Source organism: Eubalaena glacialis, chromosome 4 (assembly GCF_028564815.1).
Source record: "Eubalaena glacialis isolate mEubGla1 chromosome 4, mEubGla1.1.hap2.+ XY, whole genome shotgun sequence".
Taxonomy (NCBI): Eukaryota; Metazoa; Chordata; class Mammalia; order Artiodactyla; family Balaenidae; genus Eubalaena; species Eubalaena glacialis.
The window spans coordinates 8,899,430-9,007,864 of NC_083719.1; the positions used below are offsets into that span (position 1 = coordinate 8,899,430).

Sequence of the window (108,435 nt, forward strand, 5' to 3'; positions counted from 1 at the left end):
ATGAAATCCAGCCAAGAGAATTTGGCCAAGAATAGGTGTAAGCCAAACTGAATGATTCATCATAGTAATTTAAAAATTCTGATTTAGTCTTTGCTTTGATTACTGAATTTATGCTCAGTTAGGGAGAGTGATGGGGCCTAAAGGCCCTGCCCTAAGGACACGTGGGTCCAGGCTCAGAGCAGTGTGTGTCGCCCCATCCGTCCTGTTTCACAAGATGCCCCTCTAGAAGCAGGACCGCCAGCACTGGGTGAGACCCGAGTCTCCTTAGTGTATGCCCCCAGCAGTCTGATTGGTGGTTACACATGGCAAGGTATTAATCCGGCTTTATAGGGAATCATTGATGGTCAGAAGCTGGTACAGAATGCAGACATCCCCAGGGTCCTATGTCTTCCTACCTTTGATAATGTGTTTTTTTTTTTTTCTTTTCTTTTCTTTGTTTTTAATTCCTGAAGATCCAAAGACTTAGACGTGCAAGTGGCTAAAGAAAGTTCAGTTTCCTGATCTGTGCTTGATCTTGTCTAAACTCAGAAGGTCCTGAGAGACAGCTGGGGCCTGGTTTAGGATGCCATATCTTTTCTTTCATTTAATAGGGATCTACTGAGCATCAATCAAGATGGTGAGACACCCTCTTAGATGCTGGAGATTAAATAACTTAATAATAAACAACAAGGTCCTACTGTATAGCACAGGGAGCTATATTCAATATCCTGTGATAAACCATAATGGAAAAGAATATGAAAAATAATGTATATATATATGTGTGTATATATATATATATGTATAACTGAATCACTTTGTAGTACAGTAGAAATTAACACAACACTGCAAATCAACTATACGTCAATTAAAAAAAAAATCCCAAAAACCAATAAGACCTGGTCCTTGAATTTGGTGAATTCTCAGTTTATGAGAAGGAAAATAGTTTGGCAAAAATTTGTTGGAAAACAGGGTAATAGGAACTATTATAGGTGCATGAACAAAGGGGCGGTGATGGGGAAAAAGAGTGTTTGCCCTGTACCAGGGTGGGAGGCCAGGGTGGGTCGTGGAGAAGCCTTCTGTTCAGTAGGTCCTTTAATAGCTTTTCACATCACCTATGACTTCCTAAATTGGCCTTAAAAATCCAACCACTTTTATTCAGATGAGGATCCAAGGCCTTTTGTCCTTGGAGTAAACATGGCTTCCCTAGTGATACCCTTTTATCGCTAATTCCCATCAAGAGCAGGAAAAAGGCAGAAGAACTGGCAGTTAGGTGCACACATGCATATACTTCTTCCAAATATTTAACCACAAAGGCAGAAATCCTCCCTAAAAGAAAATGAAGTTCTTAAATGGTTACGCCAATCCGGATTACAATGGGAGGGATCTCGTAGCTGTCCACTGAATGGAGTTAGCACCAAAGGGCAGCTAATCTCTTTAACAGGGAGACCCAGAAATACACAGGAGACTTTTCCTTGTATTTCTAAGTAGGTCAGAAGGGTAATCTGGCCCAGCCATTCTGTAGATGGACTTCAGGACGCTCTTAATTTACTTCTATTTACTACAAAAAACTCAAGGAAATTTGCAAAAATTCCCAACCAAATAATTTTGGTTTGCTTAAATTGTTTTTTTAAAAAAGAGTGACTAAGAAAAGTCCCATCCGCCGTGCACTTCTTCTTCTCACATGGGCAGGGGGAGAGCTGGAGGGGCCTGCTGCCAACTTCAGGAGGTAATGAGCTTCTCTGAAGTCCATCCTTGAAGATGATTTATGAGAGGAAGGTGAGAGCAAGAAAGTAGAGCGTCTCAGCCTTCAAGCTTAGGGTCTCCCCAAACCCCCATTTTCTTCCTTGACACCAACCCCAGGCACTGAGCTAGTTTTCTTTGCTTTTAACTGCAGCCGTCACTCAGTCCAGACCCCAAGCCTGCCTGGGGTGCCCACGTCCACAGCCACTGAAACCGAGCAGGACCACGTGGGGTTCCTGCGTACGGAAGTCTTTCTGTCCCCCGTTTTCTCGTTTATAGGGAACGGACCCCAACCTCCGTGACCTTCCGTGAGTTCCAAAGGGCAGATCCAAAAGTTGCTAATCAAGGGAGGAGCAGCAAAGAAACCAACTGAGGCTACATTAAAAGAACCAGAGAAGCTCATCAAGAAGATTACCTGAGGTCAGGTAATTAGAGGAGTGCTGGCCCTGCACACACCTTAATCTTATCAGCAACCCCACCCTTGAACCTTTGCTATAAAACTCCTCATCAAATCCTTCTGGGTTGGGACACATAGTTTTTTCGGGGCAGGAGCCCGCTGTGTCCTCCTTTGCCTGGCAAAGCAATAAAGCTATTCTTTTCTACTTCACCCAAAATTCTGTCTCTGCGATTTGATTCGGCACCGGTGCACAGAGGCCCAGCCTTCAGCATCACCACCCAAAGCAAGAAACAGCCTTTTTCATTTTGGCAAGCTAAATTGCCACTCACCAGAGGACAACAGGGTTAACAAAATGGATAGATAGGCCCAGTGCTTTCTTCTGGATTTGCAGGCAATCTCCCTATATTCCAGCCATCAACCACTTGTAACAGGTGGCACAATGAATGTTTTTCCTACAGTTAATTTTTTCCCCCATTTGGCATTTTTTGTTTTATTTTTATTTTTTTAAATTGAAGTACAGTTGATTTACAGTATTGTGTTAGTTTCAGGTGTACAGCAAAGTGATTCAGTTAAACATACATATATATCTATTCTTTTTCAGATTCTTTTCCCTCATAGGTTATTACAAAATTCTGAGCAGAGTTCCCTGTGCTATACAGTAGGTCCTTGTTGGTTATCTATTTTATATATAGTAGTGTGTATATGTCAGTCCCAAACTCCTAGTTTATCCCTCACCCCTGTTGTTGTTTCTAAATATGCTTTATTTATTTATTTTTGCAGAATTAAAGTGCTTTTAGTTGCTGTTATGGAAACCAGCTCTGGAAGCTTAAAGAACAACAAAGGAAATTATTAGATGTGTATTATCTCATGAGATCTGCTTTAATTTTGTTGTGTCTGCACCACCCCCAGCCCATGAATTTCCACTGGAATTTGGTCGTTTCTAGAACAGTAGGAGACAAGCAGGTTCTGAAACCAAGCAGGATCCTGTGCGGCTCCCAGGCACAAATCCTTTCTGTGTCCCCCATTTCTTGTTTGTAGGAAATAGGCTTCACTCAGCCTCCTTGACCTTCCCTGAGTCCCAAAGGGCGGGTTCGGACAGTTGCTAATTAGGGAAGGGAGGGGATGCAGAAACAAAGGAGGAGTGGTCAAGAAACAACAGTGCAGCTTTGGAGCAGGGTCCTAGGAACTCCTCAAGGAATATATGTAACAACACCGCTGAGTTCCTCTGCAGAACAAGGCCCTGACCCAGGCGCAGGATGGCAACTTCAGGCTGAGTGCAAGATTCCTGGATAACTGCTCTGTTACCTCACCACCAGCTGATCAGAGAAAGTCACACACCCTTCAGCCCTCACCCCAAATTTTGTCTATAAAAACTTTACCCCCAAAACCATCAGGCAGTTCAGGTTTTTTGAGCACGCGCCACCCATTCTCCTTGCTTGGCCCTGCTGTAAACCTCTCTCTGCTCCAAACTCTGACATTTCGGTTTACTTGGCCTCACTCTGTGCTGGGCACACGAACTTTGTTCAGTAACAATTTTCTTTTCATTCGAGATTTCCCATCTAAGATCATGGTATGGCTCTCCATTGAGTCATGTCTCTTTCCTTGAGAACAGTTTTTATACATTTCTTGAATTTTTTTCCCAGTAGGCTAGACTTTAGGTTACCATTTTGAACACAGCAGTTAAGAAAGTATTGAAGTTTAAGATGCTCAAGCCACCTGACGTGGGAGGTTCTCTCAAGAAAATACCAAGTAAGGATGCATTTGGATGTGTTGACTGAAATAAAAACACACAACATAAAAGTTGCAAGTGAAGTTTTATTCGGGGATCTTACTGAGGACTACAGTCTGGGAAACAGCCTCTCAGATAGCTCCAAGGTACTGCTTTGAAAGAGGTAAGGGGGGAGCCAGAATATATACGAATTTTTTGCTGGAAAAAAAAATGGAGTCGAACATCAAAAGATCACCGCTAATCACAAAGGACGGCCTCTTCAAATTAATGATTTTAGTGCTTTTCTCTGTATGGGAAGGTGCAAGAATCTGGGATCATTGAAATTTTTCCTTAGATGTGTATTTTAACTATCTAGGGGCAGGTATCCAAAGCACAGAATGCTTCCTCTTTTTTTTTTTTCCCCCATCCTGAATTTCCCTGTCAGTGGGTGACCGCAGTGGCTCATGACTTGACTTTTGTAGAACTGGAATGGCAGGCAACATTTTTTTTCTTTACAGATACAGTAAGAAAATGCTGGGAATGTCCTAAATATCAAGACTAGGAGATTGGTCAAATACACACTGGTATACCCAGTAATAGTCAAAATTTAGAACTATTATGGTTGCAACTCAGCAGTGGAGGAGACGGAATTGGAAGGCAGTTCTGTCTGATATCACAATCTGCTCTTTATCCCCAGCTACACTGCCTTCCAAAAGAAAAAATAAAAAGCATTTCTCATTCACCTCACGTGAGCTAGTTCTCTGGCAAATAGGGCAACACATTTGGAGAAGCAGCTCCTGCAGAGCAGTTTATATGATAAGTCGAATGGATACTTTAAATTTAATAATAATGAAAGTTAACAGTCATTTGTGTGCTAAATTCCAGACCATGTGAAGTGTTTAAAATCATTCTGCCATTGGATCCGGAGGTGGGGTGTTATTTGGTGAGCAGTGGGGAGGGTTTGAGTTTGCTCCACCGTTAGGTCCCCCATCCTGCCCCCCCAGCGCTTTGCCTTCTAAACATAGTTGCGGGAGGAGGCCATTACAGGTGCATTTGGTTTTCAAGCTTTAAATACACTGCTTGTAATTTTGAAAGATCTTCCTGGTGTTACAGGTGTTACAGTTAGGTGGCCTCCTTGAGAACTATAACTAAAGTAGTGAATCTTTTTTTTAATGGCTCAAAGACAAATTATTCAACTAAATCAACAAGTTGCTTAATTGCCATACATATACAACACTTAAAAAATCATAAATTAAAGTAGTTCATTGAAATTGAACAGTTCTGGATAAAATACAGTTTTTTTTTGTTTTTTTTAAATTTATTTATTTTTATTTATTCATTTTTGGCTATGTTGGGTCTTCGTTGCTGTGTGTAGGCTTTCTCTAGTTGCGGCGAGCGGGGGCTACTCTTCATTGTGGTGTGCAGGCTTCTCACTGCGGTGGCTTTTTTTATTGCAGAGTACAGGCTCTAGGTGCAGGGGCTTCAGCAGCTGTGGCTCACGGGCTCTTAAGAGTGCAACCTCAGCAGTTGTGGCGCACGGGCTTAGTTGCTCCATGGCATGTGGGATCTTCCCAGACCAGGGCTCGAACCCGTGTCCCCTGCATTGGCAGGCGGATTCTTAACCACTGCGCCACCAGGGAAGCCCTAAAATACAGTTTTGCACAATGTTACTCATTTAAGAGTTATTCTAAAAAAAAAAGTTATCCTGAGTGTGTTGGCAGTTTTGATAAGCTACTTTCACCTTCTTATGTAGATTTTGTACATATAATATGCAACGTTGACTTTACAAAAAATCTAAATGCCTAATTTTATGTTCTTTTACAACACTGAGAATCTCTTGTCTTTGTGGTAAAAGGGGTGCATTTTTAAAAAATTTATTTATTTAATTTATTTATTTTTGGCTGCATTGGGTCTTCATTGCTGCGCACGGGCTTTCTCTAGTTGCGGCGAGCGGGGGCTTCTCTTTGTTGTGGTGCGCGGGCTTCTCATTGCGGTGGCTTCTCGTTGTGGAGCACACGCGGGCTTCAGTAGTTGTGGCATGCGGGCTCAGTAGTTGTGGCTCACAGGTTCTAGAGCGCAGGCTCAGTAGCTGTGGCACAAGGGCTTAGTTGCTCCGCGGCATGTGGGATCTTCCCGGACCAGGGATGAACCCGTGTCCTCTGCATTGGTAGGCGGATTCTCAACCACTGCGCCACCAGGGAAGCCCCAAGGGGTGCATTTTTGAAAGAGAAAATAATCAGTTTAGATTTGGAGTCCGATCACTCACAGATGACGAGTCCTTATTCGGAGCAGGCTGTTTCAGAAGTTTACCTTTAAAGGTTAAACCATTTAGTGCTATTTGCACCCAAATTTCTGAGGAAGGAAAGGAGGAAGTGGTGAACTCTAAAGATAGAGCTTGAATTTTGTTGCTAAGTGACCAGGGATGAGGACCTAGGGGCTGCCCACTCCAGAACAGGGTGCCCGGGGCTCCACCCCAGGACTGCAGCCAGGAAGGCCACTGCCCCAACTCCACCGGGACCCTGTCACAGGCCACTGGGGTACCCTGTGCCGGCTGGGGGGCGAGGAGGGCCAGCAAACCCAACCCGCCTTGGGGGTGAGGGGGTGTTGGTCACTTCAACTTGTAAATCCCCTGGCTTCATTTAACAGGCCTCTGGAAACACCAAAGCAGCCATCAACTTTGAAAGGGGGAAATTCCGAGTGGGAATGTACGTAAATACGGCTAGTTACAGAAAAAGGTAAAAAGCAAACAACGATGTGGGGTATTTTGGGCTTCGGAGAGAAAGCCCCGGACTACAGAAGGAGGCCAGTGCACGCAAGTTCACTTCTGGCTCAGGGCTCGCTCAGGCGTCCAACTGTCTTCACCAGAAGTCGCTGTCCTCCGGCCGCGGCCCTCCCTGCCTCAGGAAGCCACGTTCCGAGCCCGCCCCGAGGACACTGGAGGCCGGCGTGATCACCACCGCAGTTCCGGCCCAGCGCAGGGTAACGCCAGGGGCTCAAGATCAAGAGGGCTTCGGCAGGCAGTTCAAACCTCACTCTGGCCTCCACCGCCCACCCCGGGTATTTCTGACCGCGTTCCCCACTGTGGCCCTCAGCTTGCCCGCCCGGGGCCTGGGGTCTTCTAGTTTGTCCCCAGTGCCTGCGGCGGCCCGGTTTGGTTCACCTTTGCACTCCGAGGGCCTCTCACGCGCTGGCACCTGGCAGGCACGCTGTCAAGAGCGGTGGAAAGAAAAGAAGGAAAGGAGGGAGAGGGGACAGAGAGAAGAGGTGGTGTTTGCCTTGTGGTCTCCGCGTCCGCCCCTGGATCTGCGATGCTTTCTGTCAAAGATGCAACACCGCCACCCCAGGCTCGGCGCGCCCTCACACCGCGCCTCCACGCAAAGCCTTTTCCACGAGGATCTGGCCCACGGTGCATCCTCCTCCAGGAGGTCAGGGGCTCCCCGCAGCTAATCCTCATTCCCTACACCGGGACAGACTGGAAGAGGCCAAGCGCCGGCCAGGGAGAGTCCGGGGATGGGCCCACGGCCGTCGCCTGCGGGCCTGCTCTCTGGGTTTGGCGGCCAGCCGCGGAGTCAGCCCCCCGTCTCGGCTTCACGGGGTTAATCCGTCTCGACTCCGCAGATCCAGGGCACGGTGACATTGGCCAGGGGTGAAGGAGGAGGGAACCCTACTGGCCTGGAGGCGCCCTGTCCCACCCAAATGTTACCCCCAGAGGCTCCTGGACACCTGCCCAGGGACGCTCTTTTAGGAGTAACCTGAAAGCCACAGCTGGTCCGGGTTCTGAGTGACCTGGGGACTCCGCGAATCCTCCCCCCGCGCCCCACGCCCCGCCCCGGGTTGGGACAACCCCGTGGCAGCACGGAGCTCCCAGTTCAGAGGGGCACCGGGGTGGACACCACCTCCCACGCATCCACTTGTCCTCCGTGCCCAGTGCGCCCCGGGGATGCCCGGGTCTGAAGCCGGGAGTGAAGTTGGCCCCGGAGCCCAGACTCCTGGGAAGATGCAAAAACGGGCTCGGTGCCTCGGACGCTGAGAAACTTCCCCCACCCCAGTCCGGAGGCCTGACGCCCTGGGCGGCTCCGGGCCTCGGGGATCTGGGCGTTCCCGACGCCAGAGCAGGCTCAGCTCGCGGCGTCCTCCGACCCCTACCTTCGCCCTCATCCCCGGGGCCGCCGGAGGGGAGGGGCGGGGCCGCCCGCCACAAGGGCGTTGGGGTTCTGTAGTTATTGCGTCTGGTTCTCCCGCGCGTGCATTTCTCCGCTCCCCGGCAAAGCAGCCGGGTGCACTGTCCCCGCGGCCCCGAGGAGCCCCTGCTTCGCTCTTAACTTTTGCCAGGATCGGGCCTGCGGGCGCGGGACCCGGGGCGCGCGCCTCCTCCGGCGCGGCCGCCCCGCCCGCCCCCCGCCGGGTCCCCGCCCGCCGGCCGCGCTCGGAAAGCCCCCGCGGCTCCGCCCACCCTCTAGGGGCTTTCTCCAGCCTCCAGCGACTGGAGTCCTGGAGCGCAGCCGCTGGGCGCGCGTTTCCGCCGAGCTGGGGCGCGCAGAGCATTGCTCTTCTGGGGCCGCAAGAGACAAGAGGCGGTGACCTCGGTGCGCGCTCCGCGTCCCCGGCTCCCGGCCAGCTCCCCGGCCCCCGGCCCGCGCCCCGGCCGCCAGCATGGTGCTGCTGGCCGGGCCCGGGCCGGAGGGCGGCGGGGCGCGCCGCGTGTCCCCGCAGTCGCCGTCCCCACCCCGGGACGCGCAGGCCGGGGAGGACCCATCTGACTTCGAGGAGTACGAGGACTTCTCGAGTCTGCCCGACACCCGCAGCATCGCCTCGGACGACTCCTTCTACCCTTTTGGAGGCGAGGAGGAGTACAGCTCCGTGAGCGCGGAGAGCGTCCCGGAGGCCGTCCCGGAGGCGGCGACCCTCCTGCGCGCCGCCTGCGCCAACGATGTGGGGCTGCTGAGGGCGCTGGTGCGGCGGGGGCCCAGCGCCGAGGAGGTGCAGGAGACCGACCGCAACGGCCGGGTAAGCGGGCGTCTCCGCAGGTTTCGGGTCCCCTCCGCGTTCCTCCTATTGCCCGCGCCACCCGGATCCTGACTCTGTCCAGCGCCCGCGGTGACCCTTTGCCTCGCTCTCTGGGCGTGGGGCACGTGTGGAGCCCTGGGTGGCCTGCCCATCCCGGGCTGGGGTGGGGCGGCACGACTGATCTGCCCGAGGTCACAGCGCCGCGGGGGCTGCCGCTAGTCCCGCGTGCTCACCGCAGCCCCCTCTCGTGTCCAGCCCCCGGAGTCCTCTTACTCCCGCCTGAGGCCCGCGCCGGGATCCGGGTTGGAAGCCTCTCGCTGGTCCCCTTCATCCTGGGTCCCCTCTGACCGTCACCCTTGCTCGCCTGCCGGGGAGAGCCCTTCTGCCCAGAGCCCCACTTGCCCCCAGTCCTCGGCCCTCGCGCTGCCCCTGCACTTTCCCTTCCACGCCCGAGCGCGGATCGGCTTGTTCCAGCCCCCCGCGTTCGGAGTGTCCTCTGGGACCCCCTGCTTACCCGTACCCCTCCCCCCTCCCACGCCCGGCCGCTCCTGGTGACCCACGCGGTGACCTGCCAGCGTGATGTCCGACTTGGCTCTCTGCACGGTCACCGCGGAGAGCCAGGCCCCGGGGAGGGCCGCGGAGGGGCGCGTGCCCAGCAGGTAAGGCAGGCGGGCGTGGAGGCGGGGAGAGGCACGGGGTACGCATCAGTCAGGGCGAGACTCAGAGACGATGAGACACACTTAGAAAGAAAAAGTTGGCTTGAAAGGAACTGGCTCTCAGAACACAACCCACCAAAGCAGCTGGAGGGAAAAACCGCAGGGTGACCACGGCGGCCAAGTGCCCGTGGTCTGTGCTGTGTGCATAGTGGCAGAGATCTCACCTGATTGTCACATTCCCCGGTCCCCGGGGGATCCGCAGCCTCAGCCTGGCACAAATCGGGAGGGAAAGTGCTTTTGCTCGGGAGCCCACGCCTGATAAGAAAGATGTGCATTTCCCTGGGAACTGGTGGGACCCTGTGCCTTTGGTTTATTTCAGGGGGCCGGCTGGTTTGCCCCTGACTCTGGTCTGGGCCCGACTTAGGCAGACAGGAGCCCTTAGGCAGACAGGAGCCTGGGGGAGGGTCATTTTCTGCTGCTACACGTACGGTCTAACTTGACACAGCATTTGAACTTGGGGAAGGTTCTACACTTGGTGTAATGTGTCAGGTGGTGTGGGCCCAGAGGCCCCTAGAGCTGGGGGAGCTAATCTGGGGTCCTCGTGGGCAGATCACACTGGTGGCGCTGGGACACCCGGCAATGACTGCACCTCAGCCCTCCCTCTGGTGGCCAGGCAATGGGTGCTGTTTCTGCAGGCTCTGCTTTCACTTTTACTAAGGTGACTTTTCACAAACAGATGCTTACGTGAGACCTCACTTTCCTGAAGCAGGTAACCAGGGCTGCTTTAAAGGAAGCCCGATAAGCATCAGGAAGAACACGGATGGGGTAGGTCTCTCCCGGGTTTCGGGCAGCCTGGGGTCTCCAGTGGGCAGGGCTGGGCCTGGCTCACCCAGCCCCCACTCTGAGGCTCCACTGGGCTGGGCTTTGTTGTTTCCTTTGGGGCCAAAAAATAAAAGTTGGAAAACAGCTGCACTGGAGACCACTGAGAACAACGTAAACCATCCCCAAGGGGCTTGGGTTTGACGGACTGAGTTTCTGGGCCACTTTGAAAGCCCCTCCCTCAGTGCAGAGTCAGAGGAGGCTGGCTCCATCCTCTGAGCGCCCCTCTGCCTCAGTTTACCCGTTGTGATGTAGGGCTGACAGCAGCTCCAACCTCCTGGGGTTGTGAGCACAAGATGCCCTAACACACAGCACTCTGACATGGCCGTGTTTACTGTCTTGTCCTGTTTTTCACTCACCTACCTTCTCCTTGCTCGGAAGAGCCGTCCTCCAGCATTTTATCTTTTTTCCTTCGACCAGGCAAAGCTCTTTTTGTCTCTGCTTTTGCCTTTGATTAAAGAGCCTCCCTTTGTTTTTCTGCTTTGAGTCTCCTCCTCTCTGCTCCCCACCAAATCAGGATGGAGAAACGGCGCTCGGCCCACCAACAGCAAGACCCCTGGTTCTTTTATCTTCTGATCAGAAGGAGGGCGTCCTGGGTTCTGGGCTTTGAAGGGGTGAGGCGAGAGCTTCTGTTCTTCCCAGTGGCTTCTTGATGCTATTATCAAACAGCCTCTGTCTATTCTGAAACACTTCGAAAGAATAAAGTGTCTCAAGGTCCAAAACATGACCCTGAAGCGAATGGGATAATGAGTCACCGTTGAGTGGTTATTGCAGACCTACTGTGTACAAAGCACGGTTTGGCGCTGCAGGAGACTCCAAGGTGAATCAAACAGTCTCTGCCTTTTAGTTGAGGAAGAACTCAGAGTAACAGTACCCAGTGCTTAGAGAGTAATAGTACTCACTGCTTATAGCCAGAGGCAGGATGTGAGAGGGGCCCTATAAAAATGCAGAGCAAATGTCTTGGAAGCAGGGAGCTGAGGACAATTCTGGAAGCCCAGCAAGGGGAGCCTTTTGGAGACGGTGGTGGGAAGACATTCTAGCCAGACAGATGGAACGAAGGGGGTGGTGGCAAGTGCCGTGTGGTTGGTCGCAGTGCGGGACGATGTGGGTGCTAAAGCCGGAGAGGCCTCCCGGGGCTAGCTGATGAGAGGCTGGCCTGGAGCAGCCCGCTAAGAAACAGGAAATCGGGAAACAATGTGGTTTCAGCATGCCAGGGTCCGGCCTTGGGGCTGTGGTGTGCCTCCCCAGATGGCCATTCAACTCATTCACTCACTGCCTTCAGGTTCTGGTCTTAAGGGCATCTCCTCAGGGAGACCTTTCCTCCCATGCCTAACTAAGCCAGTGGCACTGGGAGCTGGGGAGGACAATCCAGGTGTTAGAGACTAAGGGCTGAAATTGTATATAGGTACGGTGGTCATCTGAGAGGACAGGTGACATTCAAGTAAAGATGTAGAGAAGATAACTCGGGAAGAGCACTCCAGACAGAGGGCACAGCATGTGCAAAGGCCCTGAGGCAGGAGCCCTTTGGGACTGGTCTATGATTAGTAGCAGTAAAAAAGCTTACAGAGAGCCCAAGAGCTTTTGCTGGAGGAGCGAGGTAATTGCATTAACTATAGAATTACAGGTGCTGCTGGCAGCAGCTTCGCAGAAGAAAAATGTCTCTGAAGGTTTTTTTTGGGGGGGGGTGTTTTTGTTGAGCTGTTGATCTCTGGTCAGTTAAGAAGAGAGTTTGCCTGAGCTGACAGAGGTTTCATTTGGTTGGAGTAACTAAGGATCATGTTTGTTTTAAGGTGTGTTCTTTCCTGGCTCCTGAGGTTCGTAGAATTTCGGGTGTGGCTCAGCACAGTCTTCTAAAATAGTTATTGCTCTAAAAGGATGGCATAATTGACTATGCAACCTGTAAATATCTGTCAAACAATTCTTCAGCAATATTCAAAGTGTGCTCTGCTGTCTCGTACATTTATGCGTGTCTTGTTCCCACTGACGCTGGGACAGTGGAAGCTACCACACTTCTTCTTAATTCTTCACTTCTCTCTCAAGGTTCAGCCTTACAGCCCTGACAGCTCTGCAGACAGTACTGAAGCCAAAGGAAGTGTTTGTGCTGTGTTCACTGTTACAGAACGGCAGTTTGAATGTCAGACAGCTCTTGAACCAAATTAGGCCCAATTATGCTAAATTTAAAAATATTGTACTCCTTTCTTTTCTTTTTAATTTTTTATTTATTTTTACTTGTTTATTTTTGGCCATGCCCTGCAGCTTGCAGGATTTTAGTTTCCCGACCAGGAATTGAACCCTGGCCCCCGGCAGTGGAAGTGCGGAGTCCTAACCACTGGACCGCCAGGGAATTCTCACTCCTTTCTTGATATAATTCTTCTCATGCATGTTTAAATTCCAGGGCCTCTTGCTGAAGTTTTTCGAAGGCCTCTCCAGCCATTTGCTCTATGGCTCAGGAAGGCCCACACTGCAGACCCAGTATGGGGGTGTCTCCCTTTGCTCCTGGGGGGCTTAAATGTTTCATAGATTTGTAGCAGTGATGGGGACCTTTATCTTGACATATACGTGAGAAATGTTTTGTTTCTGTTTTTGTTGGTTTTTTGAATGCCATAGTAAGATTTATAAACTTTGGAATCACCTTTCCCTAAAATGAGAATCAAGTTTGAACTCACACCCCCTTCTGCATTTACCAGGCCTCAGTATTCATGGGCCTGCATGTGCTTAGAACTGGCTAGTTGGTACAGAAAGCGAATTCTGGCCTCAGGCCTCCATACGTCTGTGGAGGGTCATCCAGCAGAGAAGGAGCCTGGCTTTGCTGTTTGGGGATGTATCAGTACGTTAGTGTGTTAGCTGCACATTCTGGGAAAGGGGGTGAGAAGGGAGAATGAGTAGATTAGACTGGGAGCCCAGGGGACCAGACCAGAGAAGCTGAAGTGAGCCTGGCAAAGCCTGGGCTTGGGACCGGCAGGCTGACAGGTGTTGGCCTCTTCCTTCTCCACTGACCAAGGTAGGGGCCGCTCTGGGCCCAGAAGCAGTTGAGAGGCTCATTTGTTTTGTTTTTTTCATTTTTTTAAAAAAAATGACACAATTTTTTAAAGAGCAGTTTTAGGTTCACAGCAAAATTGAGGGGAGGGTACAGAGATTTCCCATATACCCCCTACCCAGCCCCCCAGACACATTCTGCCCTGTACCCCCCTTGTCAACATCCCCCATCAGAGTGGTACATTTGTTATAACTGATGAACCTACACTGACACATCCTAATCAGCCAAAGTCCACAGTTTACGTTAGGGTTCACCCTTGGTGTTGGACCTTCTATGGGTTTGGACAAATGTGTAATGACGCTTATCCATCACTGTAGTATCATAAATTGTCCCATGTGTTCTTCATGTAAGTGTAACAGTTATCTATGGCCACAGCAATGCTGCATAACAAATAACTGTGAAACCTCATGGATGTATACACCAGTCACATTTTGCTAAGGGTGGCCCAGCTCAGCCAGTCTCAGCTGGATTTGCTTTTAGCTGGGGTTGGCTGCAGATGGCGGGACTGGGAAGGTCTTGGCTGGGGTGGCTGGTCTCTGCTCCATGTGGTTTCTTGTCCTCCAGCAGGCTGGCCCAGGCTTGCTCTCCATGGCAGGGGCAGGGCTCCCAGGAAGCAAGCAGAGTGAATAAGGTTCAGCGTCAGTTCTGCTGAAGGAAGTTACAAAGCCAAGCCCAGATTTACCCTCTAAGTGTGAATTTGCTTTCGTTTGTAATGAATGCTATTCACTAACCCTAAGCATTTCTGTTTATCTAAAATTTATTTTTATTGAAAAACACTTCAGATAGGTGCCCAAGAAGAGGGTATCAAGACCCTCCCACGTCCTAATCATTCAGCATCAACAAGCGTCAGCCCCTGAAGGCCGGTTTTAATTTTGATGGAAAGGATTATAGGGTTTAATGCCGCTTTTGCGGTGTGTGTGTGTATGAAGGTTTCAGAAACCTAGGAGGACCATTGTCAGGGGATTTTGAAGCTGGAATGGATTTTAGAGGCTAGTGGTCCCCATCATTTTGTAGTAGAAGAAAGTGGGGCTCAGAGAAGAGGGCAGCTAGATGTATCAGGAGAGCTGGGTTCTAGAATGACCCGGAAGCTGTTCGTGATCCTCCTTTTGACCCCCCCACGGGCCTCTCCAAGGGGCTTCTGAGCCTCCCCCCTTTGCCTCCTGGCTGCCCATGAGGAATGGGCTACCTAGAAATTCTGTGGGGTGGTTTGGGTGATTTTGAACATTTGATTTTTTTTCCATCCTATGCTTGTAAAGGAAGACTAAGGTAGGTGTTATAAAAATCTAAAACAATAAGAGAGCTTAGGGACTCTTTTGGAATCTCATTTATTCATCTAACATTCATATCAATATAATATGTGAGCTATTATTCAAAACTATTTTGAATGACAACTTCTAGTAGATATGGCTACAGTATAGGAAAAGCTTTAAATGTTATTTAGCTAATTGTAAGTTACTAAAATTCAATTCCTCCTATCAGACCTTTAGGTCAGTAACTAATGGTTATAGGATTGTTCAGATTTTCTCTTTCTTCCTGAATCCATTATGGTAACCTCTATTTTTCTAGGAAACGGTTCCATTTTTTTATTCCCCTAAGTTTTTTTTTTTTTTAATTACTATTTATTTATTTATTTATTTATTTATTTATTTGGCTGTGTTGGGTCTTCGTTTCTGTGCGAGGGCTTCCTCTAGCTGCGGCAAGCGGGGGCCACTCTTCATCGCGGTGCGCGGGCCTCTCACTATCGCGGCCTCTCTTGTTGCGGAGCACAGGCTCCAGACGCGCAGGCTCAGTAGTTGTGGCTCACGGGCCTAGTTGCTTCGCGGCATGTGGGATCTTCCCAGACCAGGGCTCGAACCCGTGTCCCCTGCATTAGCAGGCAGATTCTCAACCACTGCGCCACCAGGGAAGCCCTCCCCTAAGTTTTAAAAGTTAATAATATGAAATTTTTACAGAGTTCTCTTTTTAATCTCTGCTATAACATTATTATATTCTGTTTTTCTACATTTTTGAATTTATGCTGTTTCTCTTTTGTGACATATTGTCAAAAATATTTTATTAGTCTTTTCAGAGAATCAGCTTTTGTTCTGGATCTGTTTCCTTCCTCACTATTTCATGAATTTCTGCTTTTCTTTTTATTATTTCCTTCCTTCAGGTTTGTTCTACATATAACTTTCAAAGTATCACTTTTGGTTTTTTTCCCACAAGTTTTGATATGTAATATTTTATTATTGTTGTGTTCTCATTTACGTTATGATTTCCTCTTTTTTTGACCTAGAAGTTATTTAGAATGGTGTTTAAATTTTTTAAATACATATTGTTAAGTTTTATTAAAATATTTATTTATTTATTTATTTTGGCTGCGTTGGGTCTTCGTTGCTGCACGCAGGCTTTCTCTAGTTGCGGCGAGCGGGGGCTACTCTTTGTTGTGGTGTGCGGGCTTCTCATCGTGGTGGCATCTCTTGTTGCGGAGCACAGGCTCTAGGCGTGCCGGCTTCAGTAGTTGTGGCACGCGGGCTCAGTAGTTGTGGCTCGTGGGCTCTAGAGCTCAGGCTCAGTAGCTGTGGGGCATGGGCTTAGTTGCTCCATGGCATGTGGGATCTTCCAGGACCAGGGATCGAACCCGTGTCCCCTGCAATGGCAGGTGGATTCTTAACCACTGCGCCACCAGGGAAGTCCCTAAAATAATTTTTAAAACCTGATTCAGAGACTATGGTCTGCATGATATTTTGAAATTTCTCGAGACTGGCTTTACAGCCTATTGGGCCAGTAATTCTAAATCATAACCATGTGACATTTTATGATTTCTCCAAATTAACTCAAAACAGTTCCATATGTAAAACAATATATAATTCCCTTTAATTAAAGGAAATAAGAAGGATGTAGAGAAGTTGTTAAAATATGTGAACAAAGGAAATATGCTTCATTCCAGACGGTTGGGAAGTAATTCTTTTAGACAGCTGGTCGGAAGGTGTATATATGGCTCTGTGTGTGTGTGTGTGTGTGTGTGTGTGTGTGTGTGTGTGTTCTTAAGAGGTCAGATTTCATGATGAAGTAGGATGTTAAGAATCCTTGATGTCACTCAGTGTGTGTGTACAAAAAGAATAGAGACTGTTTTTAATGGTGCTCCTGAATTTGAAAGACAGTTGAAGGTGGCATTTACTTATTTATTTCTTCTAAGTCAGAGACACAGAAATTCAGGTAGACGTGAAATCCCGAGTGACAGTTGGCTTGGTGGCAAAAGTGGATTGGAGTGGTGGGATTTGAGAGCAATTTCAAAGTAACAGAAAAGCAACGTATGCTTACAAAGGCACATCTGCGTCAGCTCCGAGGAAGTTCACATCCAAAGTAGGCATGTGATGCGGCGGAGGACCAAGCATTTCCCTCTGGCTTCTGTTTCTGGAATTTAACTGACTCTTGGGTTAGAGGGCAGCCCTGGTGAGGGACATCCAGCGGAGGGGGTTGTGGAGGTGAGGCTGCCGAAGAGGCATGAACCCTGCTCAGGGGCAGTGCCTGCCCAGTAAAGGGTGTGAAATTCACAGTAGCACATTTTCCGGAATAAGGGAAGACACGTGAAGTCAGTTTAAAAATAAAGGAAGATGGAGACATTGGGCTGAGTGAAAAAAATTCCATCTCTAAGGATTATATGCTGTATGGTTCCGTTTATGTAACCTTCGCAAAGTAGTGCAGCTGGAGGATGGAGAACAGATTAGAGGTTGCTGAGGTTAGAGCTTTGGGGAGAGGAGTGGGTGGTACTCTCATTGGGACAGGCCTGCTTCTAGATTGTGTTGGTGGTGGTTATGGGGAGCTGCACGAGGGTTAAAATGTCAGAGAACCACACACACACGTGACTGGGGACACCTGAGTAAGCTCTGTGGATTGCAGCAATGGCCATTTCATGTTTTTCTTGTACTGCAGTTATGCAAGATGTTGGTATTGGGGAAGAACGCCCAAGGGGGCAACTTCCTACCAGTAGGCAGACAGAAAGGAAAGGTGAGGCTCTGTGAACCGCTAAGATGAAGACAGATTAAGGAGTGGCTAGTTACCCAGGAGTTTGAGCCAAGCTTCAGACACATACTATTTCAAAATCAAAAGTTTAGTAAAAATGAAGGAAGGCATGCATTACCTTTAATCTGCAGCCCTATCGCATGAATAGACTGGATTTTGGAAACTAAAGCAGGATCAGAGCTGGTTATGGGGGAAATGGGACCGACTGGGAATATTGGGTGTTTGAACCACTGCTACTCGAGTGTGGTAAAATGAGTTAGCAGCATGGCTTCCTCTGGGAGTTTTTCCCAAATGCAGGATCCCAGGTCCTCCCTAGGCATACAGGACCAGAATCGACACTCACTTTAAGCTGGTCTTGGTGATTGGTATGTACGCTTGTTGGAAGAGCTCTAGAACTTTATTCTGAGAGTAGAAAACAAGTGTGGTGGCCAAAGATAGCAGGCTTAGGTTGGTCACATGATCCTGGACAAGTCATATGATCTTTCCATCCTCAATTTCCTCTAGATCCCCATCTAGAAAACGGGGATGCTTTTTATGAGGCTAACGACACCTCACAGAGGTTCTAGGGCCTAAAAAAGTGACTTACACATACAGTGGGTACCACATCATAGGCGCCTAGTGAGTGCGGCTGTTGTTTCTACGGGTGAGTTAACCTCAAGATGGGTTTCCAGTCCTGCTGTTTCAATTTCAGCCAAGGGAAGAGATGGGAGCAAATTAAACGTCTAACCAAAGAGGAGTGGTCAAGAAAATGGTGTGTCCGCTTGGTAAGGACCCTTTTGTAAATGTAAACATTAGTTAAGAAGGTCGATCTCCTGTTACGTGTTCATACTGCAAGGAAAGTGGCAGTTGGAGCCATGGGTGCAGGTGAAGCAGGGCGGGAGGGGGAGGAGGGGCAGGGCAGGGGCTGGGGCCACATCTGGGCACATCTGGGGAGCACCTTTGATTATGGGTGGGTGGAGGCAGAGGCTTGGAGGAGAATGAGCGGGATCCAGACTGATGGCCAGTGAGGAAGGAGAGCACCCCAAGGAGGGCAGAGATAACCATCGTGCCAGGGACGGTCACGAGCCCTTTTCCTTTCTTCAGCATTTCCCGTGAGTTCAAGTTAGGGCAGAGCCCCTGATGGGAGCCCTCGTGCATCCCGCGACTTTCAGGGCCTGATTCTGTCGTGATGTCCTGCCATGAACAAGCAGCTGCTATGGGTTCCCAAAGTTTCCTTCCATTCCTGCTTCTCCTCCACTTTGTCCAGCCAGGCATCCCCAAGGGCCTGGCCCTGCCCACTCCGATCAGGAGGGTCAGGCTGCATGCATCGCTTCCTTCTAGACCTTCCAGCTCTTGTATTTGGAAACACAGTAGTCGTGCGCTAAAAACAGCAGTGGTGACACAGCTGCCGGGAAGGTTTTGCGGAGCTGTGAGTCAGGCCTTCTTTCCTTGGTCATAGGAAATGGGTGGGTTTCTAGGAAATGAATTCCAGGTACAGCGGCGCCGGGATGGCCCGATGGCCCGATGGGGGTGAGGAGACCTGTGTCACCTGGCGACGCTTCTCCCTGCTGACCGTCATGCTTCAGAGGATCCAGTTGTTGGGGGAGCCAGTTCATCCGCAGTGAAAAGGGGCACAGGAGGCACTGTGGAGCAGGGGAAGGAGTGACTCTGGTGTGTCTTGTCACCTACGCATCCTCCTCTCTTGAGGTCCCCAGACTCACCCTCCACATGCTGTGGCTGGTGGGAGGCATCCGCTGGCCCTACAGACGGATCAACTTGCTCTGGTCTGCCCAGGATTTTCTCATGTTGGCACAGAAAGTCCCACATCCTGGGAAACCCCTGTGCCCCTGGCCAACTGGGGTGGTTGGTCACCCTACCTAGGAAAGCCACTCCCGTGTTGGGGCCACACACAGTGTCACCTCAGAGAAGCTGAAAGGCCCACTGACTGCAGAATTCCTCCTTTAGCGGAATCTGGAAACCCTGCTTTGGAGGAAAGCTGCTGCATTAAGTTATGGTATCCGGGGCACACCCACTGGGAGGGAAGCTCTTGCCTAAACGCAGTCGCTTAGACTGGGTTCTTTGATCACAGGGCAGAGCTATCTCCCAAGGGGGACATTATCTTGGGAGGCTTTTGGGAGACAGCAGAGCCCTTGCTCAGGGGGGGCCCATGGCGGGAGGGCCTGGAGCGGGGTTAAGTCTCCACTGCCATACATGAAAAGTAGAATAAATACATTTTTCTAAGAAATTCAGCTACTTAAAATGCACCAGGGAATCTCTGGTGAATTTGTTTTTAATAGAAATAATTATTTAAAAATGTTGTTTGATGTACACAAATCTAAATCCTTTGGGTTTGTTTAGAATGAGATACAGGTGTATGGAGTTAACTCATTTCATTTGTGAAAGGCAGTGACTTACGGTGGTTCTGCTAATAATACTATTGGGTCCAAGAATACTTAAGATACTGTTACATTGTTTTTTTTTTAAATAACCTAAGGTTAATTTGGTTGAGTGGCCTTTGAAAATAACTGAAAACTCGTTAACATTCTGTTTGCATCTGGCAAGTTCCATCTATCAGTCTGCACATGGCTTGATTTCTGCATACGTGTTTTAGCAAATACGCGGAGTCTGTCTTTCCTTATCAGTAGCATGCGTACTTTAGAAAAAAGTCAAAGTAAGAAGCAAAAAGGCTTGTTTTTCAAAGAAGTGCACATTCCTGAATGTTGAGTATTAAAACAGGTCTTAGTCCATTTGGGCTGCTGTGACAGAATACCACAGACCAGGGGGCTTATGAAAATCAGACATTTATTTCCCACGGTTCTGGAGGCCGAAGTCAAAGATCAGGACCCTGCGGATTCAGTGTCTGGTGAGGGCCCGATTCCTGGTTCGTAGACGGCCGTCTTCTGTCTGTGTCCTCACCGGACAGAGCGGGGGAAGGAGCTCTGGGGGGTCTCTGTAGGGACAGTCATCCACCCTCATGACCTAATCACCTCCCAAAGGCCCCATCTCCTAGGACCATCACACCTGGGGGTTAGGATTTCAGCATATGAGTTTTGGGGGGACACAAACATTCAGTCGATAGCAAAACACATCAAATACTGAAGGAATCAGTAAAAAAAAAAAAAGCATTTAGAGTGTCTTTCCACTTGCAGAAGAGGTACATAATTTTTCAAAATTTGATATGTGTATGACTTTCATTCAGAAAATTCCAGAGTGTCTATGTGGAAAATTGGATGGGTTTACATATAGAGAGTCTCCATATCTAAAAATAGGAAATCTTGCTATTCTGTGATTTAAAACAAAAGTTCAGATGAATAAAATGAAATCGTTGAAAATTAAGTAGTCACAAGATGCTTAGAAATAGAAAAAAAAATTCTCAAAGAAAACAGAGCCTTTGAAGTTCTAAGTGATGGGAAATCCCCAAAATGCAAAATAAAAGGAAGTAATCTAAAAAGGAAAGTGAAGAAAATGGATTGTTTTTAAAAAAGCAGTATTGATATATAATTCACATACTATACAATTCACCCATTTAAAACCGTACAATTCAGTGACTTTTTTTAGTATATTCACAGATACGGGCAGGCATCACTGCAGTCCATTTTAGGACATTTTCATCACCTCAAAAAGAAACCTTGTACCCCTCGGCTGTCACTCCTCTATTCCCCATTCCCTCCAGCCCTAAGCAACCACTAGCTCCTTTCTTTGTTTACATTACTTATAAAAGGGTTTTTATGAAAGATGAACTATATGCCAACATATCTTGACAGTTTTCTCAGCAAAGGAATACAACGCACTTCACCACAAGAGGTGCCTACCAGACAGAGTGACGTGTGTGGGTTCTGCCTTCAGGGTCTTAACTGTAAGTTTCCTATAAATTACGGTGTATGGTAAAAAATTACGTTCTTTACAAAGTATGCAAAGCCCCAAACTTGAACCATTTCACGGTGAACCTTGGGCCGAGCTGTCCTTTTGTCCGCCTCTACTTGGGCTTGCTGACCTGTCACTGAGGTCCTCAAAGTGTGGCCTCCGTTCAGCAGTGTCGGTGGCACCGGGGGCCTCGTGACTCGGGAACTCTGGGGTGGGATGAGCACGCTGTTCAACAGCCTCCCAGGGGATTCTGATGCGCACTTTGGGTACCACTGGTCGATTGCACTTCCATCTTCTGTTTAATGTTTCTGCCAGCTCCGCCTAGGAGGCTCTCTCTCTCCACCTGAGCACGGCCAGGCTGTCTATCTAGTTTGAAGAGAGGATGGAGGGCCAGCCTGGCTTTGCCCTTGACCGGGCTTCCGGGGCAGGGGGCTTGGGAAGTGCCCAGTGAAGGCCGTGGATGGACTGTCATCGCCATCCCTGCCCCTCTGAGTGCAAACCCCTCCCCCAGTGGGCTTGGTCCCCACTTGCCGCTGACCCGGCCACTGTCCATCGCCACCTCTCACGGCCTCTTCCATCTCTCCCTCTCTGCTAGCTCTTTCCCTTCTTCTTACAACATCTTTGGATCTCTTCTGTCATAAAAAAGAACACACACGCACAAACTCCAAATCAAACAAGCCCAAGACTCACTTGCCTGCAGGCTCCTGAAGTCCTCTGCTTCCCAAGGCCAAGGGTGTGCGGGGCTGCCCAGCCTTGACCCGGGGGCTGGGGGGCTCTTCTGCCCCTGCTCGCTCTGTTCCGGCACCTTCTCTGGCTGCCCCTGCAGCTCGGTCTTCAGCTTCATTGTTGGGTGTTGTGAAAGCGTCCCTTCCTGGGTCCCGGCCTCACCCTCTTGAGCTCTGATTTCTTCCCTCCCAACCCACCTCCTGGAACTGCTCATGGCCGTGGCAGGGCTGCCTGCCTCCCCTCCCCCCCCAGCATTTTGGGCACTGTTGTCTGCATGATCTTGACCGTGGCCTGACCGGGGGTGAAAGCATCCATTCCATGCAGCTGGGATCACGCCCCCAGAAGCCACGTCCTGGGACTCCATAGGTCTCCCACACATTGCCCACTTCGGTTTCCCCTGGGCCTTCTGGTTGCCACTTCTTTGCCCTGAGGCTCTCTTAACCCGCTTCTCTCTTTACTCCGTGTGGTGGTTATTTTTAAGTGTCAGCTGGGTTAGGCTATAACACCTAGTTATTCAACCACACTAGTGCCATGAAAGTGTTCTGTGCATGTGGTTAACAGCCATAATCAGTTGACTTGAACTCAAGATGACCACGGACAGTCTGGGTGGGCCTCATCCAATCAGTTGAAGGCCTCAAGAGCAAAAGCAGGTTTCTTGGGAAGAAGGAATTCTGCCTCCAGACAGCGGCATCAGCTCCTGCCTGAGTTTCCAGCCTGCCAACCCCACCGTCGTGTGAGCCAGTTCCTTAAGTGTCTGTATCCCCTGTTGGTTCTGTCTCTGCAGAACCCTGATTTGCGTATTCCTTGGGAATCTCACCTGCTTGGCAGAGCCCCCCGGGCTTGTACAGCTGATGCCAGCTCTCAGCCCTCGACTGCTCTCCCAGGAGTCACCCTTGCATTCAAGATCATCTGCAGGGTTTCTCCCGCCAACCTCCCAGCATCTTGTACTTTTCTGTGAACTCATCCCAATGCCCCAGCCCCAACTTTTGGGCACCATTTCTGTTGCCAAGACTTTGTGGGGATGTAATCTGTGCAGCTCCAGCGCTCTGTGTTTGAGAGGGCCTGTGTTTGGTGTGCTGCTGTGCTGTTGCTGTCTTGACATTCTTAATGATTTTGAACCTGGGGTCCCTTGTTTTCACTTGGCACTGGGGCTGCAAATTACGTAGCTGACTCTGATTGCCCCATGCTGCTGGCTGCTCATATTTGCAACCCTGGAGGTGACCCAGCCTCGCTCAGCTCCCATTTCCAGTCATGTTCTAAGCACTGCACAGTCTCCAGTGATGGTCCCCACTTTTCACTGGAGTCTCACCACCTGTCTAACTTGAGGCTTTGAGACATCTCACTTTAACAAATGTGGTACTTCCTCTCCGGTCTCCCCACTGCATCTCACCACTTTCTGGTCTGTTCTGCGACTACTGGATTTATTTTCACTTGTGTGGCTCGTGTTACAACAGCATCATCTTCAGAAGCCCTTCCTTGAAGGCCCCTGACAATAGTGTTTCAAATGCCTGCCTGGTTTTCTACAGTTTCCTTTTGTGTCACAGAAGCGGGTGACTTTCTGTCCCCACAGCCATGGTAGATCCTTATTCTCCCTGGGACACACATCGTTCCCTTCTCTCTACTGCAAGGCAGTGTCACCTTCCCCGTGAACTCCCGTGCCCCTTGCTGGATGGTTTCTCTCTGACTTTGGAATCTCATCACAATTTGCAATTTGTTTATGAAACTCCTTTCTTTCTGCTTTGTTTTATAACTATTTGTTGATGACTGATGTCTCTGAGCTTGATGAGCTCCATGAGGGAAAGTCCTCAGCATCATTCATTCAGCTTGTGTTCGCTTCAGTCAAACAGAGTTTGTTGCACATAGTAGGTGATTTGTATCTGCTTATCGAATAAAATTGGGCTACTGTGTCTTGCTGCCAGTTATATAACCTTGATTTGAAAATACTTAAAAAGATAGTTTCAGGTCTTACATTTAAGCCATTAATCATTTTGAGTTGATTTTTGTGGTTGGTGTAAGATAAGGGTCCAATTTCATTCTTTTGCAAATGGATACAGTTTTTCCAATACCATTTACTGAAGAGATTATCCTTTTTCCATGGTGTATTCTTGGTGTCTTTGTCTCAAATTAGTTGACCATACATGGTTGGGTTTATTTCTGGGCTCTCTTTTCTGTTCCATTTATTTAGGTGTCTGTTTTTGTGCCAATGCTATACTGTTTTGATTATTATAGCTTTGTAATATAATTTGAAATCAGGAAGTGTGATGCTTTCAACTTTGTTCTTCTTTCTCAAGATTGCTTTGGCTAGTTGGGGTCTTTTGTGATTCCATATGGATTTTAGGATTCTTTTTCCTATTTCTGTGAAAAATGCCATTAGAATTTTGATAGGGATTGTGTTGAATCTGTATACCTCTTTGGATAGCATGGACATTTTAACAATATTAATTCTTCTATATCTTTCCATTTATTTGTGTCTTCTTCAATTTCTTTCACCAGTGTTTTGTAGTTTTCAGTGTAAAGATCTTCACCCCCTTGGTTAAATTTATTCCTAGGTATTTTATTCTTTTTGATGCCATTGTAAATGGGATTGTTTTCTTGATGTCTTTTTTTGGATAGATCTTGGTTGGTGTAAAGAAATGCAATTGATTTTTGCATGTAGATTTTGTATCCTGCAACTTTACTGGTCTTGTTTATTCTAACAGTTTCTTTTTTGGTGGAGTCTTTAGGGTTTTCTCTATATAGGATCATACCATTTGCAAACAGATAATTTTACTTCTTCCTTTCTTATTTGGATGCCTTTTATTTCTTTTTCTTGTCTGACAGCTCTGGCTAGTACTTCCAGTACTGTGTTGAATAGATATGGTGAGAGTGGTCATCCTTGCCTTGTATCAGAAGTTAGAGGAAAGACTTTCAGTTCTACCCCATTGATTATGATGTTAGCTGTGGGCTTGCTATAAATGGCCTTTATTGTGTTGAGACTTCTCAACCTTGGCACTGCTGACATTTGGAGCTGAATAATTCTTTGTTGTGGGAGCTGTCCCGTGCATTGTAGGATGTTGAGCAGCTGCCCTGGCCTCCACCCACTAGGTGTCAGTAGCACACCTGCCCTGCCCCAGTGTGACAACCAAAAATGTCCCCAGACATTGCCAAATGTCCCTGGGTGGGTGGGGGGAACAAAACCACTCCCTGCTTGAAAATTACTGAAATAGAGAATAAAGGCAGCACAATTGTTTGAGTTGTGGACAAGAGTGCCTTTTTACATGGAGAAATTCCCGAGGTTGTAGAAGGATCTAGAGTATTTGTCAAGCCTGGTTGCTCTCTCCTCCCTCTTCTCAGTGAAAGTTTGGTCAGGTGTTTTTTAAAGTTAAAGAATTTACATGGCTTAGCAGAAAAATTATATCCACCAGCTCCTCCGAGTCCACAAAATGAGAGAAACCTATGATTAGAATTCCCAGCACTTGTAAACACTCCTCAGTTTCTTATTTGGAGTATTTCTGGTTAGAATCTTAACATTTGACCGTACTTTCCTTTTGAAAAATACTCATAATTGGACAAGTTGTGCTTTTAAAAATGTAATACGAGGCGATTAGCCCCAGGAGGCATGACACATCCACTCCACATTTCATTGAGTCTGCCTTTCATGATGATCACTCCATCTTTCTCCAGACCCAGGAGGACCTTGGAGGCGGCCACCACATGCTCAGTGGACATTTAATTGATAATGAAGCTTATGAGGAGCCAGAGATGACCATTTCATGCCTAGCAAGATGGCGTGCAGTGCCTTCTACCAGGAAAACTTATCAAACGCTGTGCAGCAGTTCCTCCTTTAAAAAGAAATATCACAAAAAAGTGTGTACCCTGCACCAGGCACTGTTCTAGGGAACAGAGCGCTGAGCAAAGGGGGAAATTCCCATTCAGATGGGGCTCACATGCTTTTGGGGAGGAGGAGAGGTAGACCAGGCAGGGCACGGGTTATGCAGTGTTGGGTGGATGCTGAAATTCTCCCTGAGGAGAGAACCTTCGAGTAAAGACACTGTGGAGGGGAGAGTCTCCCTGCATGGTTGTAGAGGAAGATTGGTCCAGGCAGATGGAGCAGCAAGAACAAAGGCTATGAGGTGGAGGACCCGGAATGTTCTGGAACAGCCAGGAGGCCAGAGGGGCTAGTGCAGAATGAAGTGGGGGAGCCGGCAGGAGCAGTGGTCTAGTGATACTACTCAGAGACAGACTTGGGCAACCAGTTAGAGCAGAAGAAAAAAGACCCACTTCCACTCAAATGTGAACGTTTTAGTAATGTCTCGCTGAGATTTGGTGCTCTTTCAGGAGGACAGAGTGTTCTAGGCCAGAGGTTTTTTAGGACTGGTGTGGTGAGCTTGTCTCTTGCATCATACCTAACTGGACTGATGCCTTTTCAATATTCATGTAATTAGATCATCAACTATTTCACGGACGCACATGGCATTTGAAACTGGGCTCCCCAAACACTGTCCTTAGATTGACAGATCTGTTTTTGGGCTTGTCATCCAGTGTCCTTAAACTTTGGCTTTTTATTATTTGTTTGTTTGTTTATTTATTTATATTTTTTGGCTGTGCCACGCAGCATGCGGTATCTTAGTTCCCGGACCAGGGATCGAACCTGCGCTCCTTACAATGGAAGTGCAGTGGCTTAACCACTGGACCGCCAGCGAAGTCCCAAGCTTTGGCTTTTTAGATCTGACTTCAAGTCTGGGGGATCATTTCTTGAACAGGAAATTTAAGAATGTGATTATGTGAGTCTGTGGAGCACGAAGCTTCCCTCTTATGAAAGGAAACCCTGAGAAAAACCCCTAAAACTAGAAAGCACTTCCTGGGGGCTTGTGGCTTCCCCTGTTGGTCCGTGGCCTGGCTGCCCAGAGGCCTGTCTGTCTGAGAGGTGTGCTGGGTGCCCGGTCGGAAGAGGAGGTGCTGGGCCATGGGGTTTGACCCGGGTTTGAGAACACCACGTGGGGCATGCGTCAAACAGAGAGATGCGAGGTTCTGGGGTCAGAGATTCAGGATGGCACCTCTGAGCCCTGCTAGGCCCCTCCCACCTCCTTCCTCACCTGCATGGAGGCACCCATCCATCCTCCACCCTTTCCACATCTTCCCTGATGCCTTCTCAGTGCCCAGGGATGATGCCTTCTGCATGCCAGGCCCTGGGCGGGAGCCTGGAGGCCCAGAGAGCTACAAGTCCTGGGGCCCCGTCCTCAAGGAACCGACAAACGGCAACATGGTCTTGAGAGTTTCTCCATGAGCTCAGTGCCACGCTGAGTAGTACAGTTGACCGTTGAACAATGGGGGGTTAGTGGCTCCACCCTCCTGTGCAGTGGAAAACCCACATAACTGCCACCTCTGCCTGAAAAACAAAGGAATTGATAAGTGACTCACTCAAGGGCAGGAAGTGGAAACAGTTTGGACAGTCTGGACTCAAAGCCTAGTTGTTTTGCTTTCATATGTTGTGATCTCTAATTGGACAGAAACTTTCCCTCACACTTAGTTGATTTCAAGATCTGTAAAATGAAAATACATATTATATTTATTGAAAAAAGTACATGTGTAAGTGGACCTGTACAGTTCAGACCCATGGTGTTAGAGGGTCGGCTGTATTTCTTTTTTCCATTATGTGATAGTAGGAAATCATGCAACTCTACAGGAAGGAGAAAGAGCCAGGTAAAGAGTCTTTACCTGGTTGGGAGTCATTGTTTGAATCTGATACACTGTGAAAACACCATGTGTATGGGTTCCTGTAATTCACTGTGTGTGTGTGTGTGTTTACATATGTGTATAATGTTTTCTTATCTCTATTTTCCATCTAGTTCATTACAACATTAGACCAACAGAATGGTTCTTGTCTGGTCTTTTCATGCTTAATTTTTTGGTGTGCTCTCTTTTGTGTGTGTGTGTGTGTCTGTGCTCTCTTAATGAGTAATTGAGGAAATTGCTATTGGTCTTCTGTAGTCAGAGCTGATTCAAACGGGAAAAGATTTTTCCAGTGCAAATGTGAGCCTTTTCCAATACATTTCCATTTCTCTGGTCATTATCATGTGTTTTCTGGCTCTCAACAGCAGTATGTGCTTGGCTAAGAGGTTGGGAGACTCTTTTGCTTGCTGAATTTCAAGGGGCAGTGAAGTTGGGGTACCTGAAGGTTTCATTGGGCAGACGTTTCTGATGTTAATGATTTGTGAAACTCCTTCTGGATAGAGCTTGATTTTTTGCTGTGAATGAATGATCACACCATGCTCTGATCCTTGCTCCTTTACTCTGACATTTAACAGTAATATTTATTAGCTATTTCTTTCTGCTTCCAATAGAAATATTTAGGTGTGGAAAATGGAAAAAAAAAAAAAGTGCAAAGGAGAAAATAAAAACAAGTGACCAGTACCTGGAGATAATGAAGTTAACATTTGATATGATCTGTTCATTTGTTTATCTATCTCTAAAGTTTATCTTATAAATAAAATTTTGGATCCTGCTTTTTTCACTTATAAGCATACTCTGAGCTCATTTCTATATTAAAAGTACTTTAGAATCTTGATTTTTTCAAAACCCATTTCTGTACACATCATAGTTTAGTTAATCATTTTTGGGCATTTTGGTTGTTTCTGAGATTTTGCTCTGTGAATAATGCTCTGATGAATGGATGTCTTAGTATATCTTTTATTGGCACTTGGAGCATTCCTTTTCAGATCAATTCTGAGAAGGTATATTATTAGCTTTACGAGTATGAGCCTTTTAAAGACCATCTTACTTTCTAGGAAGACTGTACTAATTTCTCCTTCCACCAGCAGGCAATAAAACTGCCTGTTTTGCTGTATCCTCATCATGCAGCACATTAATTATTAAAAATGTTGAAATGGCTTATTGGTCTTTGCAACATTAAAAATCATACATGCTAATTGTAAACATTCAGATAACATAGATAGGTAAAATGCCAAATATGAAAATCGCTGATCTAGAGATAATTAAATTTTTTCGATATAAGTTGAGTCATTTCTTTTAAAGGATATTTATTTTACTTTTTTTTTTAAAAAGGAATGCCTTTATTTTTATTATTTATTTATTTATTTATTTATTTTTGGCTGTGTTGGGTCCTCGTTTTTGTGCGAGGGCTTTCTCTACTTGCGGCAAGCCGGGGCCACTCTTCATCGCGGCGCGCCGGCCTCTCACTATCGCGGCCCCTCCCGCTGCGGGGCACAGGCTCCAGACGCGCAGGCTCAGCAGCTGTGGCTCACGGGCCTAGTCGCTCCGCGGCACGTGGGGCCCTCCCACACCAGGGCTCGAACCCGTGTCCCCTGCATTGGCAGGCAGACTCTCAACCACTGCGCCACCAGGGAAGCCCAGTTGAGTCATTTCTTATGCTATATGTAATCTACTTTTTTCCTTAGCAACTTACTGAGGCAATGTTTCCATTTCTGCACATGCACATCATTATTTTTAATTACTGCAATATATTCTGTATTTTGGATATTTTCATTTCTTAAACTTTTGACTTCCTGATGGGCACTGAGGTTATTTCGAGTTTGTCATTTACGAGCACTACAGCGATTTGCATATGTCTTTGCACATTGATCTAATTATTTTTAAGGAATTGTTGGGTCTTGAGTGTGGATCCACGTGGTGGGTCCTATTATTTTCACAAAGACTTCTGCCTCTCCCTGGAGCAGTAGACTTCTCTCTCTGTAGCCTCATGTTTGGCTGGGCCTCTTGCTCTGGCAGATTCAGTGTGAGAAGTGACTTGAGTAACTTTGCTCATGATTTTTAAGACCCAGCATATGATCTGCCATACCCTCTTTTCCCTCAGTGATGAAACTCGTGATATTCCAGGTAGAGGGAAAACAACATGGGAAGGAGCTGCAGCCCACTTACAGTGGACATGTCATGTGGGAAAGTAGACTTTTGTCATAAGCCATTGAAATTTGGGGGTTGCTTGTTACTGCCACACGACCTACTTATCCTGACTGACTATAATACATGGTAACAAATTGCCCTTTTTAGGAAGAGTGAACCTGCTTGTGCTCACCAGCAAGATAAGAGCGTGCCTTTCCTTCCACTTTGCCAAAGCTAGTTATTTTAACTCTTTTTAATCTTTTCTAACTCATGGTCAAAAAATGATAACTCACTTTAACATGTGTGTCTTTGATGACTAGTGAGGTTAAAACATGTTTCCTATAACATGTTTACTAGCCATTTAGCTTTCTTCTTTCTTTGATTTACTTCTTCATATCCCTTGCTCTTTTTTTGGGGGGGGGGTTAATCTGTCTTTTCTTCCTGAGTTCTAAGAACTTAAAAAATATGCTTAAGATATTATTCTTTGTCTAGCACATGTTCCACATTGTTTTTCCAGTTGGCATGTATATTTTAAATCTTATTTGGGGTTTATAGAATTTCTTGAATTTTTGGCTTGATATCTTTTGTCAGTTTGGGAAGATTCTTTGCCACAATCTTGTCAAATATTGTTTTATCTCATTCTTCCCCCCCCCCCACCATTCTATGACACCACATTCCCATATATTAGACCTTTCTACCATGCTCCAGTATCTCTTATGGGTTTTTTTCCCCCCTATCTTTTCCATCCTTTTTTTCCCTGTCTGGGCATTTTTGGTTAACTCATCTTCCAGTTTACTAATTCTCTCTTTAGTTTAATCTGCTTCTTAATTCCTTTTAAAATTCTTAGTTTTAGTTATTATATACTTTATTTCTAAAACTTTTATTTGATTCTTCTTTAGATTTCAGTTCTCTGCTAAAATTCTCCTTTTGTCATTACATGTGAATTATGGTCTCATACCTTGAGTATCTGTGTCTCTTGGAGATGTTTTCTATTGTCTGTCTGTTTTTCTCTTGGTCCTTTCTCCTGATATCTCTGGTAATTTGTTTTTTTTTTTAATGTTAGACGCTGTATATGAAAAATAGAAGTAGTTCTAGATAGTGTTATCTTTCACCAGAGAAGATTTAATTTGCTTCTGGCAGCCAGAGTGGGGCAGATGATAGTAGGCTACATAGGTCTTTGTAAGGTCTGTCCTGTCTCTGGCTTGCCTTACTTGTGGGCCTAGCCTTTTGGGCTTCCCACAGAAAACGTGGGGTGTTCAACAGGCCTGTCACCCTTGGCAAGGCATGAACTCCCATGCTGTCTCCTTAACCCTTGAGACTGTGATCGACTCTGCCTGAGGCCTCTGATCGACTCTGCCCGAGGCCTCTGATCATTGCTGCTACTCTCTGCTTGGCTTCTCAGTCTCTTAGCCTTTATGAATCAGCAAATACCATGATGGGAAAAGGGATGAGAGTGGAAGCTTATCTCAGGGCGTTCACCTTCTTTCTTGGACATTGGGCCCGCAAGTCCTGGTTGTCTGGGAAGTCTGACGCCTCCAAATAGACTTAAAAACAAATTGTTCAGTCTTACTCATTGTTCTCAGTGGGAGAATGGATCAAAGCTGGTTTTTCATGGCTGAACGTGGAAGTTTCTATCATTTGCCTTTTTACTTTCTTTATACTATTTTGCTGAGAAGGAATCGATTTTTGTTTAGTCAGATTTATCTGTCTTTTTCTTTATGGTTTCTGGCTTTGCTGTCATGCTTCGAAATGCTTTTTTAAAGCAAATTTAATAGTTATCTAAATTTTCTTGCAGCATTTTTCTGGTTGTATGTTATTTAATGATTCATTTTGGCATAAGATGTGAGGTAAAGATCCAACCTTATTGTTTCCCAACTGACTAGGGCATTTGTCCAACACCATTAATTGAGTAATCCATCTTCTGTGAATATCTGAAATACAATCGTTTTTGTTAAGTATGTGGTGTCTCATTACTATTTTAATTCGCTTACTAGTCATTTTTCTGTTATTTATCCATTTAAAATATTGTACTCTTAGTATATTTATGCTGATATTTAATATATTTCTGTGATTACTTAAATAATCCTGTATATGTCATTAATTTTGGTTGCTGCTTCTAAATTTCCTTTTAATTTTGCTTATGATTTTTTATATAAATGGAAATTATGTTTTCATGTACAGTAAAATTTTTATTTGTTATTTTATTCATTGTTATAACGCTGTTGAAACCCTTCCTTGTCTCATGATCAGTTAACTATTTTAGGATGTAAATATGTATGTATATATTTATTTTTGCTCTTAATTTTCTTTGATCTGTATTTTGATATATGGAATGTGTGTGTGTGTGTGTGTGTGTGTGTGTGTATTTTTCCTGCATAATTGTCAACTTTTCAACAATGTTGGTTAAATAACCCATCCGTTTTCCAGATTCTTCCTTAAACACACCTTGACCTTTAATGACAAGGGTCTTATTTTGGGCCATTTGCTTAATTTTTTCCCATTTAATATACTTTTTTATCCTTCTTAGTATTTTGCTCTCCTCTTCCCATTTTTAAAAAACTGAGGTATAATTGACATATAACATTATATTAGTTTCAGGTGTACAAGATAATGATTAAATATTTGTATATACAGTCGCCCTTCTGTATCCACAGGTTCAGCACCTGCAGATCTGCATCCATAGATCAAAAATATTTGGAAAAAAAAATTCTGGAAAGTTCCCAAAAGCAAAACTTGAACTTGCTGCCAGCTGGCAACTATTTACATAGCATTTACATTGTATTTATAGCTATTTACGTAGCATTTACATTGTATTTATAGCTATTAACATAGCATTTACATTGTGTTAGGTATTATAAGGAATCTAGAGATGATTTAAAGTATATAGGACAATGTGTGTGGGTTATGTGCAAATACCATGCCATTTTATATAAGGGACTTGAGAGTCTGCTGATTTTAGTATCCGTGGGTGTCTTGGAACCGATTCCCTGGGGATACCAAGGGCCGACTGTCTTGTGAAATGACCACCACCACAAGTCCAGTTAACATCCATCACTACACATTAGCACATTTTTTTTGCCTTCTGATGACAATGTTTAAGATCTTCTCTCTTAGCAACTTTCAAATATAAAATACAGTATTGTTAACTATAGTAACCGTGCTGTACATTACATCCTCACAGCTCATTTATTTCATAACCGGACGTTTGTACCTTTTGACCCTCTTGCTCCTCTTCAGTTAAAGTCACGCACATACATGGTAGAAAAGAGGCTCTTACAGATGGGCTCCTATGAGCAGCCGCAGCTACTCACCCCAGACCGTCCCCTCTCCTGTCTGCTTCCCAGGACTGATAACCATCCCCACTTCCATTTCTTCTGGCAGCCACTCCCTGCTGATGTACAGCTTGCTCATAATGGGCACCTTGATTTATCCATTTGGGAGAGTACCATTGACTTCCTGCAGTGACAGATGGAGTTTTTGCTGAACTGCACTCCTTTCTCCCCCTCTCTCTAATCAGACACACCCACCCAGAATTCTTCATATTTATGGTTCTAATGCCTTGTTGTTTTGTGTGTTCTCAGCCTATTGACAGTGATGCTGTAGGCTAGGCCCGCCTGGGGCACTCACCTGGGCCCACTCTACCTGTGGCAGCCTCCACAGACATTTCCCCACCAGAGCCAGGGTCATGCCTGGACCAGCCCTTGTGGTTCTTAATAGGAGTGCAAGACACACGTCAGCCACAATCAGCAGCAGACTTTGAAAGAACAAGTTTTATTACTTTCAGGACCTGTAGGGCACACGGCATGCTTGGGGCCACACAGCAGAGGGGGTGAGGGTCGTCGGGGAGGGGAGAGAGAGAGAGAGAGAGAAAACGAACACCTGGGGTTCTGCCTTTATTGGCAGGGTGAGGGCCTCGGGTTCACTCTTTATGGGTGAATTTAAAACAAAAGAATGGGAGTTAAAGTGCAGGAAGGGAAGCTGTCCGTCCACAGCTATCTAGATCACCTGGAGGTTTCTAAAAAGAGGAACATTATGTACGGGGCTGCCTGCCGCTTTTTGTAGTCGAATAGCTGGCGATGTGTTTATTCGCGATGGGTGTCTCCGAAGTGGATGTCTCAGCAACCAAAAGCTTAACGTCAGGCGCTGACATTACAAATCACAACAGCTAATCGTCAGGCACCTACACATGTATTTTATTTCAGCCTTGATTTCCTTTCCATCAGCTCTCGTCAGTATTTCTGGATTTCTCCTTTAGGGAAGGACATTCCTGGCCTTTCCCTACCTCCTCTGCCCCCATCACCTCTTGTTGTGTCCTCCTTATCTTTCTACTGATAAGATTAATAACATTTTTTTCCTTTAATCTGTAATTAAGCTTATGTACACCTCGATTTTATCTGTTGATTGATTCTAACAGTTGGAAACAAGTAACATTTATATTATTATAACAATGAAACTCTTGTTAATTGAAGAATTGAGTGTGCTCAGACCATCTTTCCTTTTCTATGTAATCACCCATTTTAAACTACGGCATATATTTACTCTATATTTCTTTTTCATATCTTTTTTGTAAAGCTTTAGTGTTAACCTGTTACGCTCTTAAAAAAATAATAATAAAATAAATAAAAGGCCAGTCTTAGCTTTTATAGCTGCACTGTTGAAATTTGAATGTAGCATAGGACTTCCTTTGCTCTGAACATCATTTCAGGTATCAAAACTTTACAGCCAGGGAGGGCTTCCCTGGTGGCACAGTGGTGGAGAATCTGCCTGCCAATGCAGGGGACACGGGTTCGAGCCCTGGTCCGGGAGCATCCCACATGCCTCGGAGCAGCTGGGCCCGCGAGCCACAACTACTGAGCCCCTGCACCTAGAGCCGGTGCTCTGCAGCAGGAGAAGCTACCACAACGAGAGGCCCGCGCACCACAATGAAGAGTAGCCCCCGCTCGCCGCAACTGGAGGTAGCCCGCGTGTAGCAGCGAAGACCCAACGCAGTTAAAAATGAATAAATAAAATAAATAAATTTATTAAAAAAACCAAACAACCAAAAAACAAACATTATAGACAGGGAAATCTTTGCACCTTCCATTCGGTTTTGCTGTGAACCTGAAACTGCTCTATTTTTATTTTTTTGGCCGTGCGGCACGGCCTGTGGGATTTTAGTTCCCTGACCAGAGATGGAACCCGGGCCCTTGGCAGTGAGAGCACGGAGTCCTAACCATTGGCCCGCCAGGGAATTCCCTAAAACTGCTTTAAAAAATAAAGTCTGCTGCAACAACAGTGACAAAATGTTGAGGGTGTGTGTTTGGAGCATTTGATCAACTTACATGCTGATTTTGGAAGGACCCAGGGCACATGTCACTCTAAGTAAGAGACCGGAAACCAGAATGAATTAGAGGTGGCAGGAGAGCGTCAGTGTTAGCTGTTCATTAGTCTGTGACTTACAGGTGTGTTCCATGCCAGGGTACCATCTTCCCATGGGTAAATCTTGTGAATGTAAAATTCTCCTTAGTTGGGAATTAGGAACTTGGCGTAGTGAGTGGGCTGAAAGCTGACGGACTCTGCTCGGAACTCGTGTTCCAGAGAACCGTAAGCTTAGGCGAGGCCTGGGGTCTCCCTGCTGTCGATGTGGGATGATGCGCTTTGATGGTGCCAGTGGCCCAGGTGGTTTGTTTTCTTTGCATTCAGCCACTTGGAAGGAACAGCATTCATATCACAGGGCTCTATTTACAGAGTATTCGTTCTGTTCATTTCCCTAATCAGCCATATTTTTCCGTTTATTAAAAGTTGAGGTTACCAGTGGCTGGAGGAATAAAAACACTAAGCAAATTACCAGGCATTTTGAGTATTTTACTGCACAGCATGGTTGGATCTTATTCTTTGCAAATGCACCAAACAATACTTGCCTCTACCACAGAGGTGTCTCCGACATTCATGGTGCCCTTTCAGGCTGGGGACGGGGGCAGGGGCCAACCTGGGCTTTTCTTCCTGAGGGTAACCAGGGATTTGCAGGAATTGACTTTTTTGAGCTGGGAGACCACAGGAGTGTAGAGGGTGGAGGGGAGTGAGGCAGGTGATCTGATGGGGGCTTCTTGCTGCCATTGCAGGTGGGTGAGGCTGGACCCACGGGTGTCATCCTGAGCGGGAGAGGAGGGGGAAGATCAGGTGGAAGAGATGCTCCGAGGATGCAGGGTGATCGTGGTGCTGGAGCATCGATGTATCAGTTTCCTAGGGCTGTCGTAACAACTTACCACAAATTGGGTGCTTTAAACAACAGAAATTCATCCTCTCCCAGATCCGAAGGCTAGAAATCCAGAATCAAGGTGACAGCAGGTCCGTGCTCCCTCCGAAGACTCTAGGGGAGGGTCCTTCCTCGCCTCTTCCAGCCTCTGATGGCTCCAGGCATTCTTGGCCTGTAGCTGCATCACTCCTATCTCTGGCCATCTTCACATGGCCTCTCTCTTCTGTGTGTCTGTGTCTCAAATCTCCAGAATGATCTCATCTCAAGATTCTTAATCTAATTCCATCTGCAAAGACTCTATTTCCAAATGAGGTCACATTCGCAGGTCCCAGGGGATATACTTGGGACCTGTGATATACTTGGTATATCTTGGGTATACTTGGGTATACCTTTTCGGGGGGACACAATTCAACCCACGGCAGGCGGTTAGTGAGTAGGTGAGGGAGAGAGGTCATGGCTCAGTCGCCTGAGGGGAGGGAGGCGTCTCAGAAGAGGGCTCTGGGAGGCAGGATGCAGCAAGGGCGGGGGCGTCCTGACGGCCCCTCCACAGATGAAAGGGATCCTCAGAGGTTCATCATTGCCTGCGATGCCACCTTTCTGGGCTGATCCCTGTACCCCTAGTGGATATTTTGTCCCGTTTTCTTCTAGCTGCCACCATCCAGATGATTATGACGCTGGAAATCTGCCCATTGTTCATTTTTTCCCCTTCTTACTGGACGGGCAGGTATGAGGTATGAAACGAGGACGGAGGTGGTGGAGGATGCCAGGGCAGGGGAGGAGGGTCCCGAGATCTGTTCCTTGGTAAAAAAGAAACTGTGTTCACTGACTCATGGGAGAGTTTGCGGTGGTCCTATTTCGCATGTACCTGGGGAACACATTGTTTTTGGCATAAGTCAGGCCATTTGTTCCTGGGCAGAAAAAAACAAATTGAAACACGCCAACAAAACGACTTCATATGCCCCAGTACCCTTGGAAATTATACTTTCTACTATGAACCTCTGATTCAAGTTGAATGTATCTTGTGTGTCCCTGTGATGCTTCTTTTAGTTGGCTGCGGATAGAAGGGCCTTCATTTGTTTACCAAGAGTCCTGGATTTTCTTGCTGTGTTTCTTTTCTTGGCAGATGACTGATATTTTCTTAGGGCCCCAAGTCAGAAGCCATTCCCCTGTCCTTTCGTCCCCTCCCACATCCATGTGTCTATTCTGCCTCATGAGTTCGGGGTTGGCTTCCCTCTCAGCCTCCCGAGGCCCTCACCTTACTCAGTGGAGTCATGTCTACCTGAGAGGACGCTTGTCATTGGTTTCCCACCTCTGACCCTGCTTTTCCTTCGCCACACCCTTCCCAGCGCTATCAATGCCTTATTGCTTTTTAACCATATTTTGTGGTCATAGCTGTTTATTGAGGTACAATTTGCATACAGTAAAGCGCATAATAGATTCTAAATGGACACCTGGATGATTTTTGACAAATTCATGCACTTGTGCAATCATCCCCCAGCTCAAGGTAAAAAGCATTTGTATCACTATGGTTAAGTTTCCTTAGTCCTTTCTCCCAGGCCCCGCCCTTCAGATTTCTATCACCATGAACTAGTTTAATGTGTAAAACATACAACGTAAAATCCCTGTTTTAACCATTGTAACCCGCTTACAATTCAGTGGCATGAATTACATTCATGATCTTGTACAATCGTCACTGCTATCTATTTCCAAAACTTGGTTATCACCCCAAGCAGAAACTCTATAACCATTAAGCAGGAACTCCCCATGCCCTCCTCCCCCTAGTTTTGGTAGCCTCTAATCTACTTTCTGTCTTTATGAATTTGCCTAATCTAGATATTTCACACAAATGGACTCGTACAATATTCGTCCTTTCATGTCTGGCTTTTTTCACTTAGCATAATGTCTTCAAGGTTCATCCGTGTTGTAGCATGTTTCAGAATTTCACTTAATTTAAAGGAATAATAGTCCATTATATGGATGTGCCACATGTTGTTTATCCATTCGTCTGTTAGTGGACACTTGGGTTGTTTCTGACTTCTGGCTATTGTGAATAATGTTGCCACGAACACAGGTGTACAAATATCTGTTTGAGCCCCTGCTTTAAATTCCTTTGGGTGTACACCTAGGAATGGAATTGCTGGATCATATGATAATTCTATGTTTAGCTCTCTGAGTAATGACCAAACTGTTTTCCACAGTGGCTGCACTATTTTACATTCCTATCAGCAGTGCCCAAGGGTTCCAATTTCTCCACGACTTTCCCTGTGGAGAAATAACACTTGTTATTTTCTGTTTGTTGTTGTTTTATTTTTAACTGTAGCCATCCTAGTAGGCTTCTAGGATGTAAAGTGGTATCTCATGGTGGTTTTGGCCATTTGTATATCTTTGGCTAAGTTGTGTTTTATGAGATACAGTTTACACACGGAGAAATGCATAACTCTTAAGGGTACGGCTCAATGAATTTTGACAGGTGAATATAAACATATAAATATCACCCAGATCAATATATATGATGTTTCCATTACCCTAGAAATTTGTCACCTATAATAATCCCCTTCACTGTTTTTTTTTTTTTTATCGCCATAGATCAATTTTGTCCATCATTGGATTTCATTAAATGGAATCAAATAGCATGTACTTTTTCGTGTCTGGCTTATTTTGTTCCATGTAATGAGTTTGAGATCTGTTTGTATTGTTGCCTGTATCAGGATTTTGTTCTTTTTCGTTGCTGAGTGGTATTTCTAAGTTTGAATATAGCAGAGTTTGCTTATCCGGTCTCTTGATGACGAATATTTGGGTTGTTTGCAATTTAAAGCTTCCCTAAACATTCTTGTACACACCTTTATGTGGATATAGACTTTATCTGTCTTGGGAATGTACCTGTGAGTGGAATTGCTGGATCGTAAGGTAGGCGTGTGGTACGTTTTATTAGAAACTGCCAGTTTTCCAATATGGTTGTTCCGTTTTACACTCCCACCTGCGGGGAGCCCCGAACCATCACCAGCATTGGGTATTGTCAGTCTTTTTAATTTTAGTCATTTCGGTGGGTGTATCTCAGTGTGGGTTTAACTTGCATCTCCCTGATGACTAATGATATCAAGAACCTTCACATTAGGAAAGGTTATAATTTAAATTTTTACATTAAAAAGAAAATCAAGTTGCAAGACATTAAGGAACACCCGGCGCACAGACATCCCTAAGCCCAGAATGTTCTGTGGAAGCTGTCCGCCCTGACAGCCATGAGTCAGACAGATAGATGTCAGTTTCAGTTACATCTTAAATCACAAAGGAGTTGCCAAATCCGTTTAAAAAGGCGAGTGGGGAGGGCACATATTTAATGACTATTTTGGAAATAGAAAGAAGAAAATGGGGAGGCTCCCCCCATTCCACCTCTCCTCTCACCTGAGAAGCAGGATTTTAGAAGGAAAATCTGCTCATGACACATCTTGCTTAAGGCCTTGAGTAGTTCTCCATTAGCTTCAGGTGCAATTCAGACTCCTTAGCCCATGTCAACCCTTAGGACTTCATGAGCTATCTTCCCCGCCTGTGTGGGCAGCCAGGTGAATCTACTTGTAACTTCCCCCATTCCCCACGAGCTGTCAGCTCCCAGCCTTTGCTTGTCTGACACTTGGACCACCGTCCCCGTCCTCCCTGGCACCCTGGGATTCCTGCCTTTGTTTGGCTAACCAGGCCCAGCTGGGTGGGTGCCTTCCCCCAGCCTGGACCTGTTTCCAGTCCTCTGTCCTCTGTCCCCTGGGGCAAGGCTTGTCATCACTGTTGACTTTCCTGTCTCCTTCCTCAGGCTGAATTTCCTAAGGGGTAGGACTGCCTGATTCCAAAGTTCATCTTTGTCTTCTCAACACCCAGCCCAGGTACCTGTGGACCATCGCACCAGCTTGTTGGATGGGGACCGAATACTCCTGGTTGGGGGAGAGGGAGTTCTGGAAGCAGTGCCACCCCCCTCCCCTGGGAACCTGCTTTCCACTGCGTTTGTTCTATTACATACATTGTAGGGCTAAGAGTCAATCTATAAGGCAAATTACAAACCACAGAATCTTGCTATCTCACGTTCTCTCTGTGACTTCTCCATCCCAGCCCAGAAAAGAGGATGCGATTCGCCCTGGTGAGACCAGGGATGACTCAGAGTGAGGGATCAGGGAGCAGGTGGCAGACAAGACCACTCAGGGGGCATTTGAGAGGGTACTGTTGGCACCTGGGCCAGGACCAGGTGAGAATTTGATACATGTATGACAGGGACTGGGCATGACCAGAAAGTGGACACACCTCCCCATGAAAAGAAAAACCAATCAAAATTAACAGGAAAAGCAAGCTGAGCTCTGTTTCTGAGATCCTGGAAGATGTGACCGAGAAGTCTGTACCCCAGGCTCCCAGGTGTAGCAATAGCAACCATCACTGTCCCTCTGAGAGCCCCAGCCTGTGCCCCGGGGGCCCTCACACTTTACGTCCTATAGACCAGCCGTGGGCTTGTGAAAATGTAGGCTCTGATTCACTAGGTCTGGGCTGGGGCCCAAGGGTCTGCATTCCTAACAAGCTCCCAGGCGATGTTACTGCTGCTGGTCCAGAGACCCCCACTTTGAGTGGCCAGGGTGGACCCCGAACCAATCAGACCACAGTAGATAGATTGTTCGGGGGAATAATTACCCAGGTTGTTTATCCTCCATCGATTGGATTGGATTGTACTAAGTGATGCCACCTTCTATGTGACCCAACCCAGTATCTGTGCATTACAGACCTAATATTTGAGGAAGAAATGGCCTTGAAAAACAGTTGTAGAGTTTTATTATCATGAGTAGAACGTACCTACAGCAGAGAGCCTACAGCAGAGCAGCTGGATGGGAGCTTTGGAGCGAGAAGCACTTGGAGTAAGTTAAACGTCAACGAGGGTTTCAATTCTTTGAGGTCAACGTAATAGACAACTCGGATTTCTTTCTTGAAACTTTATGGAGGGTTTTTGTAGGAAATTCATAAAGCTGATCATAATCTACAGATCCTGAAAGGTCCAGTTTGTTTTTCATTTACTGATTGCTTGCTGGACGGTCAATTGGTTTAAACCCTCCCCAGTTCTTTCCGGAAGAGGGTAAGCAGCAGTTTTCTCTTGTTTGTACTGCTTCCTTCCAGCCTGTGAACTTGACGTTTACTGCAAGCAGGAGATTGGGAAGCTTTATCAGAACTTTTCTTCCTTAAAAATTTAAAATTTTCTGATTACTAAATAGAAGTAAGTTCATGATAGGAAAAATGGGACTTTTTACTACAGAAAAGTATAAAGAAAAAGATGTCACCTATATGTCATCAGCCAGAATCAATCACTACTGAAATCTTGGTGCATTTCTTACTAGTTTTTTTTTTCTTCTTCATGCATTGTTGATGCAGAATTTTGCAGGCTAGTTTATTTAAGTATATATATTTTTCATTTTTTAAGTTAAGCCTTTCCTCATGACTGAAATTCTTTATATACCTCATTTTTACTAATGTTTGATAACATATAAGATTATGTAATAAAAACATGTTCTTTAACTTTTTTAAATTTCAAAAGGAGAACATTTTTGAAAGAAGGAAAAAGTAGCATTGTTCTCATGTCTTCTGAGAATGTAATGAGTCTTGATTTAAGCCCAAAAGGAAAATTTTCTTAGCTGGTTTGTAGCATTAATGATATCTCTCTTGTAACTAGCATAATATCTAGTAGTAGCTCTTCAATGGCTGATTATTAATGAAATACTAGTACATTTTATTTAATTATGTATTTCTTTATATAAGCATATATTCAACCTGAATCCAAGGATCCAGTTCTCAGGATGAATTTATTAACGTAAATTGTCGCAGACCTCCTAGAGAATGGACTTGAGGATGCGGGGAGGGGGAAGGGTAAGCTGGGACAAAGTGAGACAGTGGCATGGACATACATACACTACAAAACGTAAAATAGATAGCTAGTGGGAAGCAGCCGCATAGCACAGGGAGATCAGCTCAGTGCTTTGTGACCACCTAGAGGGGTGGGATAGGGAGGGTGGGAGGGAGACGCAAGAGGGAAGAGATATGGGGACATATGTATGTATATGTATAGCTGATTCACTTTGTTATAAAGCAGAAACTAACACACCATTGTAAAGCAATTATACTCCAATAAAGATGTTAAAAAAATAAATAAATAAATTGTCTTAGTACCTGTGGGCTTCAGAAGACTGTGATTGGATTTTGGATAGTCTATCCTTAGGACTTGCTGGTGTTTGTATTACTTATCTAATGCTGCATGGCATCACCCCCAAATATAGTGGCTTAAAAGAACAATTAGCATTTATTTTCACTCACAGTTTCCGAGGCTCAGGAATTCAGGGGCAGCGTGGCTGGGCAGTTTTGACCCAAGGTCTGTACGTGAGGTTGCTGTCAGACGTTGGCTGGGGCTGTACGAGCTGAAGGCTTGACTGGGGTTGGAAGACCAGGCCCCTGGTGTTTGGATAGGTGCTAGGGCAGCGCGCCCCGTGGGAGCGCGTTCTCACTGGGGAGGGTGGCTTCTCCTCCCTCTGGTTTTCTGTATTTTGCTCTTCCAACTGTTCTCTCTCTTGAAAGGTCTCTGTTGAGCTTTGTGTATCCATTGTAAAACTTCCAAGGCTAACTTCCAAAAGATTAAGTAAATAAATGGTGAGATGAACATGTTATTATTGATAACAATTGACCTGCCTTCAGGTCAGCTGTTAGTTAACAGGTGTGGTTTTCCAACACTGAATACTTGTAAGAGGACTATCTGAAACTCACAGTCATTATTGGGAAAATTAGACAATCTTCTGAGATATATACCCTTTGCATTAGGAGTATATAAATGAATTAGAATTAGAAGTATTTGGAGATGTATGTGTGTGTGTGTGTGTGTGTAAAAAAACCTGGATTTGAGAAGAGACTATAGTTGAACAAAGTAGTTTCCTAAAATCACTAACAATCTAAGATTATAAATCCAGTGATAGTAAAATTCACATTGTATGCAAAATTTAACCCATAGGGAAATTATTTTGAATTATGACAACCTTGAATTTATCCACTTCTAATCTAAAGATAAGCCCTGCTGCTGAAAGAATTCTGCTGATATAATTTTATATGTTTTATCTTTAGTAATGTTTGTTATTTCTTTATTTAAAACAGTTTATTAGGCATCTCTTTATTTAAAGCAGGAAAGCATGAATAAAAATTAAATATCCCCTGTAACCTCACTGCCAATATTACTTTATTTGTATAATGAAAAAAAGTGAGTGCCTCGAAAGGACATTGAAACAGATCCCAAATACATAATACAACTTTGAAGGCTCCTCTCTCACAGTTTGTGGATTGAAGGTGGCCAGTTAAATTTCTTATATCCTCTTTCAGAAAAATAAAAGATCTTTTATGAACATTGCCATTGCAGGAGCCATGCACACATTTTAGAAGTTCACACAAAAAGAGGCCATACCATACACAGTTGTCCCTTGGTATCCGAGGGGTATTGGTTCCAGGACCGCCCCCCCATACCAAAATCCACGGATGCTCAAGTCCCTCATATGAAATCATGTAGTATTTGCATAGAACCTACACAATCCTCCTATATACTTTATTATTTTTTTAAATTAATTAATTAATTTACTTATGGCTGCGTCGGGTCATCGTTGCTGAGCGCGGGCTTTCTCTAGTTGCAGCGAGCGGGGGCTACTCTTCATTGCGGCGCGCGGGCTTCTCATTGCAGTGGCTTCTCTTGTTGTGGAGCACGGGCTCTAGGCACGTGGGCTTCAGTAGTTGTGGCACACGGGCTCAGTAGTTGTGGCTCGCGGACTCTAGAGCACAGGCTCAGTAATTGTGGCGCACGGGCTTAGTTGCTCCGCGGCATGTGGGATCATCCTGGACCAGGGCTCGAACCCGTGTCCCCTTCATTGGCAGGTGGATTCTTAACCACTGCCCCACCAGGGAAGTCCCCCTCCTATATACTTTAAATCATCTCTAGATTATGTATAGTATCTAATTCAACGTAAATGCTATGTAAATAATTGCCAGAACACAGCAATTCAAGTTTTGCTTTTGGAACTTTCTGGAATTTTTTTCCCAAATATTTTCCATCCGCAGTTGGTTGAATCCAAGGATGTGGAACCCGTGGATACGAAGGGCTGAATGTACACTGTTCTGACCTGTGGTTATTATTATTTTTACTTAATGCTACCCTGTGAAGATCTTTCCACATCAGCTCATGCATTTTAGCCTCATTCCTATTGGGGGTGACATAGTGCCACATAGAGTGTGTGTTTCATTAGCCCGTCATCTCCATGTATAATTTATTTGGGTTGTTTTCAGGCTTTTGCAGGTACAGATCCCTTGACATACTTTTGATGTCCCTAAAATGAATCCTTCCGACCGCTTTCGTTTTCTTTGAATGTGGCTGTTGTTTTCATGCCTATATTATTCAGTCCCGAATCAAAAGCACCAGCTTAGAGCGATACTTACCACACTAAAGGCAACTGTCTTCTTTGAGGTTTTCTTGGGACCTCAGGTCATTTCCTTACTCGAAGGTGGAAGTAAGATAAAAAGCCCAGAGCTCGTGTCATCGTGTGTCAGCATCTTGGTTCAGAGTAAGTTGAGTACTTGCTCGAGGTGGGAGGTTCTGACACATCTCAGGGGCATTTCATTCATTCAGTAAATGCTTATTGAGTGTCTTGCAGACATGGGGCACTGGGGAAAAGTTAAAAAGATGTGGTCTTCCTCCGCTTGGAGCTTACCTCCCAGTGAGGACTGGCGTGTGCAGGGCAGCCCAGTGAGAGCATCAGAAGATGAGTAGAAAAGGGCTGAACCAAGATGTGGAGGAGAATCGGACGTGCGACAGGCAGGCTGGGTGATGGGGGCTGGAGGGTGGGAGGAAGGGCACCCCGGGCAGAGGTACCTGCACGACCTGCAGAGGCTTGGAGGCAAGGAAACTGAGGTAGGGGTAGGGACAAGGGATGGCTCTGGGGAGAACCCAACCATGGGGACTTGATAGTTCAGAAGCCCTGGGTGGTACCACGCTCAGGCACTAAATGGTACCCATGGAACAGTGGTTCCCCGGTTGGTGGACTGGCCTCGTGTAAAATGGTTTCGGAATATGTGGCATGACATGGTTACCAAATTTTTATTTTTCAAGCTAAGAAAGAAATTTAAAAGATAACCCTAAACTTCCTATCCCTGTCATTTTTATAAAGGAAAGTACGTTTTATGCCCAATCAAGTAGCAAAGACATAATCTTAAAGGACAGTTCTTTCCAAGGAAAAAATAAAAAGTAACTATTGACACATTTATAAATATACACTAGTATGCATGTTATATAATAAGTTATGTTTGGATAGGGTATTTTAACTGTGATAACATACAGCCCCAAATCTCTGGGGTTTAAAATAACCAAGTCCTGCTTCTTGTTCATTCACGCTCTTGCGGGTTGGCTGGAGGTGATGGCGGGGCTCTGGGCTCCGTGCCTGCACACACCCAGGCTCAGAGAGAGACATTCCGGTTCTGAGCTTCAGGGAGAGTCAAGGCAGAAAAAGAAAAGGGAATGTGGCAGGTCCTACACTGTCCCTTAAAACTTCTGCCCGGAACTGACACATGCCATTTTGCTTGCATTTCACCAGCCAATCAGAGAGTCCAGTCGGAGGTCAAAAAGGAGTGATAAACGCAATTCTACCACGTGGCGGCAGGAGTAGATGATGTGGGAACAGTTAGCAACGACCACAACCAGTTGTCCTTGTGTTTTTGTTGTGTATCTAGTTTTTGTCGTGTGCCTTCACCAGCTCCTTCCTGGCCCATCACATACTTGGGTGAGTATGCACCCTCTACATGCCAGTGATAGCATAAGTGAAAGAGAATGGAGAATGTTCATAACGACATTTTGGAAGAATCCTAAGGCTTACTCAGGACAGCAAAACACACTAGGTGGTGAGCTTCCAACTATTTATTTTTCTGCTAGACTCTGAGTTCATTTATTATTTATAGCTTGACATTATTGAGGCAACAACTCTCCACAGCAGTTCCCTTTGCCCCTTTCTAGGCGACAAAAGCCTATTCCTGGCAATCTAAGCATGTCTTAGGGCATCTTCTTAGGACCTATTGTCTCACTAATGTCTCATGAAAAATTTTAATGTCGATTACATGTGAAAATCATAATATTTTGGCCATGTTGGGTTAAATAAAATATTACATTATTAAAATAAATTTCACCCATTTCTTTTTGCTTTTCTTAACATGGCCACCAGAAAATTTTAAATATGTGGCTTACATTTGTGGCTCCCGGTACATTTCTGTTGGATAGTGCTGACTGCGAATATATAAAGAACTCAGGCTGATCAATAAGGAAAAGAAGCCAATAGGAAATGGGCAGAGGACATAAATTATTCACTGAAGAGGAAGTGAGGATGGCCAATACACATATTGATTAGATCTGCAATCTGACTGCCAGTCAGGAGAACGCAAGTTAAAAACACAATAACAATGTATGCGCATGCAATTGGTGAAGGTTGAAAGTTGGTGTTTACTCACAGTATTGGGTATTGATGAGAATGAAGAGAATTGTAACTTTCACACACTGAAGGGGGCGTTTAAGTAGTTGCAGCCACTTTGGAGAGCATTTTGGTATATGTTCTACCCACAGCTCGTCCACTTATCACTGGGGTTCTCACCAGAGAGGCGATTTTGCCCCCCAGGGGACATTTGGCAATGTCTGGAGACATTTTTGGTTGTCATAAATGAGAGTGAGGGGATACTACTGGCCTTTAGTGAGTAGAGGCCAGGGATGCAGCTAAACATCCCACAATACAGGGGACCGCCACTCAAGCTCAAGAGCTATCAAAGGGCCCCCAAAGGAAAATAGTTCTGTGGTCCAGAAACCCTGACCTAGGCACGGATTCCAAGGTTGCCCTAGCCTAGGTGCATCAGGAGATACAGATCAAAGTTTTCATTCCAGGGCTCCGTATTTACAATAGGGGAAATTTGGAAACACCTTAAATGTCCAAAAGTTTAAGGGATAAATGACTAGTGAGGGACCCCCCTGCGGAGGTACTATACTAGTCACGATGTGGAAAGATCTCCCATCCAGCACTGAATAAATCAAGTTGCAGGCCCACATGTACATGGAAATACTATTTTCCATAAATACTTAAAATACAAAATAGTACTTTATGTTTTATGTATTGTGTACAGATGCATGCACGCAGAGTAAAAATTCAAAAGCAAAATCAGGAAGGTTAACCCATCAGCACCAAATAGTGGTTGCTTCTGGGGAGAAAGGTACACGAGGGAATTACTTCTGGAATGTTGACTTCGGACAGAAGTTTGAAGAAATTAGGACAAAATATTAGCTTTTGTTATTGTAGCCGATGAGACATGGGTGTGTGTTATATTACTTTCTGTTTTAGTTTTTTCAATATTGGATTTTTTTTTTCCACGATAAACACGCCTGCGTACTTGCCGAAATGCGCCGCGGGGTCGGTAGTGTCCGGTGCAAGCCGGTGATTAGGCGTTGCGCCTCGTTCTGTTTGGTTCCCCAGTGTCGACATGGGCCCTGGCACAGCTCAGCCCATGGTAAGTGTTTGTTGCACAAGGTGTACATGGGATGCTCCGTGGGGTTCCGTACTGTGAGCTGGCTGCTGAGAGGTGCTCGGCCACACCCTGCAGTGCGATGACCCCTCGGGACCTGCCTGCTGGCCAGGTGGTCACCCCCAGGCCCAACCCCTCCGCAGCAGACCTGGACATGCCCTTCACCTCTGAATTTCTAATGGCATATTGCAGAGAGTAATCCAGCTGAAGATACTAAAAATCACACCTCCAGTGTCTTGTGTGTGTTCAAAGGGAAATAGATGTCATAGCATGTAAATTGCATGCAAATCTGAATGCCTGGGGAGACACTGCAGAGGGGAAGTCTGCTGTTTGGGCTTTGCTGTTGGGTTCATTCGACAACCCTGACTCAGCCGGGAAGGGTTTCACAACACCATTTCATAGTTCAGTGAAGTGTTGAAGACCAGCAATGGTGGGCTTCCTCACAAGCCGCATGTTTTAGGATTCTCCACCTTACAGGGGGCGCCCTCTCTCACGATCATTCCAGGTTAGGCCCATGGAAAGGATTTCCACCTGTGGAGCTGGGCTTGTAGCCTCATTACCCACCATTTTTTCTGTAATACGTTGAAATAATGAACTGATGTCATGGGAAAATAGAATTATTAAGGCTTTTATAAGATACCCCGTCCCTTTAGAATCTCGGTGGGAGAATAGCTTAATTAGACGGTCGGAAGGTGTTTTCAAAAGACTTTCAGAATGGAAAATCCAAGTCAGTTTTGCGCTGGTCTGTGTGTCTGCATCACTGAGCAAGGCTGAACCGGGAATCCAGTCCCTCATGGGGACCTCATCCCTCTTACTGTGACCAAATGGTATAATTGTACCATTGTATTTGCTGTGATCAAATGGTATAATTTATTTTCATGCTGGATTCCCATCTTCATCCCCCAGTGGAATATCCTTTTCTTAAGTCCCGGTATTAATTTGCATCGTCTTTCAAGTTAACAGAGGGAAACTTTGCTGCAGTCTTAGTGCTAGAAGGCCAGCCTAGTAGCTGTTTTATTATGACTGTCTGACAGATTTTCAGGCTCACCAACAGTCCTCCTGAGATTATGGGCTTTGCTGACTACCTCCCATCAGCCCCTTGACCTCATCAGCTATCCCAATTGTAAACATGTCTCAAGGAACCCGGAAACAATCCTCAGAGTAAAACGTCCTGTCGCACACATCTGCAAAAGTGTTTTTGTTTGTTTGTTTGTTTTGTTTTTTGGGGTTTTTTTGGCCTCACCGTGCAGCACTGTGGGATCTTAGTTCCCTGACCAGGGATGGAACCCGGGCCCCCTGCAGTGGAAGCGTGGAGTCCTAACCACTGGACCACCAGGGAACTCCCTGCAAATGTTTTATGGATACATAACACCAAAGCCACATTTACAGAGTGATAGTTTCTATGAGAATTATTTAAGTCTGCAAGTTCCGGCATTGTTACTGTGACAGTTGCTGGACTCTTTTGCCTTCCACCTAATGTGCAGGACTGATGCCCGTAAGTGTACGTGCCAGGCCGGGGTTGGGCAGTGCCTGCTGCCCAGAGGGTCCCGGCCATGCCCTCACCATTGAATGCGATGGTGCAAAGTTCAGATCCACTTACCATCTAGGAAGAAACTTTACCGAAGCCCTAGTCCTCGTTCATTTATTCAACAAGTATATATCAGCTCAGCTATGTTCTCAGAGCTGGGGACCTGGCAGTAACCAACGTAGATCAAATTTTCATCCTGGAATTTACTTTCTTGTCATGGTGGTTAATCATAAATGAGATTGAAACAATGGCTAACACATTTTACCCAACAAATTATGCCCACAATAGCGGTGACGCATGGCCACCTTTTAGAAACATAGTGTAGCTTAAGAAGACCAGAATTCTCAAGTTCTTTCATAAAGTCACATAAACTTTTCCCTGCCTCCGTCGGTGGTATTATTATGGAGAAAGGCATAGAAATCAATTTTCAAGTAGCTGAGTTTACTCTCGGTTCTGAACCTAAAAGTTATACAATGAATGGTGGAGTTTTTCCTTACAGTCGGAAATGGGCAATGTCCTGTTTCTTCTGTATGATCAGGGGAATTACTCTATTATTGTGCCATATGGCTGTGGGGTTTGTACGTGCATCTTGGTGCCTCAGTCTCCCCCTTGTTTGTCACACCCTGTTTCTTTTGCCCACTGCCCCCCTCCCCTCCTCACAGATGGTTCTTTTTTTTAGTTGTTCACAGTTGTTGTTATAAAACTGTATTTCCTCATGAGACTGTTGTTAAACACCGTGTTTGCTTTCTTGTTTTTCATTGTGAAGTAAAATCGTGTAAGTTCCTCACGAACATGGCTTTGTTTTAAAGAATTCTAATGGTACCGAAATGGAGTAAAAAGTGAAATTAGTTCTCTGAAGTGTTCCTTCCCCAACTACCCTGTATTAATCAAGGGTCTCCAGAGAGCTAGAACCAGTAGAGAGTGTGTGTGTGGTGTGTGTGTATCTATAGATATATAGAGAGATACATGGTTAGATAGATATATATATATATACATATATTGATTTTTAGAGAGATACAGCTATATAGTTAGTGAGATTTATCCATAGCTGCCCATTAATATCGGTATCTCTGTATATGGGGGGTGGATAGAGACATTTATTTTAAGGAATTGGTTCACACAATTGTGGAAGCTTGGGCGAGTCCAAAATCGGCAGGGTGGCCGGCAGGCTGGAGACCCAGGGGAGAGGTGTAGTTTGAGTCCAAAGGCAGTCTGCCAGGAGAATTCCTTCCTGCTTGTGGAGGGGGGGGGTCATTCTTTTTCAGTTCAGGCCTTCAACTAAGTGGATGAGGCCCACCCACGTCATGGAGGGTAATCTGCTTTCGTCAGCATCCAGGGATTTAAATGTTAATATCATCCAAAAAATACTGTCACAGAAACACCTAGAGTAACGTTTGACCAAATATCTGGGTACACATAAAACTAACAGACCTCTATTCCCCTTTCTTCTACAGAGGATGCTAATTCAGTATTTTGGTGCAATCCTTCCAGATGTTTTCTGTGCATTTTCTAGTGTGTGTGTGTGTGTGTGTGTGTGTGTAGTGAGAGGTTTAAAACACTTAGAGGATGATGCTCTTTCTTCTCCCTCCCCTTTAATCTGTTAATGTAATAAATGATGTTGTTAGAACCCTCGTATTGTATCATCCTTTCTTCCTACAAGGAATGGGGTTTTGGCTTGTTTATCTTTGGTTTTTCATGTACAAATGCTTACAATTTTTAAGCAGAAACATCTCAACTTTATTTTGTTATCATTGCTCTGACTTTTCCACTGTATGTAGGCTTTGAAAATTAGGGTTGTATTTCGAGGGCCTGGAGTTTCGAGCTGACCTCTAAATGGGGGCTTCCACTTGTAGGTAGCTTACTTTTTTTCCCCTTAATAATAATATTTTACTCTCATGAATGCTTTGTTTGTAATTTAAAAAATAAGCTGTCTGTGGCTTCAGGGAACCACGTGCCAGTGGGCTTCTGACGATTCGGCGGGTGGACAGTACTTTCCTTTGTGACAAGTCCTTTGTTGAATGGTCTTGGGAGGCCATGGTCAGGGGTTGCTAAAGATTGTAGCTCCCCTCCCAGCTTCTTGTTGGGGGCACCAAGAAAACCCAGCCAAAACAGAGTTTAAGTTATAGCTAAACACTAGTTTTAAAAATGGAAATGTCAGCCGTTTGGAACAGATTCCCAGAAAATAGGTGATAAAGGTAATGATTTTTAGTAGTAATGGAAGTCTCTGTGGAGACTAGAGCTACTACTTCTGTGTTCAATACCATTTTATCCTGAGCCCTTAAATTGCATTATCTATTTTTTTTTCCTGATAATCTTCACTTCTGACCTAAGGTTATGCTAAGATTTCCAAGGCCACCATCAGAAGGGGCTTACTTCACATTTAAGGAAGGCTTACCTTAGGGGCTGGAAGGGGCTGTGGTTCTAGAACAGACCCCCTTTTGATTGGGGTAGGAAGAAGTGGAGGTGAGGCTGATTCCAATAGAACCAGGAGCTTCAGGAGCCCTGGAGAGCATCCCTTTATTTATTACCTGCCTTCCTTTTAACCCGGAATCCTTTTTTTTTTTTTTTGCCACACCACGTGGCTTGCAGGATCTTAGCTCCCTGACCAGGCATTGAACCTGGGCCCTCAGCAGTGAAAGCGCAGAGTCCTAACCACTGGACCGCCAGGGAATTCCCTGGAATCCGTAACTAATGGTTGGGTGGCAGGACTGGTGAAAGTAGATGTCCTCTGAGATGTTTCTGAAGGGCGGGTTTGAAATATGTGTTAAAAAACTTTCAAAATAACTCTTTCCTTTAATCCAGAAATACAGCTTCTAAGAATGTTCTCTGAGAAAATAAGAAATGATATGCACACAGCCTCAGCTCTAGGAATTTTCATTGCGGGTTTGACTCATAATAGAGAAAAACAGGAAAAAAATCTCAGAGTCCAAGAGTAGGGATCCATTAAATAACTAAGATTCTGCAATATGTATGATACCCCACTGCCGCTGGAAATGTTGACACAGAATTACTTTTATTGGTAGATGTTGCTGTGTATTCCTGACAAACATATAGGAAATAATCCTGTGTTTTGGTTTAAAATTTTTTTAAAAAGTGTGAGAGTGTGTGTGTGTATGTGTGTGTGTGTTTGTGTGTGAGATTGTGTGTCTGGACTGAAAATTTTTTTTCTAATCTATGTTTCTGGATTTTTTTTCTGTAGTAAATATGAGCTCCTTGTGGAATTATATAAAAAGGAAGTGGCTATATTTTGTACAACATGCCTCATTTATCAGTCAGGAGATGATTGTAGAATATTTGAGAAATACTGTCATCCACAGAAACTCAAGTGAGGTTGCAGCATTTACGATGTGGGGAATCCCAAGTTTTCTGGACCATTTATGCAGCAGTGAGCTGACAAGTTAGCTGGGAGGATGCAGGTGTTGGTGGCAGTGACCTCTGGTTATCAGAGACACTGAAAACTTAGAAGTAGAGCCTGCCTGGGCTGACTCCATGCTTGTTTCTCCTTAAAATTAAATTATTGTGAAACATTTCATTCTCTAGATAGAATGACCTATTTCAAAGAATGCACAAGCAGGAAGGTATTAGATAGCCTTTACTATAGTCACAGAATTACACAGTTCACTTTGCTGCAGTATGCATGTCAGTGTTAAAAAACGAATGGTATTCTCTAAAACTTTAAAAATTCTAATATTTGACATTTAATATATTGCGAGGGCAACTAGGAGCCTTATTGAGATAAGCGTGAGGGGTTGGCCATGCCCTCTCCTCATTCCATGAACAATTACATTCTTATTAAAAATCTGGTAAAAATAGAGCTGGGCCACTGTGGGATTGCCCTAAACTTAAGGTTTGCGTCCCCGAGCGCTGGTGGGTGCAGCTGGCAGGGCTCAGAGTCACTTGATCATTAACTCTGGATCTTGAATTCTTACTCTGGGTTGAATTTTAGGATCTCACTGAATCCTTTGTTACAAGGTGACTTAATCAGCTTGGGATGCTATAAGAAAATACCGTAAAATGGGTAGCTTAACAACAGAAATTTATTTCTCACAGTTCCGGAGGCTCGAAATCTGTGGTCAGGGTGCCAGCACGTCGGGTTCTTGTCCTGCTTCCTGATGCATGGTGACCACTGTCATCATCTGTCCAGCATCCGCAGAAAAAAACACCCTGTGGTGTTTTTTTTTCCCTGATGTCAAGCGCTGGGGTTTTCTCTGACACCAAATCCATGTCGTTTTTCCACACCAGTTCTCCAATTCTCTGACACCAGCGGGGTGTCGAACAATTCAATCCAATTCTGACACTATCTAGAGTCAGCAAGGACCCCATGGGTTAAGGGCTCAGTCCCCCAAGACTGCCCCCAGCTCAGATGCCAGTCGCAGGACCCACGGGCCACCTTCTGCCTGACCGGCTATAAATTTGGGGTCTCCCACAGCCCCTCCTCGGGTTCAGTAATCTGCTAGAACGACTCACAGAACTTGGGAAAGTGCTTTACATCCTGCCGCTGCTTTATTATCAAGGCTGTAACTCAGGAACAGCCAGATGGAAGAGAAGCACGGGACCAGGCATGGGGGAGGGGAGCGGGGCTTCCACGCCCTCTCCCGGCACCTCCGTGTGTTCTCCAACCCAGCAGCTCTCTGAACCCCGTTGTTTAGGATGTTATGGGGGTTTCATTAAGTAGGCATGATTTGCTCAGCTATTAAGTCATTGGCCATTAGTCCTTGGACTCAGTTTTCCACCCTCTCCTCCCCACCCCCGAGGTAGGAGTAGGCGTGGGAGGGGCCGTGGAGCTTAAAGATGGAACCTTCTAATAAGCTCCCCTAGAGACCAGCCCCCATCCTGAAGCCACCTAGCACCCGCCCTCACCAAGAGTCATCCCGTTAGCATGCAAAAAAACCGAAGTCTGCGGGTTTTAGGGGCTGTGTGCCAGGAAAGAGGGTCACCACAGCCCCACCCGGTCTCCCTGCTTCCACTCTTAGAGTCTGTTTTCCAGCCAGCAGCCAGAATGGATGCAGATTATTGACAGCGGACTGCCCCAAATGTTCCCCATCTCACTCAGAGCAAACTCCAGTCCTGCCCTGGCCACTGAGGGCACCTGTGGTCACCAGCCTCCAGGCTGGTCCCTGGGCAGCCATGCGTGGCCTTCTGCCTGCCCCTCCCCCTCCAGGTCCCCTTGGCGTCTTCCCCCACCTCCTCGGTCTGTGCCCAGCGCCCCATCTCAGTGAGCCCGCCCCGGCACCACAACTGCCCCGACCCAGTCTACTTTATCACACATTTACGTCTTAGGTCTGTAGTTGATGCCTCTTCCTCCCGTTAGAATGGAATGCAAACACCCCGAGGGCGGGGTCTTTGTCCCCGAAGCTGCCAAGCACAGCCCCTCGCTCTCCTCAGCGCTCGGCACACACCTGCGAATGGACCATGGCCAGCTGCTCTGACCTGGTGCTGAGAACCGGGACTGGGTCCTCACCTCTCTCCTGCCCGTCCTGCCCAGCAGGGCAGGGGATGCTCGCTGGTGTTGGGTGGCGATGCTTGCTCTTCCCCTCTGACCTGCTTCCCTCTTCATTTCTAGACCGGCCTCATTGTCGCCTGCTACCACGGCTTTGTGGATACTGTGGTGGTCTTAGCAGACTGCCCCCACGTCGACGTCAACTGGCAGGACAGCGAGGGCAACACGGCCCTAATCACGGCTGCACAGGCAGGTAAGACCCAGCTTCCCTTCCCTCCCAGGCAGTGGTGCTGGGGGCTGCACCTGACCTCGCTCCTGAGACTGAGGGCGGAAGGATGTAGTTGATCGGAGGTCGTGCTTTACTGCTAAGAGGGGCAAGGAAAGGGCTGAAGGTGGGTGACATTCTCTGTGTGTTTGCGACAGTGTGTTGCTGAGTCCAAGCTCATACCTCTCTCTGCATGACAGGCCGGTCAACCCAGAAGTGAGGTGTTAGGGCGAGCAACAGTGACTTTATTCGGAAAACCAGCAAACCAAGAAGATGGTGGAGGTTGACTAGTGTCCCAAAGAACCAGCTTCCGCGAGTTAGAATTCAGCCTTGTTTTATAGTAAAAGGGGAGGGAGTGTGGCTGGTTGTTGGAAACTTCTTCCTGCCAGAATCCTTTGTTCTTGCAGCTGTCTGAGCGGGTCTGGTCACAATGTTCCTATAAACCTCCAACGAGACAGTTGTTGTTTTCTGTTTTGCAACTTTTTATCTCTATGTGAATGGAAAAGTGTTACACCTTTAAAGGTCAGGGCCTGGAGAATGAGCTATCCTGTATATTTCAGGCTATAGTCAACATTCTTTTACAAAAGGTGCAGAGCCAGCATGACTAAGCACAGGCGACAGAGCACAAAGGTGAGAGCGAAAGGAATAGACCTACTAGGGAGTCAGGTCTGCTGTCTGTTCCAAGTGCAGTTTACGCACTAGTGCAGGACTCAGTGTGGGGTAGAACTAGCTCTGAAACTGCCCGAAGTCTTTGAACACGAAGCTGCACCAGAAAGCCAGCTCCACATCCCCTCCCCCAGAACACCGCACCCAACCCTGTGCTCCCGGGATCTGGGAGATGCTGGTGAACTCATGAGTGGAAGAGGCACTAGCGACGACAGTTAATGTATGAAAGTGGACATGTTTATGAGGTAACCTTGCATTTGGCCTGGGGATATAAAGGAAACCAGGGGCTTCTTGCGGAGAGGGTATCAGTGTAACAAGGTGAGGCTGGTAGTGAGAGCGCCTTGTAAAGGGTAAGTGAACTTCGTCCTGGGATGTTCATCTCCAGAGGTGGTCCTTACGCCAGCATTGCCAAGTGCCCTGTGCACAGCTTTCCTCTTCTGCAATTGTACTCGGGCATTTTGGGGACAAACATGAAACTGTGCTTCTCCCTTCAGAACTGCACTTCCTTTGTAACCGTGGTACTAACCGGGTTTGTAATAGACCACTTTCAAAATTCTTGGCCTTCAAGATTACATCTATTGCATCACTCAGGTTCTCAGTTTCCAGCAGAGAAGCTACTTCTGGCTGAGTTAGAAAGAAAAGGCGTTTGTTTATTAAAGAATGTGGGTCACCGTTGCTGAGAGTTGTTGAGAACCGGACTCAGGGCCGGGACGCTGCAGAAAATGCCCCAAACCACACAGCATGTTGATTCTGCAAAGGGAATTTCTGCCGCTGCCACCCAAGGGGGACTTCCCCGTCCTGTCTTGCATCACAGGCCCCTGTGTCTAATCCAGCATGGGTGACTGATTGCGGAACCCAGGGGAAGCAGAGACTCAGCATCTTGCAGTTTTGTCCCCATAACGGGAAGTAGTCTGTGCTCACCTGCTTTTCAATCGAGATGCCGAAGGCAGAAAACCCCCCAGACTTAGCCAGGTGTCAGGGCTGTGCTCACACACGTCTACCTCGTCAGGTTTCAGGGCGTGAAGCTTTCCCTCCACAGAGGCACTCCAGACTTTGAAAGCCCAGGTGCACAACATCCTGAACAGCAAAAGAGTAAAAGGATATTGTGAGAGGTGGTCAGTGACCGTGACCTTATCACTCATTACGCCCACTGGCCAAGAACCTGGGCAAGGACCAGGGGTGGTGAAGTGAAGGGCACTTCTGCCCTTGAGTAATTGTCCAGCTAAATAGCCATCTGATGGGGCTCTGATGAACGGCTGTGCTGGGAGCCTTGGCGTGAGAACAGCCCGTCTAGCCTGGTGGTTTGGGACAGGGGTCGTGGAGGGGGGGTGGGCATTGAGCTGGGCATTGCAGAGGTCAGAGGGAGGCCATGCCAGCCGATGCACCGCAGAGCCTCAGGACCAATAGGGAGCCCGGCATGTCTTAGGAATAGCCAAGGACCATGTGCATCTAGGATGGGGGAGGGGTGGCCCCATGAGGAGGCAGGGGACCAGGTCATCAAAGGTCTAGATACAATGCGAGGGAATGCATTTTAGTGGCGTGAGGCTGGGTGTGTGGTGACAGGGGCGAGATGATCCTGGTGGGCACAGAGGCTGTTTCAGAGAGCAGAGAAGGAGCACAGGCCGAGTGGCAGAAGGCTCAGGTCCTGGTGGTTGTGATGGTGGGCCATAGGGCAGAGGTGGGTCTGGGCTGGCTTTCAGCCTTCGGAACGCCAACTCAGAGGAGTGTACATGAAAGGAGAGGTGGTCGGAGAAACGTTGCCTCCACTCGGTCCCCAGGCCTTTGAAATGCTGAGCCATCTAAGTAAGAGGTCTTCACGGCAGGAGGAAAGTGTGGAGCGCCAGACTCCAGTCCCTGCCGGAATACAGACGGGTTGCCAGGCGTTCCTGGGCAGCAGGGCCAAGGCATGGACGAGAGCACGAGTCTCATCCCAGAGTATGAGAAAGTACAGGAAGGCAAGGTTACTTCTTGATTTGCGAGAGCTCTTTATGTGTGTAGGGATATTAGTGGTGGTTTAATACCCATGAGGCGCTTTCTGAATTCTTGCCTATTTGAAAATGTTTTTATTTTGTTTTCACTCAGAAAATAACAACTTGTCTTTTGCTTTTTTTTAAAAAAAAATTTCGTGTTGCAGAGGAATAGTCTGAGTCCAGCCTGATTTTTGTCTTTGTTGATACCCTGTTTCTCAGCCTGTAAAGATCTCCTGCCCCCCATCCTTGAGAAGAACCCAACCAACCACCACCAACAAAAAAAACCCCAACTGTCACTATCGTATATTTCCATTCCTGTTCTCTGTGTTTGACTTATATTAAGCATATTTTTACTTTAGGGAACACTTTTCTGTTATCTCTTTGAACACTGCATCTGCCTTGCTTTGTTTTTGCTTTCTGGGGTTCCCTCTTAGGTGTAGGTTAGGTCCTTACGTCACAGCTTTCTCTCATCATTGTTTTTTTCTTTTCTATCTTTTACTCCAGGATCTGTGGAAATGCTTCGTATTTCTTCATTAGTTTGTTTTTATGCTATTCATTGGGTTAAATTTACTTTTTTCTTCATGAGCATACTAACGTCTTAGCCCGTTTGGGCTGCTATTACCAAAATACCATAAATTGGGAGCTTAAACAACAGAAATTTATTTCTTACAGTTTTGGAGGCTGGAAGTCCAAGGTCAAGGTGCTGGGCCATTTGGTTCCTGGCATGCATGTGGCATCTTCCTGCTGTGTCCTTGCACGGTGGAGAAAGCAAGATCCAGGTCTCTGGTGTCTCCTTTTATAAGAACACCAGTCCTATTGGATCAGGCACCACTCTTCTAACCTCATTTAACCTTAAGTTACCCGCACAAAGGCTCCATCTCCAAGTACAGTCACGTTGGGGGCTCGGGGCTTCAACATAGGAATTTGGAGGAATACAATGTTTAGTCCATAACGCGCGTCTTTAAGCAGAGCCTGTGCTTCCCTGAACTTATGTAAGTCAAAGATGACACAGGTCCTTTCAAGGTTAGAGAGAGGCCCAGCAAAGGGAGAAGGAAAGGGCTCCATGTGCGTTCCAGGCTCCGGGTCTGAGGCCTGGGGTGCAGAGGGAGAAATCCAGGCGGGGCTGAGGGCAGTCACAGCAGCGGCTCCCGTCCCTGGGCTGCAGGTGTGCGGTGGGGCAGCCGTCTGTGCCGGCCAAGCTTGAGCACCACACACCCCTACCTGGTGTCATTTCTGCTGCCGCAAGAGCTGGGAGTGGGAGCCCCTCGGGTCTCCTGCTTGGCTCGTGTGCCTGGGGCGTTGGAAATGGCATCAGTGGGTCTCCGTGCATCCCTGCAGCCCCCCTTTTTCCCTGGGGCACTGCTGGAGTTGCCCCAGGTCTACTCAAACACATGTAATGCACAGACTCATAGACTTAGAGAGCGAACTTGTAGCTACCAGGGGGGAAGGGTGGGGAGAAGGGATAGTTAGGGAGTTTGGGATTGACACGTACACACTGCTATATTTAAGATGGATAACCAACAAGGACCTACTGTAGAGCACAGGGAACTCTGCTCAATGTTGTGTGGTAGCCTGGATGGGAGGGGAGTTTGGGGGAGAATGGATACATGTCTACGGATGGCTGAGTCCCCTGAAACTATCACAACATTGTTAATATGCTATACCCTAATATAAAACTAAAAGTTAAAAACAAAAACAAAACCCTGTGATGCCCCATCCTTTCCTACAGCTGGCTCCTGTCTCCACTGCCTCCGACAGAAATTCCTTTCTGGAATTCTGGCCAGTGGATGGTGTCCTTCTGTGGTTTCTAGTACCGATAAGGCTTCTCCCTGTTGCTTTGGTCACGGGCGGGAAACTGGGACAGGGGACAAGACTCCTGTGTTCATGGCCCTCCTGCTGTGACTTCAAGAGTGCTGGTGGTCCCCGGTGGAGCCTCCCCTCCAGACAGAGTTAGACTGGAGGTCAGTTGGCAGGACTCACATGGCTGGGGTGTGTTTAAGTATATGGGTACCAGAAGTGAGGGTGTGGCAGGGGGGCGGGGATGTGACCCAGACCGGGTCGTGCAGGAGGCTGGCAACGTGGTGGCCGTCCTGGGTGCTTTCTCCACTCAGCCTTGCTGATGTTCTTATAAGCTGGTTGTGAAAAACGATACACAATGTTTGGGAAGAAACAACACATAAGCAATTAAACACATAAAGCAATTAAACTTAAGGGTGAAGATCTCTTAGCTCCTCACTCTTAGTTCTTTCCCATGTTACTTTCTAGAGGTAATAACCATTGTTAATGACTGGATGCGTAGATAAGTTCTTTTCCATCTTCTTTTATAGAAACAAAATATTGTAACGTATTTTCTCTTTTTCCTGGCTTCCAGGATCCTCGGCCTATTGACTGATTCGTTCAAGTTCTGTCTCTAGTGTCTGTTTCTTAACCACCCTCTGTGTGGCACATGCTTCCTCCACGGGGGCTCTGAGCCCTGGGACACCCACCCAGGCCTTCCGGGGGTGGGGGAGGCTTCCTGGCTCTGCCCACCAAAGCTTTAGGATTGAATTGTTTAGGGGGAGGGGAAGGAGGGGAGTATGGTTCTTGTGCTACTTTAAAAGAAGTCCAGTTAAAAAGCGTTTCCTTCTTTCTCTTAATTGCCTCCATGCAAGGAAGCGATTTTTCCCTAACTTATTGCCGCAGGTGGAGGTCATGACCTCACGGGGCTGCTTCCCTCCCTGAGAGCACCATGACCTTAGAACACAGCCTGGTGCTTAGCCTTGAGCTTGTTACTGAACCAAACTCGGGTCCACTCGCCCGCAGGCAGTAAAGCCAGTGTCCTGACACCAGGTGTGGTGGAGGAGAGGTCAGCGTTTATTGCAGGCACCAAGCAAGGAGTCCAGGCAGCTAGTGTTTAAAAGGCCCGAACTCCCCAGAGGCCTTCAGGGAGAGGTTTTTAAAGACAGGGTGAGGGAGGGGGGCTGTGGGGTATGTGATCAGCTCGTGGACGCTCTTCTGATTGGCTGGTGGGAAGTAACTGGGAGTCAGCATCATCAACCTTCTGGTTCCGACCCGTCCGGGGGTCTACATGCCTGTGGGCAGCATGCAGTTAACTTCTCCCACCTGGTGGGGACTTCAGTATCTGCAAAACAGCTCAAAGGACATGGCTCAGATTCTATCGTCTATAGCCCTTGAGGAGGAACTCAAGGGCCTTGACTTTGTTTAATGGCTAAACCATTATGAATTTGTCTTGCTTGCCTGTTTTCCTTTGTTTCTGCATTTTCTCACTTCTCTGATTAAATTTGTTCTTTGGAACTCGGGGGAGGCCTACGAGGCTAAAGTTTTTCTACCAACAAGAGGCAGGCAGAGGACACGGGGGATGGTGATCTGTCCCGTGAAGGCCTCATAGGGTCCTGCTCGGTTACAAGCGGGATCACTGTCACCCACAGGTGGGTAATCTATGTTTTAACCCAGATCTGGTTAAAACACGGATTTCTGGGCCCCGCCCCTGGAGTTCTGGATTGTGTAGGTCTGGGGTGGGGCTCGAGACTGTGCCTTTCAGTGAGTTCCCCGGTGATGCTGATGCCGCTGGTCTGGGGACCTCACTCTGAGAACTGGGGCTTTACATGTTCCTATACAGAATGGTGACCCAGGGTGCCTGTCAGTGGGTATAAGAGCCGGGGGTGGGGTGGGGTGGTTCATGGACCCGGGTGAGATGTCAGTGGGACCCAGAGCTGTCACTAAATCAAAGGGAGAATAAAGGAAAGCAACTGAGCATCTGCTCATGACTTTCATGTACTGTTTGACCAAAGAGAGGCTGTTTGGGCTTTCAGCTGATAGAATCAAATGCTGTCCCGTTTTAATCCAATTCCATAACCAGCTTTATTTATTTGATGATGTCTTCATTCCAAAAGATGTCTAGTGATACATGCTTACAGTGGAAGATCACCACAGAAGTATTATTATATAAGAAAAAGAAGTCCCTTTTCACTCTCCCCAATTCTCTCATTGACCGACCACGTTCCAGCTGGTTAGGTTTCCAGAACTCACTCTCTCTCCTTTTAAACACAAAGGGTGTGCACGCACCTTTTATTTACGTGAATGGGGTAATTCTGAAGAGACTGTGATTTTAATTTTTTTCACTCAGTCTATCTAGGAGATCTTTCCGTGTAGACTTGTGCACACGAGATTTCCCTGCCTCTTACAGCGGCACACCCGAGTGATGGTGTGTTCGGGGCCGCGTACCCTGAGTCCAGTAACTGAGACGGTTCATAAGCCATGGGTCATCCATTCTATACAAGATCCTCTTTTAAAACAAATATTTATTCAGCAGTCACTTCACATCCAAGGGCTGTGCTAAGTGCTGGGTCTACAGGGCGGGCAAGGGCACACGTAACCCCGTCTCCCAAATTTAAAGTCTAGTGTGCACGGGTTTCTGAATGAGGCTGTTTCAGACCACGCTGGAGTGGAGCGCTTTGTGTTGACGGGGTGGGGAGGAGGGGCGCATCTCTGAGGAGGGCGTACCTGTCAGCATCCCGGCCGGAAACAGGTGGTGCAGCAGGTGGCCTCAGAGTCTAGACTGAGGAATGGGCAAGGGGACTGTGTGTAGAGGAGCTCTGCCGCAGGCCCTGGAGAGAGAGAGAGCCCGGGAGGGCTGCCCCCAGGAGCTGGGACTTGGGACACCTGAGCCCCTCGAGGAGGGAGGCAGGCAGGAGACAGGGGCTCATACCCGCCCTCCTTCCACCGGGCCCCTGCTCAGTCACACGTGAGACTTCAGGGCTGAGGAACCCGGCAGGTGTGGTCTGCGGCGGTCAGAGCAGGGCAGAGAAGGAAAGAGAAGAAATGCACGGATAGATTCTTAGAACTCAACTGCTTCATCAAAGGACGCGCACCTTTTAAATGTGCACATTTACGTAGCCCCTGCCAAGTGGCCTTTAGGAAAAGCTGTACCAATTTCTATTTCCCACCACGTTCCCAAGGGTTGAGAGTTTGTCAACTCAAAATGGACTTCTCTTGTTGTTTGTGTTTGCCTGATTCTTATTGGAGCCTGGGATCTGCTAGGGTGCTTTTGGGTGCAATCTACTGAATACCCAACAAAACAAGCTTCAACGATGAGGAAACAGTCTTCTCTTGCAACATGATGTGTCTGAAGGCAACAGTTGGGGGGTTACTTCGTTGCGTGGCTTCCTGATGTCAGGACCTGGGGCCGGCTTCTCAGAAATGCTCTTGACCTGTTGCCTCATGGTCCCAAGATGGCCTGGCAGCTCCAAGCAGCGTGGCTTCACGTTACAACACAGGAGGCTTCAGGAAGGAGGAACAAATCCCTGCCCATGTTCTGTTCTCTAAGACGGGAAAACATCTCCAGAAGCCTCCAGCCCAGCTTCAGTTACATCTGCCAGCGTTGGATCACACACCCTGCCCCAGGCAAAACAAATTGCTGGCCAGGGCGGTGGAGTGACCTCAGTCAACTTTGGCCCCCGCAGAATCTGTGTGGTTAAGGAAAACTGTGAAGAGACCACATGTTTATATTATTTGATATCGCAGCTGTGTAGCTCATCTGAGAGTTGGGAGTGTAAATTAGGATGCAAATGCCTGGGTCTGCCTGTTCGGTGTTCTCTCCAAAGTCTCACCTCCTCAGGTCCTTATGCAGAATAAAGATACAGCTGACTCTGAATTAGGCCTTTACCATGGAGAGGATAGATGAAAATAAAACCTCAAATAATCCCTAAGTCTCATTCAGCCAGTAATTTCAACCTCTACCTTACTTCCCCTAACAAAAGCATAAAGTAGGATAACCAGATAAATGAATTACACGCCCCGGGGGGTGGCGTTAGGTGTTTACTTTCTCCGTTTCTTCTTCCCCTTGAACAGAAGAGCAGGAGTAAGGTGAAGTGAGAAAACTGCAGGGGTCTTTCTGAACCGGTGATAATACCAAGCTGGTGCAGTACAGGTAACCTCTGATGCATCCTGAAAACTTGTTATCCCTTGAGCTTATCTTTAAGATTTTGGAGGAAATGCACTGAGAGCCAGCCTGGCATTATTCATGTCACTTGTTTGCTGGGGACAGGGTAGCAGTGAGGCTCCCAGGAGTGGCTGGCAGGCTCAGGCTGCCTGTGTGTGTTCTGATTTGTGAACTGGATTTGGGGAGGGTCCTGCTTCAGAGGAGAATGTGTGACTTGGCCTGAGGCAGGCCAACGCCTCTTCATCGTATTTATCTTATTATCACTACAGCCGATCACGATTTCTAGTCTGACTTCACTGTGATTTTTATGGATTTTTGAAGTGTTTTCCTTTTACTCGGTTTCTACTGTTTTAAGTACATCGGAACTTGGCACGTCTCTGAGGTTTCCTAGCATCGCCTCGCCTTTTCCCATAAACTCCAGTTTTTGGAGCCTTTCTGATTGAGCACAGCAATGCCGCCTCCTTCGCAGCAGCTGGCCCTGCTCCTCAGTCAGACAAGAGGAAAGCCTGTCTGTGCTGCCCGCACCCTGCTCCCCTTGTGCATTTTCCCCTCCTCTGGATGGGGACGAAGAATCTGTTCTCTTCATCCGTGCTGCTGGGACCTGCTATTTCCAATCAACAGTTCCCTCTACTGGCCTGGTTTGGAAAAGTATATTTTGAGTACCTGGTGTCAGACCAATCAAGTCTTTAGACAACCCTAATTCCATTTTTAGGTCTGCACAGGTTTATTGTCTGTTTCCTTTCCTTGAATAAAGGAATAAACAAGACGTTTAGCCCATCATTGGTACCCAATTACATGTTGAATTAATAATTGTGATGGCCATGTAATCTTAGTTAATGTGGGTTATGGCTTGAAAATTAGCAACCTTTTTGATAAGTGAATTTTTTCAAGGGAGAAGTAGGAATCCTTCCGCCTTTTTACTTACTAAATATTTATTGAGCTTGCAGTCAGTTGGAAGTTTTGGACTTATGAGCAAGAGTGGTGGCTGTGGGAATCCACGGCCACATGGGAATGTGGACCATGAGGCATCATGGTTCAGGTGCCTCATCCAGGCTTGGGGGACCAGGGCAGAGCGTCCAGTGGAAGGGAAGGCTCATCAGGTAATTGGGTAGAAAGCAAAGAAAGAGTATACCAGGCGGGGGACTAGCCTGGTGCAAAGGCCGCCAGATTAGAGAAAGCATGGTACACGGCTGAATTAAAAAGAGAGTTATGATTAAAGAGTTGAGGAGAAGGGCATTGGTGCAAGAGCTGAGGATGAAGAGGGGATATAGGGGAGGAAAAATAACCTTCTCTCTACCCTTCTGGGTTCCCAACTGAGACCCCTGTAATAAAAGACTAACAAGAGAGGACCAGACATCTATAAACACGCATGTATAAATGGGGGACACCCAGGGAAAAATTAATAACTCAAGGAGGTGGCTTAGAACTCTGGCTTATATGTCATCTTCCATAAAGAGCAATACATTTGTGGAGAAATGACAGAAAAAGGGAAAGCAGTTTTTGAAGAGTTCTCATCACAAAGAAGAAAAACCATCCCCCCCCCCCCGCCCTTTTTGGTACCTATATGAGATGATGGATGTTAACTAAACTTACTGTGGTAATGTTTCACAATATATGTAAGTCAAATCATTATGCTGTACACCTTAATTTAACACAGTGATATATGTTAATTATATCTCAGTAAAACTGGGGAAACGTAAAGGAATAAAATAAGAAAGTTTATGTCCTACTTTTAGGCAAATGGGGGAGGGCAGGGAACTTTTCTTGTAATTGCTTCTTCTCAGTTGCCTTCAGCTCAAAATAATTATGTCAAAGTTGCATGTTTTGAGGTGGCATATTCTGCTACCCTTCAGAGAGCTGGGTCAGATAAAAAAGGAACTAGCTGATTAAAGAGTTGATACTTCATCTAAAGAGTAGAAACCATGAAGGGTTTTAAGTAGTAGTTGTGTTGGTCAGAAGAGTTTCTTGCTGATAGTGTAGAGAATGGGGCAGAAAGCGGACCAGGAAGTCCAGGTAGGAGAGGGGTGGACCCCAGGAAGGATGTGGTGGCCCTCATCTGGGTTAGAAGTGGGGATGGAGAAACACGGACAGGTTTGGAAGATGTTTAAGAGGTGGCATTGGCAGAATTCCATGATACTTGGATGGGGAAGGGGTAGGGGAGGGCTGAAGAGAAAGCCCAGATTTCTGTCTTGGGCACCTCTGTCAGTTATTGGTGGTATTCATCATCGAATAAGGAATGTGGGTGGGAGGAGCATGTTTGGAAGAAACATGTTTTGGGTTTGATGTGTTGAGTTTGATTTGTTGGTGGGATGCCCAAGATGAAATATCCAGTAGACAGATATTTAGGTAAGAAACTCAGAAAGAGAGATTAGCTAGCAATAAGTGATCCGGAAGTTTTAGGATGATAACTTGATCCATGAGAGGGAATAGGATCACCAAGGGAGAGTGTAGGGGATGAGAAGAGGGCTTAGTCATACATCTGAGGAACAGTGGCATTTCAGAAAGCAGAGAACAGAATTCACAAAGAAAATTGAGTGGCCGGAGAGATAGGAAGAAAAGCAGAAGGGTGAGCTATCAGGACATTTGCAGAAAGTGTTTCAAAAAGGATGGAACAAGCAAGTGGTAAATGCTACGGAGATGTCTAGTAAGATGGGAACTGACTAGTAACCATTGGATATTGCTATAAGACAGTCATTGGGGAATGATGGAAGACGGTTTCAGGAGAATTGGTGGGGGGTATAAGTAAGAGTGAGAGTATAAGACTCTGGAAGTTAGACTGAAAAGGAGTCAGATGATTGGTGGTGGGTGGCAGGAATACAAAGACAGGTTCATGGGGATTACTGTTGGTCACTGCAATGAATTGGATGTTTATGTCTTCCCTCCAAATTAGTATGTTGAATCCTAATCCCCAAGTGATGGTAATAGGAGGTGGGGCTTTGGGGAGGTAATTAGGTCATGAGGATGGAGCCCTCATGAATAGAGTTAGTGCTTTAATACAAGAGACTCCAGAGAGCTCCCTCACCCCTTCTTCCATGTGAGGACACAGCAAGAAGACACCCTATGAACCAGGAAGCAGGCTCTCACCAGACACTGAATCTGCTGGCATCTTGACCTTGAACTTCCCAGCCTCCAGAACTGTGAGAAATAAATGTTTGTTGTTTAAGCCACTCAGTCAATGGCAGTTTCTTACAGCAGCTTGAATGGACTAAGGCAGTCATATATATTTTAAGATGGGAGACCCTTGAGCATATATACCAGTTTACTGCTGCATGACAACCCCCAAACTCTAGTTTAAAATATGTTTATAGTTGATGCATCTGTGGATGGGCTGGGGATCGGCTGATCTAGACTGCCTTTGCTCGTGTGTCTGTGGGTGAGCCGGACCATTCAGCCGGGGCTGCTCTGCTCCGTGCATTTCTCATCCTCTACCTGGGACCATTGTATCAGGCTGGCACGTTCTTCTTAGGGAGATAGCTGAGGCACAAGTGTAGAAGGAGTCCCATCAGTGAGTGTGTTTCAAGCTTCTGTTGGCATCATGCCTGTAGATGTCCTGTGAGCCAACGTTCTTCTTCACAGAAGAACTTTGAAACCACGTGGCAGAAGGCAAGGTGAGGAATTTAGGCCGTTAATACAATCTGGTGGGAATGAATTTGCAAGGCGGGAGAGGTTGAAGAGAAAGAGGAAGTAGTTTGTAGCACAAATATATTCCCCAGAAGTAGATGGGGAGTGGCTTTAAAGCACTGCAAGGGGAGGAGAGATTGGCATCTTTAAATAAGAGAAGAAACACCCTCCTTTTCACTAGGAGGGATGTGGGGAAGTTTTGGAGTTGATGGGGGAAAGTTGAGGGGGTTCCCTTGTGGTTTCAGTTCCCTCTATGAAGTAGGAGGTGTGTCATCTCCTGGGAGAGGGGTTTGCTGTGAGGTAGGTGACTTAAGAGTGGGAAAGTTTAAAATTCCCCCCTTGGGGTTTGGGGGATTGTTGCTCAGTGGAAATCAAGAGTGGATATAATGCTTCTAAGAACGTATAGATATTAACCTTTTTTCTTTAAAACCATGACAATGAACCGAAGGGAGCTTTCCTTTTCTTTGGTAACATAGATAGCTTGAAAGATAGTCCAGCTTGGCCACCATGGACTTCTATCCCCCGTACACTTTCAGAGAAAATGCCATTGGCCATCCAAAGTGAAGCCAGAACCCTGGGGCTGGGGTGGTACCAGGAGTCATCTTTGACTTTTCTCTTTCTGTTACTTGGCTCAGCCCAGTAATCACCAAGACCTGTCTATTCACTTCGCTCTGAGTCAACAACTCCTCTCTACCCTCCGGCCCTCCCCGGGGGCTGGCCACTATCTCCTCTGTCCATTGCACACCACTCAGTGAGCACCCCGCCTCCCCCACCACTGGTGAGGCTTGTGGACGGTGTGGACGGGATCCACACCCGGCAGCCAGTCAAGAACCATCGTCCCTACCTTGCAGTCTTATCGAGTGGCCCTAGCCTAGATCTCCCTTTCATAAGGTGAACTTCTGATTTTAGAATAGTTCAGACTTACAGAAAAACTGTAAAGATTGTGCAGAGAATTCCTGTATACCCCACACCTGGTTTCCCCTGTCGTTAGGCTCTTACACTAGGATGATACCTTGGACAAAACAAACCCATATCGATGCATTTTTTTTGAATTTTATTTTATTTTTTTTATACAGCAGGTTCTAATTAGTTATCTATTTTATACATATTAGCTTATACATGTCAATCCCAATCTCCCAATTCATCACACCACCACCCCCACCCCCGCTTCCCCCCTTGGTGTCCATACATTTGTTCTCTACATCTGTGTCTCTATTTCTGCCTTGCAAACTGGTTCATCTGTACCTTTTTTCTAGATTCCACATATATATGTTAATATACGATATTTGTTTTTCTCTTTCTGACTGACTTCATTCTGTATGACAGTCTCTAGGTCCATCCACATCTCTACAAATGACCCAATTTCGTTCCTTTTTATGGCTGAATAATATTCCGTTGTATATATGTACCATATCTTCTTTACCCATTCGTCTGTCGATGGGCATTTAGGTGGCTTCCATGACCTGGCTATTGTAAATAGTGCTGCAACAAACATTGGGGTGCATGTGTCGTTTGGAATTATGGTTTTCTCTGGGTATATGCCTAGTAGTGGGATTGCTGGGTCATATGGTAGTTCTGTTTTTAGTGTTTTAAGGAACCTCCATAGTCTTCTCCATAGTGGCTGTATCAATTTACATTCCCACCAACAGTGCAAGAGGGTTCCCTTTTCTCCACACGCTCTCCAGCATCTGTTGTTTGTAGATTTTCTGATGATGCCCATTCTCACCGGTATGAGGTGATACCTCATTGTAGTTTTGATTTGCATTTTTCTAATAATTAGTGATGTTGAGCAGCTTTTCATGTGCCTCTTGGCCATCTGTAGGTCTTCTTTGGAGAAATGTCTATTTAGGTCTTCTGCCCATTTTTGGATTGGGTTGTTTGTTTTTTTAATATTGAGCTGCATGAACTGTTTATATTTTTTGGAGATTAATCCTTTGTCCATTGATTGGTTTGCAAATATTTTCTCCCATTCTGAGGGTTGTCTTTTCGTCTTGTTTATAGTTTCCTTTGCTGTGCAAAAGCTTTTAAGTTTCATTAGGTCCCATTTGTTTATTTTTGTTTTTATTTCCATTATTCTAGGAGGTGGGTCAAAAAAGATGTTGCTGTGATTTATGTCAAAGAGTGTTCTTCCTATGTTTTCTTTAAGAGTTTTATAGTGTCCGGTCTTAAATTTAGGTCTTTAATCCATTTTGAGGTTTTTTTTTGTGTATGGTGTTAAGGAGTGTTCTAATTTCATTCTTTTACATGTAGCTGTTCAGTTTTCCCAGCACCACTTATTGAAGAGGCTGTCTTTTCTCCATTGTATATTCTTACCTCCTTTGTCAGATTAGTTGACCATAGGTGCGTAGGTTTATCTCTGGGCTTTCTATCCTGTTCCATTGATCTATATTTCTGTTTTTGTGCCAGTACCATACTGTCTTGATTACTGTAGCTTTGTAGTATAGTCTGAAGTCTGGGAGCCTGATTCCCCCAGCTCCGTTTTTCTTTCTCAAGATTGCTTTGACTATTCGGGGTCTTTTGTGTTTCTACACAAATTGTAAAATTTTTTGTTCTAGTTCTGTGAAAAATGCCATTGGTAATTTGATAGGGATTGCATTGAATCTGTAGATTGCTTTGGGTAGTATAGTCATTTTCACAATATTGATTCTTCCAATCCAAGAACGTGGTATATCTCTCCATCTGTTTGTGTCATCTTTGATTTCTTTCATCAGTGTCTTATAGTTTTCTGAGAACAGGTCTTTTACCTCCTTAGGTAGGTTTATTCCTAGGTATTTTATTCTTTTTGTTGCAATGGTGAATGGGTTCTTTCCCTAATTTCTCTTTCTGATCTTTCATTGTTAGTGTATAGGAATGCAAGAGATTTCTGTGCATTAATTTTGTATCCTGCAACTTTACCAAATTCATTGATTAGCTCTAGTAGTTTTCTGGTGGCATCTTTAGGATTCTCTATGTATAGTACCATGTCAAACAGTGACAGCTTTAATTCTTCTTTTCCAATTTGTATTCCTTTTATTTCTTTATCTTCTCTGATTGCTGTTGCTAGGACTTCCAAAACTGTGTTGAATAATAGTGGTGATAGTGGACATCCTTGTCTTGTTCCTGATCTTAGAGGAAATGCTTTCAGTTTTTCACCCTTGAGAATGATGTTTGCTGTGGGTTTGTCATATATAGCCTTCATTATGCTGAGTTAGGTTCCCTCTATGCCCACTTTCTGGAGAATTTTTATCATAAATGGGTGTTGAATTTTGTCAAAAGCTTTTTCTCCATCTACTGAGATGATCATATGGTTTTTCTTCTTCAATTTGTTAATATGGTGTATCACATTGATTGATTTGCATATATTGAAGAATCCTTGCATCCCTGGGATAAATCCCACTTGATCATGGTGTATGATCCTTTTAATGTGTTGTTGGATTCTGCTTGCTAGTATTTTGTTGAGGATTTTTGCGTCTATATTCATCAGTGATATTGGTCTGTAATTTTCTTTTTTTGTAGTATCTTTGTCTGGTTTAGGTATTAGGGTGATGGTGGCCTTGTAGAATGAGTTTGGGAGTGTTCCTTCCTCTGCAATTTTTTGGAAGAGTTTGAGAAGGATGGGTGTTAGCTCTTCTCTAAATGTTTGATAGAATTCACCTGTGAAGCCATCTGGTCCTGGACTTTTGTTTGTTGGAAGGTTTTTAACCACAGGTTCAATTTCATTACTTGTGATTGGTCTGTTCATGTTTTCTATTTCTTCCTGGTTCAGTCTTGGAAGGTTATACCTTTCTAAGAATTTGTCCATTTCTTCCAGGTTGTCCATTTTATTAGCATAGAGTTGCTTGTAGTAGTCTCTTAGGATGCTTTGTATTTCTGCGGTGTCTGTTGTAACTTCTGTTTCATTTCTAATTTTATTGATTTGAGTCCTCTCCCTCTTTTTCTTGATGAGTCTGGCTAATGGTTTATCAATTTTGTTTATCTTCTCAAGGAACCAGGTTTTAGTTTTATTGATCTTTGCTATTTTCTTTGTTTCTATTTCATTTATTTCTGCTCTGATCTTTATGATTTCTTTCCTTCTACTAACTTTGGGTTTTGTTTGTTCTACCTTCTCTAGTTCCTTTAGGTGTTAGGTTAGATTGTTTATTTGAAATTTTTCTTGTTTCTTGAGATAAGATTGTATTGCTATAAACTTCCTTCTTAGAACGGCTTTTGCTGCATCCCATAGGTTTTGGATTGTCATGTTTTCATTGTCATTTGTCTCTAGGTATTTTTTGATTTCCTCTTTGATTTCCTCAGTGATCTCTTGGTTATTTAGTAACGTATTGTTTAGCCTCCATGTGTTCATGTTTTTTTACTTTTTTCCCCCTGCAATTGATTTCTAATCTCATAGTGTTGTGGTTGGAAAAGATGCTTGGTATGATTTCAATTTTCTTAAATTTACTGAGGCTTGATTTGTGACCCAAATCTGATCTATTCTGGAGAATGTTCCATGTGCACTTGAGAAGAAAATGTAATCTGCTGTTTTCGGATGGAATGTCCTATAAATATCAATTAAATCTATCTGGTCTATTGTGTCATTTAAAGCTTGTGTTTCCTTATTAATTTTCTGTCTGGATGATCTGTCCATTGGTGCAAGTGAGGTGTTAAAGTCCCCCACTATTGTGTTACTGTCCATTTCCTCCTTCATAGCTGTTAGCATTTGCCTTATGTACTGAGGTGCTCCTATGTTGGGTGCATATGTATTTATAACTGTTATATCTTCTTCTTGGATTGATCCCTTGATCATTATGTAGTGTCTTTCCTTGTCTCTTGTAACATTCTTTATTTTAATGTCTATTTTATCTGATATGCGAATTGCTACTCCAGCTTTCTTTTGATTTCCATTTGCATGGAATCTGTTTTTCCATCCCCTCACTTTCAGTCTGTATGTGTCCCTAGGTTTGAAGTGGGTGTCTTGTAGACAGCATATATATGGGTCTTGTTTTTGTATCCATTCAGCGAGCCTGTGTCTTTTGGTTGGAAAATTTAATCCGTTCACGTTTAAGGTAATTATCGATATGTATGTTCCTATTACCATTTTCTTAATTGTTTTGGGTTTGTTTTTGTAGGTCCTTTTCTTTTCTTGTGTTTCCTGCCTAGAGAAGTTCCTTTAGCATTTGTTGTAGAGTTGGTTTGGTGGTGCTGAATTCTCTTAGCTTTTGCTTGTCTGTAAAGCTTTTGATTTCTCTGTCAAATCTGAATGAGATTCTTGCTGGGTAGAGTGATCTTGGTTGTAGGTTCTTCCCTTTCATCACTTTAAATATATTGTGCCAGTCCCTTCTGGCTTGTAGAGTTTCTGTTGAGAAATCAATCAGCTGTTAGCCTTATGGGAGTTCCCTTGCATGTTATTTGTCATTTTTCCCTTGTTGCTTTTAATAATTTTTCTTTGTCTTGAATTTTTGTCAATTTGATTACTATGTGTCTCGGCATGTTTCTCCTTGGGTTTATCCTGCCTGGGACTCTGTGCTTCCTGTTCTTGTGTGGCTATTTCTTTTCCCATGTTAGGGAAATTTTTGACTATAATCTCTAAATATTTTCTCGGGTCCTTTCTCTCTCTCTTCTCCTTCTGGGACCCCTATAATACAAATGTCGCTGTGTTTAATGTTATCCTAGAGGTCTCTTAGGCTGTCTTCATTTCTTTTCATTCTTTCTTCTTTATTCTGTTCTGTGGCAGTGAATTCCACCATTCTGTCTTCCAGGTCCCTTATCCGTTCTTCTGCCTCAGTTATTCTGCTATTGATTCCTTCTAGTGTACTTTTGATTTCAGTTACTGTATTGTTCATCTGTGTTTGTTTGTCCTTTAATCTTCTAGGTGTTTGTTCTTTAATTCTTCTAGGTCTTTGTTCAACATTTCTTGCATCTTCTCAATCTTTGCCTCCATTTTTTTTCTGAGGTCCTGGATCATTTTAACTATCATTACTCTGACTTCTTTTTCTGGAAGGTTGCCTATCTCCACTTCATTTAGTAGTTTTTCTGGGGTTATATCTTGTTCCTTTATCTGGTACATAGCCCTCTGCCTTTTCATTTTGTCTATCTTTCTGTGAATGTGGTTTTCATTCCACAGGCTGCAGGACTGTAGTTCTTCTTGCTTCTGCTGTTTGCCCTCTGGTGGATGAGGCTATCTAAGAGGCTTGTGCAAGCTTCCTGATGGGAGGGACTGGTGGTGGTTAGAGCTGGGTGTTGCTCTGGTGGGCAGGGCTCAGTAAAACTTTAATCTGCTTGTCTGCTGATTGGTGGGGCTGAGTTCCCTCCCTGTTGGTTGTTTGGCCTGAGGTGGCCCAGCACTGGAGCCTACCCGGCTCTTTGGTGGGGCTAATGGTGGACTCTGGGAAGGCTCACACCAAGGAGTACTTCCCAGAACTTCTGCTGCCAGTGTCCTTGTCCCCATGGTGAGCCACAGCTGCCCCCCGCCTCTGCAGGAAACCCTCCAACACTAGCAGGTATGTCTGGTTCAGCCTCCTATGGGGTCACTGCTCCTTCCCCTGCATCCTGATGTGCACACTACTTTGTGTGTGCCCTCCAAGAGTGGAGTCTCTGTTTCCCCCAGTCCTGTCGAAGTCCTGCAATCAAATCCCACTAGCCTTCAAAGTCTGATGCTCTGGGAATTCCTCCTCCCGTTGCCAGACCCCCAGGTTGGGAAGCCTGACGTGGGGCTCAGAACCTTCACTCCAGTGGGTGGACTTCTGTGGTCTAGGTGTTCTCCAATTTGTGAGTCACCCACCCAGTAGTTATGGGATTTGATTTTTATTGTGATTGCGCCCCTCCTGCCATCTCATTGTGGCTTCTCCTTTGTCTTTGGATGTGGGGTATCTTTTTTGGTGAGTTCCAGTGTCTTCCTGTCGATGACTGTTCAGCAGTTAGTTGTGATTCCGGTGCTCTCGCAAGAGGGAGTGAGCGCATGTCCTTGTACTCTGCCATCTTGAACCCATCTCCTCAATGCATTTTTGTTATTAACTCAAGTCCATTTTTTTATTCAGACTTCCTCAGTTTTCCCCTAACGTCCTTTTTCTGTTCCAAGATCCCAGCTAGGATCCCATGTGACATTTTGTTGTCATGTCCCCTTCTGCTCCTCTTAGTTGTGACAGTTTCTCAGACTTTATGACTTTGACAGTCTGGGGAGTGCTTGTCAGGTACTTGTCAGGTAGAGTGTCCCTCAATTTGTGTGTGTCTGGTGTTTTTTGCATGATTAGAGTGGAGTTGCGGGTTTTTCAAAGGAGGACTACGAGGAAAGTGCCGTTTTCATGACATCATATGAAGGGATTTGTTAAAGAAAAAGAAATGTTCAATGACATCTGTTAGAGATGGTCAGGCAGACTTTATTCAAAAATCATCTTGATAGGTATGAGGACCATCACAGTGGGATTTTGCACCAGGGGAGAGGGTAAGCTCAACTCCAATTGCAGCATGGATTCGTGGGTGTTTATAGCCAAGGAGCAGGGTGGGGGTCTGGGGACGGGAAATGACTAAGAGGAAACATCAGGGAGATTCCGGCCAAACCTACCTAACAAGATTCTTGCGGAAGACAGGCCAGGGTGATCGGATGTCACCTGGGGGCTGGTGGAGGATAAGGAATGACCAGATAGCACAGTGGGGATGAGGGTGGTTCTCGTTAAACTGACTTATCAGCAGGGATCTTGCTAAAAGGAGATTTTACAAGGAAGGGCACAGATGGGCCTGGGGAGAAGGTTCCGGAGCCTGACTGAAGTTTGATCAGGCAAAGAATCTTTGTCGGCACAAGCTCTGGACATGACCGTTGACCCTGATCACCAAGCTGAGGTCATGTTGGCCACACTTCTCTCTTGTGAGATTACCACTCCACCGCCATCCCCAACATAGTCTACTCTTTGGAGGGGAGTCTCTGTGCACAGCCCACAAGAGAACGAGTGGGTGCTTATGTGTCACCTCCTTGGGAGTGGAGCAAGTGCATAAGTTATTTGGAGTTTTTCTGCCCAGAAATTTGTCTGTTAGGCCCTTTTTATACAACACCTTTATCTCCTGTCATTTTCACAATTGTGAGGTTGATATTATCTCCCATTTTCCAGATGTGGAAACAGAGACTCAGTGAAGTTGACCTACCTCCCCAGGCTCACCCAGATTTTAAGTGGCAGGCTGGGAGCTTGAATTTGGGTGTTCTCAGAGCCAGCTCTCTTAAGTACTCAGTTCTCTGTCTGCATGGCCATTTAGTTACTCCACTGAAGTTATGTCATCAAGAATTAACTTATTCCCTGGGCCGCTTAAGCCCTTCTCTTAGGCAGGGTAAGGCTCATGGGGTCGGTGGAGGATGTCCTTTAGCTCTGTGTGGTCAGCCCACTCGTTAAGTCCACTCTGAGGACTTCAGGAACCAAATCCTATTCCATACGGTCAAAGTTGGACTAGATTCAAAGTAGATTTCCATATGGGGCACATTCTGTTATGCAAGGAAGGCTGTGTTCTTCCTATCATCCATCTATCTATCTATCTATCAATCATTTATCTATCTATCTTACTGAAGAAAAAGAAAAAAGCTCCTTTTGGTTAATTGTCTATCCTGGCCTTAGTATCTATTCATTCTTAGCAGCACTGGGTCCATCCTTGATTTCAGTTGAGCGAGGTTGTCCCGTGCTAACAGGTACTGTTCTGTCATCCTGGGAAAGCCAGTGGGGAGCTGAGAGTGATTTCATGGGTCACTGACAGCTCGAGCCTGTAGTCAGTAGTCAGAACGAGTGGACTGCACGTTGGTTTTTCTGATCTCTACGTAACATGCAGAACAGATCTGTATAATGGGCCGTTTGTTTTGTGGATTGTCAGTTTTTTCTCTCCCCGCCTCTTCAGAGTGTTTAGGATATGTCGGTGCAAAGGACATCGTGCTGAAAATGCAGTGGCCACGCTCTTTCACGTCTAAAGAAACGGCTCCAAACGAATTGCAATTCGTTTCACTATGACCCTGGCTAAATCTAACTGACAGGTGCTGCAGAGTGTTTAGCTGGACGACAAACCCAACTGAGATCAAAGGACTCCCCTCCCCCGCCCCTGCTCCAACAGTTTAGAGCAGTTAAGCTGCTTTGGTCACCTGACAGCCAGCATCCTCCCCTGGCGGGGGTGTGCTCTGTAAAGGAGAGCAGAAAGCGAAGTGGTGTGAATGACTCAAACAGCGTCAGCTGCTGGTTGGAACCTGTGAGTCACAGAGCGGGAAGGTCCCACCCGTTTGCTTCTGGCTTGCTAACCCCCTGACACAATCATATTAGTCAGTGCTTATCTCAGAAAGTCAGAAAGCTGCATGATTTTTGCGATGAGTTCAGGAGGTGGGCTGAGGCCCATGGTGAGGGGACAACACTGCTTCTGGAGGAGCCCACACTCTAGTTTCTGTTGCTTGTTTCGTTTTTAACTTGGAAGTTGAGGAGAAGGATGCACTGTTGCTTGGCCAGCAGCCTGCAGTGTCTGGGTGCCATTCAAGGAGGGTAACTGGGGCCCCGCCTGCACTCTGTCTGTCTCGGTCGGCGAGCGATGGGGGGACGGAGCTCCCGCGGTGGGAGGAGTTACTGGTGGGCGTGCACAGCACTGGCAGGACCCGGATGGAGGCCCAGGCGACGTCGCTGCAGCAGGGGAGGGGTGGGGTCTCCACGCTGCTGTGCTGGGGGCCTCCGCGCCCTCCGCCTCCGAGTCTGCAGGGCAAGGGGGGGCTGCATCTCGGGAGCTCCTTGTGTCCCATGGCTGCCCGTCGTCCGGAGGAGGCCTCACGTCCTCTGCCACGTGTCCAGTCTCACCCAGTGCGCTTCCTGATAGCAGCCGGGGACGGAGCCTCAGGGGTCCGGGCTTCTCCATGGTGCACAGGCCTCCCTGCGAGCAGCTGGTGGTGCCCAGTTAGCAGCAGAAGTCGCAGTGCAGTGTCCACCAGGCGTCACACCTGCAGCCCTGACAGTGGGGCTTCCGGGGGACATGCATGGGGTGGGGATGACGGCGGCATTTCCGAGCCAGTCCTCGGCGTGTAAGGATGGAGGCTGGGTCCGCAGGCCCTCCAGCCAGGCTCGGGTGAGAGCTTCTGCAGACTGCCCACCCTCCCGAGGTGTGTTAGCCGTCACGGTTAGGGCCAGGATGGAAATGGCAACCAAGAGGCAGGCTGGCGGGTCAGGGGTCAGGGAGAAGGTGCGCAGGAGAGGAAGCCATCTTCCACCTTGGTCCTGAAACAGTGAAATCTGAGCCTCTAGGACAGTGGCTCTCAGCAGGGGTGATTTTGCCGCCACAGGGGATATTTGGCAACGTCTGGACACATTTTTGGTTGTCATACCTGGGAGGGAGGAGGGGTATGGTAGCTACTGGCATCTAGTGGGTAGAGCCCAGGGATGCTGCTAGCCGTCCCACACTGCACAGAACAGCCCTACAGCAAAGAATAATCCGGCCCCAGGTGTCAAGAGTGCCAAGGTTGGGACCCTGCTCTAAGGGACTAAAGAGTCTCGGGGGGGAGGGTGGCGTGTCATTTCACTCGAGGACTTAATAAATGTGGCCAGTGGGCTTCGGGCAGCATGGGCATTTGACCCCAGAGCCTCTTTATGTGGCACAAGCGTCGTTTGAGGACCTTTCTCTGGGTGAACCAGGAGCATCCTGGGAACACCTGCTTACGTGAGGTTCTCCTTATTCACCGCTATCCAAGAGTGCGTGGGCTTTTTGAAAACCCTCTGGGAGTGAGCAGAAAATCAGGCCCTTTTTTGGAAGTGCGAGGCGATAAAGGGGAGAAATCTGTATTCTGAAATGAATATTCTTACCTGCTTGGGTTTATGGATAAGGGTCTGGGTAGCAATACTGCCTGGGTTCCCTGCCTCTGTGTGTGTGTGTGTGTGTGTGTGTGAGAGAGAGAGAGAGAGGAGAGGCCCTGGATGCGTCGGCGCCCAGCAGGAGATGCCGATGCAAAACAGAAGATGAACCTCGGAGCCATTTCCCAGAGCTCCAGAGCCTCGGGGAGGAGAAAGTCTTCATCTCATCATCATAACAACAGGATATGCCAGTGCACACTGCCACCCTATCACCGCTCAGAAGGCTCCCTCTCTCTCTCTCTCTCTCTCTCTCACACACACACTCACACACACACACACACACCCCAGAGCGGCAGACCATGCCACGTTTCCCTCTGTGTAGGAAGGCCGCTGGAATGCCCGCTCTTTGTGGAGTGTGGTCCATACATGTGTGCATTTCTCTTTGCAGGGCACGTCACCATCACCAACTACTTGTTGAACTATTTCCCCGGTCTTGACCTTGAAAGGAGGAACGTGTTTGGGTTCACGGCCCTGATGAAAGCCGCCATGCAGGGCCGAACGGAGTGCATCCGAGCCCTGATGCTAGCAGGTACGTCCCCACCTGTCCCATGCAGTCCCAGGGTCCCGGGAAATGCTGAGTTGGCTCCTTTAAAGAATATGTGTTGAAGGGATGAATGCCCCCCATAGAAACCAAGCCTAGTGGATGCAGCAAAGAAATGTTTCTTTGTTGAGATGTATGGCTGTCATCATCCGAGTTGAAACAAAAACCAAAGCTCCTGCTTTCAGGGTGGGTGGGAGGCCACAGCACTGGTCACCCCGTAGGCCAGCCCTCCTGTTTCCTCGCCCCCTAGCCTCCTCCTGCCTGCGTTTGTTCTTCACAAACGTGTGCTCTGGTCTTGACGCCGGCAAGATGGTCCTATTGAAGGTGGGCAAAGGGATGGCAGGGTCGGCCCAGGAGCCCTCCCGGGTGTCCACTTGCTGGTGGGTGGAGTCACGTGGTCATGTGATGTTGTAACTGAGCAAGGGCTCGTGTGCCTGCAGTGCAGAAAGCCATACTCGAATGACGGCCGGTATTCGCAGCAAAGTAAGGGTTTATTTGCAGGGCACCAAGCAAGGAGTACCGGCAGCTTATGCTCAGAAGACCTGAACCTCCCGATGGCTTTTAGGAAACGGTTTTTAAAGACAGTGTTAGGAGAGAGGGTCGTAGGTTGCCTGACCAGCTTGTTGATCTTCTGATCGGCTGGTGGGTGAGGTAACAGGGTGATGCTTCAGGAATCTCAATCATCAACCTTCGGGTTCCAGCCGGTCTGGGATCGAGTGCTTGTGGTCAGCATAGAGTGACCCTCCTCCACTGGGAGGGGGTCTTAGTTTCTGCAGAACAACTCAAAGATATGCACCAGACTGTCACCTATATCCCTTCAGGAGGAACTAGGAGTCCTGTGATTCTGTTGTCCTGGTCATTAACAGCTTAAGTCTGCTCTTTGGAACTCGAGGAAGGCCTAGGAGACAAAAGCCTTTTTTCTACAAACAAGAAACAGGGGACACGGATGGGCTTTTGCACCCGGGAAGGCCTCACAGGGTCCTGCTCGGTTTCAATCCCCCCTTTTCTTTGATGTGCATCAATCCTGAGGAGAACAGGAGTGGGACAAGAAAGGGATTAAAGTTTTGGGTAGAGAGGTTCATCATAAATTGCGGGCGTGGGACTCGGTTTTAGGGGTCTTGGTCTCCGTGTAGGGCAGTTTCTTTCTGGCCGGCATCACAGTGGAATGTTCTCAGGCTGGGCCAGCACGGCAGGCCCCCCTTGCCCTTTTGGCTTCATCATCTTGAGGGAAGCCCCTCCTCTGAGCCTCTCTGTCCTCATCTGTGAAATGGGAGTAATGACTTCTTCCCCACCTCCCTGAGGATGAAATACATCACTTTGTAAACTCTCTGGGGCTACACATATTTAAGGAATTACTGAGCTGAATTCCTTGCGACTAATCTCTAGCTGTTTTCCGCCTCACTCTAAAATGGAATCAGTGATCATTGTTAGGGCACGACCTCACTGGGTTATTCTGACAATAAAATGAGAAAATGTATGTGAAGCACACACCCAGGGTCAGGCGCAGAGGGAGCATCTCAAACAGTGGGAGATGCTGTTGTCGCCGTTATTTAATTTCATTATCTTAGTTTATTTTGTTTTTGTTCTTGGCACTGGGTTCAGCCGGTCTTGCTTGGCCCTACGAGCTCCCAGAGAGGCGGCATCCCCTCCCGTCTCAGTATCTTGAGGACCACGTTAAAATCCTTCCAGGCACCAGCCTGGGCTAGTAGCTCTGTTTAGACAACTTGCTTCTTTTTGTAAATAAACCTTCATTTGGGGATAATTTTAGGTGTGTGGAAAAGCGACAGAGATAGTAGAGAGAGCACCCACAGAGCCCCGACTCAGCACGGCCCCCCGACCATGTTAGCATCTTACCGAGAGGCAGGAACTGCACAATACAAGTCACTAAAGTCCAGACTTTATCCAGATGTCACCAGTTCTTCCACAGATGGCCCCTTTCTGTTCCAGCATCCCAGCCAGGCTCCCACACTGAGTTGTCACATGTCCCCAGTCTACTCTGGTCCCCAGAAGTTGCTCAGTCTTCATGCCTTGTTCATGACTTGGTCTTGACACTGGCCAATGAACACTGGTCCCCTAACCTGAGCCCATCTGTCTTTTTCCTTGTGATTAGACTGGGGTTACAGGATTTGTTACAAACCTACTTTGGATTGTTTTTTTCTCGTGCTTTAACTGAAGTGTTTTAGGGGATGCTGTAAGAAAAGTAAATTCAGTAAGTGAAGACAGAGGCTTCGAAGATGAAAACCTTCTTGGAATTAAAAAAGATCCTAATTAAAATTAATCTCATTGGTTGTGCTTTTGACTCAGTGACAGTTTCATTTTTTTAAAGTGAGTTAGCCGTTTCCACAGGGTTTATCAATGACATCAGGGAGGGATGGTTCCTCCTAATTTAATGGTGATTAGGATGCTTTTGCGTTTTGGGGGGAGCTTCATCTGCTTTTACTGCTTCTGGATCTAGATATAATTGAGTGTAAATTAGCAATTCACTTTTACAACCAAAAACTTTCGATGTCAATCCAGGCATTTTCCCCAATGAATTAATTTGAATTACAAACCCTCTTGTTTTCAGATTAATTGCCTTATAATCAGTCTGGACCGTGCATGGGCTTTGCTGTCATTTTTTTCCCTGAGTCTGGTAGAGATTTCAGGCATTTACAGATCACAGAAACCTTTCAGATCTCGCGAGAGATGGGCCTGCTTGAGGGCAGTGTGTTCAATGCTAATGTGTTTTTTTTCTTTTCCCTTAGTTATTTGGATAACAAATTTGGCATTCGGTTTTATATACCCTACCTGTCCTGTTCCCGTCAACGTGAGCACAACCCCATCAAAGTCTAGAATAATCCACATGAGTGCAGACCTCTAGTGCCTCCGTTCCTGAACTGTACCTGGTCATAGCAAAATGGCCAATAGAACTAACTTAGAAATCAGGACCCCTGGTTTCAAATTCCAGCCCCACCATTCAGCCTCTCTATACCCAGGGCCAGTCACCTCCTGCTATGGGCCTGTTTCTTCTATAAAATTCGGTGAATGTCAGTAGTTACTGCAGGAGGTCATGATGTGGATTGAGTGAGTTCACACTTGACAGCTCTCGGGGGCTCGCCTGGCATGGAGGAAGCCATCAGTCATTGCTGGTTGTCATTGTTATTGGTGACTTTATGTGTTCACTACTATTTGTTAAATGAGTGAAAAACTATGGTGTATTTTTCCTTTTGAAAATATCCCTGTGATCAGGTGCTTAAACTTTCTTATGGAGGGTGACTCAGGTTTCTTAATCTTGGCGCTGTTGATGTTTGGGGCCAGATAATTCTTCGTGGTCGGGCTGGCCTGTGGGTTGTAGGATGTTTAGCAGCATCCCTGGCCTCTGCCCACTAGGTGACTGTAGCACCCCCCCGTTTTGATGACCAAAAATATCTCCAGACATTGCCAAACGTCCCCTAGTGGGAAAGTGGCCTCTTGTTGAAAACCACTGATATAACTAATGTAAATGGGAAATGAAGGGAAAAGTGAAAAGAAAATCTGACACACCTTTTTCAGGGAGCTTTTGAGCTGCCCTCTAAGGCTTTTATTGTTTAACTTATAGAATATTTTCATTTGTTACTATTGCCACTAAGTTACGTTATACTTTTTCCCAGGAAAGTGGGTCACATTTTCTTCTTACAGATGAGTGTGTATGTTTTAAAAGAAAAAACAATACGTGATTGAATGCCTTTCCTGGGTTTGGTACATAGCAATAGGATACTTGCTGAAATGTTTAAACAATTTGCAACAATATTTTAAAGTCTTCTTATTTCCGTTTGGATTTATCAATATTAAGAAAAACTAAGCCTGTAAAGATCCTAAAATCTGGGCATTTCTTTTGGATTGATGTTTACAGAATCAGGTCGTCCTGTGATCATTTTAAAAGCAAAAGGCACGAGCATTACTACATATTAATAGTTAGGATAAAACTGTGTGTCTCATTCTCGTTTTTTCAAGGGCCGTGTTCTTCTGAACCTGAGTGTCTTTCTGCACCTGGGTTGAATTTCCGAGTTGCAGTTTCATAATATTCAATAAGAACTATTTCCTTTTGGAAATAATGAATCATTGAATCGAATGCCCCCCAAACTGTTTAGATTTTCCAATAGTTCATAACCTGTAGGTGCATATCAGCTCTTATCTTACCTTGTTGGGCAGAACGAAATAGTGTCAGAATTACCAGAACTCAGGCTTTTAATAAAATTGTAACCAAGTTCTCGGGCTTCCCTGGTGGCTCAGTGGTTAAGAATCCACCTGCCAATGCAGGGGACACGGGTTCGAGCCCTGGTCCGGGAGGATCCCACATGCCGCGGAGCAACTAAGCCCGTGGGCCACAACTACTGAAGCCCACGTACCTAGAGCCCATGCTCCACAACAAGAGAAGCCACCGCAATGAGAAGCCCGTGCACCACAACGAAGAGTAGCCCCTGCTCACCGCAACTAGAGAAAGCCCACGCACAGCAACGAAGACCCAACGCAGCCAAAAACAAATAAATTAAATAAATAAATTTAAAATATATATATATATATATATATATATATATATATATATATATATATATATAAAACCAAGTTCTGAACAGCTGATTTATTGGCTGTTTGGTTTTTGGCTTCCCGAGGAGTAACGTCAGCTCTGCTGATGAGATCCCAGGGGTTGGGGATAGGGCTGCAGAGCCTTGTTAATTCAGTGGAATATTAATGCCCCCAAGTGACAGGTGTATTTAATAAATGGCTCTGCGAAGCCGTATGAGGGAAGCCGTGACTATCTCTGAAGAGAAGCAGAGCCCGGTGGAGGCTGGCAGGTTCCAGACTGGCGTAAGGGAGCTGGCTCTCATACCGGAGGTGTTGGTGTCATTGCTGCGGCACTTGGGGAGCAAAAACAAGCAAACGGAAGCCTTGAACCTCCCTGGGATTCCGGGCAACAAAGCAGACAGAAAGGAAGGTGTAGGAGGCTCGTTTCATGAACAGAGAGTAGAGGCACTCCCGCTGTACATTGTGTGTTCATCCTTGCCTTAGGCAAGCCCTGACTCTGTGTTTCTGGAAAGCCGAAGGATATGATACCACCAGAGAGGTTTCTTTCTGTCTATAGAGGAAAACATGAATTTTCTGTGACTAAGTTGGAATAGTGTCAAGTTATTAGGCAGAGAAAGGGCTAAAAATCAGGCATTTCATATCACCAAGGGCACTGTCTTAGCTTGGGCACCCACGAGAGCCAACCGTGAGACAAGGGGGCAAGTGGTTGTTCTGGAAAGTCACCCCTGCAAGCCGGTCAGGGATAAGGAAGCCAGATTGGGAAGACTGGAAAACGAACCCGTGTGAGCTCATTAGCTGGCTACCCTGCAGGCTGTGGGCTTGCGCCCTGCTGAGACCCTCTGAAAGACTGAAATGCCTGAGGGTAGGGTGGGATCACCCGCCCCACCCCCTTCAAGGGCTCTTCCCTGTGACCCTGCATCCTGATTATCCCCGAAGTGCCCAAGATACAGGCCAGAGACAGCACAGGAGGGGGCCTGTAAGGACCGGTCCACAGTGGTCTTGTGTGACTGTCACCGGCGGAAAATGGCGAGTCCCTCAGTTCTCGTCCTCCCGAAGAGAAAGAATTCAGTCCAGAGACATAGAGCAGTTTTAAGCAGCAAGAGTTTTATTAAGCAAAGCAAAAGTACACTCCGGAGAGAGAGAAGGGGCGCGGGGTTGTTTGGAAACTGGAAGCAGCCCCGCGGTAGGGCTGGGGTTCGTTTTTCAGAGTGGCGGAAAGCCCCTCAGGTCCTGCATCATTTGACTGCCAAGCTGATTGACAGCTTTAGGTTACATAACTTCTTCCTTCTGCGCAGGCGCTTACCCACAGGCACCCGAGCAAAACCCACAGGAGGGTGATGGGTGCAGAAACCGCAACGCTAATTTATTACAAACACAGCGTAATGAACCCCGGGTTACTCTGAGTTACCTTTTAGGTCTTGCTATGCCTTCACCAACCTGTGCTGGCGGTTTTATCTTGTTTGGTGTTGATAAGGCTGGAGACTTAACGGTGCTTGACCACAAAAGGGAGGCTCTCTGGGCATGTTCTAATCACCAGTGTCCAGGTGGGGGAGGGAAAGATGACCCCGTCCAGGATGGGGCAGGGACCTGCTCATGTCTAACTATCTAACGTGACCAGAAGGGTCTCTCGGCAGGAGGGGGACCAGATTGGGGCTCTGAAGGGTAGATAACATGGGGATGGGGGCTTATAGATAAATAGGAAAGGAAGTGACGCACCCTGGGCTCTGCCTGCCTCCTGCTGGTCCCATGGACCTGGCCTTGACTGTTGGGGGAAAGCGTCCTAAGAATGATCAACGGAAGGTAGATTGTTTTCCTTTAGTGCCTTTTAGGGTGCGTTCTGCTTCCAGTAACAGAAATCCTGACTTGACAGTGGCTTAAAGAAAGCAGGTGTCTGTCTGTCTCACCTCACTGGAAGTCACCGTGCAGAGCTTGGCCCTGGACTCCGTGAGGACGTCACAGACCCAGGTTTCTTCCTCTCGTCCACTCAGCTCCACACGGCCCCCCAACCACCTGCCAGTGTGTTGACTGGTCACCTCATGATTGCACGATGGTCACCAGAGCTCCAGGCCTCAGGTTCATCGGTCCCTTCGATCAGGGTGCAACAGCCTTCTCTTTGGGGCTCACTAAGGGAGGCTGGGGGAATGAGGAACAAGATGGCAGGTCATCGAGGTTAGAACTATAATCCTCGATGGGGTGGGGATGTGTGTGATCCCCCAGGGGACATTTTTGGTTGTCACAACTGGTGGAGTGCTACTGGCATCTAGTGCCCAGAGAACAGGGATGCTGTTAAAAGCCCTACAATCCCCAAAACAGTTATCTGGCCCCAAATGTCAGTATTGCCAAGTTTTGAAACTCAGGGTTAGACCAGTCATGATGCATTGCCTAGAACTGAGTAGTTGCTGCCTTGAATAAAATAGAGGATTCTGTATAGACAGCTCACAGCACTCAACGTGGCAGCAAATGGACTCATTGGCAGGAGCCCAGCCTTTGCACGGCTGGAGTCCTGGGCGAAACAACATGGGGTGGGGGGATGAGGATGCCGATCGTCTCTTGGGCAGGCGATGGGTACTTTGGCCTGTCAGAGGTGCTCCGTATTCTCTGAAAGATATAAGTATAACGTGCTAATCATCAGTACTTGCCTTTCATGATTTAATGACTATGCCCAGGCCTTTAATATTACCCTTAATAGTACTTTCTTAAGGAAGTGAATCCCTCGTTTATAGCATGACTCAGATTCTTGAGCTGCATTACAGTCAGAAGGGCCTCTGTTCTTTACAGTGTTTGTATTTTCCAAGATGATTTTGAAAAGGAAGAGGCGCACTCAACTTTTGACAGCTGTTCCTTTAGTTTTCCATTAGCATTTGAAAAATGTCTCTTTCAAGCAGCGTTCATTAAGATTTTAATTTTTCAGTTTGCTCCTTTTTTAAGTGACGTGCAACGAATTAAGTTTTAATGTGTCATCTATTTTTTGCAATGACATTTTTACTGCCCCCTTTTCATTTCAGTCCGTTTATAAATTGTACTGTAGCTAATGAGTTCCATCCTGATTTCCAGTTCCCAATAATTACCACTCTTTTAATATGTTCTTTAACGTGTCACAGAATTAAGAGCATTACCGGGTGAGCTCAGGTGAGCTGGGTCTGCCTTGGCCATGGGGCCATTGAGGGCTATGGGGCAGGGAAGTCGCTGAGACCCCCTGCTGCTCTTATTCGTATTCACCAGCCATCGCATGTTGGACACCCCGGTCTGTGTGGGATGCAAATGCAGAAGCTTCTGCCTGGCCTGGTCCCTGGGTAGACTAGATAATTGCCCTACTTCCCACATTGCTTTGCCAGTGGAAATATGACTAATGGGACTTGAAATCCTGAACGATTTTTAACTGTATATTCGGCTGAGATTGGACCAAGATTAATTGAACAGCAATCCCTGATTAATTTCTATTTTACTACCAAGCTGAAACTTATGAACATTTCATCAAGTTGAGCTGAAGTTTAACTTTGCAATATTAAGAGGGGGCAGTGGCTGGTATGGAGGAGATTAAGGAAGTGACCAGTGTAAGGGAGACCGTGAGGATGTAGGAGATGCAGCCTCTGTCCTCCAGAAAGACATAACCGATGGGAGATATATATTACGAGATTTATTTTAGGGAATTGGCTCACGTGATTTGGGGGGTTGGTAAGCCCGGAATCTGTAGGACAGGCCAGCGGGCTGGAGACTTGGGCAGGAGTGGATGCTGCAGTCTTCAGGCTGAATTCTTTCTTCTCCAGGAAACTTTAACTTTTGCTCCTAAGACCTTGGACGAGGCTCACCCACATTTTGGGTGGTAATCTGGACTTAAAGTCAACCAGTTGTGGATGCTACCGCGCCTACAAAACACCTTCACAGCGCACCTGGATTAGTGCTGGATTAAGTCCCTGAGTACTAGACCCTGGCCCTGTTGACACAGAAAAGTGTCACAGAGGAAGAGCCCCCCTGCAGGGTGGTGGGAAGTGCAGGCAGCTGAGGGTCAGGACCCAGGTCTGAGCACTTCTCTCTTACCAGCTTCGAGGTCTCCAGCAGTGCCCTCAGCCACTGGGACCACCATCCATTCTGTAACAAACATTTATTAAATGCATGCCTCCTACCAGCCAGAACTATATGTGTTAAGGAAGCAAAAATGACTAAGTTTTTGCTTAAACTGCCTCTGTCCTGGAGAAGCCCACGACCCATGACCAACTAACCACCAGCACGAAAAGTGAAGGACCACACGTTTCCTGTAAGACAAGAACCATAATCGTCCCCACAAGAGATCTTGGAGGAAAAAGGGAGATGATAAATAAATAGGACACTGAATGCTTTGCCTGTGAGTTACTGTTAGTATTTTTAGAACATTCTAGTAGCATCCGCCAAGTGTTACAAAGCACCTTTGTGGTCTGATTGTGTCTCCATTGCTGGAAAGCCATGAAATCTTATTTCTATAAAAAAATTCCACGATTTAGGTGCTGAGTTTAGGGGGTTTTATTTAGGAAAGATAAACCATTAAGTGGAGCACTTAAAGGTCGGTTGTGTTACAATAGTAAACGCAACAGGTGTCGGTCAGGTGTGGGTTCATCCAGGTGGCCCAGCTCCAGGGTAGAGTCTTGTTAGAAGGTTTTGGAAGTTTCGCCTTTGATCCATTCCACCGTCTTTTCGTTTTCTGCCTGTGGAAGGGCGGTCTTATTGCATCCACCCATTCCTGTTTCTACTTTGCGGTTTTCAGGGGCAGATGTCCACGCCAGGGACCCTCACCGCGGGATGTCGTCTCAGGAGTGGGCTACTTACACGGGACGGTTTGAAGCGGTCCACGTCATCCAGAGGCTGCTGGAGCGACCCTGCCCAGAGCAGTTTGGGGATCAGTACAAGCCAGAGCTGCCGCTGGCCCCCGAGGCGGGTCCGAAGCCTGCGGGCTCCAAGAACTGCTTGCAGAGGCTCACCGAGTTTGTGCGGTCCATACTGACCTCCCGCTTGCGCCAAGGCCTGGAGGATGGGGGCGTCCTGGACCACATGGTCAGGATGACCACGAGTCTCTACAGCCCCGCCGTGGCCGTCGTCTGCCAGACCATGTGCCCCGAGGACCCCCCCTGTGTGGGGAAAAGGCGGCTGGCGGTGCAGGAAATCCTGGCGGCACGGGGGGACCTGGACACGCAAGCCCAAGAGAGGGACAAAGCGGAGGGCACCGAGCAGCGATTCCGGACCTCCCAGGCCGCGGGGCTCTCCAGAGAGGGCGCCCCCCGAGCCAGCTCCACGTCGTCCCAGCTGCCAGCTGCCCCGCGGAAGGCCAGCCTCCTGTCCCTGCAGCTGCTGCGACGGAGCAGCGTGCGGCCGGGCGTGGTCATCCCCAAGGTGCGCGTCAGCAAGGCGCCCGCGCCCGCCTTCCAGCCCGAGCGGGCGGCGAAGGGCAGCACCAAGGACAGCGGCCACCTGCAGCTCCCCAAGTGGCGGTACAAGGAGGCCAGGGAGGAAAGAAGGAAGGCGGAAGAGGCAGAGAAGCAGCGACTGGCCACGGCGCAGAAGGAGAAGCGGGCACCGTCCTGGAGGAAAAGGACGTGAGGCGGGGGGGTGTGTGTCTGGGTGGGGGAGACAGGACGCAGAGCCCGGCCAGGGATGAGATGCTGCCCGGAGCCCCAGAGGAGGTGGCGGGGAGGCTGGGTGGGCTCCTCCCTGGGAAGGAAGCGCCTCCGCCCGGCCCTTGCCTTTTACGCACCACACGTCCCTGTGCCCGCAGGCTCCTTCGGGCCCGAGAAAACGTTTGTGTTTGTTCAGGCTGCACCCAAGAGTGAATTGGGCATAGCACTAATCGATTTGCCTAAAACCAGTTCCCCTAGCAGTCAGTACACTTAGTGGGCGTTTTACCTAAAAGTTTATCTTTAGAACCTCAGTTAAGAAATTTCAGAAGGGCATTTTCTGTATAATTTTGTATTTTTAATCACAGTCAAATGTGCAGCACTTTACCAGCCCCATACAGAGATGGGGCTCTTTGTACTTAGGATGGTTTTAATGCATTTGTCTGAAGACCCTTTGTTTAAAGTACCGTTTCTAGCAATAATTACTTGTGATATCTCTATGATTTCACACAGAATTTGTGGCATTCTCCCCCCTTTTGCTGTTTGTTTGGGTCTTTGCCTTTCCATCTCATGTGGGTGCCCATGAGCACCACATGTTCTTAATTGGATTAAGTGATGCAGAATATTTCTTTCCATTTGATGGAGGCATTTACTTTACAGCAAAATGATCAAGTAAGATAGAGGAATCAGATTTCCTTGTACATCCAGTGCTAAAAAATGATGAAAACCCAGTTGTCAAAGTAGGAGACTGCGTAGAGAAGCATGTATTTATTGCTAGAACTAAACTCATTTTAAGCAAGGGATTTTAGATAAACTGTATACAAAGTCTTGAACATATTCAAAAATAGATATTGACATAAGAAAAAAGTATTTAAGAAAATAGGGGCAAATCTAATAATTATTACTGGAAATACAAAAGTAATTTATGTGCTCTTAGATAAATTGAATTCAGATATCCTTAAAATGTAAAAAAGATGCAAAAAGCATAAGGAACCCAGAATTCTTCAGACTGCTGAAATGGGGTCAGGCGTAAATTTTTAGAGAAATAGGGATTAGAATTGAATATTAAGCAAACGTGTTTTAGGCAAATTTGCCTGGAGTGAGCTGGGTTGCTTCCTCCTCCTGACTCAATTCCAAGGAATCCCTGGTGTGGAATTACTTTTCATTTTTCCTTTGATAACTGCTCCTGATGTTCAGTTCACCCTCATGGCGACTTTGTTGACTTTCCAAGATGTCGGGACTTTGGCAGAGCATGTATGTGATTTGCCCCGGGCCCTGAGCTCTCCGAGGGAGTTATCTCCAAAGCACTGAGAAATTCTAATGAATCTCTGGCCATCTGGGTTGCAGAGTCTCTCTCACATATGCACTACCAACAGCACTTTATTTAAATATTATCCTGTTCAGAAGCCATAGATTTAAAATATTACAGACCAGTCTGGAAGCTCTTTATTATAACCCTAGATTCGCAGGGGAAATCGCGCTCCCTGGCTATGCGGTAATGAACACCTGTCTGTCTCATCATGTGGGCGGGGTAGCGCCGGCTCCCCCTCTTCCCCCCCGTCCTTCAGAATTGAGCATCTCACACTCACCTTCCCCAGAATCTCAATAAACAGACCATCAGGCTGCACCCAGACTGGTGGGAGACAGGCGTGACGATAATACAGCTCTTAAAGTCAGATTTTAGTGAGTTCCTCCCTCATCCCAGAAGGGCACAAGAAGAATGGCACAGAGGTCTGGACCCACTTTGAGTATCACTGATATAGTTGGCCGTTGGGTCACTTTCGTGCCGAAGAGTTGAGGTTGGCCAAGTCCCCTTGGATGAGATGAAGGCTGGTCCCCGAGGTGGAGAGAAACACCCGTTTCCCTGACAGTCCAATCCATATCCTTTGAGATCATTTTCGTGTTTATGTATTTTCGTTGCTTTGAATGGTTGGCTGCATTTTTCTCACCAAGGGGTCAGCCCATCTCCCTCCCCTCCAGTGTTGGTCAGGGATGGGGCACTGATGAGCAATGTCCCCCCCCAGCTCTGTCACCACATACATTCCCTGCTGACCCCTTTGCTTCCTTTTTTCCTTATTTGCTTTTTCTTTGTTTTGCCTGTTTTCTGCTCCAGATTTAGCTAAATGCCTTGATCATCCCTGGCACCACTACTCTGAGATCTAAAAAGGGCGGAAAAGCAAGGCAGTGCTGAGAGATCAACAGTGTCCCTGTGGAATTATCATGTCGTGCCCTCCAAACACCCAAGAGTGAATGAACGGCAGATTCCGCCAGCTGCTTCTGTGCAGAATGTTGGCACAACTCCCCCACCTCCACCCCGCACTGTCCCCCTTTCTTTTCTTTCGGGAGGGAGACTTGGTTTGCTCTCCTAACAGGTGATAGCACCGCCGTGCCATACAGAGCAGGCGGGATCCAGTGTCTGCTTGCACTCTTGATGTCTATTAACTGTAAATAGTGAATCTCAACTTGACAGGTACCCTCTCAGGGATTTATATATAAATACAGTTAGGGAAAAAGCTGAAGTCTATTTTAATACTTTTTAGCATCTGAGTGAGTTATGATTAAACTAGATAGAAGAAATATTTCTAAGACAATGTCAGTGCTGCTGTTTTCTGGGGAGATGCCTGGAAATCACCCCTCGTGTTGAGATTTCTTGATTATTAGAAACTCGGGACTCTGGCAGCTGAAATGGCTTTGGAGTGGATGTGAAGTCACTTCAGTGCCTCTCAGTTGCCTCTTGTGGATGTGAACCCTTGTATCAAAAAAAAAAAAAAATTCAGCCTTTATGTATGTAGAGATGGCTGTGACAACACAGATGGACCATTCATCGCTTTCACCTCTACAGCTATTTCCTCCCCATCTGATCCAGGGGTGTGTGGTGTGACAGTGACAGTGTTTTCTATCTGCTTATGTGAGTTGTGTTTTACAGTCAGCCGAGCGCCAAGGTCACCGCTGGGAGGGGGGAGGGAAAAGCTGGAATGACCGCGGTGTTCAGAGACTTTGCACGTCTTTGGCTACCTTTGAGAAATGCAACACGTGACATTGTGAACCTTCGTGACTTTTTCTGCAGCACCTCCCCACGAGCTCCTGGTGGCACTAGATGCCTCAGAAATAGGGTCGGAAATAGCAGTAGTTCGTCATCTCAGCTTCGGGCACTCCTGCTACTCTCTCATTCTGCAGTGGAGGATAGAGTTCGTAATGTCAGTTGGAAAGTGGGATTTGTGGATGCAGGGTGGCCAGGGCAGGCTGCCTCTGCCCGTTTCCTTCCGTGCTGTGGGCGACCAGGTCTCTGGAAGTCCACTGAGTGGAGATGAGGCTGTGAAACAATCCCGTGAGGTTGGCCACACCCCAATCCTGAAGTGGAGGCAAAGCCTGCTGTCTCCAGGGAAGAATCATGGGTACCGAGTTATTATGAAGAAAAGCACCCCTGAGGGGTCACTAAATGAGCTAAGACTAAGAAGTAGGGACGATCTGACTCTTGCAGCCTCTGGCAGGATCACTGTATTCCCCCCTTATCCACGCTACGTTAAGGCGGAGACTGTCTTTTCATCATTCACTGGAGCTCGCTCCGCGAAAGGAGTTCTAGCCCTAACGGATGTCAGGTGCAGTGCTTACCCCCAGGTTCACTTGGAGACCTGTGCTCGCTCATTTCCCATCCTGATACAATGCAGGTACTCGCTGCAGTGCTAAGATTATCAGGAACTATTGTAAGCTGCTAATCGAAATCCGTCTTTTATAGGATGAAGTGCTGACACTTTTTCTTTTTCACAGTATTTGGGGAAATCCTAACGCGCTACCCAAGTATTCCCTCGTGAGCCTTTCCGTCCCACGTGGGTAACTGTTTGGATTCTGCATTCGGCTGTGGGTGCCCGGCTCACAGGATCCCTCAGGGCCCTGGTCTGTGTGTCTGGTTTCCTCGGCGGCAGGCTCACGCTGGGCCCCTTTCAGCCGGGCCTGGCAGACCATGGTCTTCTAGGGAAGGAATGGCAGAAGACCCATCACTCCTGATCCTCATAAAACAACGAAGTCCCATTTGCGACAACAGCTGGCATTGGGCACATAATCACGGCAGCGGGAGGGAGGGCTGTTGCCACGAAGAACTTACAGCAAACCAGCTCTTCCTGCAAACGCTGGTTGCCGCCCTCTCCATGCGTTTAGACTTTGTTTCAGACATCTGTGTGACGCTTGAATCAGCTACTCGTGGCTGTGCCCTTGAATCCACATGTTTCTTCATTAACGTTTAAAATAAGCAGCTAAAAAAATTCCTCTGGAGGTTTTTTGTTTTATTTTAAAGAAATAGAAAAAAAACAAAAAACCACCACTGCCTGGTTTGATGTAGCTCATTTTTGAGGGACTCAGTTGAATGCCAGGGCTGCGTGCAAAGTCTCTCCTTACCCTGACCCAGCCTGAAATAAGGCTCATGTGAAAGGCACAGCCCTGCGGTGCTCTGATGGCCCTCAGCTGCAAGTGGAGGTGTGTGATGTGATGTGATGAGTGCACACACACACAGGAAGGAGTCCGGGCTTTGTGCTCACAGAGGGGACTGCCATTGTGGCTCCCAGGTAATGTCTGGTGTGACCTGATTGGATGGCATGTAGTGGAGGATGGGACAGCCCAAGACCCCCACTGGGAGCACTCCAGTGTGTCCAGTGTGGCACAGGACACAGCCAGTGTGTCATAACGCAGGTCTTCTTGTCGAAAGGTGGTATTGGCCTGGGCGGCTCATGTAGGAGCTCCTGGGCGAGGTTGTGTAGCCGGGCCTGGGCCATCGCTCTGCTGTTGGCTGCATCCTTGGCATGGAAGGGCAGAATCCAGAGGGGATGCTTGGGGAGCTCCACCAGGCATTCACCGCATGGTACCAGGCTAACCACAGAATCAGCATCTTACCCTGCGGAGGCACTGAGATCTTCCCAAGTCTGCCCAAGTATCAGTACTCTAATTAATCAACGCTAACACAGTTTGGTTTTTGAGAGAATCATTTCATCATAATGGGACACCTTTATATTGTTTTTGAAGAAAACGAAGACGAGAAACAAAATGAAGCCAGCGGTTGCAGGCACGGCAGTGGCCTGTGTTGATTTGATGCGGTATGAAATTTTGGGAGGTCGCATTGAAGCACTTTAACACCAGTTTTTGAGCGGAAGTTCTAGAAGCTGGTTTGGAACCTCACAGCTCTGTCAAACAGGATGAAAACCAGAAAAGGATGCTATAAACCTGGCCATGTTACCAGCAACCCTGTGAGCCTCTCGGCCATCCTAAGGAATTTGAATACTAGACCCCATTCAAACAAACAGGCAAAGCTAATCTCATTGGAATTCTTTTCATTCAAATCCTTGTTCTGCCTCCAATGTATTGGGTATCTGAGAATGTGTGTTTTTAACAAGGGTGACTAAGAATTGTATGGACTCTGCACAGGTGCCAGGTTTCAGGTTATGTCATGTTGGTATAAGCTTTGTTTTCTGAATGTAAAACTATTTTCATTGTCATTTCTAAAAATCCCATAGATTTCTGGATATTGTAAAAATGTTGAATAAGGATATAGGTGTGTAAATTTTATAGTGTTTTATTTTGAGGTGAGAGTTTTGTTACAGTTTATAAAAGATATTTTTCTATTTAGACCTCAGGGCTATTTGGGGACCTACAAATAAATGTGACCCCAGCAGTTTCAATTCTTGATATCCAAAAGGTTAATAATCATCTTTAAGTTAACTAGGCTATATTATTCAGCAGAAAGAATGTGTCTTTCCCTTTTAGCTTCTCTTTTAACAAACTCTGTATCTAAAGTTTAAAATGTGTAGCAAAAAGGATGTGGGTCATGTAAAAATGTGGGGAAATTGTGGCTACGGAATTTAAAATCACTTGTGAAATAAAGTCTTATGGTACAACGGTGTGATACTTGGATAAACCTAAGTGTGTGTACATTAGAAAATGATACAATGATACCAGTGTTTTTAATGTTACTTATTTTGATCGAAATAGGCGTGCACTTCCTTCATCTGACATGCTTTTATTTTTCACGTTTCAAAAGTAAGACTTAAATTCATGAGCTGTGAATACCTCTGCACGTGTTAAAATAATCTTTTTACATTCTGCCTCTTCTCAGAAGTACCCACTGGTAGGGAGGCATCCTTTAGCTGTGTTTCTGTGGATTTATTTACCTGTGTATATAGAAACAAATTTAGTTTTGTTATTTATTTATTATTATTATATATATTATATAATGTTATATAATCTTTTATATAATATACATTATATAATATTATAATATTATTATAATTTATTTTTGTTCATTTAGTTTATTTTTTATTGATTTACAATGTTGTATTAGTTTCAGGTGTACAGCAGAGTGATTCAGATATAGATATACTTTTTCAGTATAAAGTATATATATATGTACTTTTTCAGATTCTTTTCCATTTTAGGTTATTACAAGATACTGAGTATATTTCCCTGTGCTATACAGTAGGTCCTTGTTGTTCATCTGTTTTAAATATAGTAGTGTGTATCCGTTAATCCCAAGCTCCTAATTTCTCTCTCTGCCTCTTCCCCTTTAGTAACCATAAGTTTGTCTTCCATGTCTGTGGGTCTATTTCTGTTCTGTAAATAAGTTCATTTGTATCATTTTTTTTAGGTTCCACATATAAGTGATATCATGATATTTGTCTTTTCTCTGTTTGACATAGAAATATATTTTTAATGTTCTCTCCCCTTCGCGTGATGTACAGGTGAGATAGTGTGGTATATACAGTTTCACCCAGTGTTCTTGTTGGTTGCTGTGTAGTAGTCCTCAGGAGAGCTGCACTGTGGTACATTTAACCATGACCTCATGATGGACTAGTACAGTAGTTTCAGTTCTTACCACTTGTAAGTAATGAAGAGCCTTCATCTGACTTACCTATTTGTATACACAAGTGAATGTTTCTCTAAGACAAGCGTGTAGAAGTGGGACTTGCCAGGTAGAAGGGAAGAGGAATTTTATTTCAGTAGTCACTGCTGTGTTGCCCTTTTCAAAGCCTGATGAATATTCGCCTGTCGGCAATGGACAAAAGAGGCCCCTTTCCCCCTGCAGCAGCACTTGCTGTTTGCCAGTCTGATGGTTAAGAAATTGTGTCTCGTTTTAATTGCCCCAGTTACTGGTGAAGTAGAGCATCTTTTCATGTGTCTTTTGACCATTTTTATTTCCTGTTTTAAAAATTTGTTATATATATGTTTCTCATTTTTAAAAAAATTACCCTTTGGTGTCATTTTTGCTGATTTATAGGAGTTTGCTATAAATTTTGAGTCAGTTCTTTGACACATACTGCGTTTTTTTCCTCCCATTTTATCACTTACCTTTAAGGTATCGTGTGTAAAAGTCTTAAATTTTGATTTAGTCAAACTTGCCAAACTTTTTCGTTTATATTTGCATTTTTTATTTAAGAAGGCCTTTCCTACCCGAAATCAACATTTTTCTTCTATAGTTTTATCTAATGATTTGTAGCTACTTTTTAAAAAGACATTCGTACACAATTCATCTTTTCAGTAATTTTTGATGGGACTGAAGACAAACAGCTCCTATTTATTTGGGAAGTTCTATTCAGCAATTGAAAAATCTGAAGTCTGACACGTTAAAAACCATAATTTTAGTCATTAAATTCTACTCATCCAGAATCATAATTATTAAGGAAGGACCTACATAGGAAGTCAAATTTTAAATAAAGTTTTGTTCTAGGCCAAGATTGTTATTGGAGATTGTTTGTATTTATTGTTGTGAAAGACAAATGATGTGAAGGTAATATACAAGGAACTGTCCTTATTAGAAAATCTGAGAACTAGGGACGTCCCTGTCGGTCCAGTAGTTAGGACTCTGCGCTTCCACAGGTTCGATCCCTGGTCGGGGAACTAAGATCCTGCAGTCCAAGAGGCGCGGCCCAAAAAAGAAAGAAAATCTGAGAACTGACAGGAAAAGTGAGGGAGGTGGTCTTTATTCCCCCGACTGAACCTGCGTCGAGCGCCCTGAGGCTCTAAGAAGCACAGATGGACGGATGCTCTTCCCGTCCGGCGGCCCGGCCCCAAGAGCAGTGCATCGGTGCTGGGCAGTCGTGCGGTCAAGAACGTTGCCCCTTGAGGGCTTCTGCAAGCAGCCCTTCACGTGGTCACTGGCTCCCAACAGGTCACTCCGGCTGTCTCCCTTGATGATAACCTGGCTGGTTTCCAGCCAGGGACGTGAAAGGTGGTCCGAAAACCCCGTCTGCCGACAAAACCAACTTTGATGTGCAGATTGCTCAGGTAAATTGTTAGCTCAACCGCAGCTCCCAGTGCCGGGGGGCCACTGCCCCTGCAGCAGGGGCAGCCGATCACAAGCACGGGGCAGCCACCCTGCCCACTCGACATCCTCTGCCTGGTCATCCAGCCCAAGCTCATTACTGCTCTCACTTAAAAACCCCCAAACCTGGGCTTCCCTGGTGGCGCAGTGGTTGAGAGTCTGCCTGCCGATGCAGGGGACACGGGTTCGAGCCCTGGTCTGGGAGGATCCCACATGCCGCGGAGCGATTAGGCCCGTGAGCCACAACTGCTGAGCCTGCGCGTCTGGAGCCTGTGCTCCGCAACAAGAGAGGCCGCGACGGTGAGAGGCCCGCGCACCGCGATGAAGAGTGGCCCCCGCTCGCCGCAACTAGAGAAAGCCCTCGCACAGAAACGAAGACCCAACACAGCCAGAAATAAATAAATAAATAAATAAATTTTTTAAAAAAATGTTCCCACTGGATTTCTCCAGTTGGGGTTACTTTAAAACAAAAACAAAAGACAAAAAACCCCAAACCTAACAAGATGTTAATACATTTTCCTGGATAAAAGAAATTGTAAGTATATGAATGAAACTCAAATCCACCTTGCTATTTCAAAAGCATGACACAAAATCAAGAAGTCAGGTAGCTGCAAGGATATGACATCAATTTTTCATGAGCTCTTAGAAGCTTCATTAGGGCCAAGAGCTGAGCTGAGAAGCTGGACCAGGAGGGCCCCTCTCTGGACCATCAGAGACAAGAGGGTTCGGGAACATGGGTTGTGATGGGGAAGTTGTCACCCTACAGTGAAAAAGGTTGCAGAATGTCCCCGCTCTCCGGCAAAGGAGTCCCTTAGCCATCCCATGACCCCTTCACGCCCTGCCCCTGGGGGTTGGGGGACCCGCTTTTACCTTCTAACCTGAGTGATCATTGAAAGGTGCAGACTCGATGTCCTTTCTGACCAAACTCCATTGGAATGGGCCTCCCTTGGTTGAAGTGCTGATGCCCTCTGTAGGGTGAAAGGTCATAGGTTGGGGGTCGAAAAAGCCACCCCTGCCTGCCTTGCCTCCCACTGCTGTGCAGGCGCTGGGCCCATCCTGAGCCCCAGCCTGTGGTTCTCTAACTCTACACCTTCCTAGTCCTGGACTCCGGCCAGGTGACTCTGGAGAGATTTGGGCCACCCTCGTGTTCCCCCTGAGCTGGCAGGTGGCCCTCTGTGGTTGTGTAAAGCAATGGTGCTTGAGGGGCCGGCGTTCCCGGGACAGGCAGCACCAGCACCACCTGGAAAATTTTCAGAAATACACCTTCTCAGGCCGAAGCTGTATTGGTTTCGTGTGATTGCTGCAACAAATCACCTGGATGGCTTCGAGCAACTGACATGTATTCCCTCGCAGTTCGGGAGGCCAGATGTTTGAAATCGCTGTGTCAGCAGGGCCACGCTCCCTCTGAAGCCTCCAGGGGAGGATGCTTCCTCACCTCTTCTGGCTCCTGGCGGTTGCCAGCAATCCTTGGCGTCCCTTGGCTTGTGGCAGCCTCCGCCTGCCTCTGTCACCACACGGCCGGCTTCCTTCTGTGTGCCTGTGTCCACACTTCCCACTTTCTATTAGGCCACCTGTCACTGGATTAGCGCCCACCCGTCACTGGATTAGCACCCGCCCACCCTAACCGAGTATGGCCTTGTTCTAACTTAATTACATATGCAAAGACCCTGTTTCCAAATAAGGTCACATTCACAGGGACTTAGAGTAAAACCTTTTGGGGGACACAATTCCACCTACACCACCACCCCGAGCTACTGAGCCAGAGACACTGTGAGTCTGGGAGTGCACCCTCCCTAACTCTGCACGCCCGCCGGGCTCCCACCCAACACTCACGCTCTCTCCCACCTTGCTGACCACGGCGGTCATGTCATTACCATCCCTTCCCCCCAACCCAGTCCCCACCCTACCCCTGAAGGCTAGAAGCTGGTTCCATCCTGGGGACCGTTCTCTGCCCCACTGCCTGGGCCATCTCAACAGCTCATGGCTTTAAATGCCAGCTAGAGGCTGCCGACCTTCAGCTGTGCCCTTGACCACCACCTCTAGGCCAGGGGCCCACAGCCCACAGTTCAAATGCAGCCACTGCCTGTTTCTGTCAGTGCAATTGTATTGAAACACAGCCCTGCTCGCCCAATGACGTATTGTCTATGGCGGTTTTCACTCTCCAAGGGCACAGTGGAGTAGCTGTAACGGAGGCCGTATGCTCACAAAACCTAAAGTGCTGACTGTCTGCACCTGTACAGAGAAAGCTTGCTGACACCTGCCTGGGCACCAATCCCACAGGTGGTGGATGCTTCCATCTGGTGTGGAGTAGGCACTGAAGACCTAATGTGCCCAGACAGCTCTTTTTTTTCTCTCTTTTTTAATAACTGAGATATAATGGACATAAAACATTATATTGGTTTCAGGTGTACAACATAATGATTTGCTGTTTGTAGGTATTGCAAAACGATGGCCACAATGTCTAGTTCACATCCATCACTACACATAGTTATAATGTTTTTTCTTGTGATGAGAATTTTTAAGATCTACTCTCTTTAGCAACTTTCAAATACACAGCACAGGATTATTAACTATAGTCCCCATGCTGTCCGTTACATCCCATGACTTATTATTTTATAACGGGAAGTGTGTGGCTTTGGACCCCTTCACCTGTTTCACCCCCCGCTCCACGTCCTGCCTCTGGTAACCACCAGTCTGTTCTCTGTACCCGTGAGCTGGGTTTTTTGCTCTTCATTTGTTTTCTTAGATTCCTCATACAAGTGAGATTATACAGTATTCGTTTTTCTCTGACTTACTTCATTTAGCGTAATGGGTGGGACTCCCAGGTGAGTGAGTGGAGCTCTGAACGCTGCCCCTTCCCCCGCCCCATCTCCGCACCCACCCAGTCGCTTCCCATCGGCTCTGAGAGCTCCTCGACTTTACAGAGGCCACACCCATGACCTGCCAAGCCTTTTCATCCTGAGACTGAAAGCTGGTTCCTGCACCAAATGTACTTAGCGTCCTCCAGACCAAAGCCCCTACACCCCACGGAGGCAGGACCAGAGAGAGAAGAGCCTCACTTCACTCTCCGTTTCCGCCCCGGGACAGCCTTGAGGGCTGAGGCTGAGCCTCCATCCACGGGTCATCCAGGGTATCGAGGGCCTCCCCATTTGGGCTGTGCTGCCTTCTGAGCTGCTCTCTGTGCGTCTCTGGAGGTCGTTCCTGGGGCCCGAGCTCTGTTGCTGGGAGATGAGCAGGGGCTGGAGGAAGCTTGAAACACACCTGGGGCAGCCGTCCGGCCCTCACTTCATCTGCCCGGGAGTCACGGAACTGACCGGCCATCAGCTGCTTCCCACTGGCTGCGGGGGTTGGAGGTGGCTGTCCTGCTACCAGATGCCTCTCAGGACATTGCTGATTAGATCCTGTCGATGAGGGCGCTGGTGTTTAACTAGGAGAACGTTAAGTGACAGCGGAAACGAGCTAGATCGGCTCGGTAGAAGCAGCAATGTGGAAAATACTCTGCTTTATCAGACTCAGCCTGTCTCTCCTCCTAGAAAAGCATACGGGGAAGAAGATGCTCGGCTTGCTTAATTAAACCAAATGACAGTAGGCATATTCAAAGCTGTGTGGGGAAGGGTCTCTGGAGACAGACAGACAAAGGTCTGGTCCTGGCTTTGCTACATGTTTTCTTTGTGATCCTGGCAGGGTAGTCATTTCCTTACAGAAGAATGGGTCTCTGTGTGAATGCTACACACCCTGCCTGGTGTCCGTCCTGGGCACAGGGATGCTGGGGGCCACTCTGAGCACAGACTCCGTGCTCATGACCTTGATTGACAGTCCTCAAGGGTTCTCCATCTCTTCTCTGCCTCCATGCCCAGCAGGTGATCAGGAATGTCTCTCAAGAACCCCAGTGACTCCCTACGGAAGGTAGATCAGCGTAATATGGCCTGCAGTGGGGATGAGGCGAGATGCGTGTTTGAAAGCCCTTCTGAGTGCTAGTATCCTCCGCAGGGAGAATCAGGCCAGAGCCCTTCAGCCCCAGGCCCTGTGTGAGCCCCAGTTCTGGCGAGGTGCCTCAGACCACACATGGTCTCCGAGCAGGTGGAGAGGTGGTCTCAGCTCACACTGCAATCGTGGTCTAGTGGTCTCTATGACTTGTGCTTGACTTAGTTGCTGTGGTGTCCTCAGTGCCCAGAACAGTGTCCCAGACTGTCTGGGTCAAGATCTTTCCAACCACGGTGAGAAGGAAGAAGGGTAGCCCCAAGGATATATAATGGATTTCTCCCCAGAGCATAAGTGAATCCTGGCTAAGAGGTCCATCCTCAGGAGGAGAACTTAGAGCTGGATTTCCATGCAGTGAAAGTGAAATCTACTCTTTCAAGATATTTACCCTTTCCTAATCTGGCCCAGTGAAGACCTTCAAGAGGAATGGGTTTCAAATTTCTCCTAGGGTTACCCATCCTGAGGGCAACACCTAGACATCTCTGAGGTGCCAATCAGGGTTTGACAACCAGAGCACCTTACTGTTCCTCCAACTCTGGGGGCCCTACTGTCACCTGGGGTGACATTTGCTGGTTGATGGGAACTGTGTAAGCAGAGGGACATCTGAACTCTTCTGTAAGGAGACAGAGAACACCAGAGATGGCCTGGTGGTCAGAGGGTGGCGATGGAAATTAGATGGGTGGGGGATGGATTAAGTGTGGAAATGACAGTGGAGTGTTCTGGTCTTTAAAGATTGGTGGTGGAAAGCATAGGAGTTGGTGTCAGATTGATCCTAGATTTGCCATCTACTACTTATATAAATTATTTTTACCACACTAGGCCTTAGTTTCCTCATCTGTATAATAGCAATAATAACAATGTCTACGAAGTAGAGTTGCTATGAGTTCCTGGTACATAGTAAGTGCTCAATAAGGTGAGAAGGATGGCAATGGTGGTGATGATAGTGATGATGATGGTGATAGTGGTGTTGGTGATGATGATGGTAGTGGTGATGATGGTGGAGGTGGTGAAAGTGATGAGGATTATGATGATGACAGTGATGATGATGATGGTGGTGGTGATAGTGATGATGACGTTGGTGGTCATGATGATGGTGGTGGTGGGGGTAGTGATGGTGATGAGGATGAGGATGATGGTGATGGTGATGGTGGTGGTGATGATGGTGATTTAGGCTCAGAATCTCTTCCTGTGGGTGATCTGTCTACTTGGATGCTTTTGTGATTCATGAAAATAGTCACTCCGGTTAAGTTTATATAGTTTAAACAAAGTGTTAATTAGTAAATGCCCATTTATCATGTCTTCTTATGTTCAGGTTATCTAATTGTCCTTGAAAACTACTTGTTTATCAAATTAATGCCAGTTCTCATTCTTAGATGTTGCAGTCTTGTGCCTGCAAATTAATAATCTTTAGTTTTGTTGTTGTTTCATATCATAGGAAAACTTTTTTTGGGAGAGCCTTTTGATATGTTAAGAGCCTTTATGAGGACAGTTAAATGACTTACCCTATTAAGTTGAAAAAAATTAGTATTAAGTCAGAAAAAGCTTTAGCTGTGAAACCCAAACAATAAATATATGAGGGACTTTATTAGTTATTTTAACTGGCATGGTGGGCTAAGGGCTGTTAAGTATACATGACATGACATTATATGTAATTTGAGGGGGTTCCCTTATTATGCTGTATGGAAACCTCACTATGGTTACCCCAAACACTGTTTCTTAGGTTTTGTTTATGGTTTTGGGGATTTTTTTGGTTATTGTTGTTTTTGTTCAGGGATCCTTTCTACTCTTAAAATCTCCCTTCTTAGGTCTAGTGTGTATTTGGCTGAGAGGTGGCACTTGTCAGGACGTGGGTTTCTCACACTGGTCCCATTAGGTGAGGATGGATGTTCACCCACAGCACTCTGGTTTCCAGTTTTCAGATAGACTGAGAAGGTCCGGGAACCACAAACACTTTAATAGCCTTTCTGGTTCTGATATGATACATCTGATGCTTGTTAACTTTGGTGACCAGGATTGAGATGAGTCTCCCCCCAACTGAAAGTACTGCTCATTTACACTGAATGACTTGGGAAGTCCCACACGGCTTCCCCCGTTAGTAATGGCACCCTGACAAATCATGCTTTTGGGAAGTGACTGAACCTGACAGTTGCTAGCCAACTGACGTACAGAGGCGTCAGCATCCTTGGCACCCAAGGTAGAGAATTTTGTGACAAAGCATGTGACTTTTGCAAACTTTTGTTCCATGAACTTTGTTTTTTATATGCCTTGTGATGTAATCTAGTGGTACATGGTGCAGCTAAAAGTAGAACCAAGTCATTGAACATTTTCAGTACCGAGGGATGTCAGCCTCCCAGGTCTACAATCTAGGTAGTGTGGAGTCATGGGTAAGTTCCAGGGGTAAGAAGTGGCCACATTCCCAAGAGTTCACAGCTAGCCTCAGTCCTTCTGACACAGAAACAAGGATTTGAGGAGGGGCGGCAGAGGGGTGGGGGTGGGGGAGCTATGCTAGGAGACGGGGATACAGGATGAGGACACAGCCCCGAGTTGAAGGCAAGCTTCACCCACGCAAGGCTCCCCTCCTGCCAGTCAGGCTTAGCTGCTTGCTCTGCAGAGACTCATTTTCCTCTTCTGCTTCCTGCTCCGCCGCACTTACTGACAGCTCTGAGGTTAATCAGCTTGAGACACACTCGGTCTATTTTGGAAAATAGGCTGCAATTGTTTGGAGTGGAGTTTCTATATAGATCTTCTTTGGAGTACATTAAAGTAGCTGAGCCAAAAGGCTGAGTGTTTGTCCCGCCTGCCCTGGGTGAGTGAAGCCACCCAGGGAAACTCATCTCTGCTCCTCTTTGTATCGGTGTCTGAGAAAACAATCATTATGCTGTAGAGCTGTTGCACGCTCTCCCTGGAGGAAAAGGCTTGCTTTATCTAGAATTTTCCATGGCATCCAGGAGCAAATCTGCATCATAGCAATTTGTTGTTTTCTGCTCCAGGGACTGAAAAGCATACCCAAGCTTGAGCTACTTTAGCTGCTTCCACAAAATGTGCCCTTGTCACTGACACCCATGTAAAACTTTTTTCAAGATTCAAGGATGAGGGGAATTTGCCTTTAATTGTTTAATTGCATTACTTTAAGAACAGGACCAATAGAGTTCCTCAACCTCGGTACTGCTGAAGTTTTGGTCTGGATACTTTGTTGCAGGGGCATTCCTGCACATGGTAGGATTTTTATGAGTATCCCTGGCCTCCACTCACTAGATGCTACCTGCTAGCATCCCACTCCTCTCTAATCCCCAGTTGTGACAACCAAAGATGTCTTCAGACATCACCCGGTGTTCTCTGGGGCTAACATTGCCCACACACCCCACCCTTCCGGTGGAAATCACTGCCCTCGAGATAATGAAGATCCTTACTAATACTCCAAGCGCATCCCATGCTCTCAATGCATCTCTATTTAAAGAATGACACAAATGGGTTTCTGGTTAATTTGCACAGAAGCTGAGCCCTTGTGCTATAAAATGTTGAACTCTCTTTTTTTAGGTGACCCTCGGCAGCACAGAATGACAAAGCTGAAACGTAATCAAAAAGCTCGTTCAAGGCTCCTGGGTAGAGTCCCAAATCCTCCAGATTATATCAGTTCATTATATTAAATCATGTCGGGTCTTTTCTAGTGGACAAATTGGATTTTTTTTAAAGCATGGCAGTTGGATTTATAATAATATTTAGGATTAAAAGGGAGGATGAGGGAAAAATTATTTTCTCTTGTCATGAATGCCCTTAATTGAATTTTAGAATGTCTGTTTGGAAGAGCAAGTTAAATGTTAGACAGAATGTAGTAAAGATGGGGACTTCCCTGGTGGTGCAGTGGTTAAGAATCCACCTGCCAATGCTGGGGACATGGGTTTGAGCCCTGGTCTGGGAAGATCCCACATGCCGCCGAGCAACTAAGCCCGTGCGCCACAACTACTGAGCCTGCACTCTAGAGCCCGTGCGCCACAACTACTGAAGCCCGCACACCTAGAGCCCATGCTTCGCAACAAGAGAAGCCACCACAATGAGAAGCCTGTGCACTGCAATGAAGAGTAGCCCCCGCTCACCACAACTAGAGAAAGCCCACGTGCAGCAACGAAGACCCAACACAGCCAAAAATTTTAAAAGATAAAAAAATACAAAATAAATTAAAAAAAAGAATGTAGTGAACGTGTGCAGATGCTTCCACATGGTCAAAGTAAAAACAGATCCAAGATGCTCAAGGATTCCCAAGAAAAATGAGCTACAGTAAACTCTTGTGATGGTTCATTTTATGTGTCAACTTGGCTGGGCCATGATGCCTAGATATTTGGTCAAACACTATTCTGGATGTTTCTGTGAGGGTGTTTTTGGTTGAGACTCACATTTAAATCAGTGAACTCTGAGTGAAGCAGTTTACCTTCCATAATGTAGGTGGGCCTCATCCAATCAATTGAAGGCCTGAAGAGAACACAAGACTGTCCTCCTCAGAGAAGAGTGAATGCTGCCAGCAGAATGCCTTTGGACTTGAACTGCATTGGCTCTTCTCCCCGCTGGACCACCCTGAAGATTTTGGACTTGTGAGCCTCCATAATCACATGAACCAATTCTTTAAATCTCTTTATCTATCCATCTATCTATCATCTACCTGTTTCTTTATATCTATTATATCTATCCATCTATCTATCATCTACCTAGTTCTTTATATCTATCTATATCTATCATCTATCATCTATCAATCATCTATCCATCTATCCATCTATCATCTATCCATCTATCTATATCTATCTATCATCTATCTATCATCTATCTATCAATCTATCATCTATCATCTACCTATCATCTATCTATCATCTATCCATCATCTATCTATATCTATCATCTATCATCTATCTATCCATCTATCTATCCATCCATCTATCCATCTATCCATCTATCTATCCATCCATCACCTATCTACCTATCATCTATCTATCCATCTATCCATCCATCTATCCATCTATCTATCCATCTATCCATCCATCTATCCATCTATCTATCCATCTATCCATCTATCTATCCATCTATCATCTATATCTATCATCTATCTATCCATCTATCTACCTATCATCTATCATCTATCTATCATCTATCTACCTACCTATCATCTATCTATCACCTATCTATCCATCCATCACCTATCTACCTGTCATCTATCTATTCATCTATCTATCCATCTATCCATCCATCTATCCATCTATCCATCCATCCATCTATCCATCTATCCATCCATCTATCCATCTATCCATCCATCTATCCATCTATCTATCCCTCAATCCATCTATCATTTATCCATCTATCCATCCATCTACCCATCTCTCCATCTCTCCATCTATCCATCTATCCATCCATCCATCTATCCATCCATCCATCACCCATCCCCTGTTGCTCTCTCTGGAGAGCCCTGGCTAACACACCTGCTGAGGCTATTTCCAGTGCCCAGCATTTCCTGTTAACCACCACTATTCCCTCACCTTCTCTCCGCTCTTCAAGAGCGTATGGCTGTAGACGCCTCCTGGGAGGGTTACAAAATGCTTGGTTTTTTGTTTTGTTTTTGTTTTTATACTGCAGAGGCAGCAGGATGCCAAGTCTCGGGGAAGAAAAGTTTACTTTGGGGTTTGTAGAGGGAAGCATTTAACCAGCATGGCTGCTGTGAAGTTAGAAAAAGCTGCAGGACCGCAGAAGAACCCCACAGACCGCAGAGGCAAGAGGCAGATGTTTTAAAAAGAATTCATTGATTAAAAACCCTCTGGGTCTGGCAGTATCTCCCCACCCCCCGGCCCTCCCCACTGCCCTGCCCTTTCTCGGAGTGCCTGAGCCGGTGCCCATAGGGGTCGGGCAGTCCCTCCACATCACATGGGCCTGTCACACCTGCAGCCTTGCTCCTGAGCACACAGGGGCTCACTGCATCCACACCCGGCTTGTGGAAGAGCCAGGACCAGGTCCGGGAGCAGGATCGTTTCTCCACATCTTCATCAACGCTTGTTATTATTTGGATTTTTGATCCTAGCCATCTTCGTGGGTGTGAAGTTGTATCTCACTGTGATTTCGATTTGCATCTCTCTGGTGACTCATGATATCGAGCATCTTTCAGGTATTTATTGGCCATTTGTGTATCTTCCCTGGACAAATGTTGGCTAACAATGACTCTGGACCCTGGGCACCGAGCTTCAGTCTTCCCATCTGTAAAATGGGACGACCACTGCCCATGCAGCACTCTTACAAAATACAAGATGTAGGCTGTAGAAACACTGTGACTCTGATCTGAGGACACGTGCAGTTGAGAGCTGCAGTCTCAGGAGCTACTGAAACCGGGGGTAGACAGCCCCCCGTAGCCTGGGGGCACCCGTCCCTTGGCACCTCTGCCCTGCTCTCCTCCCCTTACCCCTGCACACAGGCTTTGACTGCTCCGTGGCCAGCAACACTGTAACAAAATCTGTGGCGGGTGAAGCCTTCTCATAGTAAAGCTCATTCAGGAAAGCAATTTACCAAATGAACAGCGGTTCAAATGGTGTGAGCTGGGAGCTAGGTTTCTGGCTTTTCAGCACATGGTTGATGTCCTGAGTTGAATAGTGTCTCCCCCAGAAGACATTTCGGGTCCTAATCCCCAGTGTCTGTGAATACGACCTTATTTGGAAACAGGGTCCTCGCAGATCTAATTTGTTGAGATGAGGTCACACTGGATCAGGGTGGGCACTGGTCCAGCGACCGTTGTCCTTGAAGAGGAAGGAAATTTGGACACAGATACACAAGAAGACGTCCATGTGACAACAGAAGCAGAGATTGGATTTATGCTGTGACAAGTCGATGAACGCCAAGAATTGCCAGCAGCTGCCAGAAGCGGAAGGGGCCGAGAATGACCATCACCTGGAGACTTCTGGGGGAATATGGCCCTGCCCACACCTTGATTGCAAACTTCTAGCATCCAGAGCTGTGAGGTAACACGTTTCCATTGTTTTAAGCCACCCAGTGTGTAGTACTCTGTTATGGTGGCAATGGGGAACTAAGGTGACAATGACGTTAGTAACAATGTGCAAAAGCCCTGGGGTGGAGGGGGGATTCTGCTCCACAGTGAGTGTGTGTTTGGCATTTCTATTCATATTTATGTACCGAGAACGACTCTCTACCCAGTGACACTAAATGCATAAGACCCTCATTCCATCCTCCAGTTACTGGATTGGCCAAAAAGTTCATTCGGGTTCTCCTGTAAGATGTTACAGAAAAAAACCTGAATGAACTTCTTGGCCAGCCCTACAGTAAGGGAGATGGATGCGTGACTACAAACTGCAGCGTCCAGAGGTGACCCTAAGGGCTAAGGAGAGGTGGGGGGTGTTGGGAGATGCAGACTCTGGCCATCCCTGCCATCCCCGGGCTCACGGTTGCCAGGCTGCCCCCCAGGTCCTCATCAGGTGAAAACACCTCCAAGTCTCTCCCAACTCAAATCTGTAGTCTGATTCTGGATCTTGAGGTTTAATGATTGTGATTATTTTCTCATCCTGCTCATAAAAGTTCCAGAAGACCTTTGGATAAATTAGCTTATTTATCAAAAGCTGCTCACAGCCATCCCTG

The 108,435-nt window shown here is 46.4% G+C and overlaps 1 protein-coding gene across 1 annotated transcript; it reads left to right on the plus strand.

Annotated features, from left to right (window-relative positions):
- The first annotated feature begins 8,477 nt into the window (after window positions 1–8,477).
- On the plus strand, window positions 8,478–88,554 carry ANKRD33B (ankyrin repeat domain 33B). Its single transcript, XM_061187653.1, has 4 exons — window positions 8,478–8,831; window positions 54,729–54,858; window positions 78,259–78,399; window positions 87,695–88,554. The coding sequence occupies exons 1-4, from the start codon at window positions 8,478–8,480 to the stop codon at window positions 88,522–88,524; spliced, it is 1,455 nt and encodes a 484-aa protein (XP_061043636.1). The 3' UTR covers window positions 88,525–88,554.
- The last annotated feature ends 19,881 nt before the right edge of the window (window positions 88,555–108,435 follow it).

Coding starts and splice junctions, on each gene's coding strand:
- ANKRD33B (XM_061187653.1), top strand. CDS start 8,478: ATGGTGCTGCTGGCCGGGCCCGGGCCGGAGGGCGGCGGGGCGCGCCGC. Junction 54,859..78,258: donor AATCACGGCTGCACAGGCAG/GTAAGACCCAGC, acceptor TTCTCTTTGCAG/GGCACGTCACCATCACCAAC. Junction 78,400..87,694: donor CCGAGCCCTGATGCTAGCAG/GTACGTCCCCAC, acceptor TGCGGTTTTCAG/GGGCAGATGTCCACGCCAGG.